Genomic DNA, 144179 nt, shown 5'->3' with positions numbered 1-144179 from the left:
ACACCAGTGTGGCATGTTTACCTTGTGCTTGCGGCAGTATAGCTTGACACTAGGATGTCGATTTGGAAAAAATTATGCCTAATAAGTCCCTTGGACCTTCTTTCATGGGCGCACACAGTGCTTGCTACAAGAGTGTTAAACTACCATCCCCCTACTTGCATCCAACATTCCTTCTTGAAAGAGTAATCTACCGTTTTCACATAAAGATTTGGTTTATTACCTTAATAATTCTGAGATTCACTTGCAAATTGTGCACAAACATATGGTACTAGTTGTCAATAAGCGTATGTGGTTGCCTAGATTCTCAACAGAAGTGAGGCACTTAGCAAGTCCCCGATTTTCCAGGGCGACATTGTAGGTGACTTCGGGTGACGGTGAACAAAAGTGTAGCAAGAGGTTTCTTGTTAGCTCTGGAAAAGTGTACTAGTAGCACTGCAGGTTTAACTCTCCAACTTGCACCAGCTCAGTGTTTAAAATACAGCCATTCGGCATGGCAAGCCCACTGTACGTGAGATTCTTGGCGCTGTAGCCAGGAGAGTCACATCGCCCATCACCGAATGCATCCACGATGGCTGCTTGTTTTTTGAGGAAGAGCTGGAAAGACAGGTGGCACAATGCATAGGTTCTTTTAGTATTCCACAGTATAATCAGGGGGCGGAAACTCCTTGTACCTCCCATGTATTCGCTCTCAGCAGCGGAAGCGCTGCTTTCACCACTGGTGGTTTCCGGGCATCCTACTAGAAATAAATTACGAACAGCAAGTTTCTTTCATGACGTGGCTGGTTAGGTTGCCAAGTAGAGGGAAAGGACAAAAACTGAGAGAAGAAGCCTTGCCGCTGAAGCCCTCTTTTCTCACTTCGCATGCAAGCGGAATGCGCTCATGCCTTCTTGCAAGTCCGCTGGCCGCTTGGGCAATGCTGCCATAAAATTTTGGTATTCTTTTTTAAAAGTTTGTTCGTGTTTCTGGAGGGGCAAAAGTTAGGCTAACTGATTTCACAGTAAGATGAAACTCAATTGACACAAATGAAATGCTTTTTTATTGCATGTTTTGCATAAAAACAGGAACATACACGTAGTGTGAAAGTGTCAATCTATAGATGCAGCTTCGATTTACAATTGTCATATGGACGTAACGAGAAAACGTTGAACCCAATATATCTGAACCAATGTTAAAATCATCAATAATCGTGGAGAGGACACATATTTGACCAATCACGTTTGTTATGACAACGGGCGTACAAATTGAGCAACAAACAAGACTGAAGTTCAGAGGAACGAAGAGCCTTGAAGCGATCAGAAGTTCTTCGAGAAAGAACCTCACTTGAAACAGTGTTTCGGCGAGTTCACTTGTCCTTCTGAGAGCAACAGCATTGCCTTGACGAATAAAAGATTACTTGTCAAAACGCTGCCTCCATCTACATTCTCTATAATAATATTTAGAAGCATTTAGTCCATCACGTGTATTCGAGTCACATCATTAGAAGTAAAAACTCACAAAATTTTAAACCACAGCTACAAGAATTTCATAAGCAAAAAGTGGTCTATAAACATTTGACATCATTTGAACTAGTTGCCAAAGGTAAAAGTAGCTGAAACAACGTAGCCGAGCCAAATCGAATTCAAGCCTTTCAATAAACCCATTTTTTTCGACAGGAGCTTAGCTGCTGTGTTCACCAATTAGTCAAGTGACACTGCATATCGTTCAGTTCAGTCTGGCTTGCGGAGACTTGGGCTTGCTCATCTGTACTCATGCAAAATTAATACGTGTGTTACGGCGTTTATTAGCCGGCACACAGTGAGTATACAAAATGGCGACAGTAACGGCCAAGCACGGACTCTCCGCGTGAGCGGCGTCCTTTTGGGTAGACCCACTAGAAAGCACTTGAGAGTTCGACCCATTTCAGTGTTCGGCGGCTTCTCTACAATTACCCCGTGGTAGAAGAGGGAGCCGCCTGGAGACCTAACAGCTTGTCACTACGAGCGGGTCATAGTAAGCCTTCAGGCGCTCCACGTTGACTATGTCGCACCCACGACGGCGCATGTCGGAAGATGGTTCAATTGGCTCAATAAGATAGTTGACTAGAGATGTGCGCTTGATCACACGGTAGGGACCTTCATACTTCGGGAGCAGTTCGGAAGAAAGGCCAGCTACAGCGGTCGGAATTGAGAGCCATACAAGAGAACTGGGAAGGAACGTGGGCTCAGTAGTGGCGGAGCCATCACGAATACTCTTCTGCCGCTCTTGCTCTTGCGTCGTAAACGTCTAGGCAAGCTCGCGACACTCTTCGGCAAGCCTGGCGGTCTCGGAAATAGGTGTACACTCAGATGGATCCGGTGTGTACGGGAGTATCGTGTCGATGGTGTGTGACGGGTGCCTTCCGTACAGCAAGAAGAAAGGTGAAAAACCAGTCGTGCTCTGAGGGGTGGTGTTGTAGGCGTAGGTGACGAAGGGCAGTATAGTATCCCAATTCGTGCGGTTGGCGGTGACGTACATCGACAGCATGTCGCCGAGGGTGCGGTTAAAGCATTCGGTCAGACCATTCGTCTGCGGGTGGTAAGCAGTAGTTTTGCGGTGGACAGAATGACACTCAGTGAGAATGGCGTCGACGACTTCTGACAAGAAGACACGGCCTCGATCGCTGAGAAGCTCCTGGGCTGGACCGTGGCGCAGTATGAATCAATGCAGTAGGAAGGACGCAACATCACGCGCAGTAGCCGCAGGGAGAGCGGTGGTTTCGGCGTATCGCGTTAAATGATCTATGGCGAAGATGGCCCAGCGGTTGCCAGTGGACGTCAGAGGTAGTGGTCCATACAAATTGATACCTATGCGCCCAAACGGACGGTCAGGGCAAGGCAACGGTTGCAGACCGACCGGTGACATGTGTGCGGTTGGTTTGCGGCGTTGGCGAGCGAGACAGGAGCGAACGAACTGCTGGACGTAGCGGTACATCCCGCGCCAGAAGTAGCGTTGTCTAATCCGATGGTGGGTTTTGAATACCCCAGAGTGCACGCATTGTGAATCAGAATGGAAGGATTCACATACCTCTGACCGCAGACTGCGGGGTATCACGATTAGCCACTGCCGGCCATGGGCATCGTGATTGCGTCGGTGTAGGAGGCCGTCACGAATGGCAAAGTGGTGAGCTCGACGACGCCAGGCACGCGTGAATGGTGTTGCGGATGGATCAGAAAGCAAGTCGATCAGTTGGGCGATCCAATTATCCTTTCGCGGTTCGGTAGCGATGATGTCAACATCAATGGCAGAAACAGCAACCGAGGATACTGAGCAGAGCACGTCAGCTTCAGGCAGCGGGGAGCGTGAGAGGGCGTCGGCGTCAGCATGCTGGCGTCCGTTGCGGTAGAGCACGCGGATGTCGTAGTCTTGTAAGCGAAGAGACCAATGGGCGAGGCGGCCTGAGGGATCCTTCAATGATGAGAGCCAGCATAGTGCATGATGGTCGGTGACGACATCGAATGGGCGACCATACAAATAAGGTCGAAACTTTGTAAGGGCCCAGACCATCCAGGCACTCTTTTTCCGTGACGGTGTAGTTTGTCTCGGCTCTCGTGAGCGTACGGCTTGCATATGCCACGACATAATCAGGGAACCCGGGTTTGCGCTGCGACAGAACAGCGCCGAGACCCACACTACTGGCGTCCGTGTGCACCTCCGTTGGGGCCGTAGGGTCGTAGTGGCAGGAAATGGGAGGAGACGTCAACAAATGGCGAAGCTTCAAGAACGCGTCGTCGCACTCTGACGACCACAAATTGAGGGGCCAGTTACTTCCAAGGAGCTTCGTCAGCGGTGATATAATCGTGGCAAAATTTTGTATGAAGCGTCGGAAGTATGAGCACAGGGCCACAAAACTACGCAGTTCTTTGACGGACGCAGGTTTTGGGAATTCGTCCACGGCCCGAAGCTTTGCTGGGTCAGGAAGAATGCCATCCTTGGACATGACGTACCCAAGGTAGGTGAGTTGCCGTGCTGCAAAGCAGCACTTCTTCAGATTTAGTTGCAAGCCGGCATTGCTCACACGTGCGAAAACTTCTTTTAGACGTTGGAGATGCGTGGGGAAGTCTGCAGCAAAGACAACAACGTCATCGAGGTAACACAAGCACGTGTGCCATTTCAAGTTGCGCAGAACGGCATCCATCATGCGCTCAAATGTCGCAGGTGCATTACACAGACCAAACGGCATGACGTTGAATTCGTACAAGCCGTTGGGTGTGATGAAGGCAGTCTTCAGTCGAGCGTCATCAGCCAGGGGTACTTGCCAGTACCCCGAGCACAGATCGAGAGAAGAAAAAAAGTGGGCTCCATGAAGACTGTCGATTGCGTCATCAGTGCGCGGCAGCGGGTAGACATCCTTGCGAGTGATCTTATTGAGCCGCCTGTAGTCTACACAGAACCGCGCAGAACCATCTTTCTTCGCAACAAGGACAACGGGAGACGCCCCTGGACTATTCGACGGCCGAATGACGTCGCGTCGGAGCATATCGTCAACCTGCTCGTCAATTTCTCGGCGTTCAGCAGGCGACACGCGGCATGGACGTTGCCATAATGGTGGATGGGCACCAGTGTCGATACAATGCGTAACAGTGGACGCGCGACCGAGAGAACTTCGCCCGACCTCGAAAGAAGAACGGTATTCTTGCAACACGTCTGGAAGCTGGGAACGCTGTACTGACGTAAGGTTGTTATCAATGTATGGGCCAAATACATCACGAGATGATGGGTCAGAAGTGGAAACAGCACTGATGGTACGCGAATCGGGACAACGCGAGTCTTCGGGTACGTCCAGGACTTGTGCGTCGTCGACTGATTCCACTCCGCCGAGACATTTCCCTCGAACCAAGGTAACACTGTACGGAGATAGGTTGGTCCCGAAAATGGTGGCGTTGCCCTGGGTGATTTGCACGGTCGCGAAAGGTACTAGCAACCCTTTCCTTCTGGAAGCACGGTCGGATGGCGAAACAAGTACAATTGTGTGGGAGAGACCGGTGCAGTAGACCGATACACCCATCGTCGAGCTTGGAGGCACTATAGTATCGTCTTTCACGAGAATCTTGCTCAGTGTCGAGGGACTGTCTTCTGGCGTCAAATGCGAGAAGGGCGAGAGTTCAATTTCGGCGGCGGCACAATGAATGACGGCGTCGTTGCGGAAGAGAAAATCCCATCCCAAGATGACGTCATGAGAGCATGCAGGAATGATGATGAATTGGGCCACATACAGAGCATCCTGAACGACAACGCGAGCTTTGCAGCCTGCTGTAGGATGAATACGATGTGAGCTAGCGGTACGAAGGGACAACCCAGAAATCGGCGTCGTCACTTTTCGAAGCAAGCGGCAAAGGTTTTTGTTCATAACTAATACCGCAGCTCCAGTGTCAATAAGAGCAGATGCATGAACACCGTCCACAAGCACGTCAATGACATTAGGTGGGTGGCTCTGAAGGCTTTCACAATGCGATAGCGTCGCAGTCATTGCCTCTGGGACTGCGACGACTAGTTTTCCCGCTCATGAGCAGCCACACTTGGGCGCATGGGGGACAGGAAACGACGTCGTGGAGACGGCGATTTCGAGATGGACCTGGGCGAGACCGAGGTGGCAAAGACGGCGGTTCTTCGCGATTAGGGCGGCTGAGTTGGCCAGCAACAGGTGAAGGAATTGGAGCCGGCTGTGCGCGATGGCAATAACGGGCCACGTGACCGTCGTAACCGCACGCAAAGCAGATGGGCCGGTTGTCGGGTGTGCGCCATCTGTTCACCGGGGTAGGTCTCACCCATGTCGCAAGGGCCGATGCGCGGAACGGTGGCTGCATGGTGGACTGAGGCTGAGGAGTTACGTCAAAATACGTAGCCGGCATACCCGCTGCAAAGGACGGAGGTCGAGCGGCAGCTTCGGCGTAGGTCAGAGGAGCGGGTGCTGGAACGACTTGGGGCGGCCTGGCGACCACTTGCGCGTAACTCAGGGGCGCAGGAGCCGGAGGCTGTGGGGGTGGTACGCAGGCATTATCTCCGCAATTTTCTGTTCAATCGCGCGACGGATGGGAGAGAGAAGGGTAGTAGCCGATTGTTGAACAGCCGGTTGGTGGCAAATGGCAGGAGCGAGAACTGACGCGCGATTTCCTCACGGATGAAGTACTTTAGGTCTGCCATCAACGCCCCTTGGCCACAACTGGCCTCTAAGCCAGCAAGCGTTGCAGCTCGTTGTGGAAAGCGTCGGGTCATTGAACGCTGCCGGCGGAGCTCCTCGTAGCTCTGGCACAGTGTGATGACCTCAGTCACTGTGCCGTGATTTTTGGCGAGCAGCATCGTGAAGGCATCATCGTCAATGCCTTTCTTGATGTTCCGCATCTTGTCAGACTCGGACATGGTGCGATTAGATTTGTTGCATAGGTCCAGTACGTCCACAATATAGCTGGTGAATAACTCACCAGCCTCCTGAGAACGTTCGCGTAAGCGCTGCTCAGATTGCAGGTTGCGAACAGCAGGGCGGCCGAAGACGTTGATGATTGCGGTCTTAAAATCCGACCAGGTGGCAAAATCGGACGCGTGGTTGTTGTACCACAAACTGGCAACACCCGTAAGGTAGAATACCAAGTTGGTCAGCTTGCCGTCTTCGTCCCATTAGTTGGGGACGCTCACGCGCTCGTAAAGGGCGAGCCAGTCCTCCACATCAGTGCCATCAGCGCCAGTGAAGATGGGTGGATCGCGGATCCTGGGGACACCGGGAAGAGGGGGTGGCATGGGAGGAGGCGTTTGCTGAGTGGCGTCGTGTGGCATGGTAGATTTCAGGGTACATGAGCGTAGTTCCAAGGGCATCGAAGGGGATCGTAGTACTCTCCACCAAGATGTTATGGCGTTAATTAGCCGGCACACAGCGAGTATACAAAATGGCGACAGTAACGGCCAAGCGGCGTTCTTTTTGGGTAGACCCACTAGAAAGCACTTGAGAGTTCGACCCATTTCAGTGTTCGGCGGCTTCTCTACACTTGATTCAATTATTGGTCCAAGTTCTTGTGCTCACCCGTTGCTTTTAGAAAACGCTGAAAAACTTTCGCTGAACTGGAAATCCCTGGGTTAGCACACCACAAAGCCACAAAAAACATGTGTTGCCTAAATAAGCCATCTTTGACGAATGCTTGATTTACTTGTTCAGCGTAGCTCACTTTGGTTCATGCCACTAGAGTGTCCCAGCCGCTTGAGTGTTTCAGCCACTAGAGCCCAACCGCTCGACCACGGCTGGGTTCTAGTGGCTGATCTATGATGATCTATAATCAGTTTTGATCTATAATCAGTTGATAATCTATAATCAAAACTGATCTATAATCAGTTTTGAAAATATCAGCGTAACTGTTTTGCAGTCCGGTTTCTCAAACAGGCGCGAGCGCGAACAGCCTGAGGCATATTTTATTTTCGAATTTCGAACATTAGTAGCCGGCATCAACGACGACCCCGGAAAACTCAACTGCCTCCGAGAAGTAAGCCAGGAGGAAATTGATGACAAAGATTGATAGCTGGAGACCATGCTTGCTTTTTCTGACTCGTACGTGCACACTGCCCTTTCTTGTTTTTTGTTTGTATTTTTTTCTTCCTTTTTGCTTTTTTCTTTTTTCCACATGCACATACAAAGTGTTTATGTTCGCCTACCACTCTATGACCATTGAAGAGAAACTGATGAAGATTAAAGGTAAAGAGCCGACCGACCCATTAAGGGGAAACCCTTTCTTTACGCACGCCGCACGCCGACCGACCCATTAGGGGAAACCCTTTCTTTACGCACGCCGTCACGGACCCTCCCGCCACCGCGGTGACAATCTTGAGTGGCCCGACACACGTCGAGAACTGTGAACGGCACGTGATAAGAACCGTATGTGGACGTACACGGACAGTTGGTTTCGTTCTCATTGTTGACAGTGGTTCTTCCTCTTTTTTACTTTCTTTCTTTTCTTTTTTTGTCATTTTTCTTCCCTTTTTTGGTTTTGTTTTTTCTTTCTTTCCTTTTTTCAGTTCCCTCTCACTCTCGCAAACATCTTTCAAGTCGAGAGGGACGCAGCAGCAACGAAGTTTGGAAGTTCATGTTAGTATAACTCATCTCTGATGAAGGGACGACCCCTCCCGAAACTGTTGGGAAATATATTTATGTATCCTTCTTGACAACGCTCCCGTTGTGCCATATCCCATATAAATATAAATATTGAAATATATATATATATATATATATATATATATATATATATATATATATATATATATATATATATATATATATATATATTGAGATGTAACAGAAAATACTCTCAAGAAATGTATGGGGAAAGTTATTAGACCAATTTTAATGTAAACGGGAAGAATGAAAAGTGGTTGACCAGATAACCTGCCGTGAGCAGGAACCGAACCGGCGACCTTTGAATAACGCGTTCGATGCTCTATCACTGATCTATCATGGTGGCTATTCCCGCAGCCACTTTATTGGGTTTACATGTGAATTTTAATCGTGGGAGTGTCAGTCAGTGCCCTCTGTAGCCATAGCAGCAAGTGTGGCACACTCTTTATGAGCCAGTTCGGCGTCACCTTGCAAGTGAACTTATTACGAGCTGGCAGCTGACCAATAGCCCCTCGCATACAAACTAACGGTACAAAGTCTGCCAGTACGACGCTCTCGTAAATGATTAAGGGAAAGGCTGATTTACCGTGTTTTGACAATATTAACGAGATCTAACAGACAATAATGACAAAATGTGTATCATCATCATCATCATCACCATCATCATCAGCCTGACTACGTACACTGCAGGACAAAGATATCTCCCAAGTTTCGCCAGTTAACTCGGTCCTGTGCTTGCTGAGCCAATTTATACCCGCAAACTTCTTAACCTCATCTGCCCACCTAACCTTCTGTCTCCCCCTAACATGCTTGCCTTCTCTAGGAATCCATTCAGTCACCCTTAATGGCCAGCAGTTACCCTGTCTACGCGCTACATGCCCAGCCCATGTCCATTTCTTCTTTTTATTTTAACTGTGATATCCTTAACCCCCGTTTGATCCTTAATTCACTCTGCTCTCTTCTTGTCTTTTAAAGTTACACCTACCATTTTTCTTTCTATTTCTCTCTGCGTCGTTATTCAATTTAGGCAGAACCCTCTTTGTAAGTCTCCAGGTTTCTGCTCCGTTGCTGAGTACCGGCAAGATAGATCTATTATATACCTTCCTCTTGAAGATAGCGGCAATCTACCTGTTATGATTTGAGAGTGCTTGCCAAATGCGCTAAACCACATTATCATTCTTCTAGTTACTTGAACCTCGTGGTTCGGCTCCGTGGTTATTACCTGCTCTAAGTAGACATAATCTTTTACAACTTGAAGTGCACTATTACCTATCTCGAAGCGCTGTTCTCTTCCGAGGTTGTTGTACATTATTTTCGTTTTCTGCAGAATAATTTTAAGACCCACCATTCTGCTCTCCTTGTCTAACTCCATAATCATGAGTTGCAACTCGTCCCCTGAGTTACTCAGCAATGAAATATCGGTAAAGTGCATGTTACTAAGGTACTCTCCATTAACTCTTACTCCTAACTGTTCCCATTCTAAGCTTCAGAAAACCTCCTGTAAGCGCGCGGTAAATAGCATTGGGGGGATTGTGTCCTCCTGCTTTACACCCTTCTTGATTGGTATTGTGTTGCTTTCATTATGAAGCGTTATGGTAGCAGTTGATCCACTGTACATTTCTTCCAGGATGTTTGTATATGCTTCATTGACGCCCTGATTCCGCAGGGTCTGCATGACTGCTGGTATTTCTACTGACTCAAACGCCTTCTCGTAATCAGTGAAGGATAGGTATAGTGGTTGGCTATATTCTGAGAATTTCTCTATTACCTGAATCATAGTATGAATGTTGTCCATTGTTGAGTAGCCTATTCGAAATCCTGCTTGTTCCTCTGGTTGATTGATTTCTATTGTTTTCTTTATTCTGTTAGTAATTACCTTTGTAAATAGCTTGTATACTACAGAGAGCAGGCTGCTCGGCCCAGAATTTTTCAAGTCTCAGTCATTTCCTTTCTTATGTAATAAAATGATTTTAGCATTCATCCAAGACTCTGGTATTCTTTCCGTCAGGAGACACCTCGTAAACAGGTTGGCTAGTTTTTCTAGCACAATCTGTCCTCCATCTTTCAGCAGATCTGATGGTACCTAATCCACACCAGCAGCTTTACTTCTTTGTATGCTCTCCAAAGCTTTTCTGACTTCTTCTATCATTACTGGTGGGGAGTCATCTGGGTTACTGCTTGTTCTTATATTAGTGAGGTCGTGGTTGTCCCGGCTACTGTACAGATCTCTGTAAACTCCTCAGCCATTTTAACAATCCTATCCATATTGGTAGTTATTTTGCCTTGTTTGTTCCTTAGTGCATACATCCGATTTTTGCCTATCCCAAGTTCCCTCTTCAATGCTTTGAATGTTCCTCCGTTTCTCAGAGCGTGTTCAACTTTCTCCATGTCATACCTTCTTACATCGGATAACTTACGCCTATTAATCAACTTCGAAAGAACTGCAGTTCTATTTTAACTGTTGTACATGAGACTTTCATAATTTGACGCTTCTAAATGAGATTCTTTGTTCCTAGAAAAGCTTGTCAGTGTCCTGTCTATCTACCTTGCCTCCAACTTCCACTGCACAGTCCTTAATGGTACTCATCAGATTATCATTTATTGTATCTACGCTAAGGTTGCTTTCCTCACTAAGAGCCGAGTACCTGTTCTGAAGCGAGACTCTGAATTCCTATACTTTTCCTTCCAGAGCTAGCTCATTGATTCGCTTCTTGTTTTCAGTGTCTGTCGTTGGTTCTTCTTGTCTAGGCGAATTAGAGATCGTACCATTCTATCGTCACTGCATCATACCTCGCCAACCACTCCCACATCCTGCACGACGCCTGGGTGTGCAATCATTATAAAGTCTATTTTGTTCTTATTTTCGCCATTAGGGCTCCTCCACGTCCATTTACGGTTTCCTCGCGTTTGGTAGAAGGTATTCAAAATCCGTAAATTATTGCGTTCTGCGAATTCTACTAGTAGCTCTCCTCTGGCGTTTCTAGTACCGATGCCATAATCTCCTATATCCAGGTCTCCAGCCTCCTACATCCCTACATTTGCATAAAAGTCTCCCATCAGTATAGTATACTGTGTATTACCTTACTCATTGCCGATTCAACGTTTTCATAGAAGCTTTTGTCTAAAGCGTCATCATGGCTGGATGTAGGCGCGTAAGCATGCACCACTTTCATCTTGTATATTTCATTCAGTTTAATTACAATACCTACCACCCTTCCCATATTGCTAGAGTATTCCTCTATGTTGCCAGATGTGTTTCTGTGCATTAGAAACCCCACTTCCAGATCTCTTTTCTCAGCCAAGCCCCGGTAGCAAAAAATGTGCCCATTCTGTAGCACCGTATACGCTATATATGTCCTCCTAACCTCGTCTAGCTCTATTATATCCCATTTACCAACCTCTAGCTCCTTCAATAGTAAAGCTAGACTTCCTTCACTAGATAGGGTGCTAGTGTTAAATGTTGCCGAGTTCAGGTTCCAGCGGCGGCCTGTCCGGATCCAGAGATTCTTAGCACCCTCTGCGGCGTTGCAGATCTGACCGCCGCCCTGGTCAGTTGCTTCGTAGCTGCTGGGGACTGAGGGCCGTGAGTTAATTGACGTATGCATGTGGGAGGCATAGGGGACGTTATTAAACCAATTGTAATGTAAATGTTGTTAAGGCGTTTATTAGCCGGCAACGAGCGAGAATATAAAATGGCGACAGTCACAGCCAAGCACGGGCTCTCAGCGCGAGCGGCGACCTTGTTGGGTAGCCCCACTAGAAGGTACTCAAGAGTTCGACCCATTTCATAGTTCGGAGGCTTCGCTACAATTACCCCGGGTTCGAAGAGGGAGCCGCCTGGCGACCTAACAGCTTGTTATTATGAGCGGGTCATAATAAGCCTTCAGGCGCTCCACGTTGACGATGTCTCACCCACGGCGGCGCATGTCCGAAGATTGTTCAACGGGTTCGATCAGATAGTTGACGGGTGAGGTGCGCTCGATGACACGGTAGGGGCCTTCGTATTTGGGACGTAGTTTGGAAGAGAGGCCAGCGGCAGTGGTCGGAATCGAGAGCCATACAAGCGCACCAGGAAGGAACGTGGGCTCAGAAGTGGTGGAGCCGTCACGGATACTCTTCTGCCGCTCTTGCTCTTGCGTCGTAAAAGTCTTGGCAAGCTCGCGACACTCTTCAGCAAGCCTGGCTGTCTCAGAAATAGGTGTACACTCAGATGGATCCGGCGTGTATGGGAGTATCGTGTCCATGGTGTGCGACGGGTGCCTTCCGTACAGCAAGTAGAAAGGTGAAAAACCAGTCGTACTCTGAGGGGCGGTGTTGTAGGCGTAGGTGACGAAGGGCAGTATATTATTCCAATTAGTGTGGTTGGCAGCGAAGTACATAGAAAGCATGTCGCCGAGGGTGCGGTTAAAGCGTTCGGTGAGGCCATTCGTCTGTGGGTGGTAAGCAGTAGTTTTGCGGTGGACAGAATGGCACTCTGTCAGAATGGCTTCGACGACTTCCGACAAGAAGACACGGCCTCGATCGCTGAGAAGCTCTTGGGGTGGTCCGTGGCGCAGTATAAATCGATGCAGCAGGAAGGACGCAACATCGCGCGCAGCAGCCGCAGGGAGAGCGGCGGTTTCGGCGTATCGCGTTAAATGGTCAACGGCAACGATGGCCCAGCGGTTACCAGCGGACGTCAGAGGAAGTGGTCCATACAAATCGATACCTACGCGCCCAAAGGGACGATCAGGGCAAGGTAACGGTTGTAGACTGGCGTGCGACATGTGGGCTGACGGTTTACGGCGTTGGCAAGTGAGGCAAGAGCGAACGAACTGCTGCACATAGCGGTACATCCCGCGCCAGAAGTAGCGTTGTCGAATGCGATGGTAGGTTTTGAATACCCGAGTGCGCGCATTGCGGATCAGAATGGAACGATTCACATATCTCTGACCGCAGACTGCGGGGTATCACGAGTAACCACTGCCGGCCGTCGGCGTCGTAATTGCGTCGGTGTAGGAGGCCGTCACGAATGGCGAAATGGCGAGCTTGACGACGCAATGCACGCGTGGATGGCGTTGCGGATGGATCAGAGAGCATGTCGATGAGTGGACCGATCCAATTAATCTTTCGTTGTTCGGTAGCGATGATGTCAACATCAATGGCAGAAACAGCAGCCGAGGATACTGAGCAGAGCACATCACCTTCAGGCAGAGGGGAGCGCGAGAGGGCGTCGGCGTCAGCATGCTGGCGTCCGTTGCGGTACAGCACGCGGATATTGTAGTCTTGTAAGCGAAGAGCCCAACGGGCGAGACGGCCTGAGGGATCCTTCAATGATGAAAGCCAGCATAGTGCTTGATGGTCGGTGACGACATCGAACGGGCGACCATACAAATAAGGTCGAAACTTTGTAAGAGCCCAGACGATCGCCAGGCACTCTATCTCCGTGACGGTGTAGTTTTTCTCGGCTCTCGTGAGCGTACGGCTTGCATATGCTACGACATATTCAGGGAATCCGGGTTTTCGCTGCGACAGGACAGCGCCGAGGCCTACTCCGCTGGCGTCCGTGTGCACCTCCGTTGGGGCTGTAGGGTCGTAGTGGCGTAGAATGGGAGGCGACGTCAACAAATGGCGGAGCTTCGCAAACGCGTCGTTGCACTCGGATGACCACGAATTGAAGGGCCCGTTGCTTCCAAGGAGCTTCGTCAGCGGTGATATGATCGTGGCGAAATTTCGTATGAAGCGTCGGAAGTATGAGCACAGGCCCACGAACTACGCAGTTCTTTGACAGATGCAGGTTTGGGGAATTCGGCCATGGCCTGAAGCTTGGCCGGATCAGGAAGAATGCCGTCTTTGGACACGACGTACCCCAGTATGGTGAGTTGCCGTGCTGCAAAGCGGCACTTTTTCAGATTTAGTTGTAAGCCGGCATTGCTCACACGTGCGAAAACTTCTTTCAGACGTTGGAGATGCGTGGAGAAATCCGGAGCAAAGACAATGACTTCGTCGAGGTAACACAAGCACGTGTACCATTTCAAGTTGCGCAGAACAGTGTCCATCATGCGCTCAAAGGTCGCAGGTGCATTACATAGACCAAACGGCATGACGTTAAACTCGTACAAGCCGTCTGGCGTGACGAAGGCGGTCTTTGGTCGAGCGTCGTCAGCCATGGGTACTTGCCAGTACCCCGAGCGCAGATCGAGAGAAGAAAAAAAATTGGCTCCATGAAGGCTGTCAATCGCGTCATCGATGCGTGGCAGTGGATAAACATCCTTGCGAGTGATCTTAATGAGCCGTCTGTAGTCCACACAGAACCGCACAGAACCGTCTTTCTTCGCACCAAGAACAACAGGAGACGCCCATGGACTGTCGGAGGGCCGAATAACGTCGCGTCGAAGCATATCGTCAACCTGATCATTAATTACTCGACGTTCAGCAGGCGACACGCGATATGGACGTTGCCGTAAAGATGGATGGGCACCAGTGTCGATGCGATGCGTAACAACGGACGTGCGACCGAGAGAACTTCGCCCGACATCGAAAGAAGAACGACATTCTTGTAACAGGTCCAGAAGTTGGGAACGCTGTACGGCCGTAAGATTGTCAGCGATGGAGGGGCCAAATACATCAGCAGACGACGAATCAGAAGTGGAAACAGCATTGATGGTACACGACCTGGGAGCGCGCGTGTTATCGGGTACGTCCAGGACTTGTGCGTCGTCGACTGGTTCCACTCTGCCGAGACATTCCCCTCGAAGCAAGGTAACAGCATACGGGAACGGATTGGTTACAAAAATAGCAGTGTTGCCCTGGTTGACCTGCACTGTCGCGAAAGGTACTAGCAACCCTTTCCTGCTGCAAGCGCGGTCAGATGGCGAAACAAGCCCAATGGTGTCGGAGAGACCAGCGCAGTAGACAGACACAGCCGTCGTGGAGTTTGGAGGCACTGTTGTATCGGCTTTCGTTAGAATCTTGCTCAGTGTCGGGGGACTGTCTTCTGGCGTCAAATGCGAGAAGGGTGAGAGCTCAATTTCGGCGGCGGCACAATGGATGACGGCATCATGGCGGGAGAGAAAGTCCCATCCCAGGATGACGTCATGAGAGCATGCCTGAATGACGATGAACTGGGCGACATACAGAACGTCCTGGATGACAATGTGAGCTGTGCACCCTGCTGTAGGATGAATCCGGTGCAAACTTGCAGTACGGAGGGATAACCCAGAAAGTGGCGTCGTCACTTTTCGAAGTAAGCGGCAGAGTTTTTCGTCCATAACTGATACGGCAGCTCCAGTGTCAATAAGAGCCGATGCACAAACACCGTCCACGAGCACGTCATTGACATTCGAGGGGCTGCTCTGAGGGCTTTCACATTGCGATAGCGTCACAGTCCTTGCCTCAGGGACTGCGACGACTAGTTTTCCCGCTCATGAGCTGCCGCACTTGGCCGCATGGGAGACAGGGAACGGCGTCGTGGAGACGGTGATCTTCGAGATAGACCTGGGCGAGATCAAGGTGGCATAGACGGCGGTTCTTCGCGATAAGGACGGCTGAGTTGACCAGAAACAGGTGAAGAAATTGGAGCCGGCTGTACACGATGGCAATAACGGGCCACGTGACCGGCGTAACCACAGGCAAAGCAGATGGGCTGGTTGTCGGGTATGCGCCATCTGTTCACCGGGGTAGGTATCACCCATGTCGCAAGGGCTGATGGACGGAACGGTGGCTGCATGGTGGACTGAAGCTGAGGCTGAGGGGTTACGTCAACATATGTAGCGGGCATACCCGCTGCAGCGGACGGAGGTCGTGCAGCAGCTTCAGCGTACGTCAGAGGGGCGGGTGCTTGAACGACTTGGGGTGGCCTGGCGACCACTTGCGCGTAACTCAGGGACGCAGGAGCCGGAGGCTGTTGGGGGTGGTAAGCAGGCATTAGCTCCGCTATTTCTTGTTCAATCGCTCGGTGGATGGGAGGGAGAAGGGTAGTAGCCGATTGTTGAACAGCAGGTTGGTGGGAAAAGGGCAGGAGGGAGAACTGACGCGCGATTTCCTCACGGATAAAGGACTTCAGTTCTGCCATCAACGCGACTTGGTCACAACTGGCCTCCAAGCCAGCAAGCGTTGCAGCTCGTCGTGGGGAGCGTCGGGTCATCGAACGCTGCCGGCGGAGCTCCTCGTAGCTCTGGCACAGTGTGATGACCTCAGCCACTGTGCCGGGGTTTTTGGCGAGCAGCATCGTGAAGGCATCATCGTCGAGGCCTTTCATGATGTTTCGGATCTTGTCAGACTCGGACATGGTGTGATTGGACTTGTTACATATGTCCAGGACAACTTCAATATAGCTAGTGAATGACTCACCAGCCTCCTGAGCACGTTCACGCAAGCGCTGCTCGGCTTGCAGCTTGCGAACAGCAGGGCGGCCGAAGACGTTGACGATTGCGGTCTTGAAATCGGACCAGGTGGCAAAATCGGACGCGTGGTTGTTGTACCACAAACTGGCGACACCGGCAAGGTAAAACACCAAGTTGGTCAGCTTGCCGTCCTCGTCCCTTTTGTTGGGGACGCTCACGCGGTCGTAAATGGCGAGCCAGTCCTCCACGTCAGTGCCATCAGCGCCAGTGAAGATGGGTGGATCGCGGATTCTGGGGACACCGGGACAAGGGGGTGGCATTGGAGGAGGCGTTTGCTGAGAAGCGTCTTGGTACATAGTAGATGGCAGGGTACGTGATCGTAGCTCCAAAGGCATAGACAGGGATCGCAGCACTCTCCACCAAATTGTTAAGGCGTTTATTAGCCGGCAACGAGCGAGAATATAAAATGGCGACAGTCACAGCCAAGCACGGGCACTCAGCGCTAGCGGCGACCTTGTTGGGTAGCCCCACTAGAAGGTACTCAAGAGTTCGACCCATTTCATAGTTCGGAGGCTTCGCTACAATGTGAAAAAAGATATGTTGGTGAATAGATAACTTGCCGTGAGCAGGAATCGATCCCGCGACCTTCGAATAGCGCGTTCTATGATCTACCACTGAGCTAACATGACGCCTTCCCTCCCGAGACACTTTATTGGGTTTATATGTGAAATATAAACGTGGGATTGTCAGTCAGCTTCATCTGTATCCATAGCGGCAAGTGTGGCACACTCATTATGAGCCTGTTCGACGTCACGTAGCACGTGAACCTATTACGAGCTAACAGTTGACCAATAGTCGCTCGTATACAACCTAACGGCACGAAGTCTGCGAGTACAAGACCTTCGGAAATGAATAAGAGAATGAAGTGTATATTTAAGGGTTCGTTTTTCCGTGTTTTGACACAAAAATTCGAGCCCATATATATATATATATATATATATATATATATATATATATATATATATATATATATATATATATATATCAAGTGTTCCAGACTCACAGCCTTAAAGCTCGACCATGGCGTATTATGCGGATTAAATTTACACCTTTTTGGGTTCCCCATCGAGTATGCTTCCAAACATTTTCACTCGGACAAATTTTTCAAGAACTTAACAGCTTCTCTTGTCCACAACTGTGAATCAGTGGCAAGGGTTCTCGGCAGCTGACCGAAAGGTGACGGGTGGGATCCCGGCCATGGCGGTTGCGTTTTGACGAAGGCAAGCTGATGTAGGCCTATGTACTGTGCGATATCAGTACATGTTTAGGAACACCAGATGGTCAAACTTTACGGAGCTCTCCACAACGATTTCCAAATGCTCGCGGCGTGGGCAATGCTGGTTTTTTTTATGAACACTTATCTTTTTACTTGAAGTCGACCTATGTTGCTCTTGACAATGACATTTACATGTAAATTCCCCGATGTAAACTCTCTGCAGAAGCAGGGTGTTTACGTAGGATCGGGCATAGCACCTATTTTAGGTGATTTTTTCCTTGCTCGATCTTACTGGGCTCTCTTTGGCAGCCGAGTGCTTCTAAAATTGTAAAAAAAAATTTGGAACATCGACCACTTCTCATTGTTTCTGGTTAGATCAGTTTTGATACTCTGGGGAGGGGGGAGATAGTTCTCGTGTACAATGTCTGGACTGCAGCAATCTTGTCGTCACGCGAATTCTTGCATCCTTTAAGCAGTGTTTTAACCAAGAGCGAACAAGCATCCCTTGAAGTACTCTTGTGCGCACTCGAAGCTTATCAAACAAAACATTAAGCTTTCTTTTTTTTTCTAATGCCGTCTGCTAGTCGCGTGAACACTTGGTGGATGAAAACTTCCAGAAACAAGTTACTCGTTTGGGAGCAGTGGGCTACACTAGGCAAGTCATTGTCTCAGTCGCTGAAGGCCTACATCGAAGGAAGTAGTCTGTCTTCCGTCTCAGTGAAGAGCAGCGAGCAGAACTCGAAAGAACAGCTAAAGAAAAACGAGTCAAAGAAAAGGTGGCTGTAATCCCTTACTCTCCCAAATTGTCTCACAATTTAAAGAAAGAAGGTCGGGCAGCTTACTGGAGTAAATGTGTTTTCAGCACCTAACAGTCTTTCGAGCTTGTGTAAGTTGAGCTGTCCGATATGGAAGCGGAAAGCTGTTTGCTACATAAGACACAAATAGGCCTACGTTTTCTGTATAAGAGGCGTAGTGCACAGAATTCCTCTTTCATGCGGCAGCTATTACATAGGCTAGGATGCCTCAACTTTCACCTGAGGAGCATAAAAAGAAAATAGGAACCGCTGCATTTCATGAAAACCTTGCCGCTCATTGTCAGAAGTGTGACGCAAGGCCACAGTGTGTTCCACTGTTCGGTCAGACAGTTGCACTGCATGGGCACCGGGAAAAAAATGGCTAGAGAAATCATGCAGGCGGCAGAGATAGCAAGGGCAGGTGACAGGTGTGTTAGTATTCTGTCCATCCTGTTATCTCTTAAACAGCATGAATTCTTAGCGTAGACACGTGTCCTTTTTTCGTTCTGCTTTCTTTCCTTCATTCTCTTCGTTGCGGTTTCGATGAGTGTATATATGCTCTCATTCTGCAATAAAACTTCAGTTGATAGTGAGGACTTGTCCTGATCTCTTTCTGTCCCCTGTTTTCTGCGCTCTCTTTTATGAATAACAATAAATAACCAACGCACCCAAATATTCTCCCTCCAGAACGACGTCTCCCAAAATTACATTGAAGTTTTCGGACGTAAAACTCGCGACAGTAATAATAGTAGTTATGGCATCTCCTAAAAGTTTGCTGGAGTTTACTAAAATTGGGCTAATCGAAAAGTGTACATAAGATATATAATTGTGTTGTTGAGATTCAGAACGACGCTTGAGCTACTGTAAAGGCTATCTTTAGTGGTATGGCTGAATCATTCCAAAATTTTTGCATTATACTGCCAGCTAGCCCTCTAAAGAACAACAAAAATATTCAAAATACCCCATTTTTTTATAATGATAGCTAACCGCAACTCTCTCTCAGCATTCCTAATAATATTGAGGTTTTCATAAAGTGTCATATTGTACAAAAAATGTTTTGGGTTGAAATGAACTTGACATTTTCGCGTAAAAGATGGCGAAATTAGAGCGATGTACGATTTGTCTCATTTTTAACGATTTTTTTCGTACTGATGCGGTGTAAGTATAAAACGCAATGGTGCAGTGTTTCATAGATGACGTCTTCGTTAAGTAATTAGGAAGTGTAAGTTCGTTATTAGTTGCTTCTGAAAAATTGATTTTGGAAGTTGGCCCTAAGAACGCACTTCTCATTGATTTTGTTCTCACTTCGCCGCAAAGCACGAGGTCACCCTTGCAGCTGACACTCGTCACAAGAAACGGCCAGGTGCGAGGTGTGTGTCGGCGGCTCAAGAGTGGTCGCAAGTCTTGTTGCTTTGATAAAAATACTACAAGTATCGAGTTCACTTTACAAAATGATTTCTTTTCGGCGTGCCCAATGGAAAGTACGGGCATCGTTGCGCAGTTTGCTGTATCGATGGCACATGGTGTTACACGGCCGTCTGCACGAAGCAGCGTGATTTAAGTATTCGACGGTTGTTTGTAGGAGAAAAACAAGGGAGATGTATTGCAGCTCAAGGTTATCTTGAAATTTGCCCACCACATCTCCTCTGCAACAAACTCTTTTCTAAAACAGGTACCTCAGATTGGAAGTCCACGCCCCTAAGGAACAGGCATCTAGTTTTGCGAAGCGGTGAGCCTCTTGCTGCTGTCGTTGGTGTGTGTTTTCAAGTGCGGAGATCCCCTATACTGTGTTTTCGTGGATTTGTGATAGCACAGTGAGGTCCAGTGAGCATTTCAGCCCATTCGCAAAAAAAAATGAGCCTCTTCCCAACAATGCAAAAAGCATGATCTATTGTTCCTGGTTTCTTACATATCAAGCAGTGCGGCCGCCATGGCGTGAAAAAGCCCCGTTACTCTGTGAATGTCTTTACCGATAGTGTTTCTGTGTGTGACCTAAAGAAACGTTTTTCACCGCTGCAGGTACCTGCATGTTTTCACCCTCTTCAAAACATTCTGTCGTGGTCTTCCATGGCATATGGCTCTGTACAATGGTACTAGAAAAATCATAGCGCATGAATCTCTGTACGAATCTTTTCTCCTCACGATTGCTAGATAGTCCAACAAAAAAGCAACGAACAGATAAGAAACGCACACTGCGTATAACTTTTTTTAGATTGCCACTCAACGTCAAGGGCCGGCTATCAGTAGGGACAACAAGGTATGTTAAGGCGCTGCCCGATATGAGTTGGCAAACTGTACGCGAAAATGACTCCCTCACGCTATGGCGAAACAAAAATCTATTAACTAATTGCCTCACAAATAGGTGCGCCTAACCGAGACCCGCGTTTTTCTCGCGCCTGAACAAATTGGTCTAGCTACAACTTTCCCCTTCCGAGCCCCATAGACCGCGAATACTCTGTGCAGCCTTTGCACGTTTAGCATTGAACAGTGTAGCACCTGCATTACATACCACAGTTTCACGTTGAAAAACATTTTGTACATGGTAGCACTAGCAATAACAGATAGTTTGTGCCTTTCCACCTGTCTGTTTTTTTCTTTCGTCTCTTTTGTTTGACGAGACCAATAGCCCTCGCGGCCGTTATAATATTCAAGGGGATCACCGAGGTATCTAGTCGGTGGATCTGTCCAGTGCACATTCGCAAAAAAGTGCGGCTTTGAAGGCCATCTTCTATGTCACAACCCAAGGGATTCCCATATGTTAATGCGGCTCCCTGTGAAGCTGCCAAAGTGTGTCACAACACTTACCGTTGCCACTACACTTTGTTCGTGCAACACACCTTGATGTCATCTGCGTATGCCAGCAGCTTAACTTCAACTGCCGGCAGGCTAAATCAACGTATTTTATTGCTTTCCCTTCCCGCCTAGCACATCGCTTCGATATAAATGCAAAAGTTTAGTGGACTGAGTGGGCATCCTTGATGCACCGAACGCATTACGTGAACGAGGGCCCCCAAATACTTATATGACAATTAAACGTTTTGTTCAGTTATCGCACGACAAGGTCACTTCCTTCCTAATGGCGGAACCAATAATAATAATATCTAAGATGGAAAACAACATGCGCAGCACAATCGAAAGTTTTCTGCAGGTCCATCTGAAGTACCGCAACGCCAAGTAACTCTTCGTCACAACACTCTAGCACGCACCGCATCTTGAGAATATTCGAGCTAATAGTTCTGCCTTTGATTCCACAAGTTTGGTCCTCTCCTAAAATTTCTTTATTGACACCTTGAAGTCGCGCTGCAAGAGCCTTCATAAAAACCTTGTAGTTAACATTTGTCAGCGATATGGGCCTATACGATGTCACCAGATTAGGTATTTCTACTTCGTCTGTTTTTGAAATGAATGTCGTGTGCGCTTTGCTAAAGGAAGGCGGCAGAGTTTTCTGCTACTACACCTCATTGAACAGCTCAGCTAACAATGGGGACAGCTCTGTTCTAAACGTCTTATACCAGGCCGTATTTAAGCCATCGCGTCCTGCAGGTGACCATCCAGGGTTCAAATCACCAACCACGCGTTCCACTTCCCCTCGCGTTATTTTTTCTTCTAAATGCTTTTTCGTATCTTCGCTAAGGCGCAGCATGCACTGAAGAAACTCTTTTTAAAACCTCATGCATTCGCTTTTTAAATGCAAAAAGCGACTTATAATATGCAGAAAAAGCTTGCCCGAAGTTTTCATTGTCATTCGCGAGAGTCCCTCTGCAATAGAGCGTGTCTATATGGTTTCACCGTCCTTGCGCTTTTTGGAGACCAAACGCTCTTTTAGTGGCAGCCTCCCTCGCGACAAGATTATTTGGTAGAGCACGAACCTAGGTGCCCTAAAGACCCTCTTGGTCATAGTGTTCTAAATTTTTTCTTTCACACTGCGCACCTCGTTTTTACAGGTCACAGGCTCTTTGCTTTCGAGGGATATCAGCTGAAGCAATGTTTTTTGAAGGCGATAGTCTTTCTTGGAGACCTTTAATAAAAAAATGGTCTGTCTGTCTGCTCATTCGCCTTTTCGTCCGCCCTAAAGATACCTCAAACGGCACCAAACGGCCTACCCTATCCGCAGCCCCCACCAATACTGCTCAAGCTGCAGCGTTCATAGTTATGCGATTGTCAATTAAAAGCAATATTGCGCATATCTGAGTCACCATAACTAGAAGTCGATGTTTTGTATGTCTGCCTCTATACTAGAAGAGGTACACAGAAGCTAATCTAAGGACTGTAGCATTAATCGCTCTGCACTTACAGTACAACGCTATGCTCAAAAAGGTGTTTCCAACACTTTGCTACGACGTCGCGGTGGTGGCACCTGCCCTTCGGTTTGCATTCTACATCTTATCACCTCACAGACTGGCACGCATCTTTCTCCGTGGGCGCGCACGCCTTCGCGTTCGAAGATAAGTGCCTGACGGCGCTCGTGTCTAACGTGCCTCGATGCGCTTGTTCGCCCCCACTACATGCTCGAGGCGTTCCGACGCAGCGCCTCCAGAATAACATTCACCGATTTACTTGCGCAGAACATCAAATAAACGTTTCGTTTACTTTATCCAGACGCAAGACTATCGTCTTGCGACGACATTTGCAGTGTAACATGCAGTTTCGGGCCAATTTCATTTTTCAGATTCCTCTCTTTTATTTGTGCTTCGAACTTTAGTGAGCTCAATTTGTCCAGCTCTTTTTGCTTAAACATTCCCATTTCTCTTCTACCATTTTCGTAGTGTGAATAAGCACTTCAGTAATGGTCTCGTGCACTGCTCCCAAAAAAGGTTCATCATTTTATAACAACGCGTTCAGCTTTCAATAATCCCAATTAAAAGCTTTACGTTGTTTTTTCATGCCTGTACCACTCAACCAAACAGTGATATACAAAGGACATTGGCTCAATCAAAAAATTCAGACGCATAGGCAAAACTTGTAGGGATATCTCTATGCGGTCTAAACGCACAAGACTATTGCCTTGAAATTGCGTGTACGTCACTTTGCGATTTGCTACAACACATTCATACACATCATTAAAGTCATTTTCATTTAATAATTTGCGCAGCACGTGACTGCATTTGTCAAGAACGCCAGTGTTATTGAATCTATAGCGACCACCTAAAACGAGGCTGAAATTCCCCAACGAAGAAAAATCGAGTGCAATTTGTCTACTGAAGCAGGTGAAAAAAAAACTGAGCCCACAATTCTACAACAATGAGCGCGGATATGCAGTATACTCTAAATTTTGTGGCACAATACACAATCACAATGAACAATCCTGCTTGACTGGAATGAAAATACACTTTGCACAAGAAGGCCTTGCAAATTTTTCACCAAAAGAACAGAACCCGTGGACGTTCCTAATGCCTGGTTTATGACCACAAGATATGGGTCAGTGAAACGGAGCACCATGCTCTTGATCTCCTCTTCTCCGTCTACCTTGGTTTCCTGAACGGCTCGAACGTCTATGTCTTTGCGTGTGACCAACCTCAGGAGCTGACTTAGCCTACGCCTAGCCACCGACTCTCTGACGCTGAGTGTAGCTATGCTGAATGGCGGAGTCAGAACGTGAGACCACACACCACCGACGCCAACAGTCGAAACCGGGCCTCCTTAGTGAGGTGTCCTACCAACTGGACCACACTGGTGACAAGTACAAGCTTCACATTGAAGATAAAAGTGGTGTCGTTATACATGTAGAGCCCAATATATGTCACACAGCCTCGCATAAAAAATACGACAGAAACAGCGAACAAAAAAATAGTACGTATACAGAGGCGCAAGCATTCGAAACAGAAGTGGAAGGTGGCTTTCGAAGAGGACGAATACCGGAGGCATCACTACTTAGGAATGATTTATAATGAAAAGCTAAATTGGAGCCCACACATAGCATATATAACAGCAAAGGCACAACGGGCGTTATGTTTATTACGAAAGTTAAGCAACAGAAAATACGAGCTGCGCAGAAACACTATGTTAATGATATATAAAATATATGTGCGACCGATATAGGAATTTTGGTGTGTTATATTCTCGGGGGGGGGGGGCGCTGGTTTTAAAATTAAACTGCTAGTAATGTTATAGCGAGAAGCCCTGCGAATATTCCTGGGACTTCCCAGGTTCATGGCGAATAATGTATTGTAACAAGAAGCGCGATTGTAAAAACTCCTTTGTCGAATCCGCATTCTAACAGTTGAAACCTTCTTAAAGTTCTTAAGTTTGCCGGCGCGAAGACCAGAGTACGCATTTATCAGCGACCCTGACTCTTTCTTTTTTGCACATTGGCCTTGATTTTATACCCCTCAGATAACTTTTAACTTTTGTTAAAAAAATGAATTGCATAAGTGTAGACATTAGCACGGTAATTGAAACTAATTCCTCCACCCTTAACATTAGAATAAAGTGCGATGAAATCTTCCCCCCACAAGCCAAGGTGCAATCTCTTAGATTTTTGACCACTACATTGAACGATTACTTGGTACATGCAGAAACAAAGAATGTAATAGCAACGGATGCTTCAGCCAACAATGAAACGGTAGGCGTAGAAATTGCGTCTGATTTCCTCGGTTGGTCTTTTTCAGTGAGGCTTCCAGATTTCACTCCTATATTTGAAGCCGAGCTAGTAGATATTATTTTAGCTCTTCAAAAAATTCCTACGACCGAGACCAGTGCAGTCATCCTAACAGACTCACTTTCGGTGTGTGCAGCTCTGACAACATCAGAACAATATCGTGCCCTAGCAGCGTTCCACACATTAGCACCGCCGCATTTAAAACTCCAGAAATTAGTGTGGGTCCCAGGTCACTGCGGATTACAATAAATGAATTGGCGGATACTTTGGCACGAGCATCACTCGATGGACCAGTAATTTCAGCACTGCCCGTGTTAGAATACTCACCAGGTGTTAGATACAGAAAATTCGCTATTTTTACAGATAGTTTAGAAAACATCACACAATGAACAGGATATAAGCAACTCAAATTTCTATAAAAAACCCAGTGGAGTCTGTCGAAAAAACTTGAAATTATAAGCTCCAGATTCTGGTGCCATGTCCCACCATTAAATTTTTATTTACACAGAGCTGGTCTGACACTTTCCCCCCTTTGTCCGTTTTGCGAAGATTCAGAAACTATTGAACCTTATTTTGGCTCATGTCAGACCTATGCAGTAATTAGGAAAAGACCTAGATATTCCATTTGCGAAGCTAGGTTTATATTTAACCACATAAAATGTTCTCAATTTTGGTGCCTTGTTTTGGGAAATCGCCACAGAGATGCATTCGATGCATTGTGTAATTTTATTCAAGACTAAACGTTTTTCAACAAAACGCCCACGTTAACAGATACTCAAAAAATAGTGGGTTGAGAAGTAAGTTTCAACTCTGGATAAATCCATGACATACCAAATTATTCGGGTTCGGCAAAACCAGCTGTATGGTCGGCTCCCGAAATCAAGGCATATCTATTAGTGTCTACTTTCTTGTTGATTTTTTTTCTCACTATCTAAATGTTTGGTTTCTTTCTTTTTTTTAATATACTGTCTTATTCTACAACTTTTTCCATTTTTATTGTAAGCAATAGTGCAGTTATCATCCATATGAGACTATATGTTCTCGTGGCCAATTCCCCAGAGTTAATAGAGCCATGATGCTAGGCTACAAACAAAAAACACTGCATGAGATGCTCTTCCTAAGATTAATTGTTCTTGAAACTGTGCATACCTATCCTCACTTGTTTGTTTATATTAGCATTCGATTCCACTGCTGAATTCTACCATTCTATTTTTCGCTTCGCGTAATCAGCGGGTTGCACCATCTTCTTCTGAAGTGTCCTGACCTAGTTGTTTTAGTTTTGTTGGTTTGTCAATTTGGTCTTCTCTTTGACGCTCTTTGCTTTGTCTCTGTCTCTAGATAGCTATGCCTATCAGTGCTACATCTATAGAACCAACATACAGGAAAGAAATGAGGAAAAGGTAGCAACGAGTACTGCAGCTGAGATAGGACAGCTATACAGATAGGAACGACAACGGTCGATGCGTTGTTTCTTATGCTTGTAAATAAGTTGTTTTATCGGTACGAATGCTGCTGATTTGTCGTAGCCTGCTCTTCAAATGGCAGTGATTTGTGTCTTTTATCCTAAGACATAGGGATGAGCATTTGCCACTTATTCGTTGCATCTTTCCGCGACAAGGAATTCTTACTGACAAAAGAGGTTTCTGTTAGGTTAGTGTTCAGAAACTATGCTGACCAACGGAGTCGTATTGTCTAGACAGTGTACTACAGGGAATAAAGGATATTTACGCGTGATTTTGAGAAAAGCGCCCATGAAATCGGCCTTCGTGTATTTACAAAGTATATTTACAAGGTATGTATTTAGAAGTGTAATTAGAGGTATGTCGAAACCAATAACGTCAGACATGCTGATGCTGATGATGATGATGATCCTTGACACTCTGGCGCACACCCACAAAGGGGGATCGGCCAAGAACCGGGCGGCAGGATCTTCACTAAAAGGCTAATGGTTTTTCAAAGAAAACGTAATTTTGGGCTGAAAAAAAGTATAGAAAGAAAAGCCGAAAATCGAAAAAGGAGTATACCTGAGCAGGGAGCGATGCAGGCTATCAGATGCGATTTGAGACAGAGGTAATGGTGGGTCTAAAATGATATATATATATATATATATATAGGCAGATTAACATGGCAATCGCTTTGTTTCAATTATGTATTCAAATACCGCAGAGCAGACGTCCCTGTGGCTATATCCGAATTTAATGCTGCCAAACGACAAAATTACTGCCACATTTAATTGTAATCCCAATTTTTCAAGTGGAGCTATCAGGTATCTTTTCCGCTGATGAGAATATTGGCGACAGAACAAAAAGAAGTGACCTATCGTTCCCATTTCTTTGCAAGTCTGACATAAAGGTGACGCCTTTAGACTAAATTTATACAAATAATAATTCAGTGGAGGAATTCTGCAACGCAATCTTGTAAAAGTAACTTCCAAGTGCCGTGTTGCACACCAAGGTCAAGCCAAGTGCACGCGAATATCAGCGAGCGTTGTCTTCCTCTTCGCTGTCTTCGTCTTCATCTCCAACAGCGCTTCGTAGCAATATATATGGTTGGTGTAACCTTATCATGGACAAGAAGACAACAGAGTGAGTGAGAGAACAGCGGAGTGTTAGGAATATTTTAATCAACTTAAAGATTGCAATTAGATAGCGAGATAACTGGTGGCCTTTAAAAGAAACAGTATAGATTCTAACAGAAGGCAAGCATCAGAACGGAAGGATGAAAGTTAAATGGGCAGATGAGATTCAAAAGTTTCCAGTGTAAACGTGGGCGGAGTAGGCACAAGGCCAGGCTGTTTGAAAACACATGGGTGAGGTATGTACTGTACAATTAGCATAGTCGTATTGCTCGTGACGGTGATGATGAAGACCACCTACCTGTGAACCGAGAATGCGTAACTTTGATTACATAATTGGTACACAGTTTAGAATCTTTTCCTTTATTAACCGTATCGTTATTCCGACAAAAAACGTGTCAATAGGCCAAAGATGTTGCAGCTTTAGCGTTTTCGGTGATTTGAACATGTGCTCAGGCTTAATTATTCATTCATTCATTCGTTCATTCATTCATTCATTCATTCACTTATCCGTTCATTTATTCATTCATTCATGTAGTAATCTCAAATGCACTCGAGCGCCTGCGCCTCTTATAGGGAAGGGGAGTACATGTGTTCAAGAATAAGATGACTACTAATGTTTCAGCGAACAAGTTTGATAATACTTGAAGGCTGGCTGCCGGATATTGTACGATAGCAGCTTGTGTGCTGGTCTACGTGAAGAAGTAGAAGTTATTGGTAACATGAAAGTTGGGAGGCGCAGTTCACTAACAAAAATGTATTTGCTTTGTTTCGAACTACTTGTATTATCGTCAGAATGTCTATTCACAAAATTTAGCAATGGGTTCCGCAAGGTGTACCAACATATAACATGTTATAGAACAAATTCCTATGATGACACCAGTTCTGAGATATTGTATTTCGAACATTACAGAGAAATTCAGTGTTGTTCTAATTTTTTTCTCAACGAAAAGTTCTTTCATGTAGTGAAGCCCAAAATCAAGTGGCGACATGGTTCAAGATGGCTTCATGCAGACCTCGGGCAGCCACTTAACCTCCCCAATTAAAATAGAGAAAAAAAGCAAACATGAAAGAAAGAAAAGAGAGGTAAATACTTGGATAAATAAACAAATGAATATACAAAAGGATGGTGCAATTGCCAAATATTTGCGTGGTCTACGGCTTGCTGAACAAGACCACACGTAGGGACATCTATCCTTAGCCTCGTGCAGACGACGCCACGACCACCGCCATCAACGATCATACTTTTTGTCTGCTTGTTGGACTTGCGCTCCTACTACTGGCAGTCTCGATGACTAAACTTAACCACTCCACGACAACCTTTTTCATGCCCTTTGGCTTATAAAATTTATTTACACGTGATTCAATTTGCACAACGCTCTTGCAACGTTTGGACGCATGATCGATATACCCTTAGCGGCGTCAAGTGGTAGATGAACGTTTCGTACCTGGATGGTACTGTGATCTTTTTGGACAACTTTGTGATCTACCTACATACAAAAGGTCGAAGTCATCGTCGCTAGCCTCAGCTGCGATGGCCTTGGCGCAAGAAAGCGGTTTATTCTGGGCCTTTTCTTCATCCGAGATGGCGCACTTCCTAATTGCACAACACTTTGTGCTTTGCATTTCTGAAACTGAAAATGAAATTCGTTCGAAGATTTCTGTGCTCTTTTTCCATTTTATACCTTTGATTCGCAGCTTCTCCGCAATTAAAGCGCCTTTGACTGACCTGCGCAGCGGCGGCGACCTTTGAGCGTAGTCATGACATGTGGCGATGTATTCATCATAACTCCGTTGCATTCTTACGAAGCTTCCGAGCTTGCGAAATTTTGATTTGCTCGCCCCAAGTGAGAGACAGAGAGATTGAAGTTTATTATGACAGGAAAGCTTAGAGCGCCCCAAATGAAATAAGGATGTTAGTGTGGCCACCTTCGGCACTATATGCTTGCCCAGCGCAATGGTGAGTTGGACGAGTTAGTCGTTGCTTATGGCCCATATGCACCTACGGCAGCACGCGTGAAAGTACATAGGTGTGCTTCTGCCTCGAACTCTAACCTTCCCTCCCCCTCACTCCAACGAAAAAAAGTTTGTGTGCTATCAACAGGAAAAGATTGCGGGGCACTGGATCTTAGCAAATGTGAATTTCTGTTTTATCAGTGATTAATGCTTCTAATAAAGCTGGTGACTGTATAGGTCGGAATGCTAAGTGCAGTAGGAAACACGTATTAAGAAATTATATTCCTAGACAAAGCGGGAATTCAGCTTTATTGATCATTTCGTGTCCCGCAAAGTTTTCCTGTTAGTAGTACATGCACGACCTGTTCCTACTCGCCACCACCGACACGACTGTGGGGTGAACCATAAATCTCTGCATGGCTTTCCTTGTGTACTTATTGCTTGAAGCAACGTTATCTACCATCCTTAAAAGCAGTGAGCCATCGAAGACAACATTTCATTCTTCGCAACAGTTGCGCTACCTCTGTGACGGAGGCAAATGACTTATTCCGTGCCATATACTTTATGAGATATGCGCGCCTTCAGCGCTGACTCACAGTGTGCACATACCGAAGGGGTGAGGACTTGTACCTACTTTTCTCCAGCTCAGCTAACGTAGAATGCCCCGCAGAGGCGCCTGCGCAAGTAGGCGTTTGGTGTGTAGCGACACCACGGACCCGAGCTAGCGGGGGAGTTTCTACTCCCTCCCACGCCTAGCCGTGCGTGGCTTTGCCGTGCCCGGGAACAGGGGATCCTGGGGGTTGAGCCGACGCTGGGTGATTGGACCTTTAAGGCCCCCCGGCAGAGGCAACACACCCCTTTGCCCCGGCTTCACGTAGACGGCACCCCTGGGCTGACCCACCCAGGGGAAATCGGAAGTCGCCTTTTCCTATCTCTCTCTCTACATCTTCGTCTTTTGTTCTCACTTTACATCTTTCCTGTATTCTCCTCACTTCTTTTTACTTCCAATTTTTCCTGGCAGCAAGGGTTAACCTAGTGTAAATATCCAACCTTGGGTAGATATATTAGGTTATAGCGGCCATGTACGGCTGGCGCTTGCGCCTCCTTCGCGTCTCGCAGCGTCCCCTTGTTGAGCTCGGTGGTGGGTGGCTGGCATGGCCGCCGAAAAAGCTATCAAATTTATGGGAACCCCTAGCCCTGTCACAACTAATCGCCCCTCTAAGTGGTGGCGCACCGATGTAATTCTTGAATTTCTCTCGAACAAAAAAGACAACTTCCCAAAATACCACATTATCCATTGTGAAAATACAGAAAAGAAAGCTAGAAACATTTCACCTTTCCTTGTATCGAAATGCCTTATAGAAACGCTGGGCGCAGGCTACAAGGCCACAAAGACCGCCAGTGGTGACCTGTTACTTGAAGTAAAAGACAACGCACAGTACCAGAGACTACATAAACTCACAGCATTTGGGGATCAGCCTATCACAATCACACCACATCGAACCATGAACACAGTGAAGGGTGTTGTATCAGATGGAGACCTGATGGACCTCTCTGACGATGAACTTCTAACAGGCTGGAAAGAGGAAAATGTCATTGAGGTGCAGCGTATCAAAATAAGAAGAGAAAATAAGGAAATCCCAACGAAGCACATCATACTCACTTTCGCATCTAGCACCCTCCCAACTGAAATAGCAACAGGATATCTTAAACTGCCAGTTAGACCATACATACCCAACCTGAGGCGCTGCTTTAAGTGTCAGAGGTTCGGGCACGGCTCCCAGAGCTGCCGAGGACAGATTACCTGCGCAAAATGCGGCACCAAAGTTCATACCACTGACGATGACTGTCAGCTACAAGTGCACTGTGCAAACTGTGAGGGTGACCATCCTGCATATTCCAGGTCATGCGTGGCCTGGAAAATGGAAAAAGAAATTATTAGTACAAAGTTTAAATTGAACATAAGCTTCCGTGAAGCGCGGCAGCGCGTTTCCCCGCATTTTTCTGGGAACACATCGTACGCCGAAGTGGCGCGAGGGGGGTCAGCACCACTTCGGTTTTCGGCAATGCCTTGGACCACGCCCAGCGTGCCGAGGCAAACGCCACAAGCCCCCATGGGGGGAGCAGCCTCGGCTGCCCCACCCTCCTTGAATACAGCCCCACCGAAGGCGCCTGTGAACCTTGGCAGCAGCCAGGGCACCACACAAACTAAAGAGGTCCCCTCGACCTCCAGCCCGGTGGGGTTTAAGGCTCCGTCTGTCACGACGAAGCCTACAACGAAAACATTATCTGTCGCCTCTCCTGAGGCGATGGACACATCAACTGCACCGGCGCAGACTGCGCCAAAAGAGCGGCGGGGTTCCCTCGACCGCTCTAAAAAAGACAAAACGGTAATTACAGGGCCTTCTAAAGGCTTTGTAAGATAAGTCACTTCTCTCTTTAGACACCAGCCACACTCATTTCGTACACACAGCACTTCTTCACTCCCATAATAGAGACACAAATTATACAATGGAACGTCAGAGGACTACTTCGAAACCTCGACGATGTCCAAGAACTTCTAAACAAACATTCTCCAAAAGTGCTGTGTGTACAGGAAACACACTTAAAATCCAAGAATACAAATTTTTTGCGTCAATATGTTGTCTTTCGAAAGGACAGAGATGATGCTGTGGCATCGTCTGGTGGTGTAGCCATTATTGTTAATCGAGGAGTAGCATGTAGCCATCTACCACTACTAACAACCCTAGAGGCAGTGGCTGTTCGAGCAGTTCTATTGAATAAGCTCGTCACCATCTGCTCTCTATACATACCGCCGCAACACTGCCTGGAAAAACATGATTTCCACTCTTTAATAGCCGAGTTACCAGAACCTTATCTGGTTCTAGGGGACCTGAATGCGCACAGCGGTTTATGGGGTGACTGTTGATGTGATGCACGAGGTCGTCTCATCGAACAGTTCCTCTTTTCATCAGGTGCTTGTCTGTTGAATAGAAAACAGGCAACATATTATAACCTTGCAAACAATACTTACTCCTCCATAGACCTCAGTATCGCATCTCCTTCACTTGTACCATTACTTCAGAGGAAAGTCATAAATAACCCATACGGAAGTGACCATTTTCCTTTGATTTTGAGTACACCAATAATGCATGAATGTCCTCCACATGTTCCCAAATGGCTGATAAACAAAGCTGACTGGGAACAATTTCAAAAAATTACTTACCTAAGTTGGACCGAAATATGCGGATTAGACATAGATGAAGCTTTGCAGTACTTCACGGCCTTTCTTACTGACGCAGCAGCCAAGTGCATTCCACAAACATCTGGACTTCCCGGCAAACGACACGTCCCGTGGTGGAACACTGAGTGTCATAATGCGCGAAAGGAACAGAACAGGGCATGGAGGTTGCTGCGGAACTCGCCGACAGCGGAAAACCTTGAGATCTTTAAGAAAATAAAATCTCGAGGCAGGAGAACACGCCGGCAGGCCAGAAGAGAAAGTTGGCACAAGTTTTTATCAGGGATAAATTCATATGCACAAGAGGCCAAAGTCTGGAACATGGTCGGTAGGATAGCAGGAAAACAAGTACACACACTTCCACTCGTAAACACTCAGGGTGATACCTTGGAAGACCAGGCAAACTTCCTTGGTGCACACTTTGAACGGGTATTCAGCTCGTCCCACTATACGGACACTTTCCAAAAATACAGAAGGAGAATAGAAAAGCAGAAACTAGAAAACAAATCCACTAGATACGAGGCATATAACCAAGCTTTCAGTCTAGCTGAGCTCCGAACATCTCTAAACTCCTGCAGTACTTCTGCCCCAGGTTCTGACCGTGTGGTGTATGAAATGTTAAAAAACCTACCAGCCGAAACACGAAAAACCTTACTTTGTTTGTACAATGCTATCTGGTTTTCTGGCACTATCCCTACCTCCTAGAAAGAGGCTAATATTATCCCCATTTTGAAAGAGGGCAAGGACCCTTCTTTAGCTTCAAGTTATAGGCCCATTGCACTTACAAGCTGCTTGTGCAAAGTCTTCGAAAAAATGATAAACTGCCGACTTGTATATATCCTTGAAACAAACAATTTGCTCGACCCATTTCAGTGCGGGTTTCGAGAAAGCAGATCCACCACAGACCACCTTGTTCGTATCGAGGCACAGATCAGAGACGCCTTCGTTCATAAACAATATTTTCTCTCTGTGTTCCTCGATATCGAAAAGGCTTATGATACAACATGGCGTTTTGGAATTCTAAGAGATCTGTCCCACCTTGGTGTGCGCGGAAGAATGTTTCATATAATCGAAAGTTACCTGTCAAACCGGACTTTCCGTGTCCGTGTGGGCAGTGTTCTCTCCCAAACATTTGTCTAGGAAACAGGCGTGCCGCAAGGTGGTGTGCTTAGTTGCACACTTTTTATTATCAAAATGAATTCTTTGTACTTGTCCATCCCCCACAGTATGTTTTATTGTACATATGTCGACGACGTTCAGCTTGGCTTTAAGTCATGCAACTTGGCAATGTGTGAGCGGCAGGTTCAGCTGGGCTTAAACAAGGTCTCCAAATGGGCAGATGAAAACGGATTTCGACCTAACCCACAAAAAAGCAAGTGTGTCTTGTTCTCTCGAAAGAGAGGCATGCACTCTGAACCTGACATTCGACTGAACGGGCAACGTCTGTCCGTCAAAGCCGAACATAAATTCTTAGGCTTAATCTTGGACAACAAGCTGACCTTCGTTCCGCACATCAAGAATTTAAAAATAAAATGTTTAAAAGCCATGAATGTTATAAAAGTGCTGTCACGTACTACTTGGGGTAGTGATAGGCAATGCCTCATAAATCTGTATCGAAGCCTCATTCGCACCCGCTTAGATTATGGGGCCGTTGTTTATCAGTCTGCAACTCAAAGTGCTTTAAAGATGCTGGACCCCGTGCGCCATTTCGGCATCCGCCTTTCTACGGGTGCTTTTCGCACCAGCCCCGTAGAAAGCCTTTATGTGGAGTCAAATGAGTGGTCGCTTCATCTGCAGAGAACTTATATGTCTTTTGTTTATTTCCTTAAGGTGAAAGCAGATAGAAAGCACCCCTCATACTCTACTATTAATGATTTGTCGAGCTCAATTCTGTTTCAAAACAGGCCTTCGATGAGGCAGCCCTTCTCAGTTCGCCTGAAAAGTCTAGCCGAGGAAACTGGAGTCTCACTAGAACACAGTTTAATGGCTCCTGTAGCATATCCGCCACCGTGGCAATGGCAGACTATAGACTGCGATGTGTCCTTTCTAGAAGTTACAAAACATGCGCCTATTGCCCATATCCGAACATACTTCCTGGAACTTCAACACAAATACACACATCCTGAGTTCTTTACAGATGCTTCCAAGTCCAACTCCTCTGTGTCCTACGCTGCTGTCGGCCCATCCTTTTCGGATGCTGGCCCTCTACATCCAAGCACAAGTATCTTCACAGCAGAAGCTTACGCGATACTTGTGGCAGCTAAACACATCAAAGAACTACAAATACAAAAAGCAGTAATTTATACAGACTCCCTCAGTGTGGTAACGGCTCTGAACAGTCCTAAAAAACAAAAAAACCCGGTCCTTGTCTCACTTTACTCCATTTTGTGCACACTCTACACACTAAAACACCATGTTGTAGTGTGCTGGGTGCCAGGGCACCGTGAGATCCAAGGCAATGTGAGGGCGGATCAGCTTGCTGCATCCGTCCACAAAAGCACTGGCCCTACACCCATTATAATCCCGGCCCTTGATCTTAAGCCGTCTCTCAAACGAAACATCAGGGACTACTGGCAGAGCCAGTGGAATACACACACACAAAACAAACTACACATTATTAAGCCACACCTTGGTCATTGGCTGCCAGTATCAAAATCGCGTCATACAGAGGTTATACTAACGAGACTCAGGATAGGACACATATACACGACACACACATATCTTTTGTCTGGTGGCGATCCACCATTGTGTGACAGATGTGGTGAACCATTAACCGTCCTTCACGTGTTAATCCAGTGTAAACACTTAGAAACCATAAGAAAACAGCATTTTCCATTACCCTACCGACAACATATACCTTTACACCCTGGAATGTTCGTTGGTAGGGAACCGCTTTTTAGTCATAAATCATTGTTAGCGTTTTTAAAAGAAATTCGTAATTTTCATATCATATACCCGGGCATCCCGTAGCATGACCTCGCCAGGGAGGTTTCTTGCTGCGGTGGCTACACAGTAAAGCACTTGCCTCACGGCCCTTGCACGCAAGGGTATGAACCAGTGAGGCACTTGTGCTAATGCCATACATATACACCATCGTTTTTTATTATCACCAACTCTTGTTATCTATTCACACCACGCACACCTTTCACGGCATGGTCATGATTTTATTAATTGTATATTTTTACCCGCCTTACTGCGAGGAATTTTATGGCCCTTATACAGCCGCTAATCACAATCATTGTCCACATTCCTTGTCGCATGAACTGGCGCTCTTTGGCCATCAAATGGCCCTTGCGCCAAAAAACACCATATATCATCATCATCATCATCATCAGCTAACGTAGAATGTACCGCAGCGTCCACCAGTGGCGGAGCTGGGGGGGGGGGGGGTCGAATATTTTCCTACTCCGAAATTTTGCAATTTCGCTTGCATATATATTCAGGCACGCATGCGAACACACGCACAAATACCTCCTTTCCACGTTTATCCCCGCCGAAGTTGTCTAGTGGCAAAGGCACTCGGCTGCAGACTCACAGGTTGCGGGATAAAATCCCGGCTGTAGCGGCTGCATTACTGATGGCTGCGAAAGGGCTGTAGGCTCGTGTGCCCACGTTTTGATGCACAAAAAAGAACCATGTGCGGTCGAAATTTCCGAAGCTGTCCATGACAACGTCTCTAATATTTATTAAATTCCACATATTATTATTATTATTGTTATTAATATTATTATTATTATTATTATTATTATTATTATTATTATTATTATTATTATTATTATTATTATTATTATTATTATTATTCTGTTCAGTTCAGTTTATTCAGGTAATTCAGTTTATTCGTTCATTCAAAATACAAAATTCGTAGAATGTAGTATGCAGACGAGGGTCCCAAAGTCAAGCGACTGCAGTGGGACCCTCTGTTAACAATAACAATAAAAGTATTAATTATAACAGCACGTAAAATACGCAACACAAGTGAAAAGTAAACAGTGAACTTACATAAAATAACATCAAGTAAACAAAAAAGGCAGTCACAATGCGACACAAGAACAATTGTAATAAGTTATACAAGTAAAACATAATCACGCCATAAAGCAATAACGTAAATTTTCAAGGACTTTCCGATTTCATGCCCGGATACATAAGAATTGTTAGGTAATCATCGTTGTCAACCTGCAAGATAAAGTTTTTAAGATCACGTTTGAATGCTTGAAAAGATGATAATTTTAGTGTATAGGGCAGGTTATTCCACAATTTAATGACCGCGAAGGCGGACGTCATTTTGCCATAATTGGTGTTACATTTAGGTAAAAGGAAGTTGTGACAATGGGCGAATCTAGTGCTATTGGTGGTTGTGAGTAAACTAGCATCGATTAAATCAAACACAAGCTGTTTGTTAAGTTGTTTATATAACATTGTGATTAAGTAAAATTTAAATAAGCCAGACACAGTAAGAATACAGTTAGCCTGAAGGAGTGGGGTAGCATTAGAATAAGATGAACTGTTGTTAATAATGCGAATGACCTGATTCTGAATGTGCTGTACAGACGAAATATGACATTTATATGTATTTCCCCATGATGTAATGCCATAGTTGATGTGACTATGTATGAAGGCAAAGTATAAAGACAATAAGGCTTCAAGTGAAAAAAAAGACGAGATTTGATGATTGATCTTTTACCAAATGCTGTTTTTTGTTTGACGTAAACATTATGATTGGTGAATTTTAAATGAGGGTCAAATTTTATGCCCAGAAAACACACACAGTTAGACGCAGGAATGAAATGATTGTCAATGAACACTTGTGGAATGAAAGGTAGCATTTTTTGTGATGTTTTAAAAACCATGAACTGAGTTTTGAGCGGGTTTAAAATTAAGTTGTTTAAGCGACACCATTCAACAGCATTAGTCAGTTCTTTGTTCAACATATTGATCAGAGTAGGTAATGATATATGCGAGATAGAAATGGTCGTATCATCAGCGTAAAGAATAACTTTAGAATCTCCAAGGCAGTCAGGCAAATCATTAATATAGATACAAAACAGGAAGGGTCCAAGAATAGAACCCTGTGGGACCCCTTCATTAATTATTTTCACATTAGAATTAACGCCCCCAATGCAGACTGATTGTTCACGATCAAGAAGGTAGTTTTTTATGAAGGTCAAGGATGGGCCAGTGATACCCAAGCACTCTAATTTGCTAAATAAAATATTATGACTAATGGTATCAAAGGCTTTCGTGAAATCAAGAAATACAGACCCTGTGAAATTACCGTTGTCGATGGACGTTTTCAAGAAATCGGTTAATGATAGCAATGCTAAATTCGTAGAACTACAAGCCCGGAAACCGAATTGACAAGGATTTAGCAGCTTAAATTTATTGAGGTACTTGTTAATACGTTTCACAAATAATTTTCAACAAGTTTGCTGATGGAAGACAAAATAGAAATAGGGCGGTAGTTACGGACATCTGTCGTATCACCTTGTTTGTGTACTGGGATTAACGTAGCTTTTTTCAGTGAGCTCGGAAATATACCATGTTTAAAAATGACATTAATTATATTGCTTAAGACTTCTGAGATGTCTGCAGCAGCAAGCTTTAGATGAAACGCCGATACATTGTCTAGTCCAGCGCTACAGTTTTTTAGACTCAGGATTGTAGAATAGACTTCGTCAAAGGTAACAGGAAATAGAAAGAATGAATGGATACAGCGGGTAAGGGTGTACGAGGATTCTTTGGGCCTATCATTATGCACTTCATAAAAGTGATCACTAAAAGACTCGGCTATGTCAGAGGACTCAGTACAGATTTGCTGTGTTATTTGCTGTGCTGTATTATTATTATTTTCCTTTCCACACTTATTTGAGTGAGTTGACGGCTGTTTCCCAGGCTGCTAAGCGTTGAAGAAGGTCGCCAGGGAGCCCTATCTCACACCACTGCTGGTAAGCAGCGTTAAATATACCATAAAAATGTCTTGAAATGTTTAAGCGTCATTTGCCATTGACTGAGTTATATGGCCCTGGACTCCTTGACCTAGCACCGGCCGTCGAGCCACTTGAGTTTTCTGCTAATGCAGCAATCAACAATGTCGATACATTAAACTGCGCATATGGAACGCTAAAGCCATACTATCATGCACTGTGCCGGGGTATTCTGCCCTTGATTCTTTAGGATGACTCTGTTTTAGAAGAAAAAAATTGCCACTGCTTGCCGAAGCAGAGCATGCTGCTCACGTAGAAAAAAAAGACAATTCGGCAACACAAGTTAGGCGCTGGTTCTGCCATTGCTGGCCAGTCTGTAATAGTATAGCGTGTATTTAAAACGCCTAATTATATATAAATAGCTCATGTCATGTTTTCCTTCAATTCAAGATGTGTTGCTTCAATGATTCCGGAATTAACTAAATAAACCCCTGGCGTTCCAATCTTTGTTGTTCAAATAACGATTAGCGTAATAACAAAGAAATAGTAAAGCAACGGATACTTACTTGCTTCATTTCCAGAAACAAAACTGGCACTGGAGCAGTGATTCTAAGAGACAGGCCTTGGTGAAAGAACAAACAACCAATGCAATCACGCAAAAATAACAAGATTGGTCCTATCAAGATACTCTGGTACAAGACGCGAGTTGAAGCAGCTTTCTTTTAGAAAACTGCAATTTGAAACATACTTTTGGTCACGCAGAAACTTGATTGTGAGTTTAAATCAAAGCTTAGTCTTTGTAGTACTTAGATCTTCGAGAAATGTGCACGTTTCCGTCTTGTTTTTTTCAGACGGCCTTTTTCTGTCCCGAAAAACTTGGTGTGATTTAAGTAGCTTCCATGGGTCTCCCAAACTCGGCTAGAGGGTGCTACGCCGAGCGCCTTTCTCCGCCTTTCTAGCAAAAGCTGGTCCTTCGGTACTCCGCCCCCACCTTCTGCCTGCGCTCTCTCACACGTCCACGTGCTCTGCACACGTTGTACGGTCGCTCTGCCCGTGCTGCGTCACCTGTGACTTTATCTGAAGATTTAAAAAGAATGTAAAAACGTTTTGATGGTGTGAGTCTCACCAGAACCGAGAGCGATTCATTGACAGCTCTTGCGAGACCAAGCAAGTCAAACGCGATGTCTGAGCGAGTACTATGTGCATGTCGATGGTGAACAGTGGCCTTGCTATGACATTAAAATAGAGGTGATGGCTTGAATTCTCTGAGTATGTTAGCAACACGCATTTGCTGCGGCAGCTGTGTCTCTCTTTTTACAGTCGTGTCTGATGTTGATTGCTTGGTAGCCAAGTTTGTAGCACGACTTTGATTTTAGGAGATTAGTGTAAAGAGACTAAACTTACGTCGGCTCTGTTGAGTGCTTGGTACCATTGCAATGTGCAGTGTTCAGTTTCATAAGATTATCACTTTTGCCAAAGTTTTCATCGGATGTGAACAACGTCGTATCATAATTTCAATGCCACCTTAGATTTTTTCTGCATGTTTCAAACATAATGATATAGTATTTCATGCCCCCTTCGGCCATACGTGTTTCGTGCCGTGCATGTTTCATTTCGAATATAATGCATGCCATTGATTCCGCAGCGTGTTCACTGATTCGAATGTCGCTTTGGTTGTTTTGGCAGCTCGCTTAGTCTTCGGAATGTTATACGATACCCACTATGAAGATTGCGAGAATATTTTTTGTTACGCCGAGACTTGCCCCTGAAAACCTCGTGTAATTTGGCGACACCATCAAAAATTTTATTGTCATCTTGGTCTCTTTTTAACGCGTTTTTATAGCGGCAGCTGTAAATTGACTGCGGCTCAGGTGCGTGCAAGTATATTGTCACGGGGTCATGACGTGACCACAGGAAGACGACTGTAGTTACGAGATGAAACTGTCTATTCGGCCGAATTGTGGCCCGTAATCTGAAGGCCGCGATGTCCACTGGCACTGATAGTGGCGAACAGAGCATCGGCTGTTGATCAACTGGCAAATGACTATGCGTGTCGGCATTTATTCACATGCCGTCGAATATTCTAGCGTTATCGCTAGCAACGAAACAGCTTCCACAAATACCTTCCGCAATGTTCGCGAAGTGGGCGTAGCCCTGAAGCTTCTCGAACACTGCAGGCGCTGTTTGCGGGGAGATTCGCTGGCAGTAATACGGGGCGTTAACAAAACGTGAGAAGAGAATGTAGCAATATAATATATTACGTGCCAAAATTACGCTATCGTTAAGAAGCTGGCTGCGGGGTGAGACTCCAGATTGATTCCGGCCGCGTAGATTTTTTTTTTAACATGCGCCTAAATCTATTTGAGGCATAAGCCCCGCCGCGGTGGTCTAGTGGCTAAGGTACTCAGCTGCTGACCCGCAGGTCGCGGGATCAAATTCCGGCTGCTGCGGCTGCATTCCCGATGGAGGCGAAAATGTTGTAGGCCAGTGTGCTCAGATTTGGGTGCACGTTAAGGAACCCCAGGTGGTCGAAATTTCCGGCGCCCTTCACCGCGGTGTCTCTCATGATCATATGTGGTTTTTGGACGTTAAACCTCACATATAAATCAATTTGAGGCGTAAGGCGAGACGTGGGAAACGAACAGAGGGTGCACACACAGTGCCACTTCTGTTAGCATTGAGAGTCATCATCCCAACATGCGCTTGAAATATTGTAAACCAACACGCTCTGTCTGCCATTTTTACACCTAAATGTAAGCATGTTGTTACTATGTGTCGCTCCCGTGTAAATGTAGCTGGCTTATGTGGGAATTGAACTCATGACTTTGATCCTACCATCGCAATATCGGAGCCTGCTGACTTATTGGTGGGTGTTGCTTGCAAGACCGGTACGTATAAAAGCTCAGCGAGAACACGCAGAATAAGTCTGTTGGCACTGAGCGGTGAAGAAACGTCTACAGCTATCAGCTGACTAAAACGCTTACATGGCTCACGGTACGATCTTTTAACAGTGGTGTATTAAGCTAGCAAGCTCAGCCGCTTTCGCAATACAACATGGTCTTCTCGGAAAGCTGGTGCCTAATCTCTAAATGTAGAGCAGTTGTCTATTCGCTGTTGCTACAGTTTACAAACACGTACCATCACGTTTCTGCCTGCGAATTGTTGGTAATACTGTGCTTGACAAAAAGTCTTCGATATGACAAGACCGCAAAAGTATCGACGAACTGCCACAATTCACTCTTGACGCCAATGCTCCTGGCACTCCTTGCATTGAAAACGGTTGAATATCGCGGGCAGTTTTCAGCTCTCAGACAAAACTTCTTCAGCAGCTCAAAATCAGCAGGAGTGCATGCCAGCTTTCCAGGATTACGACGTAGTGGTGAGCGCAGCACGTGAAATGCGACATAAAAGCCCCCCAAAACACGTTTCTGAGTGCGTGCAATGGAAAAACTAAGCAAGTGCGGCCCGTTAGAGTGACCGGAGCTTCGGCGGCGAACGGCGCTGCGCAACCTAATACCCCTGGAACATCGTAAAGTAGCGATGCTCCCCCTCTCCGCTTGCGTTTCTCCTCGGTCTTCTCTCCTTTGTACTCGCGTTTCGAACCTGTCGCCACCTGCATTGCTATTGCGTAGCAGACGCCCTTTCGCGAAGAGAGTGCTTGCTCGGCAGGACGCGTGCTGAGCGCATACGCGCCAGTCATCTAACTCATCCCAAAATTATCTTAACAAGTGTAGCATTAGCCCATATTATCTCTGTTTGGTGCCACGAGGAACGCTTACTTGTGATCAGACCTTGATCAAGTCACTCCGCAATGAAGTTACCTTTGTGCGAATCAACATTCAGTATGTTCTTAAACATAAACTTGTGATTGTTAGTAAGAACATCCATTTTACAGCGAAAGCTGTTATAAAATCACTTTTCGTGTCACGCGCAGTTGTTTATATTCGCCGCCGCCGCTGGTGTCCGTAACCATATCGCACGAAATTAGAAAGAAAAACCTAGCACAAATGACCCAGTGGGGCTTGAGCTCGGTTCCGCTGAGTGCCAGCCCAATAGTTTACCACTGAGTTGCGCCGGTGCTTGTAACTTGTTGTCAAACTTGCCTTAGGCTGGCATGACCTAGCACCAATGGCACAGTGGAGCTCTAAACTGAGTACGCTGAGTACCAGCCCAGTAATCTACCACTGAGCTACTCCGGTCCTTGTGACTGGTTGTCAAACTTGCCTTAGGCCGGCATCATTTTGGAAAAACAATCGCGTTAACACAACCTATAAAGCGTTTTACAACAGCGAAAAAACAACCCGTCAACAACAATGCGATTAGCGTAACGAATGGGCCGTCCAATGCTCCAACCCCTTACAGAAGCTTGTTCTTGTTTCCCTATTAACCACGACGCGCACCCACGTCAGCCATAATTCCTCATAATCGTCAGCCACTACATGAACAATTGGCACAAAATTCCTAGCAAGTTTTTGGCGGATACCCCGCTTCTCAGAAGATTGACAAAAATAGCATAGGGAATGCTGGCCTACTACCCAAAAGCTTATTATTTAGGCCCTAGTGGGTACCAAGCAAGTGTGCTTGCAGTATTTAGAAAATCAGTGTTTTAAAAAGGCTTTGAAAGGCCACTCTTCTAGCTTTCGCTTTGACTGTGCTGTGCTTATTCCGCGCCGGGACCTTGCATTTTTTTTCTTAATCCATCGTTTAGCATGTACCCGAATAGGCTTTAAACTGTATCTTTAAACATCGCTAAGACGCTCATGTGTGGCCGCTAAGGCTAACTTTTCCAATAGCTGGCGCGGTAGCGCCCGAAAGAACAGTGAGACTGTTTTTTCTTACTCACCACACCCGTGGTGCTACCTTCACCATGCCCCTCAGGGGCGTTTGCTCACGCAGGCGTTTGATGTGTAGCAACACCACGGACCCGAGCTAACGAAGGGGGTTTCTACTCCCTCCCACGCCTATCCGTGCGTCGCTTTGCCGTATCCGGGGAAAAGGGGATCCTGGGGGTTGAGCCAACGCCGGGTGATTGGACTTTTAAGTCCCCCCGGCAGAGGCAACATACCCCTTTGGCCCCAGCTTCACGTAGACGGCACCCCTGGGCTAACCCACCTCGGGGAAATTGGCAGTCGCCTTTTCATATATCTTTCTCTCCCTACCTTCACACTTTTTATCGGCGCTGTCATTTTCTTTCTTCCATTTACTTCCAAATTTCTTGGCGGTGAGGGTTAGCTTTGTGTTGGTATCCAACCTTGTGTAAATTAGGTTAGGTTATAGCGGCGATACATGGCTGGCGTCTCCAAGTGTTCGGTAATTAACCTTGTAGCGTCTACTTGTTAGGCTCGTTGGTGGGTGGGCGCCATCGCCACCGAAATAAATACTCTCCGTATGGCAAATGCTTTTCCCCCTTTCCTGATTACTCCCTTGAAAGATGGCGCACAGAAGAAGCTATAACGCTTATCAAACCAACGCAGAGGTTCCCAAAGTATCATGTCATCCATAGTCAAAACAAAGAGAAGAAAGCCCAAGCGAATTCACCATTCCTAGTGTCAAAAACTCTAACAGAACAAATTGGCCAAGGGTACAAAATCTCAAAGATGGGAAGTGGCGACCTTCTATTAGAGGTTTGAGACAAAGAACAATACGACAAACTATCCAGAATTGGATCATTTGGGAACACTCCTGTGCCAGTGGCCCCACACAGGTTTATGAACATTGTCCATGGGGTAATATCTGATGATGACCTTATCATAATGAGCGAAGGCGAATTGTTAGAAGGATGGCAAAATGAAAACGTAGTGAAGGTACAGTGAATAATAATCAGGCGTGACCGGAAACAGACCGCAACAAAACACATAATAATCACCTCTGGAACAAGCGACCTACCAGAATAATCAGAAACCGGCTATCGCAAGCTGCGTGTAAGACCATACGTCCCCCATCCTCGTCAATGTTTCAAGTGTCAACGTTTAGGGCAATGATCGCAGAGCTGCAGACGGCGCACCGCTTGCTCAAAGTGTGCATCCATCCAACACATATCTTTTGACTGCACCACAGAATCAAATCGTTACAGGGCCTTTGGGGGGTAGGTTACAGGGCCTTTGGGGGGTCCTGTGATTCCGAGTTTTTTTTTTTGCATGCTCCAAAGAGTTGCGCCTATCCTTCGGTGTCTGAGTCACAAAACTGCACCACAGAAAATCAAAACTGCACCACAGAATTGTTCGAACTGCGAAGGAGATCACACTGCCAGCTCACGATCATGCCCCATATGGAAAAAAGAAAAAAAAAACAAATAGTAGAACTCAAGGTCAATTTCCTTCTGTCATTGCGAAAAGCACGTAAGAACTCCGCACTTCACTACCCCTCTTATCCCTTCTACGCAGGTGTGACGCGCCAGGCCGCCACGCCACATCTTTCCGGACCCGCGTATGTCACAAAAAGTGTGGCCGTCATCGTGCCATCAGCGCTCCCGGCTGGAGCAGCGTCTACTGCTCTGCCACCTGACAAACAGGGCCAGCCGACTGCTGCGTCCGCTCGACCACGGACCAGTGCAAACGCAGTTAGGTCCGAAAGTTCTGTGAACGTGCCTGCCCAGCAGGCACCATCCACCACCTCACAAGAGACGATGAATACAAGTCCCACTCCTCCAGCGACTCAGACACCGAAGGATAGGCGCAACTCTTTGGAGCATGCAAAAAAAAACTCGGAATCACAGGACCCCCCAAAGGCCCTGTAACCTAAAGTAAATCTTTTTGTACACACATCACCACACAACGTTAAACCGACACAAATACTACGATGGGACGTGAGAGGTCTGTTAAGGAACCTCGACGATATCCAGGAACTTTTACACAAACATACACCATCTGTGCTGTGCGTGCAAGAAACTCCCTTAAAATCGAAGCACACCAATTGCTCACGCAATTACATTATTTTTCGAAAGGACCAAGATGATGCGGTCACATCATTCTGTGGTGCTGCCGTTATAGCTAATAAAGAAGCAGCCTGTACACATTTAATGCTTCAAACATCTGTTGAGGCAGTGGCTGTTCGATGTGTTAGGTTCAACAAACAAGTGACAATTTGTTGTATTTACATAACTCCGCATCACTAACACAGTAAACACAAATTCCAGTCTCTGATTGATGAACTTTCAAAGCCGTGTATTCTCCTTGGAGACTTCAATGCGCTCAACGGTTTACGGGGAGGCTCGCGTTGTGATGCAAAAGGTCGTCTAATCAAACAATTCCTTCTCTCTTCTTTCGCATGTCTTCTGAATCACAAAACATCAACACATTACAATATCACTAACAACACATACTCGTCAATAGACCCTAGCATCTTATCTACATTGCTCTTTGCGCTCCTCAAACAGGAAGTCCTTACTATTTCATATGGAAGTGATTATTTCCCTATAGTTGTCAGCACCACAATTGCATATGATAGTCTTCCACAGGTTCCCAAGTGGCTCACCCAAAAAAGTGATTGGGAACAATACCAAAAAGTTACTTTCTTAACCTGCGATGAGATGAGTGCGTTATGCATAAACGCTGCTGTGGATTACTTTACTGCTTTTTTGGTTGGCACTGCAACCTAATGTATTCCACAAACAAGCAGACTATAAGACAAACGACGTGTTCCGTGGTGGAACGAAAAGTGTCGTAAAGCACAAAAAAACATGACAAGGCATGGAAGTTTATTTGAAACTCGCTGACGTCCAGAAATTCTATAAACATTATTAAAATTAGGTCCCAAGGCAGGAGGACGCACCGACAAGCTAGAAGAGAATGTTGGGATACGTTTTTATTGGGCATCACCTCATATACACAAGGGGGTAAAGAATGGAAGAGGGTGAAAAGAGTAGAAGGAAAACAGGCATATCCACCCCTTCTAGTAAACGCGCAATGCGACTGGTTGGAAGACCAGGCAAACTACCTGGGCGCACACTTCGAGCAGGTTTCAAGCTCTTCACACCACTCTCCAGAATTTCAAAGCTACAAGACAAGAGTAGAAAGCCGTCAACTAGGCACTAAATGTACTAAATATGAGGCAGATAATCAGCCATTCTGCTTGGCTGAGATACATATATCTCTGAATTGCTGCAGCGATTCCGCCCCGGGATGTGACCGTGTAATCTATGAAAAGTTGAAAAACCTACCTCTACAAACTCAAAAAACATTGCTTTCTCTACGCAATGCCATCTGGTTTTTTGGCGTCATCACTCCTTCTTGAAAAGAGGTCATCGTCATTCCCATATTAAAACAGGGCAATGATCCGACCTCTGTTACGAGTTACAGGCCCATCGTATTGACCAGTTGCCTTTGTAAACTCTTTGAAAAGATAATAAATCGCTGACAGGTACACTTTCTTGAAAACAAACAGTCTACTTGACCCGTACCAGTGCGGTTTTTGAGAAGGTAGGTCCACCATTGACCCCCTGGTACGTATTGAAGCACTGACCTGAGACGCTTTTATTCGCAAACAATTCTTTCTCTTTGTGTTCCTAGATATAAAAAAGGCTTATGACACAACATGGCACATTGTTATACTTCGAGACCATTCAGGTTTAGGTATACGGGGTAAAATGCTGAGTACAATTGAAAGTTATCTCTCGAATCGGACGTTCCGTGTTCGAGTAGACACAGTCTTGTTCCAAACTTTTGTCCAGGACACAGGGGTGTCCTAGGGTGGTGTATTGTGCTGTACTCTATTTATTATCCAAATAAATTCATTGCGCCTTTCCATTCCTAGGAGCATATTTTACTGGTCTTATGTAGATGATGTCCGGTTGTTGGGGTGCTGACACCCCCTGTAAAATTCTTTGCGCCGCGTGGCGCACGAGTCTCGCCCGAAAGCCACATTTCGGGTTACAATCACCGGGCGATAGATGGCGTTAAGTTCGCGTTGAGCACAACTATCATCATCATGGTTGGTGTAGGATGGATGAATGAATGGATATGGGTGTACCCTTTAGATAAGGCGGTGGCTAGCGCCACCAAGCCGTGATACTTAATGAACTCAAAGCTATATTTATTTATTTATTTTTCCTTAAAAAGTGAGTTTGAGGATTCTTACTTTGCAGTGAAGAGTTTATTTTCTCTCGTGCCTTGACTTTAGCCACCAATCAGATAACCTCCTTCTAGTTAAGTCTACTTGCTTAAAGTCTAGTTTGCCCTCTCGGTCCCTAAACCCCAGTGCTTTGAAAAACTCTGCGCCGTCATCCTGAACTATATGGTGAATCTCTTTACAGAACATTATCAAGTGTTCGGCAGTTTCTTCTTCCTCTCCACACGCACTGCATACTGTGTCTACCCCTTCGTATTTGGCCCGATATGTCTTGGTTCGCAGTACTCCCGTCCTTGCCTCAAACAGTAGAGAACTACCCCGAGTATTATCATAGATCCTTTCTTTGGCAATTTCCTGCTTAAAAGTTCGATAGATCTCTAGTGCGGACTTCGTAATCATGCCCATTTTCCACATGTCAGTCTCCGTTTCCTTCACTTTCTTCTTAACCGATAGTTCTTTTTGGTTTGGCCACCTGCATTTTTCTAAGTATTTACCAGTCAACTTCCTGGTTCGCTTCCTCCATTTTGTATCGACATTCTTCTAGTACAAGTAGCTGAAAACCTTCCTAGCCCAACGCTCCTCCTTCATTTCTCTCAATCGCTTCTCAAATTTTATCTTGCTGCTTGCTTCCCTGCCCTCAAATGATGTCCATCCCATGTCACCTTGTACTCCCTGATTTGGTGTATTCCCGTGAGCTCCTAAAGCAAGCCTACCTATTCCACGTTGCTTAATTTCTAATCTTGCTTGAACTTCTGATCTCATGCACAAGACCGCATTGCCGAGCATCAGCCCAGGAACCATGACCCCTTTCCATATTCCTCTCACAACATCATCCCTATTGTAATTCCACAGTGCCCTATTTTTCATCACTGCTGCATTCCTGTTACCTTTAGTCGTCATGTATATTTCGTGTTCCCTCAGGTACTCGGTCCCATTGCTTATCCATACGCCCACATATTTGTATTTATCTGTCATCTCTAGCGTGACCTCCTGTATCCTAAGCTCAGTACCTTCGTTGTCACTGAAAATCATGATTGCTGATTTTTTTCCTTACTGAATCTAAAATCTAACCTATCTCCCTCATTACCGCAAATGTCCATCAATCTCTGCACTCTTCCTTGTTGTTGGCCATTAGCACTATATCATCTGCGTACATTTATGCTGGTAGTGCCTGATCAATAAGTTTTCCTTGTTTGACTAAAGAGAGGTTGAAGCCCAGCCCACTTCCCTCTAGTTTTGCCTCTAATCTTTGTAGGTACATCATGAATAATAAGGGTGACAGGGGGCACCCCTGCTTAAGCCCCCGTTTTACCTCTGCAGGCTTCGATACCTGTTTTTCCCACTTTCTAATTACCTTGTTACCTTTATAGATACCCTTTAAAAGATTAGTGACTACATGTTCCGCGCCTAGTGTGTCCAGTATTCACCACAATGCCTCTTGAACCACGCTATCGTACGCTCCCTTGATATCCAAGAATGCTAGCCACAGGGGCCTGTGTTCCTTTTCTGCTATTTCGATGCATTGCGTCAGTGAGAACAGATTGTATTCCAACCTCCTGTGTTTCCGAAAACCATCCTGCAGTTCCCCCAGCACCCCCTCATCTGCTATCCATGCCTGCAGTCTTTCCTTTATAATCTGCATCACCAGCCTGTAGACCGCTTATGTCACTGTTATAGGACGGTAGTTGTTTATGTCAGCTCTGTCCCCCTTTTTTTTTATAGATCATGGTCATCCTGCTAAGTTTCCATCCATCGGGAACTTCACCAGCGATTATTATTTTGCTCACTGCCTCTCTCAAAGCCTGCTTAGACTTCGGACCTAATGTCTTTATCAGCCTAATTGGAATGCCATCTGGGCGTGTTGATGTACTACTAGGAACCCTTTTCTCAGCCCTTTCCTACTCTCATTGTGAAAATGGAGCTATTGCGCCACTTGATTCGTCCTTGTCTATTGTGGTGCATAAAGTACTTCTTTGTTGAAATTTTTCTGTCACCCTTGTTCTTATATATTCAATAGCTTCGTTCCCTTCTAGCCTAGCACATAGGGCTGTAGTTATCAGCAATGTTGTGTGGTTTCACCACGTGGCTTTGAGTCCAACGTAACAAGACGCAAACTGCTGTACTGTGATTTATCTTATGAGATTTCCCCCAGATTTTAATTGTCTTGTGAAATTTTTTGAGCTTTTTAGTAGCTCCCAAAGAATCAGTGTGTTGATTATTTGCGCGTTCCGAGCTAGGTCGAGGGCTGGGCAGAGAAAAACAAAAGCTTGAGGGCACGTGAGCGGAGATGTTCAGAGGTGGTGGCAGAGCAGTTCCAAGCTCATTTATAACAAAATGAGTTGGCCAAATGCTTTTACGATGGAGTGCAGTTCAATCGCGTTGACAGGAATGCCTTCGTTACAAAGGTTGGTGCAGAAACCAGGGATTGAAAACTAGTAACCTAGAGACGGCTGCGAGTCAACTGCACCGGCATGGACCGACTTAAGCCGTAGGAGAAGTCGCAACGATCACAGAACACGAAGATTATAATCAAGGCAAGTGCTATCATCGCTAACTACTCGGCAACTTATGACCAGCTCCATTTCATATATCAGAGGCCGCAGGCTGACAACGGCGTGCCTAATATTGTGAGTGTCGAAATCAAGCAACTTATTCCTAACGAAAAGCTTGAGGCTGAGTGTAGCGCCGTCCTGGAATATGAAGACAATGCTTCTCGCATTCTAGCGGAGCTTAGTACCCAGGAACATTACATGCTGAGGTCATTGACAACAACCGAAGGAATGGTCATTGAAACAATCGCAGAACCATTACACGGAACTGGAGTTAGACTGACTAAACTGACGCGAGCTCCAATTTGTGAAGAACTACGCAAGTAGACATACTTTTGGCAACAATTAAGCCATATTGTTAACAGCAACATCCACATAACGGCCACAAAGAAATTGCTTTACTTGCGACTTTATTTGAAAGGAGACGCTGCATCTGTAACAGCGGGCCTTCCGACGACCGAGAACTGCTACAACGAAGCCGTTACTACGCTGCAGATGCGCTTTGGTGACAAGACGCACCTAGAGCAAGAGTATTTTGCAAAGGTGTGATTGTAGAGCTCTATTCGTTCATAAAATGATAACAAACTTGTACGGCCAAGTTTGCAACTTGTATGGACAAGTTCTCGTCAATAGCTGAGGCCTAGACTCTTGGCGGGCATGAGTCATCTTTCTCATCCATGCTCTTTGTCATTTTATTGCATTCTTTTGCACAAGACATAGTTGTGCTGTACCATCAAATGTTTCCCGTCCAGGCAGCGCATGACTTGTGAGGTGACGGTACACCTGTAGGATTGGATGGTCTGCGTAAAGGGACTCTGCAACAGTTTTGGCGATTTTTTACTAATACATTGGGCCGTTAGGCCAAGTCCCAAGGGTAGTTGAGAAACCGACATGAGCTCTCTGCGTAAACTGTTGTAGACCCATGTGCTCAGATTTAGGTGAACGTTAAAGAAGCCCATGTGGTCGAAATTACCAGAGCCCTTCACTATGGCGTCTCTCATAATCATATCGCGGTTTTGGAACGTTAAACAACACAAATCAATCAAATCATTTGTGACTGACTTGCGATCATTTCTAGATGGAGAAAACGTACTTATAGTTGGTTGGCTGCTACAAAACCTTAACCAAACCCTTGTAAAAAGAACCCATTGGTGCTACTTGACGACCACTATTTGACTTTCTAGAAGTTAGATGTTGCCATGTCCGCACAATGCATGGAGGCTTAACTACAGCATGCGTCTCATGCTGTAGAAAGCGCTTCTGGCTGATATGAGCTCGGCGAACAGTGAAAACAGTGATACAACGTTGTACGTTATGTGCCCGCTACAGAGCGAAGACAAGCTCGCCGCCACAGGTTCCACTTCGCCATTCGACACTACTGGAGGGGATTAGGCGGAACCACTCTTTGCAATGAAAGACGGACAATGTGACCAAAAAGCGTATATTGTGATTTTTACTTGTGCGTCAACGCGGGCGGTCCACTTGGTGTTGGTGATCGAAATGACGGCGAAAGGCTTCCTGCTGGCATTCTGAAAGGATACGATTGCCCAGCGTCATGTGCTCAGACAACACTTGATCAAACAAGAAAGCGTCAAAGGAATTACTAGAGATAGTCGACCGAATCGAAGACACTGGATTCTAGTCGTTTCTCACAGCTTAGCGGATTCCATGGAATATATTTGTGGACGCTGTTTCATAGCAGGGCGGTTGGTGGGAAAGACTGATTAGATCAGTGAAGATGTGTTCGAAAAGTTCTCGGACAAAAACAGATTTTCTACTGAAGAACTCGATACGCTACTTACCGATGTCGAGGCTGTGGTTAATTCCCGACCATTTACTTACGCCTGCCTCGTAGCCAGCGAGACATCGGTGATTACGGCAGCACATTTCTTTGTAGGGCAGCAATTTACTACCTTGCAGGATGCTGACTCAGCAGACAATTCAGGGAAACACAACAGTGCTAAGGAATATTCACAAAGTATACAACACCGCCAAATTTTTAGATCATTTTTGGAGACTTTGGAAGCACGAGCACATTTTCGCTCTACTATTGACGCATCGTTCTCATGAATCTTCATCCCGCAATCTGGCAGTTGGAGACATCGTGTTTATAGAAAACGTAACAAAGCGAAGTTTATGTGGCCTATGGCAAGAATCGAAGAACTTTACCCCGGCAATGACGAAATAATTCACACTTACCTGCTACGCATGGGTAGCAGAAAAGTTTTGAGAATACCCGCGGAGAAGATAAACTGCTTGGAGATCGGTGCTACTAAAACTGAGGCCTCCGAAGATGTTGGGACCTAGAAAAAAAGGCGAAGCAAAAGACTGACCCACTAGGCGCGTGTTTTTCTTCTTCAATTTCTCTGCCGCCTATAAAGCGTAGTTGTGTCCCGTACGCTTCAAGATTTTTATCACCATAAGCTACAGGTTCGGCTCTGTTCTGCCACAATACCTTCAGATCAACACTGCAATGTAACAATTATAAGTGTTTTAAAGGGGCCCTGGAGCACTTTTTCAAGTAACCATAATAAATTCACTGAAAGAGCTTATTGCCTCACAAATTCAACAGCGCAAAAGTTTCTAGAATCCGTCCAGTGCGAGTGGAGTTACTTAGGTTTGCCGCATGCTGCAATTGCAGTCTCTGTTCTCTCGTCCCGACGAAAGCGCTGGAAGCTAAGCAGGGAGAGCTGTCAGGGCGACAGAAAAATTTCACGCGTGCCTCGTGAGCTTGAGCACTTTCTTTGTGGCTTTGAATGCGTGGCTTTTTTAGTGTGGTTGCGCAGCACACTTGGAGAAATGGTGGACTCCCACTGTAATCTCTGTAATGAACGAGCACGTTATGTTCGAATCAGCCAATCGCTGATAGACGGGCTTGCTACGTGTGATTTGAGGTATATTGCGCGATTTATCGAGAGAAGAGAAAGCAATTTTCAGCTTACTTTCATAAGTCATTGGGAATTCTAGGCCACGTGCTGTGCTATAATGTTTGATTTGCGTGTTGTCGGGAGCCTCTACTACCCATTGGCAGTTTTTTCTGACCATGCTCAAAACGTTTTGCAGGCCCTTTTAACACACAGGTTCTGAATGGTTGCGTGAGGTAAACACAGCTGTCCGGTTCTTTCAAAATCTCAGAATTAAATTTTTTTCTTTTTATTTGTCTCACTCTCTCTCTCTATTAGGGTTGTTATTACGTTGTTCGTAACCTAATATAAGTTTATTGACAAGCATTGTTGCAGGGCTCAGAAACATTCCACTACGCTTTCTGGGCCGATCCACCAGAGTAGGTATGAGCCATTCAATAATACAACTAATGACATTATATCAGTGAACTCTTGCCAAATCGCCAGAGTGCGTGTGAGTCATGTTAGAGGCTACAACAACAACAATAACAACTTGAAAATAGTGCTGTGGGATAGTATTTTTTTTAATTGTGCCGTGGGATAGTTGCTACGCTGCGCGCTTCCAGTATGCACATACCTAGTGACATACACGTGCGTGACTGACGTGTGGCAAATAAAGCAGTTCTGGCCCCTTTTCCTGTCTTCTCTCGTTTTTGTTTTCTTGTCTCACGTGTGCCACACATATTTGTTTCATACCATTTGTGTCGTTTTTGCACTGTTTTCAAGATGTCCACATTCGCGACTAGTCTTCTGTCTTATACGTACTGCCGTTGTGGGTGAGTTAAGATAGGCTATGGTAGTGATGATAGCACTCTTAGAATACCGCCCATTCTTTGCAGTCCTTGCTTTACGTCTTTATAGCCCTTGCCACACTAGGTGTTTTCTTTTGGTCAGTACACGTTTTGGGCGTGTATAGCTAGGATGTCAGAAGACCACTAAGAAATATTGAATTCGTGTGCAAGAAGGATGGTGATCAAGAAGCATGGTGCGAACTAGTAGCTGTTATGAGATCACAAATCGAGTCTCGCGCAGCGCGGTAGTCCGTAATCACATCGCGCCCAATGTCCGTAATCACATCGCGCGAAAGAATTAACTAAACTTTATCTGTAACCAGGCGCGCGGTCTCTTCGCCCAAAGGTGGGTGACCGTCTTATTCCAGTTGGCAATGGCCAGCCGCCGACGCCCAAGCCCTTTCCACTAGCCAGAGCTGATTTTCAAGATTTACTGAGATCAGCAACGCCTCTTACTGGCCTCCTGGATTTACTTGTGTGCTGTGTTCGTCCATGCGTGGTACTCAGGTTGTTTCTACAGCCCGGTACCATGTAGTAAAGGGTGTTCACAGAGTCCGGGCAGTAGGGACAGTTACTGCTGTAGTTGCCGAGATACATTGCGTGAAGTAGTGTACCATGTGGATAGGAGCCCGCCTGTAGCCTTCTTTAAATCATTGCCAGCTCTCCACTCACCCTTCTGTTAGCAGGTGGATAGTGGCGTCGTTGCTACTGGCAGTGCGCAAGTAGGTCGGAGTGTTTTCTCGGTATGGGCTGCTCTGAATTGATGGAGTCCGAGAGTCACTGCGCAAAACCCCGTGTATATGTTGTCGGTACGCGGCGCTATGCGTCACTCGGTTGCCCCCTGGGAATTCGTGCCCCGGTGTCCAGAGGATACTTGCTTCTTCAAAGTCACTTTTTAGGAGAATTTTAAGAGCTTCTTTGCCAACTGATTCCTTTTGAAACCTGCGACACGCTCCTTGCAAATCCGTCATGAATGTTACCGACGAAGAAATGAACCTTATTCCTAAGGAAATGCTAGTTCCTTTGCGGCGATTGCATAATTGCCATATGTCGAAGCGGCAGCGACCTCTGTACCTTATTTCATCTACCACGCCGGCTGCATATTTGTTTGTACCTCAGTGTTTAGTGGCATGTGTTTATCGTATGCTCTCATTGTTGCTAAAGCTCACTAGCTTCTGCTGTAACAACCGTGCTCGTGCATGTCTTCTTCCTTTGTCAAGTTCCGGGTGCATGCTTCTTGGTATTCGGAACACAATTAAACTGTCTTTGATTTCCTAGTTAATATAGTGGGGCGCTTGCGCTTCTTTTCCGACTGAATATCCGAGGTTGTGTAAAAGTGCTTCTCCCGTTTTCGTAAGTTTTAATCTTTCTAGTTAGTTCACCTTCACCTCTTTTGCTTCAATTACCTAATCCCGGGTAATATGTCCCCCCATCTTGAAGAGCTTTGTCGTGGACGTAGTGGGTGAAAGGCATAAGTCAATTTTATAGACTTTGAAGATGAGGATGTTTACCTTCTTACGCGGAGTGTTTTTCACGTCCACATACACAGTCCCATATGTTATGGTGCTTGTAAGTAACGCTTGGATCGTTGCTATGCATTTCTTCTTTTTGTGTTCATAGCGTTTGCTGGCAACTTGTTTGATAAGATGCGTTATTTGCTGAGCTGTTTGTTGTAGCTTTTCAAACTCCAACCCACCAGTTCCATGCTTTTGAATATAAAAGTCAAGTGTGAGTATTCTAGAGACATCTGGAACATTAATTCCGCCAAGGTCCACTTCAGGATACGGGATTTTCTGCGGTGAGCATCCTCGCGTGCGCTTCCGTAAAACCAGGAGTTCCGATTTCTCTAGTGCGCACGAGAGACCACATGATGCAAGGTAGTGTTCAGTGATTTGCACCACTTCTTGCAGCTGATCCTATTGGGTTATGGTAGATCAACCTGTGGTCCATATTGTGAGGTCATCGGCATGACGTGCGTGCTTGATTCCTTTGACTCATTTGAGTAAGTTAGCAGCCAGCTCATAGCTAAGGGGAAGGGCATTCGTGATATAACACAGCTTCTTGGTGTCTCTTCCGACAGCAGCGTAAGATTTTCTGACCAAAAATTTCCCAGTCATATCATTGCAGTCCTGTCAGTGAAGAAATATTGAACATAGTGATATAGTTTCCACAGTTGTAAACATTTAGATGGTGAAGGATGCTCTCGTGGGAGACATTATCAAAAGCCCCTTTCACATCAAGGGCGAGAATGGCTCGCTTGTTGCAAATGTCTAATATTTCCGTTATTCCTCTTTAAGTTGTAGAAAGACGTCTTGGGCAGAAAGATTGGATCTGAAACTAAACAGGGCATTTGAAAGGTATCCGTTTTCTTCGAGGTACGGGCTTAGGCTATTAGGAATCGCATGCTCAAAAAGCTTTCTCCCACATGAAGCTAGAGATACTGGGCGAAGATTTAGAATAGTCAAAGGCTTGTTGGGTTTAGGTTTCATAGTTACTTCAGAATTTACACTTTGTTGGAATGCTCTCTTTTTTCTAGCAGATTGCTACGAGGAGTGTTTATTTAGGGGTTTTGAGCCCATTGAAGAGCGGGATCACTGTGCACAGGGGGCACAGAATGCCAGACAACAGGGCGACCCAGGCTGAGCCCTGCAACCAATGTCGTCTTCATTCATTAGGTGCCATTTCAGCTGCTCAACTAGAGAGGTATTTTCACACCTGTGTCATTACCCCGGTCTGTAACGCCACCGTCTCGGTGTGAGCTATGAATAAAAGGGCGTTTCACCATTGTAGGTCTTCAGGCGAGAGACGTGCACTATGTCAATTTTGAGAGTAGTAGTCATGAGTTCGATGATGAGTTGTCCGACAAATTTCATAAATGACAGCGGTCATCCGCAACACTACTTGGTAGGGTCCAACCTATCGCAATAGAATCTTCTCGCTAAGGCCAACACGCCGAGATGGGAGCCAGAGTAAATGAGAGAGCCCGGAGAAAAATCAGCATCCCTGAGTCGACTATCATACAGGGTCTTTTGAGCAGCTTAGAACAGTAAGAGTCGAGTGCGGGCTACCGTGCGTGCGATGAGAGCTCGGGTGAAAGCATCTTGAGCGTATAAAGTTGCCGATGTTGGATCAAATGGAAGCAGAGTATCAAATGGTAACAAAAGATCACGCCCAAAGAGAAGATGAAAGGGTGAGTAGCCGGAAGTTTTGTGGTGACATGAAGTATAGGCAAAGGTGACGAATGATAGGGCAATGTCCCGAATAATGTGGTCGTCTAAACGTACATTGAAAGCATATCTGTCAGTGTACGGTCGAGGTATTGGTCAATTCGTTGGTCTGGGGGTGACAAGACGTGCGAAAGTTATGACGAGTAGCACAATATCTCAGTAGGTCGTCGACCACCCGAGAGAGAAAGCAGTGACCACGGTATGTGAGTAAGTGAGAAGGAGCACCATGCTGAAGAATGATGTGTTATAGGAGAAAATCAGCAACGTCGGTCGCGCAACTGGTTGGTAGCGCTCGGGTGAGTGCGTACGAAACGACATGATTCATGGCTACTGGGATGAAATTATTGCCAGTTGCCAAAGTTGGAAAGGGACAAAGCAAGTCCAATTCCAGTCAATGAAAAGGCTCAGCTGGGACTTCGACAGGTAGGAGGCGGTTGGCAGGGACCCTTCGGTTTTTTTTTTTTGATGTTGGCAGAGGTCGCAAACCGCTACAAAGCGACGAACGGAGCGATACACGCCTTTCTGAAAAATCGTCATCGAACACGGTCGTATGTTCGGGTCCGGCCTAAGCTGAAAATTATTACCCAACCTACACACTATCAGACATGATCAAAACAGAGATTGGCAAGTTATGGCGTGTCATTTAACCCCTTGCGATAGCACTATCCTTCTAAAAGACACAGAAGGCAACATAATCCCAAACAACGCTTGCGCGATCACTCTTAATGACGCATTTTGCAACAATTTCTCGATTTCAAGCAACATTCACTTACCGTACACCAGTGCATGCAACTATATTTTTATAGATCCTATAACAGTACATTCATTTGGCATTGCGAAACTTATTGATAAATTACCCTTTAACTCAGCTCCTGGCTTTGGCGGCACCAACAGCAAATTTTTAAAAAGGAATAGCGTCTTCCTCTCCATGATAATGACCAAAATCTTTCAACAATCCAAAAACTCCTCTACTCTTCCTTCGCAATGAAAAATAGGGAAGGTGGTTCCTCTGCACAAGTCCGGCAGCAAAAACTCACCCTTGAATTACCGCCCAATCTCACTGACCAGCACCTGTTGCAAACTTCTTTATCACGTAATTTTCACCAACTTGGTTAACTTCCTCCACTCCAACTCATTTTCACCACAGAACAACACGGTTTCCGTAAAACTTACTCATGCGAAACACAACGAATTTTATTTACTCATGAACTAAACTGTATTTTAGATCGCGCCTCATCTGCTGACTGTGTTTTTTTAGATTTTAGTAAAGCATTTGACAAAGTTTCGCATCAACTACTTCTTTTCAAACGAAGTCTTTTGAACCTTGATAATCACATAGTGAAATGAATTGAATATTTTCTATGTAACCATCATTAGTTTGTTACTGCTAATAATCATGACTCACCTGTAACTGAAGTTCGTTCCGGCGTGCCTCAAGGATCAGTACTAGGACCACTTCTTTTTCTAATCTATATCAATGACTTGCCATTCACATTGGCATCTCATGTTCACTTATTTGCTGACGATTGCGTAACTTACCGTGAAATAATCAGTACTGACGATTCTAATGCTATTCATTCAGATCTAAACCTTATAAGTGATTGGTGTAATACCTGGTGAATGCATATCAATGTTAACAATTGTAAAATTTTACGTGTTCATAGAAGTTATACCACCCTTCCATTCTACCATATGAATAATCCCTTAGATCCTGTGAATTCATATAGGTACTTGGGCGTTCATATTACTTCACACCTAACCTGGTCTCTTCATATTGAATACATAAGCAGTAGAGCTAACGACACGCTTGGCTACTTACGTCACATTTCTAACGCCCTATCATCTTTCAAATTACTACTTTATCAGTCATTAGTTTATCAGTCAAACTAGAATACGCCGCAGCAGTGTGGGACCCACACAACGAAAACCTCATCTTCTCTTTACAACTCCTTGAAAACAATTCTGTTCGTTTCATTTTCTCTGAATATAACCGCACTTACAGCATATCTTCAATGAAAGCTAACCTAGTTCTTTCATCTCTAGCATCACGGACAAAAATAGCTCGCTTAACTCTGTTTCATAAGATATATCATCACCCATTCCTCCATAATAACTTCATTTCACAGCCACATTACTTATTGCACCGTGCAGACCATCGCTTCAAAGTCAGAATTCAAGCAGGAAACACCAACAACTTTAATCATGCATTTTTCCCTAGAACATCTCGACAATGGAACCACCTTCCCCATAACATAGTCACCATCATTGATAATAAACTTTTTCGAAAGGCTACAGCTACCATTGTTTAACTTGGAATTCATGGCACCTTATTATTATTGTAAAGTTGTATAAACAGGAAATATTGTCTTGTTACTTTGTTTGTTTTTAATATTATTTCAAAGCATTTCCTTGCTACATTGTATGTACTGCTATTTCTTGTCGCTTGTTTTATTGCACTGTTGTATTACCTTCTTGTTCTGTTAATTACAACTCAAGTTTGTATAAATTTCGGTTCATCACTCCCCTCTGCAATGTCCTCGGCGCTTGAGGGGAAAATAATTAAGTAAGTAAATAAAAGTGTCCTGAAGCTCTTGAAGGGCGTCTTTGCGCAGAAGATGTGGGACGACAAGAAAAAGTTCTGCGCCCGCTGGGTGTAAATTACGGGAATACAAGATATTGTCTTGCAGCAAGAGCACGCGGAAGGAAGGGATGGCATTGCCGGCTCGAAGGCGGTCAATGATGAGGAGTAATGAATCGCGGCCTTTTTCATCCGCCACGTGCAGAAAGTCTGTGATGTTGAAAATACAGGCGTCAGCTTCCAATTTAGTGGAGTCCGCTGGTTCAACTGGGTGGCCAGATAAGCAGCCGGTATCGCTGTGCAACTTGCCAGATTTGTACACCACTGAGAACGCCTAGTCCTGCAGTTGTATAGCCCTGCGGTCGAGTCTTCCAGCTGCATTTTTCAATGTTGGTAGCTAGCCCAGCGCTTGATGATCTGTGATGATCTGTGATGAGTGAAAACAGGCGTCCATACAGGTACGGACGAAAGTTTGCCACGATGCAGACGATAGCTAGACGTTCCCAGTCGGTAATTGAATAATTGCTTTCATGCTGTGCCAGAAGGCGACTTGCATATGCTATAACACGGTTTGTGCCACTATGTACCTGAGCGAGTATAGCCCCAATGCCATGGCCGCTTGCGTCAGTGCGAAGCTCCGTTTGTGCAGCTGGTTCGAAGTTGCACAGTGTTGGGGGTAGAGTGAGAGCAGAAATCATGAATGTGAAGAAATGTGCTTGGTTCGCACCCCCTAAAAAAGCATCCTCCTTTTTGAGGAGATCGGAGAAGGGTCGAGCAATATTCGCGAAGTAGGCGGCAAAATGGTGGAAGTGTGAGCAGAGCCCCAGGGAGCAGCAGATTTCTTTTGTAGAACGCGGAACGGGGAACTCACGAGCCGCGCGGCTTTTGTCGGGGTCGGGTTGACTCCAGTAGCATCGACAAGGTTGCAAAGTAGCTTAATTTGGTGGCACCCAAAAGTGCATTTGGACTAATTTAGCTGAAGGTCAGCAAAGAGAAGTGCGTCAAGAATGGCCAACAGACGCGAGAGGTGGCTCTCAAACGTAGGCGAGAGCACGATAGCATCGCCAGGGTAGTATTACACAGCCCAAACGGCATGACCTTAAATTGGTAAAGGCGCTGTGGGGTGTGATGAATGCTGTCTTTTTGTGGTCTTGGTCATCTACTGATATTCGCCAATATCCGGATTGAAGATCGAGGGATGAAAAATACTTGGCACCATGGAGGCAGTCGAGCGCGTCGTCACTTCGAGAAATGTGATAGACGTCCATTTTGATAATTCGAATTAGATGGCGATAGCCGACGCAAAAGCGCCAGCTGTTGTCTTTTTAGTTAACTAGCACTGTAGTAATCGCGAGAAACGTGTGTGTGATGTTATTTATTTTTTGTTGCTCAGTGGGTAGAGCATGCGCGCGCATCCTTTGTCGACGCCGTTATTCTGCTAAAAGCGCGGTGACTCGGCTGTGTTGTGTCAGTTGCGTTCTTGCCATCACATGAAATAGACGGTTTTCGAACATCGGCGTCTTCATTCCAACATTGGCGACAAGGCTGAAATAAGCAGCACAGAAGTTATGGCCACCATTATGGGGAAAGCTGCCGGAGTTCTGTCTTGACTCGGGTAACATCGACGTCTAGCATGAAAGGTTCCAGTTATTTGTGAAAGTAAAGAAAATAGACGCCGAAAAGTAAGCTTGAAGTTTTCCTGACTATCATAGGAGAGAAGGCCTACGTTACAGTGCGTAGATTACTGCTGCTAAAAACGCCCACCGAGGTGAAGTATAAAGATGCCAAGAAGACGCGATTACAACAAGCACCACAGGTGATGCTGAAGGACTGAATGAAGGCTGTGATGATGAAGTTTCATTCATGGGACAACATGTGTGGACAATGATTGTGATTATAGGCTGTATAAGGGCCTTAAAATTCCTTACGCTTAGGAGGGTAAAAAAATAGAAGTAACAAAGTTACGACCATGCCATGAAAACTGTTTGGTGTTTATGTATTACGAAATTTTGTGATAATAAAAACCATTGTGCACATGTATGACATTAGCACCAGTGCCTCGATCGTTCACACCCTTGCGTCCCAGGGCCGTGAGGCAAGTGCTTTGCTCAGTGTAGCCACTGCAGCGAAGACCTCTCTGGCGAGGTTGTGCTACGGAATGTCCGGGTGTATCACGTGAAAAACAGACGTTTCTCATAAAACCCAACAACGATTTGTGTGTGAAAACCGGTTCGCTGCCAACAATCATTACAGGTTGAAGTGGTATCTGTTGTTGGTAGGGTAACGGTAAGTGTTGCCTTCTCAGCGTGTGTAATTCTAGACAATGTATTTGAAGTATGGTCGATCACCCCCAGACAAAAGCAAACGATGGGTTGTGTGTGTATGTACTGTTCTTAACCTTGAAAGGATTGCTTCTTTGTGGCGTGGTTTTGATACTGGCGGTTGATGGCCAAGTTGCAGCTTGATGACATGCAATTTATTACCTGTGTGTGGGTCCCATTTGCTCTGCCAATAACCTCTGAGCTTTCGTTTTCATAAAGGTTTGAAGTCCACTGCACAAATTTATCTCTATGTATTGGTAGCGGTTTTGTTGGAGGATCCAGCTAGCTGGTCCACCGGAACGTTGCCTTGTATTTCGTTGTGTCCTGGCACCCAACAGACTACAACATGCTGTTTGGATGAGTATACCATGCATAGGAGCAAATAAAGCGAGACAAAAACAGGGTTTTTCTGCGTTGTAAGACGTTTCAGAGCCTTTACTACGCTTAGGGAATCGGTATATAATATTGCCTTCTATAGTTTTATTTTTTATTGTAATAAACAGCCGAGTGTATCGCATAAGCTTCGCCACTAAAAATGCTTGTATAAGAGTGCAGAGCGCCGTCTTCTGAAAAGGATGGGCCAATGGCTGCGTATGAGACAGAAGTGTTGGACTTTGAAGCATCCGTGAAGAACTCGGTACATGTGTATTCCTGTTGTAGTTCCCGGAAGTATGTCCGAATATGTGCAATTGGTGCGTGCTTCGTAACCTTCATGAAAGACACGTCGCAATCTATCACCTGCCACTGCCACGGTGGCAGGCATACTGCGGGACCCATCAAACGGTGTTCAAGTTGCACACCGGTTTCCTTCGCTAGGCCCCTCACATGAAGCAAGTACGGCTGTCTCATAGAAGGCCGTTTCTTAATGACAGCAAGGTTTGATATGTCATTATAGTGGAATAGTTTGCATTCGCTTTAGGACAATATTTAAAAGACATGTAACATCTGTTGACCATTCGTTCGATTTCATGTGCTTGCTTTCCACGGGGCTAGTGCGAAGAGCACCCGCAGAGAGACGGAAGCCTAGTTGGGGAATATGATGAAGCATTTGAGGGCAGAAGGTGTCGCAGACTGATGCAATAATGCCCCATGGTCTAGGCGAGTACGCATGAGGCTTGTATACAAACTTATCAGACGCTTCTTCTCACTTCACCGTGCATTGCGTGACAACACTTTTAGAACATTCAAGTCATTTACGCATTTGTTTTTTAGATACATGATGTGTGCTACGAAAGTTAGCCTGGCATCCAAGATTAGGCCTAAGAGATCATGTTCAGTAATAACTGAAAGACGTTGCCCATGCAGTTGAATATTGGATTACGAATAAACGCCTCTCTTTCTGGAGAACAAAACATAGTGGCTTTGCTGTACATTCAGTCGGAACCCGTTTTCTTCCGCCGAATTGGAGACTTTGCTCAAACCAAGCTGGGCCTGTCGCTCACGTATGGCCAGAATATAAGGCTTTAAGCCAAGCTGGACGTCGACATATGTGCAGTAAAACATATTTTGAGGGACAAACAAGCGCGAAGAATTCGTTTTGATAATAAAAAGTGTGCAGCTAAGTACACCACTTTGCGGCCCTCCTGTTTCTTGCACAAATGTTTGGGAAAGAACGCTTTTCACTCGGACACGAAATGTTCGATTTGACACGTAACTTTTGATTGTGGTAAATTTTCTTTCACCCAGGCCAAGGCGAGCAGGTCTCTTATTATACTAAATGGTCATGTTGTAATGTATTCTTTTTTGATATCAAGGAACGCATAGAGAAAATATTGCTTGTGGATGAAATCGTCCCTGATCTGTGCTTCGATACGAACAAGGTGGTCAGTGGTAGATTGCCTTTTTTTCTGTACTCGACCCACTGAAATGGGTCGAGTAAGTTGTTTCTTTCATGGTAATGTACAAGTGGGCAGTTTATCATTTTTTCGAACAGATTGCACAAGCAGCTCTTAAGTGCAATGGGCCTGTAACTCAACACTGAAGAGGGATCCTTGCCGTCTTTCAAAATGGGAATAATACAGCCTCTTTCAACGGTGTAGGGATAGCGCCAGAAAATCAGGTAGCATTGTACAAGAAAAGTGAGCTTTTCTGCATTTTGATTGGTAGCTTTTTCAACATATCGTACATCACTCGAACATAACTTGAGGTGGAATTACTGCAAAAGTTTATAAATGTTTGGAGATCAGCTAAGCTGAAAGCTTGGTTGTAGGCTTTGTGTTTTGTAAATTTGTGTTCTAGTTTCTGCTTCTCAATTCTTGTTTTGTGTTTTTGGAAAGCATCAGTATATTTTGATGAGCTGGACAACCGTTCAAAGTGTGCACCGAGGAAGTTCACCTGATCTTCCAGGCTGTCATCATGTGTGTTTACGAGTGGAAGTGCGAGTGCTTGTCTTCCTGCTGCCCTCCTAATTATGTTCTAGACCTGTGTATAACAGCTCATCCCTGCTGAAATCTTAAGCCAACTTTCCCTTCTGGCCTGCCGACGCGTTCTCCTGCCTTGAAGTTTTGCTTCCTAAAGCTGGCAACGTTCTCTGCTGTCGGCGAGTTCTGCAGCAACCATTACGTTTTGTTCGGCTCATTTCGCGCATTTTAACATTTATTGTTCCACCATGGCACGAGTCACTTGCCCGGCAGTCCAGATGTTTGCGGGATCCACTTGGCTACCGCGTCAGTAAAAAAAAGTTGTGAAGCACTGCACATTTTCATCATTGCCTAACCTAGATAAGGCAATCCAACCTATATAAGTATTATTATGAAATTGTTCCCAGTCAGCTTTTTTATCTGCCATTTGCGAGCATGTTGATACATTCATATAACGTTGATATACTCAAAACTAAAGAAAAGTGGTCACTGCCATATGGATTATTTATGCCTTTTCATTTCAGTAAAACTAGAAATGAAGGAGATACGAAACTTAGGTCTACAGACGAGTATCTTTTGTCGGTGTTTTCATTGTAGGTTAGTTCCTTCCTATTTACAAGACAGGCACAGGAAGAGAAGAGCAACTGTTCAGTAAGACGACCTTGTGCATCAAAGCGAGAATCACCACATAGACAGCTTTGTGCATTGAGGTCCTTAAAGACCAGATAAGTTTCAGGTGTTTCATCTATGAAGAGCACAATTCACGTTTTTCTAGACGGTGGTGCGGAGGTATGTGCAAAAAGCGAACGGTGACGAGTTTGTTTAGAAGAGTTGCTCGGACTGCCTGCGCCTCGAGGGAACTTTGAAGAGGTAATTGTGTACATGCTATCCCTAAACTAACTATAACAGCTACACCACCGGATGATGGCATGGCATCATCTCTATCTTTTTGGAAGATGACGTAGTTACGTAGAAAGTTTGTGCGTGTTCGTTTTAAGTGTGTCTCTTGTACACACAACAGTCTTGGATTGTGTTTATAGACGTGTTCTTGTAGATCACCGAAGTTTCGAAGCAGGCTTCGGATGTTTCATGGTAATATTTTTGTCTGCGTTTCAAGAAGAGATGCTGCTGTGTGTAAAGAGAGCATCCTGTGTTGGAGTGAACTTGAAGATTCAGGAGGCAGGACAGTCGTACGGCCCCGTTATTGGCTTTTTAATTTTCTTGGTGCGCTCCAAGGAGCCACGCCGCTCTTTCGGCACCAAGGGTACCCTTGTTTCCCTTTACTCCTCGGAGCCCTGGCTTCCCGCATGTGCAAGCTGGTGGTTCAGATTTTGGGCCTCGCCTGGTGAAATGTGACCTTGAGACCAGATGACCTGGAGTCTCCGGTCTCGATTCACTGGGAGGCGGAGTAGAATGAACTAGTGCCACCTTGGGGGCAGGCGACAAAGCCGATGACTCACTCTGCGCTGGCCGAAGGAGGGGCAAGGTCTGGTGCGGTGGTGCCTCGTGACGCGCCGCATCAGCATAAGTGGGGCCATAAAATGACGACCATCTTTTTCTTGCTTCTTGGAATGTGATGTTTTCTTTTATATTCAATGTGATGATCTGTTTTCTTTTCCTAAGTGAGCTGGACCGTGAGCATATGTCATGATTTCTGTCACAGTGTACACAGTGTAATGGTTCTATGCAATTGTCGAAGTTGTGGCCTACCACTCCACTTTGGCGCAAGTTTGATGACCACGACTGCTTGGCAAGCCACGGCTATACCTATGGCATTGAAAACAAAGACGTGGGTTGGGTGTGTATGGCCTGATCAAAGCTTTCGTGTACCCAGTTCGAACAGTTTCTGGCACATTACTGGAATTGAACGTGAGTATTACGTGTTTTGTTGGTGTTTTCTTGTTGTTTTTTCTGATAATGATCCCTTGTACATCGTTGACATTCTGACTCCTACCCCCCTCCAGAAGTTTCGCTTCGGTCAGGTCAAGCGAATCAGCGTCCAGATACCACTGAACCCTCCATGAGATGAACACTGCACGAGATGAACACTCCAAGAAATGTGAACACTCCACGAGATGTGTTCATTGATCTGTGTGGTGTTACAGAGATCAGAGTGTCTCCAAAAGTTGAAAGATTGTGTAGCTTTTCAAGCTGTTTTTTTTCTCAAACTTCGAAGAGGAGGCCTCCACTAGCCATTTTGGTGACTTTGTACCCAGCCCCAAAAGTTTCTGTAAGACACCTGGCTACTACGAAGGGAGATACAGTTCTGGCTTGCTTGCCACTTTGCTCGCTATGTATGATATGATATGGGCGAAGTTGTTATTTAAAAGGTTCAAAAAACCAAAGTCTTCGGTGCGTACGCGCTTTAAGCTGGTATGATCACTTAACAGAGGAAAATCTCTATGCATGCCTGTTTAATTTTCTTCAGATGCATTGGCAGCCACCCACCATGGAGCGCAACGAGGGGACGCTACAAGTTTGTGGGTGCTGTATAACCTAAAGCGCCTACACCAAGGAAGGCTATTCGATCAGGGTTAACGCTAGCCACCAGGAAGTTTGGAAGTAAATGAAAGAGAGTAGAAGACTGCACAGAAAAAAAAGTGAGATATAAAGACGAAGATGTAGAAAGAAAGAGAGAGAGGAAAAGTAGACTGCTGATTTTCCCTGGGCGGGACAGCCCAGGGGTGCCGTCTACGTGAAGTCAGGACCAAAGGGGTGTGTTGCCTCGGCCGCGGAAGGACCCTAAAGGTCCAATCACCCGTCGTCGACTCAATCCCCAGGATCTCCTTTTTCCCTGACACGGCTCAGCCACACACGGCTAGGCGTGAGAGAGAGTCGAAACTCCATCGTTAGCTCGGGTCTGTGCTGACGCCAAGCACCATACGCCTGCTCTCACAGACGCCCCTGCGGAGTAAATAACGACTCTATGACGTCTTTTTTGAGCGTGTTCTCTACCTGCTGTTGAATAACTCTGCGCTCAGTATGCGACACACGCTAGGGGCGTTTGTGAAAGAAACTGGCGTCGCCGGTGTCGATACGGTGGGCTACAACACTTTTTTGGCCAATTGGACGGTCCTCAATGTCAAAAATATCATGTAGGAATGCAAGACACTGCACAGGGCTTGAACCTGTGAAAGGAAGACGTTCCTGGATAACATTTTGTGCAGGAATGTCTGATTGTGCACTGCTGTGAGATATTTGGTTACAGTGTTTGCATCAAGACACAAATAAGGAATCATGTATTATTCGACAGTTTAAAGCACAACTAGCGAGATGCCTTGGGGAAGAACCTAGATTGACGAGAAGTTCAGAACAGGAAGCAGTGTCTTCTTGCTGGTGACAGCACAACAGTATGTGGAAAGGCCATGTTGAGAGAAAAAGTGAGGTCAATAAAGGGAGCTACCAAGTAGTCGCCGTCAGGGACTGATGAATAAAGCGAAATAGGGACGTACACAGCAGCCTGAAGTGGAAGTTGTAAAACTCCATATGCCGTAGTCGCGTGCAACTTGCAGGAGGACCATTGTCATACAAAGACGAACTGACCCTTAACACAGAATTAACACTCGATGAGGGCTGAGTGACCAGTCAAAAAATCAATGCCAAGAATAACATCGTGTGAGCAAGCGACAAGAAGAGCAAAGAGTAGTGAAGTTTGGTGGCCGGCAATAGAAACACGGGCAGTGCACATACCAAGGACTGGTGTTCCGCTTCCACTAGGTACGTGCACTGTTGGGAACACAGCAGATGTCAGTACCTTCTTCAGGCGGCATCGAAGCTTAGAACTAAATACATGTAAATGAGCACGAGTTTTTATCAGTGCTGTAGCGGCCAGGCCATCGATGAGGACGGCAAGTAAATCTTGTTTCGGGTTAGGGGTCAGTAGAGGGGTTCGGGTGCTCGTTGTCAGTGCAGCGCCACCTCCAGGAGCTGCAGTTCTTAGTTTACTGGGAGGTGACTACAGTGAGCCTGCGATGAAGAGCGACTGCGCTGACAAGAGCGTGATTGGCGATCTGAGGTGACGATGATTGGCTGGAGAAGTTCCTCTGAGCGACAACGTCCACGTAGGTGGGTTGAGGTCGAGTAAATTAGCAGCATGGTGGAATGTTCTGATTGTGGTCATCGGGGGAGTATGGTCTAAAAGACTGTCTGTGATCCTAATCACGCCCCGCCGTGGTGGTCTAGTGGCTAAGGTACTCGGCTGCTGACCCGCAGGTTGCGGGTTCGAATCCCGGCTGCAGCGGCTGCATTTCCGATGGAGGCGGAAATGTTGTAGGCCCGTGTGCTCAGATTTAGGTGCACGTTAAAGAACCACAGGTAGTCGAAATTTCCGGAGCCCTCCAAAACGGCGTCTCTCATAATCATATGGTGGTTTTGGGACGTTAAACCCCACATATCAATCGATCCTAATCACGGTAACTTGAAAATCTTGATAGGGAAGACCAATTGTTACAGCAATGACGGAAAATGTGGCCAACGCGAGAACAAGAAAAAAGTCGGTCGATCGTCATTGGTTTGCCACTCAGATGGAGTGCGGTATCGTTGTGGGAATCGTGGAACCGAAGAGGATGCGGCAACGAATGGGCAGCGTTGTGGTCATCATTGTGGGCGAGTGTCTGTATGTGCTGGGGCGCAAGGCGAGCGGATGGGGAAGGTAGCACGCCTATGTTGGCACACTCTTGCCAGATGACGGCTTGAGTTAGTGAAACGGCTGCCAAGTTGTCTTGCGCAGGGGTGTACAGGTAGCGGGGCCATGTATTTTAGCTCCTGTTGATAAATGCGTGTGATCGTAGAATTTTCGTTTGGATGTGGGGGGGCAGACTATTTTCGACGAGGAAGTCACAGCGGTGTTTGGAAGATGGTTGAAGCGCTGAGTAATCCGCCTGCTTTTAGCTTCCTCAAAGTGCCGACATTTGGTGATGATGGAGCCAATCGTGGTGCTTTCAATATGAGAATGTAGAAAGCGTCGTCAGCTATGCCCTTCAACGCATTGTTGATCTTGTCTGCCTCTGACATGTCTCTTTTAGACTTGCGGCACAGGGCGAGCACGTCTTAAACGTAGATGATGTAAGAATCGGGGGATGATTCAACACGCGAAGCGAGTTCCTGTTTTGCGGCCGTTTGTCGAGCAAGAGACTAGCCAAACAAATCGCGAAGCTTCTGTATGCACACGTCCCAGCTGATAAGGTCTTCCTCGTGGGTGTCATACCACGCACGTGCCTTACCCCGTAGGTAGAAAAAGAAACTGGCAAGAATAAGCGTCCCATCCCACCTGTAGTGCTTGTTCACGCACTCGTATAAGGTGAGCCATTCGTCGACATCAGTCTTGACGGTTCCGCAAAAGGTGCCTGGATCTAGAAGATGGGAAGAAATCACAGGTGATGGAGCAGGCATGGACTGGACACACAGCGCACTGCCTTCAGGCATCGTTGCTTGAAGAAGGGGACGTCCGCTATTGAGATGCAGAGTTGGAATGTTACCCAGAAATCCCACCAAGAAGATGTTACGGGGAGTATTTATTTATGGGTCTGGAGTCTGTAGGAGAGTGGCATCAGAGTGCACAGAGTGCACAGCATGCCAGACAACAGAGTGAGCCCGATTGAGCCCCACACACCAATGTCGTCTTCCCCTTTCATTAGGTGTCATTTCAGCTGCTCCATTGGACAGGTATTTCGATACTCGTGACAATATATTCATATATTCAAGAGCGAATGAAGTGTTTTGCCGTCCAAGTTGCGAAGAATCTTCTTGTTGATTGGGTCCTTGCCCGGAGTCTTATTGCGAATAAGGTGACTCAAGGCCACACACATTTCTACTGCAGTGAAAAGGTGGTCTAGTTTATGATTGGGGCGACCTGTGTATGAACGAAATTTTCGGTTCACCTGTCTGTTGTGATCTGTTCCGAGGAACTTCTCCTTGGCTTTTTTATGACTTCATCTTCTGTGTTCGGGTAATTATATATAAGGCGCTGAACATTCTGTCTAGTGGCTACCCTGTGTACCATCATCGCGAAGAGTCTTTGAAGCACTGCCCAGGCACGTTTGGTGCTCAACGTCTCTTGCAGGCACTTGCAGGTTTGGGGGCAATTTTGTCTTCCTAATTGATCGCCGTTGCCGTATGCTTTTTTAGTTGTTTTTGCAAAATTTATATTGCGGTTTCAGTTGAATTTCTTGCGTTTACTGCATTTGAACCGTCCTGGACGGGCTTTCCACAGGCAGAGTAAGTGAGAGTGGATTTCAGGGATGGCGCGTGTGAGCTGAATAGCTTCGTGTGCTTTCCTGTCATGACTAAACTGTCTTCGGTGTACTTTTCGATGTCTTCTAGCACAGCGCTTGTAATTTTAGAGCAAAATGATTGCCAATCGGCAATTTTCGTTCTTCCCTTTCGGGTCCGGCTTTGCGCACGTGGTGTGATTGTTTGAACTACGTGATGTTAGCTACCTAAGCTTTCGTCCAGCCAACTCCATTCACATTTCTTTATTCTATGAGTGAGCGTGAGATCAGGGATTGTGTTTCTGCACATGATTTTTCCAATGCATGTCTGCACTTGAAGGTCGTTGAGCAGGGTGAGTTGATGATGCTGAGCAGCATTGTGAACATCCTATCCTTTCCTCAGGCTCGAAGGTTAGCGCCAGGCTGCATGAGGGGCACTAAGATCCACTATGACAGCTTATTTCTTTTAGCTACATGCTTACCTTCACAAAGAACTGTGTCGAGATTGTTTAGATGATTTCGTTGAGGGCTAAATATATACAGAACAAAAAAGCTTTGTTGGGCTTTTCTTTCGGGGACATTTTCGATGAGGGCATTGCTCGATGCGAAGTGCTATGCGTGATGCTTGATGGTGATGCTTTTCTTGGATAAAATCTCCGTTCTGGTTTTGCAATCAATGATGTGAGTATGGTACTCCCGGATGTGAAGATCGTTTGCTTCAGCAGTGATGTCTGGTTCCGATTGTGTACGTAGCTGTGCGAGATTCTGTCTTTTTCGCTAAATAGGCTGACAATTCTATTACCATATCTTGGTGCACTGGTGTTGTTTTATATCCTGCTTATTTGTCTTAGCCATTTTCACTGCCGAGGGTTTTTTTACTGTGGGATTCATGAACCAGGTATTTTCGTTTCTTACGAGCTTGCTCCTTCTCGTGCTCTAGTGTTAGGATACATTGGCTCGATTTGTCCAACTGAAAGCTCGAATGATTGAAGGACTGCTTGCACCATCGCTGTTAGTTTTGTCGTCATTGATTCTATTGCGAATACGAGGCGTGCTTCCAATGTCGGCTCAATTTTCGGAGCACATGTGGGTTTTCCACTTGTTTTTTCCGTGGATTGCGTTAGATGGATTTTATTGCTGTTTAATTTGTTGTTTGAGAAGATCCAGCTTCCTTTCTAGACTAGCCTCTCTTATTTGTGCTCGTTTTTTGTGCTCCTGACTTTGGCGTTTCAGGTCTTCATTCTATGTGCGTCAAGTTGTTATTTGTTCCCCATAACGTGAACGGTGGGCTTGGAAGGCATTTCTGCTAGGCCTTATCTTATATGTAGCGTGGGCAGCGATCTGTGCCCAGCAGAGCTTTTACAGACCAATCTTGCGTTCCTTGCTTGTCTGTCGCATGTTTGGCTTTCTACTTGCGGTACTCAGTCGTGAACGCAGTGTTGCGGCTATGCTGGAAGAAGGTCTTATCTTATTTGAAGAGACGGATGCACTGGCTTCAGCCTATTTTGGCCTTTCCTGCTTGCCGTCACGTGAGCTAATCCGCAAAGTTCGCAGCTCGGTTCGTACTGATTATTGGGATCAATTGACTGTTTGGCACACCAATTGCAGACCCCAGTATCGGTGTTGGGTGCATCGCCGACGTTGAGATACCTCCAGTACCTCTGATGGATGCCTCTGATGTCTGTGAAGGGCACACCTAGTGTCTCCGGCAGACCCACCCAGTGTCCATGACGGACGCACTGTGCTTCTGCATGCGATGCCAACTCACTTCTAACAGCTTCTCCACCGGGCTAACCTTGAGCCAATGGACAAGGGCTCACAGCCACTGTTCAGAGGTTCACCCTACAGAAATAGGAGGTATCTGTTCTCAGAGATGCCCGCAATAGCTGTTGGCACGTAGCGTCGGCCCAAGCTTGGCGTCGCGGACTCGGCTCTGGCCTCCGGGTTAACTTTCTACAGGAGCTGCATCTTGATGATAGCATTCCCAGAGACACCTCGGCGAAAGCACTCCGCCAACGTCAGGCAATTCCCCTAAGACCTGCCGGGCTCTTTTCACAGAAATCAATAATATTGGCTGCCGAGAATCAGAAAATTCACGGAGCGCTTCGGTGATCACGTCAGAAACCAGGCGGGAAACCTTTTTACAAGCTGACCAGACCCACTTTTTGACTCACTATTCCAAGTCTGTGACATCTTTTATAATGACAACTTTTATTACTGAATTTTGATTTGAGACGAATGTTTGTGTAAAGGGTGGCCTAAGTCATCATCATCAGCAGCAGCCTGACTACGTCCACTGCAAGACAACAGCCTCTCCAACGTTCCGCCATGAAATTCGGTGCTGTGCTAGCAGCTGCCATTTTATACCCACAAACTTCCTAATCTCATCTGCCCGCCTAACCTTCTGTCTCCCCGTTAACTCACTTGCCTTCTCCGGGAGATCACTTAGTTACCCTTGATGACTAGCGGTTATCCTGTCTACGCGCGACTTGCCTGGCCCATGATAACCTTAACCCTGGTTTGTTTCCTGATCCACTTTCTTCTTTTCTTGTCTGTTAAGTTACGCCTACCATTTCCCTTTCTATGGCTCGTTGCGTCATTCTCAATTTAAGCTGATGCTTCTTTGTAAGGCTCCAAGTCTCTGCTCCGTAGCTATGTACCGGCAAGATGCAGCTCTTATATACCTTCCTCCTGAGAAATAGTGGCAATCTACCTGTCATGTATTGAGAGTGCTTGCCGAATGGACAACCCCGAATCTTATTCTTTTAGATATTGCAATCTCATGGCTTTGCTCCGAGATGATTACCTGTCCTAAGTAGACATAGTATTTTACAGCTTCAAGTGCACTATTACCTATTTCGAAGCGCTGTTTTTTCCGAGGTTGCTGTACATTACTTTATTTATCTGCAGAATAATTTTAGGACCTACCTTTCTGCTCTCCTTGTCTAGCTCCGCACTGATAAGTTGCGATTCGTCCCCCGAGTTACTTAGCAATGCAATGTCATCGAAGCGCAGGCTACTAAGGTACTCTTCATTTACTCTTACCTCTAACTTTCCCAGTATAGTCCTCTGATAGCCTCCTGTGAGCACCGTGTACTCAGATTTGGGTGCACGTTAAAGAACCCCAGGTGGTCGAAATTTCCGGAGCACTCCACAACGGCGTCTCTCATAATCATATGGTGGTTTTGGGACGTTAAACCCTACATATCAATCAAATCCTGTAAGCACGTGGTAATTAGCATTGAGAAGACTGTATCCCCCTGCCTTACACCCTTCTTGATTGGTATGCTGTTGCTTGTTTAAGAAGCACTAGAGTAGCAGTTGATCCCACGTATATTTCTTCCGGGATGTTTATATATGCTTCGTGAACTCCCTGATTCCACAGTGTCTGCATGACTGCCGATATATTTACCAAATCGAATGTCTTCTCGCAATCTATGAAGGCTATGCAAAGCGGATAGCTATATTCTGAGCGTTTATCTTTTACCTGATTGATATTATGAATCTAGACGATTTTGAGTAGCTTGTTCAAAATCCTGCTTTTTTCTCTGGTAATTGAACTCTAACGTTGTCTTATCACTGTTAGCTAATACCTTCTTAAATAGCTTGTATACGATAAAGAGCAAGCTCAAATGCACGCAATTCTTCAAGTCCTTGTCATCTCCTTTCTTACATGGTAAGATTGTGTTAGCATTTTTCCGAGATTCTGGTAGATCTTCCCGTCAAAAGATACCTCGTAACTATGAAGGCTAGTTTTTCTAACACAATCGTCATTCATCTTTCAGCAGATGTGATGTTATCTGATCCTCACCAGCAGCTTTGCCTTCTTGCATTTTTTGAAGGCTTTTCTGACTTCTTCTATCATTACTGGTGGGTGTCGTCTGAGATACTGCTCGCGATTGTCCCGGCTACAGCACAGATATCCGTGAAACTCCTCGGATAATTTAACTATGCTGTCGATATCAGTAGCTATTTTGCTTTCCTTGTCCTTTAGTTCAAACATACGATTTTTCCTTATTTCAAGTTTCCTATTCACTGCTTTGAAGCTGGCTTCATTTTTCAGAGCGCGATAAATTTTCTCTTGTTATACCTTTCTACATCGGATACCTTACGCTTAATAATCATCTTCGAAAATTTTACCAACTCTGTATTTTGTCTTGTGTACTTGAGGCTTTCACGCTTGAATGCCTTTCAATAAGATTCTTTGTTTCCTAGGACAGCTTGCCAGTGTCTAGTCCAACTACCATACCTCCAACTTCAACTGCACATTCCGTAATGATGCTCATCAGGTTATCATTTGTTGCGTCAACGTTAAGGTTGGTTTCCTCGACAAGAGCAGAGTACCTGCTCCGAAGAAAGTCTTTGAATTCCTGCACTTTCCCTTTCAGTGCTAGCTCATTAATTGGCTTCTTGCGTATCAGTGTCTCTCATTCGTTCTTCAAGTCTAGGCGAATTAGAGGCCGTACGATGCTATGGTCACTGCATCGTACCCTGCCAAGCACTTCTCCATCCAGCATGATGCCTGGGTGTGCACTCAGTATAAAGTGTATTTTGTTCTTACTTTCGACAATAGGGCTCCACCATGTCCACTAACGCTTGTCTCATTTACGGTAGAAGGTATTCGAGATCCATCAGCTATTGCGTTCTGCGAATTCTGCTAATAGCTACCCTCCTGCATTTTTACAGATACCTCCAAGTCTAGCTCCTCTGTGTCCTATGCTGCAGTCGGTCCATCCTTTTCGGATGCTGGCCCTCTATATCCAGGCACGCTTTTCTTCACAGCGGACGCTTACGCGATACTTGTGGCGGCCAAACACATCAAACTATCACAAATACAAAAAGCAGTAATTTATACGGACTCCCTCAGTGTGGTAAAGGCTCTGCACAATCCTAAAAAAACAAAAAACCCTATCCTCGTCTCCCTTTACTTTATTTTATGGACACTCTACACACTCAAACAACATGTGTCAGTGCGCTGGGTGCCAGGGCACCGTGAGATCAAAGGCACCGTGATGGCGGATCAGCTTGCTGCATCCGTCCACGAAACCACTGCCACTACACCCATATCAATCCCGGCCCTTGAACTGAAGCCGCGTCTCAAACGAATGGTCAGGGACTACTGGCAGAGCAAGTGGGATAGACACACACAAAACAAATTGCACATTATTCAGCCACACCTTAGCTATTGGCCGCCAGCATCAAAATCGCATCATACAGAGGTAATACTAACGAGGCTCAGGATAGGGCACACATCCACGACAAACACATATCTTTTGTCCGGTGGTGATCTACCATTGTGTGACAGATGTGGTGAAGCATTAACAGTTCTTCACATTTTAATCCAGTGCAAACAGTTAGATACTCTAAGAAAAAACAACACTTTCCATTACCCTACCGACAACATATACCTTTACACCCTGCAATGTTTGTCGGTAGGGAACCGCTTTTTAGTCATAAATCATTGTTGGCGTTTTTAAAAGAAATTCATAGTTTTCATATCTTATACCCGGGCATTCCGTAGCACGACCTCTCCAGAGAGGTTTTTGCTGCGATGGCTACACAGCAAAGCACTTGCCTCACGGCCCTGGTACGCAAGGGTATGAACGAGTGAGACACTTGTGCTAATGCCATACGTGTCCACCATCGTTTTACATTATCAGCAAATTTTGTCATCTATTCACACCACACACACCTTTCTCGGCATGGTCATGATTTTATTACTTGTATGTTTTTACCCGCCTTACCGCGAGGAATTTTATGGCCCTTATCCAGCCGCTTATCACAATCATTGTCCATAATTTTAGTAAGATGAACTGGTGCTGTTTAGCTGTGAAACGGCGCTTGCGCCACAAAACATCAAACATCATCATCATACCCTCCTGCATTTCTAGTACCGATGCCATTATCTCCTACTGCCATGTATCCAGCCTGCTTCTTCTCTACCTTGGCAATGAAGTCTCCTACCAGTATAGTATAATGTCTTTTAAGCTCACTCATTGCCTATAACACGTCTTCATGGAGGCTTTCAACTGACGCGTCATCATGGCGTAATGTAAGTGGGTAAGCCTGTACCGCCTTCATCTTTTATCTCTTATTAAGTTTAATTGCAATACCTACCATGTTTTCAGTATTGTATAGTGTTTCTCCATGTAGGCAGCTATGTTTCTGTGAATAAAAAGCCCCACTCCAAGATCTTTGCTCTCAGCCAAGCCTCGATAGCAAAGGACGTGCCCATTTTGTAGCATTGTATGGGTTTCATCTGTCATCTTAACCTCACTGAGCCCTATGATAGCCTAATTAACACCTTCTAGTTCCTCTAATAGTATGGCTAGGCTTGGCTCATTAGATAACGTTCTAGCAATAAACGTTGCCAAGTAGATGTTACAATGGTGGCATGTCCGAACCCAGAGGTTCTTAGCGCACTCTTCTGCGTTGCATATCTGACCGCCGCCGTTGTCAGTTGCTTCGCAGCCGCTGGAGACTGAGGGCCGTGAGTAAATGAACGGTATTGAGAGGACTAGAATGGGAAAAAGAGAGAAGAGTTATAGTGAGTACCTTAGTAGCCTATGCTCCGCCGATGACATTGCATTGCTGAGTAACTCATGGGAAGAATTGCAACTCATAATTACGAAGTTAGACAAGGAGAGCAAAAAGGTAACACGAAAAGGACCGAACGAGCCCTTTTAGCGTACGTTCATTAGAACTACTATTAGATCGATACTGTGGCTAAATTATTGCTAAGTTAGCAGCACTGAGTAATAGGCTGTTTTCCCGAGCTAGGCTGTACTTGACATATCGGTACAATTCAGCGCGGCATCTACCAAAGCTAGCGTACACTCTTTTTATGACCCACAGTCCGCGCGTAGGACTTCCTGCATGGAGCGTACAGGAGCCTGCATAATTGTTGCCCACCGAAGCTGTTTATTCTTGATGCCCGGCGGAGATTGTAGTTGCTGTGAGCGTACGCTAAAATGGCTCATTTGGTTCTAGCCAATTGAAGCAATAACAAAGTGAGCCACCCATTAGACGAATATCCATCAAAAACTGAGAAACAGTTGTGACAAATCTAGTAGTAAATTTACCAAAGGCTGACTGCATGCACAGTAGGTATATACGTCAATGAAGTGAACAACAAAGAAAACACGTGACAGCACTTCTGTCTTTTTTTTACAGTCCCGTGTTTAGCGCTTTTTTCGCTTCAGTGATCATCTTTCAACCGGTCAATCTGAACACTTACGTACATAACCAGCTCAACAAGTGCTTGTAATGTATTGTGGGGTGTTGGCTAACACTCCCAGGGTTTAGGCGTTCACAAATAGCACACAATGAGGACAAGCGGAGGTCATCAGTCATACTTCAGTTGGTAATGCATTGAATCTGTAGTTTTAAGATTGCATGTACAGATCCATGCAACAGAATAGGTTAACTTGCGTCCGTCCTATTTCTTTTAAATTGGAAAAAAACATTCAAGTACAAATAAAAAGCAATGCATCCTATTGTTAGTTGAAAGATTTGCCCATTGTTTTCATCATTTCTAATGAACAACAACCCTTTGCAATTATTGTACGCAATACCGAGCTTAATAAGGTGTGACAAGCCCGACGCACGTACTATCGTAGAGCTGCTTCGAAGCCCGTTTGTTTGACATGCAAGTCGACATGGTCAGGGGTAACCCACAGACTGGCGCACTATGCACGTAGTCAGTCACGTGGCATGTTCACATGAAGTGACATCTGCGACACACGTGCCATGGCAAAGCACTCACGATTCCCTTTCGTTTGATAACTATGTTGGCCTTGTTGGAAATTACTCGTGGAGGGGCACGTAGCTGCCTATAGTCACGGGACTCACTTTAAAACAACTCGCAATTTCCTTTCATTTGATACCAATGTCAGCTTAGTTGAGAATTACTCATAAAGAGGCACGAAGTTGCATACAGTCATGTAACTCACCTTTCGTCAAAGTCACGTGCGCTACTCACGTACTATAAAAGATACGCTTCGAAGCCCGTTCGTTTGATATTCACATCAGTATTTTTGTGCATCACCAATGGACTGATGCAATATGGACGAAGTGGCGTGGCTTACTGACATGACCTTACACTTTTGAAACACATTGTAGTGCCATCATCATCGCCATCATTTCTTGATCACTGCGCCACGCCTCTCGCGCAGCTGATGCTAGCTCGAGCTGCGCGAGGTTGAGAACGAGCTCACGCACCTGGCGCGTCGGACGTGGACAGCCACCGCGGCTGCTCTTCAGGCGTGGAATAAAGCGGCTAGATCAGCACGGCCCCGATGGATGGATGGATGGATGTGGCTGTACCCTTTAGATCGGGCGGCGGCTAACGCCACCTAGCCGTAATACTTAGTGAACTAACCATTACATTTATCTTTTTTTTCCTTTAAATAATGAAGTTGAGGATTCGTACTTCGCAGTGAAGGGTTTAATTTTCACTCGTGCCTTGACTTTAGCCACCAATCAGATAACCTCCATCTAGTTAAGTCTACCCGCTTAAAGTCTATTTTGCCCTCGCTGTACCTAAATCCCAGTGCTTTGAAAAACTCTGCGCCATCATCCTGAACTATAGGGTGAAGCCCTTTACAGAACATTATCAAGTGTTCGGCAGTTCCTTCTTCCTCTCCACACGCACTGCATACTGTGTCGACCCCTTCGTATTTGGCCCGATATGTCTTGGTTCGCAGTACTCCCGTCCTGGCCTCAAACAGTAGAGAACTACCCCGAGTATTATCATAGATCCTTTCCTTGGCAATTTCCTGCTTAAAAGTTCGATAGATCTCTAGTGCGGACTTCTTAATCATGCCCATTCTCCACATGTCAGTCTCCGTTTCCTTCACTTTTTTCTTAACCGATAGTTCTTTTTGGTTTGGCCACCTGCTGTTTTTCCCGTCGGCCGCCTTCGACGCCGTCTCACGTCTCTCTTCTCTCGCCGCTACATTGGTGACCCGGAGAACACGCCCTTCGCCGAGCGGCTCGCGGCCATGTTCCCGCAACTCTGCCCGCCAGCGCCGCCGTTCCAATCGACCTACCCCAAGGTATGGTTCATGCAGCTCGATGCCGTTCTGGCGCTGAATGGCGTCACGGACCAGCTGCTGATGCACGCCATTCTTCTCGACGCCCTTCCGGTAGAGTTGCGCCATCTCGCTGCCACTTCAAGCACCAGCCCGCAGCCTTACGATGCCCTCTGCACTGCGGTGCTCGCCCGCAGCGGCAACACATACCGTCCGCTTCGGTTTACCCGCACCAGGCAAGTTTCCCCGGCGTCGCAGAGCAAGGTACGAACCGGTCCGTAGCCCTCCATTGACCGCTACCTCGGTACCCCGGCTTCGACTACTTCTACACCTGATCCGGTCGCAGAAACATCCACTCCTGCACCTGATCACGACCGCGAGGTAGAAGACTCCCCCACTGCGACTGACCTTCCCTCCGAGAGGTACATTCCCTCAGAGCCCCCGTGCAGAGCTTCATCACACGTACCTGCCACCTGCACGTTTTCCACGAAAGCGACAGCACGTGACACCGTGGCCCCACCAGACCCCATGAAGACCTCCGCTGGGCCAGCTGACCTTCCTGCAGACTCCCCGCCTGTCCCGGCGCCTGTGGAGGCCCGCGGCACCACTCGCACTGTGGACCCAGAGCCCGCTGTGACACTCCACGCTATCAGTTTCCCCTGCACACCGGTGCCTGCTGCTCCGGGCCTCGTGGACTGCCGGCGCCTACTGACATCATCCTCGATGTGTCCTGCGGGAGTTCGGGCCTCTGGGCATGCACGGCTGGACGTGCGTGATGCTGTGGCGATGTCAGGGGGTCCCGAGGGCCGCACGCCTGGCTCACCGCGGGTGGAGCACACCGTGCGTGCCCCAACGGATGCGCAGTTGGGCCATCCGCCTGCCACTGCGTGCGCGTGCTCGAGCATTTCGGCGCCGTCGACGGCCCATGACAGCTGTGACGCCGCATGCCCACCACTTGGTCTCGCATCACCGGACGTCGGGTTTGGCTCGAACAGCGCGACGACTCATCGGCGTACGCCTACGCGTCGCGCGTCGTCAGAGGTCGGGGAAAGGGGTCTGTCAGTGCCCTCTGGGCCGGTTCGTTGTCACTGTAAACCATGTCGCACTTCGTCGGTCCAGAGCGCACCGTTTCAGACTTATCTGCACCCTGCTCGGCCGACCAGGCGGCCGCCGCGCCCGGTGATGTGCCACCGGAAGCGACGGTACCGGCACGGTGGGCGCACTTCCAGGGTTGACCGCACTCCCTGTCGTCGTCCCCACCAGCTCCAACGTGGAGGTAACGCTGGACCCTCTGAACTGGCCGTGCTGCGCTCATGCTGCAGTTCATTTTTTGAGCATCAGTGTCCGAGTGCGCGCGACAATCGGCCGCGCCGGGGCGGCCCGTGTGTGTTCTCGGCACTTGGACATTTTTCACCTTGTTGTTGGTGCTCGCTGTCGACAAGGGTGTCCCTTCATCACGACCCTCGCCCGCTCCTTCCAACAGCGTGCCTGCCTGGCCACCCTCGTCCGCTGCGCCATTCCCAGTGTCGCCCGCCAGAGACCCACTGGTTCCCGATGGTCACTACACGTTGACAAACTGGAACTTCCCAAACGGACACCTTGCGGATTGTCGTTCATGTATATAGTCTCTTTCTCTTTCTTTTTTCATATGCCTTCGAATCGCCCAAAGCGCTAGGGGGGAGCCCTGTAGTGCCATCATCATCGCCATCATTTCTTGATCACTGCGCCGCGCCTCTCGCGCAGCTGATGCTAGCTCAAGCTGCGCGAAGTTGTGAACGAGCTCACGCACCTGGCGCGTCGGACCTGGACAGCCACCGCGGCTGCTCTTCAGGCGTGGAATAAAGCGGCTAGATCAGCACGGCCCCGTCGGCCGCCTTCGACGCCGTCTCACGTCTCTCTTCTCTCGCCGCTACAACATGGCATAGCAAAGTGCTCGTGATTTCCTTTCGTTTGATACACATGTTGGCCTAGTTAAAAATCACTCATGGAGGGGCATGAAGTGGCATATAGTCACGTGACTCCCTTTTAGTCGATATCTAATGTGTGCAACGCATGTATTATTGAAGAGGTGCTTCGAAGCCCATTAGTTTGACTTTCATGTCGATTTGTTTGGGGTCCACACATCAACTGTTGAAAAATGCACGAAATCACGTGACTTATTCCCGTAACCTGTTGTCCGCGAAGCACGTGCCATCGCAAAGCATTCGTGGTCTCCTTTCGTTTGATATTCACGCCGGCAGAAATTTGAAATATTCATGAAAGTGGAGAAAGTCACACCCGGATTCAATGGTAGCATTTATAAGGCCCCTTCACTGTTTTCGAACAAAGCCCTTTGAGGACAACCACTTTCATCCACCGATATGCCGAAATAGCATATGTGGGCAAGAAGACTTTATAAGAATAACGCACAGATTTTCTACACTTTCTTTTTTTATCTCACAGGATATATTCAGATAAATGTTCTTTTGAGTTACACAAAAATTATAAAAGATACTCGAACTTCACACACATTCCTTTTATCTGAAATAATAAAGAGAGGCAATTCTTACATTTAAAAACAACTTGAAAACGTGCTTTCAGTTTCGACGTTATGAGCTGGTAAATGGTGTGACTGGAAGTTTTCTTGGGTACAACGCTTGTGACCATGAAACTGTCTGTAGTACTCTATATCGCCCACGTGTTATACAACAGTTTAAACACTAATCTACCTTTCAATTGACCCTAAGCTTACCTTTATTTAGTACTCCACACTTCATTGCACTTAGAGCCAACCTGACTGCAAATAACATTCTTTAATCATATGTTGGTCTTTGGACGTTAAACCCCACATATCAATCAATAAATCAACCAATCAATCAAATAGCATCGCACCTCTCTAGGAGGATGTTGTACCACCAGCTCTAAAAGTGTGACTTCACCGCATGCTCTTGAAAAGACATCACAGTAACTAAAAAATGTACAAACGAACAAGTTTTGTTTCTGCGCACGTAATTCTCGAACCACATTTTAAACTCAATGTTACTTGAAGCTTCTTCAAAATCTGCTGAAATAATGAGATATAGTGTTTTTAAAACAACTCCCACTCAGTTAAGCTGGTTTACTTCAGTGGAGCTCCAAAAAAGCTGAAGTGAAACGTCAAAAGTATCTGGACATGCATCACTTCGGTGAAGCTTTTTCATCATGCCCCCAGCTCCACAAATATGCGATAATTTTGGCGTCGGTTGCAATATAAATCACTGCAAGTAGTGCCCCAAGACCCAAGAATGAGCAGTTCTGGTTTCATTTCCTAAATCTAGGGCCAATGTTGTGTGGTGGTTTGAATCGACACCGCCCTGGAGGGTATGCAGGGCTTGTCTAGTGTAAATGTGGAATTAGACACTCTGCAGAACTCACGCATTGTTCATTGCCTTGAAATAAAGGCAGGAACGGCCATTGACACTCTATGGATATACCACAGCTAATCGACAATAAATTTTATTGGAATGCGCTGCTATGAGAAGACAATTGCTTGCGAAATGAGGTAGAGACGCCGCATCAAAAAGCGGCGTATATGTTGCTTATTTTCGCTCGCGTTGTGCAGGGCAGAGTTTTATGAGTGCACACTTCGTTTCACTCGTCGGTGCCGGTGGGCCTGACGCGTCCGCAATAGGAGAGCAGCTCGGCGACCGCACACGGCTTGTGGCAGCACTCTTCGATGATGCCTCGCACCTGGCGATGACTCGCAGGCCGCAGCAACTGAAGCGCCGTCTTAGCATCCAGGAAACCCAGACGAGACTCCGTCACCCAAGGAGACACTGTGAAAAAGTATTGAAGCGTAGAGCTTGTGTAGAGAAAGTGATAGCTGCACTATTTGAGGTACAAAACGAGAAAACAACTTGGTTGTGTAGCCAAAGCAACTTGCTTGTGTATGCTGGTGTCTCTGAGTTGACAGTGACACTGACAGTGAGATGGCGCAAGTAATCGCCGACAATCATGTTCAGCAATGCAGTCTTGTGCATGAAATCACAAGTCACAAGATTGCAAGTTAAACAACGTGGCATAGGTATACTTGCTTTGGGAGCGCACGGGAATACCCCAAATAAGGGGGTACAGGGTGAAATGGGATGGACATCATTTGAGTGCAGGGGAAGTATCAGCAAGATGGAATTTGAGGAGTGATCGAGAAAAGTGAGAGAGGATCGAGTGTTGGGCTGGGAAAGTTTTCCGCCACCTGTACATGAAGAATGTTGATACTAAATAGAGGAAGCGCACTCCGAAACTATCAAGCAAGTATTCAGACAACAGCAGAATACCCAGCCAAAACGAAACATCGGTTAATAAAAAGATGAAGAAAACAGAGAGGGCCGTGTTGAAGATGGGAATGCTTGCGAAATCATCACTGCAGACCTACCCAACTTTTAAGCAGGAAATTGCAAGAGAAAAGATCTACAATATATCTCGAGGTGTTCTCTGTTCTTTCAGGCTTGAATGGGAGTATTGCGGACGAAGACGTACAGAGCGAAATATGAAGGCACAGGCGTGGTATGTAGTGCGTGTTAAGAGGAGGAGAACATGGCTGAACATTTGATGATATTCCGTAAAGGGCACCGACCCAAAGTCAAAGATAATGGCACCGAATTTTTCAAAGCATATTGGTTTAGAGGCAGTGAAGGCGAAATAGACTTTAAACGGGTAGAAATAACCAGGAGGAGGCTAAATGATAGGTGGCTACAATCTAGGGGCGAGTGAAACTCAATCCTTAAACACACAGTGATAGTACTTGACTTTATGGCTAGGTGGCATACGCTACCGCACGATCTAAAGGGCACAGCCGGATACATCAATCCTATCATCAATTCAATCATCATCATATTCATAGTCAGGTTTACGATAATTATGATCAGATACGAGGCACCACCGGGGTTTCTATAGCGTATCAGCAGGAGGAATGTGCATCGTTCCGCACGTCTAACATGTTTCATTGATATGCCGACAAAGCAAACAAGTGGTCATGCTGAAAAAAAAACTGCGCTCGCGTGAGTGTGCGCCAGCAGAAGAGGAACATTCAGGTGCTCGCTAGACATGCTCCAGCTAAACCGCGGACACTTATCGACCGGATACCACTCTTCGGGAGCACAAAGCGTAAGAACATTGCCCCAAAAGTCATAAGTCGTACCAGGGCTACGTAGTATCGAAGGTACATGCACCTTAGATGCTATCTTGCATACCCTTTGGCTATCATGTTCTTATCACGATACGTCTAGTCAGACGAGTATCTGTATTTGTAATTCTATTGCATTTAATCATGTACCGTGTATCTCAAAATAAAGCTTTTACTATTCGTGATTCGAAGAGACCACTTGCCACCTAACAGCCACACCTGGAAACGGCACTAACAGGGACAACCTTAAAAGAAAAGATGTTATCACGTCGCAAGCGTTGACAAACGTCCACATATAGTTTATTTTCACCCTGCCATGCGCGAGAGCCCGAAAAAAGGCAGATCCCACGTACTGTGGGAGTCGATGATATGCGAAGCACCTAAAGAACCCTGGTAGGTCGAAATTTCCGTGGCCCTTCAATACGGCGGGTTTCATAATAATATGGTGGTTTTGGGACGTTAAACCCCACACATCAATCAATCAATATGCGAAGCACGAAAAGGAAGGTTGATATGTCACGAATTAGGAAGGTTGATATGTCACTGGGCTCGGTGGTTGTGCCACAACACACACCAGTAACCCACTTCTGCTCATCATGCAGGTTTTCCTTTCTGCTGTCACACGCGTGCTACTGCCTGCGGTAGCAATGTCAGCGATCCTAGTGAAGGAACCGCCAGACCTGCGCACCGGGATTGACATGACAATTTGGCGCATCCGCGTTGACAGTCATTCCGCCTGTCAAACTGCGCCACCACCTGGAAACTGGATGCTTGACCAAGTGCTGGGAGCCCTGCTGTCATCGACAACCATCGCAGAGCCAGCTATAAAGGAACCACGAACACCGCCCGCGCTCTATGGGCTCGGTGGCTGTGCCACAACACACACCAGTAACCCACTTCTGCTCATCATGCAGGTTTGTGAACCAGATTGTCTTTACACTAAGAGAACTAGCAATTGTTTTTTTGGTGCAGCTTCCGAGCCCGCAGTGCTACTTTGATATTGCCTCTGAGTGTCTTAGTGCGATTAGGTCTATTTTGCTACAGTCAGAAGATATTGAAACGAACCCCGGTCCTAATACCACTACTGTACTTGCTGAACTGAAAAAACTGTCCGGTGGCCAAATCACAATTAGAGCCGACATGCATGACCTTATAAACCAATGTGCGGCTACAAGTGCCGCACTCGTCAACTTAAGCAAGAGGTTAGCGGATCTAGAGGGTCATTATCAGAAACTACTACCACTTCAAACAGAGATACAGACTATACGGGCGGATACTGAGCAAACAGCAAGGCTCGTTCACGCCCTCAATGCGCGAGTTGACGATGCATCGAATCACTCAAGACGAAACAATCTTGTGTTTTACGGCCTTCTTGACACAGCAGCATCAGAAACGTCGGCCACGTCTGAAGAAAAAATTATACGTCTTTGTTCAGACCACCTGGACGTGCCACTTGAACCTCAAAATATAAAGCAAGCACATCGTGTTGGTCGCTACTCGACTAATCGTCGGCGCCCATTAATTGTTAAGCTTATTCATTGTAAGAAAACAGAAATGATACTCTCAAATGGGCGCAAACTTAAGGGCACCGACCTCAGCATCGGTGAAGATTTTTCCCCAGCAGTTAGTAACGCCCGCAGGCATTTTGTTTCTTTTGCGAAAGCTAAATCTGTGCCATATTCCTTGCGTTTTAAAACTCTCTTCATTGGCTCTAAGCGGTACCTGTTCGATGACGCATCGCAAATAGGAAAAGTCATAGCATTCATCACTTCATCAAAAAACAAGCCACTCCCCTCGAACGAAACCTATACCTCATGTTTCCCTTTGAATACTTTACACTAACATACGAAGCTTCCTTCCCAAGCGAGAGCACGTGTGTAACCTCGTGCTGTCGTCGAACAGCAATGTTCTTGTAATCAGGGAAACGTGGCTTTGTAGCACCGTCTATGACTCGAAAGTATTGGCTGATGTGCCAAACTTCAGCGTCTTTCGAAAAGATCGTGACGAGACTAGAGGAGGGGGGGTGCTCATTGCAGTTAGTCAACAGCTGTCGTGTTCTGCTATCAATATCACATCATAATTTGAAATAATGTTTATTCTGTGCCATGCCGCCCCACAGTCTGTCATTTAAGGTGTTTGTTACAGGCCTCCGCGCAATAGCACCAACTTCGCTCGTAAACTAAACAATGCACTAAATGTCGTTTGCTCTCGGCACCCAAATGCCAACCTTCTTCTTTTTAGAGACTTTAACCTGCTAGACATTGATTGGCGAAGCACCGTATCCTGTTTAGTAAGCCAAACCGAAGCGAGAAATATTCTGGACGTTTGCCTCAACTTTAATCTAACACAACTTGTATCAGAGCCGACCCGTGTTACCCAAGACACTGCCAACACCTTAGACCTAGTACTGGCCAACTGTCCAGACAGTTTCTCGTCCATTTCCTTTCTTAGAGAAATAAAGGACCACAAGGTCATTCATGCTTCTTTTTGCATTGCTACAGCTTTGCGGCATAAGCGCGAAAAACTATACACATATACGACAAAGGTAATTATGATGCAATATGTGATCATTTACAAATATTTCTACTTTTCTTCCAAGATACGTTTCATAACCGCAGTAATAATAAAAATTGGCTGATATTCAAAGAGAAAATAAACATTTTAGCGTACCGGTACATACGAAAAATTACCTTTCGAACGCATGAACAAAAACCATGGTTTATTGATTCGCTCAGAAGATAAGAAAACAAAAAGAAACGCGTGTATCGCGCCGCTAAATGCAGGATGGACACGTTTGCATGGGAAAAGTACTACGCTGCTGAACGAGCATACCTATCAGCAATTCGCAAGGCGAAAGATGCGTTCTTTTGCGATGACCTTCCGAAACTTTTATTCAATAACACAACGTAATTCTGGCAGGTGATTAATCCTCAAAAAAGGCACAGTTTAACACTCACCAATGAAGAAGGTGAAACGTTCGACGATATAGAATGCGTGAACCGTTTTAATGCAGCCTTTGTGTCTGTATTTACAGAAGAGTTCACCACGCCCCCTCTTTTTTCGCGTACCAATGCAACAAGTCATATGCCGACCACTAAATTTTTCCCAGATGGCATCTCACCGTTAATTGACAATGTTAAACTCACGTCGTCAGCCGGCATGGATAACATTAATTCAAAACTGTTAAAGAATACAAAACATGTCACCGCGGTTTTCCTGTGTTTGCTGTTCTCGCAGTCACTTTCAACTGGTGAAATGCCATATTACTGGTAGGTGAGAATGCTTGTTCAAATCCACAAAGCAGGTGACAGGAATTGCGGGCTTAGTTATCGCCCCATTTCATCAATGAGTGTGCCCTGTAAGCTCATGGAACACGTCATGTACACAGAAATTATGAAATTTTTTGACTCGAACAAATACTTTCATTCTGCACAGCATGGGTTCCGCAAAGCTTTTCCTGCGAAACACAACTGGCCATTTTCCTGCATGATATTCATAGCAACTTAGATTCTAACCTCCAGACAGATGCGATATTTCTAGATTTCGCAAAAGCGTTCGACAAGGTAACACATCAACGCCTATTACTGAAACTTTCTCTTGCGAGCATTAACCACGACATTTTGCGATGGATTGAAATGTTCTTGACCAACCGATCTCAGTTCGTTACAGTTAACAACCGTGCATCTCGCCCCCTACTAGTGACCTGCCCCGCCGTGGTGGTCTAGTGGCTAAGGTACTCGGCTGCTGACCCGCAGTTCGCGGGTTCAAATCCCGGCTGCGGCGGCTGCATCTCCGATGGAGGCGGAAATGTTGTAGGCCCGTGTGCTCAGACTTGGGTGCACGTTAAAGAACCCCAGGTGGTCGAAATTTCCGGAGCCCTCCACTACGGCGTCTCTCATAATCATATAGTGGTTTTGGGACGTTAAAACCCCACATATCAATCAAATCTACCAGTGACCTCCGGCGTACCGCAAGGATCTGTTCTCGGACCTTTACGCTTCCTAATATACATCAAAGACCTGGCTCTGCACGGTTCTTGCAACGTTCCTTAGTTCGCAGACGACTACGTCATTTATTGAACAATTACTAACACATCGATCAAGGCTTACTTCAGGAAGACATCAACCGTCAACAGCAATAGTGCGGCCGTTGGTTAATGGAACTTAATCCCAAGAAATGCAAACTTATAGTATTTTCTCGTCGGCACGACCCATTAGCTTACACATATACAATCAGGAACATTCCCATATGTTTGGCGCAGTCTTACAAGAACCTAGGTGTTACTATATCGAACGACGTGTCCTGGCGCACACACGTCACCAACATCATTTCTTCTGCTAACAAATCACTTGGTTTTCTCAAGCGTTATCTGAAATGCGCCCCCAATTTGGTTAAACTACTGGCCTACCAGTCAATATTCCACCTGAAACTGGAATATGCATCTGCCATATGGATTCCTCACCAAAAATATCTCATCAACGCACTCGAAGCCGTTCAAATTCGTGCCGCAAGGTTCATTCATTCTAATTATTTCTATGACACGAGCATATCTTACTTAACGAAAGAATTGAATTTGCTTCCCCTTAGTACGCACCGGTGCACTGCAGTTCTCTCACTTTTCCACAAGTTTTATCCCACCTCGCTTCATCAGCCACCCTTTATCCTCCCCGCAGCCCGAGCATCGCATCGTACACGGCACTCTTTCCAAATGGGCCACCCTCGCATGCGCACTGTTACTTTTTCCGCCTCATTCTTTTGCCATGCTGCTACAGATTGGAACAACCTTCCCCCACCAGATCGCCGCCATCACTTGCCAGTGTTCGTTTGCGGATAGTATCACTGCGCACTTTTCGGAATAAAAAGTGAAATTATAGTTTTACTTTACTAGTGCTGACGTATGTAACACCTTAGCCCATGTATGTTTCTGTATTTTTCTCGTGTTCAGTTACATGTTATGTAAATTATGTACTTTAGCGCATGTGTTTTTCTTTTTGGTGTTTGTAGTTATGCATTAAGCAAATTATGTACTAATGTATTCCCACCCCTTATGTAATATTCTTTTAAGGGGTCTTCAAGGTAATAAAAATGAAATGAAACTTTACTTTAGGCTGAGCACAAAGTTACGATGCAGACGTAACTTATGCCGTACATGACTTCGATGCGATTATTATCATGTTTGGAAGTGCCATTTACCTTTATCGTCTATCACGTTACGTGATACCATATTTAGCATCATGTGAGGTGTATGTGAACCTAGCAAAACGACCATGACCACGCAAAGATTGTAGCATGTAGTCATGTTTTACATCACACGCCCGTAATGAATATCATGTTAGTTTTGGACGTGTGATTCACCTTCGTCGTCTATAATCGTCATGCAATTCCAATTTTGGTATATTTGGTGCTAGCCAAACGGTCGTGAGCGCGGTACGAGCGTAGCATGTAGTCATGTTTTACACAACATGCATATCCAGATTATTCAGGTTGGACGTGTCATTTACCTTCGTCATCTATTCACGGCACGCAATGCCAATTTTAGTATATTGTCGAGCTAGCAAAGCGTAGGATATGAGCGCATATATGAGCGTATCATGTCGTGTTTTACATGACACCCATATACTGACTATCACGTCTATATGTTAGTTACCTTCGTCGTCTATGAGTGCCAACTCATGCCATAATACCTGATTTGGTATATGTGAGCCTAGGTAAAGAACCGCGAACACATGATGAGTGGGGCATGTAGTCCTGTTCTTACATGACAAGGATATCATGATTGGTATGTTTAGACACGTCATTTATCTTCGTCTTCTGTAAGGTGATGTCAAATTTTGTCCGTAGAGCAAGCGAAACTGCCTCGAGTACTCTATGAGCCTATAAAACGCATATCATGACTAATATGTTTGAACGTGTTATTTACACTCGTTGTCTATTCTCGTCTCTTCATACGAATTTAGTATATGTGCAACAAGCTAAACGATGGTGAGCACGCTATTAGTGTAGCATGTAAATATGTTCACATGTCACGCATACCATGATTATTATGCTCTGATGTGTCATTTACCTTCGTCGTCTATTCGCGTAACGTGATACCAAATTCGAAATATGTGAAGCTGGCGAAAAGGAAGCGAGCGCGCTATGAGCGTAACATGTAGGCATGTTTTACATGGCATGCATATCATGATTATTGTATTTGGACGCGTCATTTACCTTCGTCGTCCATTCACGTAACGTAATACCAAATTGGTCGAGCGAACGAAAGAGCCGTAAGTGCATCATGAGTGGGGTATATCGTCATGTTCTTACATGACACTCAAGTCATGAATATCATGTTTGCATCAGTTATATACCTTTGTAATCCTTAGACGTCACGTCACAATAAACTTGGTGTAAAGTTTTGCTGTGAAGCTAGAGAATTGGTCGCAAGCGACCATAAGTGTTGCGTGTAGTCATGACTAGTCATAACACGAAAATAATGACATGCATGTCATGATTTTCAAGTTGGGATCTGTCACTCATAATCGCCATGCAGTCATGACACCCCAAAAAGGGAATCAAGACCATGAAATGTTATTTATGACATTCATGACGTGCACGTCACGATTTGCTTGTTATGACTAGTCGATTCTGTTTTTGATTGGTTGATTTGTGGGGTTTAACGTCCCAAAACCACTGTTTGATTATGAGAGACGCCGTAGTAGAGGGCTCCAGAAATTTTGACCACCTGGGGTTCTTTAACGTGCAACCAAATCTGAGTACATGGGCCTACAACATTTCCGCCTCCATCGGAAATGCAGGATTCTGCTTTTCATACTGTCATGTTACTCATAGCAATTTTGGTATCGATACCATTATTGAGACGGCCAGGAGAGCTAATTGTTGTAAGTGGATCATAGATAGATAGATAGATAGATAGATAGATAGATAGATAGATAGATAGATAGATAGATAGATAGATAGATAGATAGATAGATAGATAGATAGATAGATAGATAGATATGCTCAAAGAAAGCAATGAACACCGACGATCACTGGGTGCCGCAGTTCAAGGCATTACGGTGAAAAGGCGGTGACGTTCGGTTCTATGGCTTCTTAAATAATGCGCACAATGAGCAATTGAGAACAGCTTGGATATCAGAAATTTACTGAATTGATAGAAGGTGATGGACACTATGACTGTTTATTCTTATCAATTCACTCGCGGTGGCTTCATTCTCTCCGGTTAGCGTAGACGATTATGTAGCATATGTGCATTCTTGTGAATAGTTGGACATCTCTAAGCGACCGGAATATCTTCCTCTACACCAGCAACCGCTTTAAGAAATTTATTGCATTATTTTTATGTTTGCTTAGGCCATAGTCTTAATGCTACCTATTTTCACTAAGTTGCAGTGATCGCTCCCATTATTTTTCTCTCGCATGTGTATATAGGCACACAAAAATGCGCGCGCGAATATACGAAAAGGGTGGGTGGACCACACCAAAAAACGCCAGGTCTGCGCGGAAGGCACAGCACAATCACAGCGAAAGCTAGAAGAGCGGTTTTTCAGGGTCTTATCTAAACCCTCATTGGGTATAACTGTTGCAGGCACACTTGCTTGGAACCCACTATGGCATTATTATTAAAATTTCTTTGTTAGTAGGTCGCGATTCTGTTACATCGTTCGTCGGTCCCTGCGCGTTGGCGTAAGCGAAGTAGACACAAGCTGACAAGCTGGTAGAATGGGCGTTTATTTTCACTGTACGTTGCAATATAAAGACTCAAAGTAAAGGGGGAAAGGGAAACAAGGTAGGTGAAACGAGAGATAGAAGCTTTGGCTATAACTGAGCCAAAAACTGACAAGGGTTACACTTCAGTTAAAACACTTCTCCATCAATAACATTGAAGACGCTGCCCCGGTTTCCACTGTCGGGTTGAGCACCGGAGTTCTCTGGTCACTGTAGGTTCCCTGGACTTCTGCTTTTCCTCGTCTTGGGTTGGGGATGATGACTGCAGCTGGTGTGGTGGCTCATGGAGTTCCACCTTTACGTTTGGCTCTGATCCGGAAGTTTCTTGCGTAGTTCTCGACATAGGCATACTTTTCTCTTCCCTGTCACGGTGGGGTTCAACCGATTCTCTCTTTGTGTGAACTTGATCCACATGTCTCCGAGCAAGGCCCTGTGGCGTATCGACTGTCACCATCCTGGCTCCGTCGGCTGACTTTACCGTACCGGTCTTCCACTTTTCACCCTTGCCAAAGTTGCGGATGTAAACATTCGTGTCCGGTGCCAGGGGCCACTCATCTGATTCACCCGATCTTCCTGCAATCCAGGGAGGAAAGCACGTGTCCAGACGAGATCGAATTTGGTAGCCCAGGAGAAGCTCCGAAGTAGACTTGCCCGATGCGAGGGGTGTTTTCCGGTAATTGAAGAGTAGTCTGCAAAGGCAATCTTCTAATCGGCCCTGGTTAATCTTCTTCAGACTATCTTTCACGGTTTGAACAGCTCTCTCTGCAAGGCCATTGGACTGGGGATGAAACGCAGCCATGCGCAGGTGAGTTATGTTAATCTTATTCATGAAATCAGCAAAATCTTGACTTGTGAATCGCGTTCTGTTATCTGAAACAAGGGTGCGCGAAATGCCAAACCAGCTGAGCAAGCTGCGCAGGCAAGTTATAGTCGAAGATGTGGTCGCCTGCTTCACTGGTACGGCCTCCATCCATTTGCTGTGAGCATCTACAAGAACAAGGATCGTGCTTCCATTGATTGGCCCCGCGAAATCTACATGTACTCTTGACCAGCTTTCCTGGCATGTCGGCCAGCTAACTGGCGGGGCAGATGCCGGCATTGGTCGATTTTGAATACAGCTTGTGCATCTCGCCGACATTTGTTCGATGTCATTGTCCATTCCAGGTCACCAGAAAGCCGACCGAGCGATTGCCTTCATCGCCGATGATCCTTGATGAGTTTCGTGAAGCATGTGCAACATTCTATGCTGCGCGCTGTCTGGAATGACAACCCTATGACCCCGATAGAGCAAACGGTGGGCCAGCGAAAGCTCGAGTCTGCGGTCAAAAAAAGGGAGTAATCTTCGTTCTAGTGCTTTAGCACTTGTAGGCCACCCATTCCTTGTGTACTGCTCAACCTTGGCCAGCACTGGGTCACTGGCGATTAGCGCCTGCAATTCCGCTGTCAAGACTGCACTTTCCTGTACGGATGCCAGGGCCAAAATGTACTCGGGTGGCTCGCCGTCCGCGGTTGGCTCAGAAGTTTCTCGTGGCAACCTACTGAGGGCGTCCGAATTCAGGAGCTGCTTGCCGGGAGAATACTGCAGCTTGTAGCGGAATCCGCGCAAGTACAGCGCCCAGCGCTGTATACGAGCAGCTGCCAGCGGTGGAGTTGGTCGATCCGATCTCAGCAGGCCCAGGAGCGGCTGGTGGTTCGTGACGAGTATGAATTCTCGGCCTAGAAAATAATCACAGAACTTCATTACTCCAAATACCAGGGCTAACGCTTCTCGTTCAATTTGTGAATAATTTTGTTCTGCTTTCGACATTGTTCTCGGACGGAACCCAATAGGCTCGTTCCTGTTCCCTTTTGTGTGAAAAAGCACTGCGCCGATGCCTTTTAGCGATGCGTCGCACTCTAGTTTCAGCGCCTGCAAAGGGGCGTAGTGCACCAACACCCGTGCCTGCAGCAAACACCGTTTTGCTTTGTCAAACGCGGTTTGTTGTCTTTCTGTCTAGTCCCAACGTCTGTTTTTTTTCCAGTAGCCGATACAATGGAAAGAGCAGAGACGATATGTTCAGCAAAAACTTTCAGTAGAAACTGGTCATGCCAAGAAACGAACGAAGCTCGGCTACATTTTTCGGGCTGGGAGCATCAACGATTGCTTTGATATTTTCTTCTATTGGGTGCAGCCCTTGCCGATTGATTCGATGGCCAAGATAGGTAACAGACGCTTGCCGAAATTTGCATTTATCAAGGCGTAGTTTAACCCCACTCTCCCGGAAACGTTGCAGAACGACTTTGAGCACGTCGTCACCTCCTGCTTTTTTGCAGACCAAGACATCGTCCAGATAAGCTTGCGCGCCCGATAAGCCCAGCAGAACAGTTGCCATCCTACGTTGAAAAATGGCTGGCGCAGCGGCAATGCCGAAAGGTAATCTGTTGTAGCAGAAAAGACCTTTGTGCGTGTTAATTGCGCACAACTGGCGCGATTCGTCATCCAGCGGAACTTGGTTATATGCATCCCTTAGATCTACTGTACTGAAATGCTTGCCGCCATTTAAGGACGCGAACTTGTCATTGATTACTGGCAATGGGTATTGCTCCACCTCACATGCCACATTTAAGGTGACCTTAAAGTCGCCACAAATCCTAACGGTGCCGTTCTTCTTAAGCACTGGTACAATGGGCGTAGCCCATTCGGAATGTGGCACCGGTGACAAAACGCCTAGTGCCACCAGCCTATCGAGCTCTTCTGAAACTGTCACGTAGCGCGAAAGGAATAGAGCGGGCCTTACAGAACTTGGGTGTGACTCTCTCCTTCAGCTGAAGGTGCGCCGCAGGTCCTTTTATGAGGCCTAGTTCCGAGCTGAAGAGGTCTGCAAACTCGGAGATTACATCCGGAGGGACCTGTGTGTTGGTAGACGGCTGTGAAGTCGGCGGCTCAGCTGTGAGGCTGAGAACATCCCCTGGGGAGCCTGCATCACTCAGAAGAAAAATTAGGTCTCGGCCACTAACTTGGACTGCAGCAATCTAGCACTACCAAAGGGCATTCTACGGTTGCACCGACGTACGATACCGGCAACAGGATCTCTCCAAAAACTGGCAATTTTCCCAAATAGCAAAACAGCTTAATGCGTGATGGCTTCAGCGGAGGCCAAGCGTTCTTGTGCTGCTCAAAAACCTGACACTGCCACAACGCCCACATTCAGCGAGTACCTCTTTGCTCGTGGAGGACTGCGCCTTGATTCTGAGCACAGCTGATGCTTCGCCGGCCATTTTATGGGCATCATTCTCTGCCACTTCAGCTGCGAGGGCCATTGTTTCGGCGTCCTCTAACGTCAGATCTTTTTTTGTCAGCATCTTCTTTTGCAGCGCACTTGATTTGATGCCGCACTCTGTTCTATCCCGCAGCATTCGGTCGAGCATGGTATCAAAATTGCAGTTGTGCGCGATTCGGCAAATCTCAGTAATGAATTCTTGAACTGACTCACCGTCCAGATGGCAGCGGTTGAAAAAGCGGAAACGTTCTGCAATCTCATGGCACTTGGGATCAAAGAACTCGTCCAGGGCTTTCACGACGTCCTCTTACTCCAAAGAATTAGGCTTCTTGGGCGCTATTCTTCCTGATAGTATCTGGAAAGTGAGAGTACTTAAGGCTGCCACCAACAACGCCCGTTTCTTGGCTGACTCTGTCACCCCTCTTGCCTGTGTCATCAAGGCACAAAGTATGCTTGTGCCTTGATGACATACGCCTTCCAGTTGTCTTTCTCGTCGTTGAAGTCCGGCAGTTGCTGGTGTGCCATCGTCGTAGCTGACGTCCTGCTTGAATTCAGGGTTTTTCTTTCCGGTTCTTCGTCGCCACTGTTACATCGTTCGTCGGTCCCTGCGCGTTGGCGCAAGCGAAGTAGACACAAGCTGACAAGGTGGTAGAATGGGCGTTTATTTTCAGTGTACGTTGCAATATAAAGACTCCAAGTAAAGAGGGAAAGGGAAACAAAGTAAGTGAAACAAGAGATAGAAGCTTTGGCTATAACTGAGCCAAAAACTGATAAGGGTTACACTTCAGTTACAACAGATTCACTAAGCTATTTTTCGTCATTCTTCCGAGAAGCGTGGTATCCACTTAACACTTGCAAATAATTTTGCGTCAATAGTTCATGCAGTGTATTACGACAATGATAAATTGTGCCTGAAGTTGAATTGCGCAGCAATTGATAGGTGAACAAGAAAAAGATTTTGTAATAGATTGGAGCGTTGGACAACCCACTCGTTACACTATTCGTATTGTGCGACAAATGGTTGTTCTTTCGCTGTTTCAAAGCACTTTATAAGTCATAATACTGCGATTGCTTTCCACACATCAAGCCTGCCTAAGCCAAGATTGTTAAGAAGCCCCAAGCACCGGCATAGTTCAGCAGTAAAATACTGGGCAAGCGCTTAACGCGCCTGCATTCGAGTGCCACTGTGTCATTGGTAATGTGTGTGTGTGTTTTTCGTGCGATGCGGGCATACAGACACCGATGGTGGCGGCGGCAGCGGACGACTACGGCGCCGCGCGTGATCCAAGTTCTTATCTCATAACAGCTTTCACTGTCAAAAATTCTCGTTACACCTGAAGCCACCAAGTCCAAACTGCCGGCCCACTGTGTGTATTATTAAAGTCTTTTCTCTCTCTGCACCCCTGTTACCGACGTCCATTTTCCCCTGTGAACTGTAGTAGTGAATCCTGTATCACGTTTTATATGAGTAAACTTACTGTGTCCATATGCTTCCATCTGGTCCGCGGTGTCTACAGATGGTGCTGTGTTCTCATTAAACGTGGCGCGCTGACAGTTTAATGAGGTAATCTCGCAAGAAGTTTAAAATAACTCTAAAAAGCGATTGTTTCCTGTCGCTTTGGAACGTATGACTTGCTCACGCATCGCTTGGCTTTTTTATGTGTTAACAGGCGTGATTTCTAATTGTGTATTCCCGTTTCACCGAATAAACGATCACTAATATTCAGAAAGCCAACGCGGCTATTTCAATAATACAGTGGTTTGATTACGTTTGCGTTCTTTTAACTCTGCTTTGATTACCTATGAGTTCCTTGAACTTACTATTCAGAAAACAAATTAAATTTCTTTGTCTTGCATAGCAAAAGACCACGCGCTTACACAGTTAGAACTTTCTGTGCATGCAAAAAACTTCGATAATTTCTCGAGTGGGCTGATCTGCATGTGCAAATAACGTGCAGAGTTTGCAAACAGCGGTGTCAATTTTTGTTTATTGCTGGGTGGGCAGATGCGAAGAAAGATTGCCTGCAAGTGAGCGCTTACAATTCAGTAATATAGTGCTCACACGTATGATCACCTGGTCTACGTTTAGGCATAGCCACATAAAAAAAGTTCCTCGTGAAAAAACGCCCCTTCTGCAGAACTGTTGAGGGCTCATTTTGCATTGCAACTTCATCTGTTTTCTAATGATCTTTTAATGTGATAGCACTAAAGAGCTCGTATTACAGAAATTCCGGCGGCGGCGTCAATAATTGTGCGCAAACAATCATAATCTTATGCGTGACGGAAAGTGGGGAATGATGCAAATAAAATGAAAGATAAAAACTTTGGTTTAGCGAGGGGACTGTACCAAGGTAGTTTGCGTGGCAAGCGGATGTTCTACCATCGGTCTGCTTGGGAACAGAGTAAAAAGTACTTCCTACGCTTCGAAATGCTGTGAAATTATAGCCTTCATGCTTTGTTTGATTGTGATATGGGGTGTAACGTCGCGAAACCACCATATGAATATTAAAAATGCCATAGTGGAAGGTTTCGGAAATTTCGACCCCCTGTGGTATACTTTAACGTGCACCCAAGTCTTAGCACTAGGGTCTACAGCAATTTCGCCTACATTGAGAATGCAGCCACCGCAGCCGGGATTTGATCCAGCGACCTGCGGGTCAGCAGCCGAGTACTTTATACACTATAGACCACCGTGGCGGGGCGGCTTTGATGCTTTACAAACGCATGTGCCCTGTATACATGCTTCATAATGGCACATAAAATATTGCATAAATATTGTGTGGTTCAAGCGCCCATCAGCAGCGGGCGTAGAACATGGAGTTATTATAAGGTAGTCGTGATTTAAAGCCGAAGACCCACTACAAAGCGCAAACATGCTGTAATGCATATTGCCTGAAGGCCGCGTCACTTCACAGCACTGTCGATAGTTCGTGTTGCCGTAAGGAACAGAGTCATAGTCGAGTGGGCCGAGACGTCGAACTACTCTGTTTCTCTGAGTGCACGTCGACGTATGGCATTCATACCCAGACACGGTCACCTGGCTCGTACTCCACGAAGCTTTGTCGAAGGTTGTAACTCTGGCTGCCGGCTGCCTGCTGATTCTTGATGCACAGGCGGGCGAGTTCACGAGCTGCTTCTGCGAGCTGTAGGTAGACGGTGACGCCGACACGTTATTCCTCAGCGGCGTTTGGCAGCACGGCGTCCAGCGTCGTTCTCGAGTTCTTTTCGTAGACCAACTTGTATGGCGACGTTTGCGTCGTCTCGCACTGTGATTTTGCATGCGAAAACCTCGTACGGAAGGATGGCGTCCCATGTATTGTGTTTTACGTGGACGTACGTGGCCAGCATGTCGGCGATGGTCTTGTTTGGCCGCTTAGTGAGGCCACTGGTCTGTAGATGGTAGGCAATGGTGTGGCGATTATTTGTCCTTCTGTACCTCAGGATTGCCAGAATTAGCTCCACCATAAAGGCCATACTCTGTTGGTGACGATGGCTTCAGGCGCAACGTGACGTAGAACGATGTTTTCAACAAATAATTTGGCTATTCCGGATACACTGCCTTTATGCAGGGCCCCTTTTTCGGCCTAGCGTGTGAGTTGGTCGGTAGCGGCGATGATCCATTTGTTCAACGAAGTCGAGACACGAAATGGTCCTAGTAGGCCCATGCTGATTTGTTGAAATGGTCGGCGTGGTAGCTCAAGGGGCTGTAGAAGTCCAGCTGGCCTGTTCGGTGGTGCCTTCAGTCACTGACAATCTCGGCAAGTCTTTACCTCACGAGAAACTTCGGCAGCAAAGTGAGGTCAGTATTTTGCTTTATTCTGGCGAGAGTGCAGGAAACACCCCGGTGTCTAGCCGTGGGTTCTTCGTACAGGTTCTGGGGTACTTCTGGTCGCAATACGAAAAGTACGACGAGAAGGCACTTCGCTTGACGTGCCAAGAAGTGATTTTTTGTAGAACACTATTTCGCACGCTAAACTACGTCAGAACTTGCGTGAATACCTTAGAGACAATGGCAGCACTGCCCTCAAGGTATTCCATAAAGCCCCCGAGTTCCGGATGGGCTCCTTGTTGTTCAGCGATGTCTTCGGCACTTACGGTTCCTAAGAAGCAATCATGATCCCGATTATCGTGCGGTGGTGCATCGACGGGGGCACGAGACAGGCAGTCGGCGTCGAACTGCTTTCTTCCAGGCTTGTAAACGACAGAAATGTCGAATTCTTTAAGTCTCAGGTGAGATGAAGCGAAGGTGGTTTTAAGATCGCTAGCCAACGCAAGGCATGGGGCTCGCTTACCACTTTTATAAGCCTGTGGTGAAGGTAGAAGCAAAACTTCAAAGTAGCCCAAATGATGCAATACACTCCTTTTCTGTTGTCGAATAGTTAGCCTCCGTCATTGATAGCGACCTCATGGCATAAATGATGAGCGTTTCCTGTTCTTTAGTCCTCTGCACAAGAACGATGTCGAGTCTGAATTAATCGGCGCGAATTCGTCGAAATGCGCCAGAAACGTAGGCGTCTCCAGGCGCTCTTTTAGTTCTTGCAGTGCTTCTTGCTGCACTGTTTCCCACTTAAAATTCAAGTTGGACTTTGTAAGGTTAGTGAGTGGTTCGGCGATCCTGGCAAAATTTTCGACATGCCGCCTGTAATTGGCGCAGAGGCCGAGAAATTGATGCACAGTATTTTTGTCGGCGGGTGAAAGGAAGGTAGCTATGGCGGTTGTCTTGTGTGGGTCGGGGTGTACACCGGACTTGCTTATCACGTGGCCCAAGAACATGAGTTCCTCGTACGCGAAGTGGTAATTCTCTAGCTTGAAGGTGATTACGGACGTCTTGATTGCTTGAAGGACAGCTTCAAGGCATTGGAGATGCTCGTCGAAGCTTCAGAAAAACACGACTACATCGTCGAAGTACACGAGACAAGTCTGCCACTTCAACTCAACCAGTGCGGTATCCATAACGAGTTGTAAAGTGGCGGGGGCTGAGTGAAGACCAAACGGCATCACCTTGAATTTCAAGATGCCATCTGGTGTTATAAAGGTCGTCTTTTCTTGGTCGCTCTCTTCAACTTCAATTTGCCAATAGCTGGTCTTGAGGTCCATTGACGAAACACACCTCGCGTTGTGAGGTCAATTAAAAGTTTCATCTATAAACGGGAGAGAATACACATTTTTGTGATTTTGTTGAAGCGATGCAAATCGATGCAGAAGTGTAAGATGCCGTCCTTCTTCTTCACTAGCACCAGAGGTGACACCAGCGGCATCTTGGAAGGTTGTAAGATGTCGTCGCGTAACATTTCATTGACTTCTTTTTTCATTACCTATTGCTCTCGCGTTGAAACTGTGTACGGGCTCTGACCGAGTAGCCGGGTACTCTCCTCTGTTAGGATACGATGTTTTGCTACTAGTGCCTGCCGAATATTTGACGACGATGAAAAGCAGTCTTCAAATTGCGGGACAAGGATTTTCAGCCGTTCTTGCTTATGCTTCGGAAAAGTCGGATCACGTTGGAATCCTCGTGGAGACCTCAATTTGTGGAAGCAGGTCTAGTAGACTGGGTGAAGGCGATAACTTTGCTGGCTTCCACAATTTTTTCAATATAGGCAACCGTTATGCTTTTGCTGACGTGTTTGTACTCGTTTCTGAAGTTCGTCAGCAACGCTGCTGCATTTACCTCTCTCAGCTCGGCTATTACTCTTGCGACGCAATTCTAGCGGTTGATCAACAGTTACTGGTCACTTTTATTGACGCCTTGCAGGCACGCTGATTTCAGAGAGCCGGCCGAAGTGTTGATGCTGGATAGAGGACGAACGGTGATTTCATCTTCCAGTACATTCAAGGCCTGCATTCCGGGTGCCGTGTGCGGTGGTGGAACTTGTTCTGTTGATAGCATTATTAACTCGAATCTCAGATTGACGACTGCATTATGAAGGGATAAAAATTTCATACCAAGAATTTCATGTCTCAAGCCCCTCAGTCTCGAGCACCGCAGTGGTGCTTGGAAGCTTGTGGGGTAACTCAGGTCGTTAACGCAGGCTCTCGCTGTGCAAATTCCCTCCGGCGTTATTAGGCGGCATCCAGCTGTTCTTAATTCGGGGTCTTTCCAGGCATGCTTGAATTTGTTTAACTTTGTAGCGAACTCTCCACTGATTAGAGAATACTTGGAGCTAGTGTCGACGAGAGCTGTCACACTGTGGCCGTCGATAATAATGTCAAGGTCGCTATTTCGTCGTCTCACGTAGCATGACGATAGTTATAGCGCGAGAACAAAACGACGACACAGAGACAAGAAGGACACGAAAGACACGTTGTCTTGTCTCGGTGTCGTCGTTTTGTTCTTGCGCTATAACTATCGTCATGCCATACCAACTAGCCCAAGCTGCCACACTCGCGTTGCAGTTAGGTCGTGGCGTCGGGTCACGGCTACGTCGGCTTGTTCCGTTGCTTCCATGCTGCGCCATAATGTCGCCATCACTGATAAGTACATGGGGTTTTGTCATCAAGGTTTTTCCTGGTTCGCGTGGTGTTCGTAGAATACCATCCCAGCGTCGTCATCGGAGGATCTTCGGTAGTTCGTCACACAGCAACCCTACCTCTAGAGGTTGCTGGCCTTCGTTCCCCGGATAAAATCTAGAAGACCGGCTACGGGTTGGACCAGTGTACGGCTGGCGATGAGGCGACATGTAGCAGCCATGTGACGGTGAACGGGAAGATCCTCGGAGTGTCTACTGCGCTGCTGCGAGGTAGCCGGTGATCTCGCAGGGTATTTCTAACCGCTGTGAACACGGCACATCTACGGCGAAGTCATGCACTTTCATTTCACGGTACTGGCAGTTCCGGTAGATGTGGCCTGCTTTTCCGCAATAGTAGAAAAAAAGTTGGTGGTCGGGGGCACGCCACACCTCTGTTTTTCTCGGATCGTCGCGCTGGCCGGCGATGGACGGTATGGCGTCGACGGCGGCGGTGGCTGGCGGTGCAACTGCGACGGTGTGACCCCTTGATGTGGGCGCCAAGGGAGAGCGTAGCATCGGGTTGCAGCAGAGGAACTCATCGCCTACGGCTGCAGCTGTGGCTGGGGAGCTTCGGAAACTCCAAGCGATTGTCGAGCTTCTTCGCGGTCTGTCTCGGCAATCCAATCCACTTGGGGTTGCGATGAAAGCAACAGGTTCCGTAGCTGCTTCCGCACGATCTGTTGGATATTCTCACGCAGCTCGTCTGCGCTGAGGCTAAGGGCTTCGGCGTAGTAAGCTGTTGAAGAGCGACGGTAATACGGCGTTGTGTGCATCTCAAGTGCCTTCTCTATTGTCGTGGCCTTGCTGAGGAATTCTTCAACAGACTTGGGCGGGTTGCGAACAAGTCGCGCAAACAACTCTTGCTTCACACTCCGCATGAGGAAGCGGAACTGCTTGCCCTCAGCTATGGCATGATAGGTGTGGCGAAAAAATTTCGTCATATCTTCTGGGAAGATAGTGACATTTTCGTTTGGTAGCTGTAAGTGGAAGCAAAGCAGCTGCCATTTCTTTGCGGGCGACGCTCGTGAAAGTTTCCAAGAATGCGCCACCAAAGAGATCCCAGGAGTGAAGTGCAGTTTCCCTATTCTCGAACCAGGTTCTCGCCGCGTCTTTCAGTTTGTAGTAGAAGCGGCGCAGCTTTTCTTCCGAATCTCACTGGTTCAAGGATTCCACTCTGTTGTACGTCTCGAACCAGGTCTCTGGTTTTCGAAATAAAAATCCGTGGAAGATGGGTGGCTCCTTTGGCTGCTGCATCACGACCGGGGCAAGCGCTCGTACAGGGGCTGACATAGTTGACGCAGTAGTAGTGGTGGTATTCGGCTTGCGACTGTTATCGGTTAAGGCCCCGTACTATGGTGGTAGCCCTTCTTGCTGGCGGCTTGTTCAGAGTTCGAGGTTGGCGGGATGTTTGGTTCACGGTTGGGGCTTCGATCCCGACTAAAGGGGGGCGTTCGGTACAGGAACGGGAAGCACTTCCATCAGATGTCGCGGGGTCGGGATGTGGATAAAGGGAACAGACTCTAGGTCGAATATTAAGCTGTTTATTCGGGCTGAACGTGTAGCCACGTGAAAGAAAAGTAAGATTACAGCAAGACACTGGCACTGATAGCGCGAGCAGAGCGTCGGCCGTCGATCAAATGATAAGTGGCAAAGCGTGTCGGCATTTATATCATTGCCATCAAATACTCTATCGTTATCGCTAGCGGTGACGTAGTTTTCAAAACAAGGGTGTAATCGCAACAAAACAATGTACTAGAGCCTCGAAGCTTTTTGAAAATCGTAGGGGAGGTTTGCGCTGAACGTAGTGTAATAGGGTGATAAAACTTAATGAAAGAAACGTGGCACTATGGTGGTTTTGCGGAGTTAAACTCCACTCATAAATCATGATATCAAGTTCGAAAACATTTGATGTAATAAATGTTTTGAAGTGCGCACCATAGAAACAGGATAGCACTATCGCGCTGAATTCTTAGAGGCGAAGCTGTATGATCCTTTTTTTTACTAGTTCCAATCAGTTCTCCCATAACCGTTTTTTTGTTTTATTTGGGGCTTAGTAAAGAACTTCAATACTCAATTCTACTGCAACATTTTGAGCCTACATGGTAGTTAAGGTGCTAATGGTATGGCGACAAATTTTCTCTTTTCATACGCATGAAATTTTTCTCGATAGTGGGTGTTGTTATCTTGATACGTTTAATGAGCATCTGAACGTTCGTCCTAAAGACCTTTTCTGGAAAGTGTCCATTAAAGAATCGCACTAGGATGAATTGCCGTCATGACCTTTAACAGTTAGCCTTACCAATCAACAATACTAGGAAACCTAATCGAGATATATTCTTCGCTGCTAAGAACCATAAAAATAAGATGTCGTTCAGAGCCACAGTCAGGAAAGAAGTAGTTGCCAACAATGTGTGTCGTCCTATCTGCAACGACAGTTGACACCCTTGGTAGTTGTGGATTTCTTTCTTAATCGAAATTCAAACGACAAGGTTTCCTTCCTTATCGCTTGTATTTCTGGCCAGTGTAGTTCATTCAGCATAAATGTAAAGACATTTCACAGTTTGGCGTATGATTTTCTGATTAATATGATTAAAAGCGTGAAACATTGGGTCCCTGATTCTAAAAATGATAAGCCTTAGTAAGTAGGTGTAGTATTTCAGTGGGTGCATTACTTGAAACTCTTTAATTCTATGTAGCATGAACGCATGTCGAGTAAAAAGAAAGTATCTTTATACAAAAATTATAGGTGTACATAGAATGAAAGTTCCTTTTGTGCTTCTCGGTATTTGCTGGGAAGGGTTGACAGGGATACATAGGCAGAAAAAAGTCCGGGGGACGAAGTAATGAACGTGTGACGTTATGTAGGTGTGTAAAATTTTTGTGAACAGTTCACGACAATACAACGACAAATACTTTTGATTTGATTTTAACCACCCATCCAGACTTTGTTTCAACTATTACCTGTTTACCAGGTATTAGTGACCACTCATTGCTCACCTTTGACTTACACGCTACCCCTCCTAAAAGCACCAGAATGAAAAAAACTATTTGCGATTACAAAAAAGCTAACTTCGATGCTATCAATCGTGAATTATCTGAATTTACTGACGTCTTTCTGACCGATTTTAACAACCGTTCCGTTCAGTCTAACTGGGATATGTTTGCTGCCGAAGTTCATCGCCTCACCGTAAAGCACATACCAACCTACACTATTGGTAGTCACTCACAATCGCCATGGTACAATACCACTATCAAACGCCTGTCTAACAAGAAAAAACGCCTTTATCGTTCAGCTAAGTGCTCGCCAACTAACGAACGATGGGCCGCTTATAATACCGCATCTAGTATTTACGTCAGGGCACTCAAACAAGCTAAAGATAACTTCGTCTCTAATGTATTGCCGTCAATGTTAAAAACAAATGTAAAAAAGTTCTGGCGCGTTATCAATCCCCCAAAAGATAATTACATCTTATTGCAAGACTCATCTGGTGACACAGTTCCCATCAATCAGTGTGCAACAGCCCTCAACAACACATTTGCTGCCCAGTTTACAAAAACATCTGATGTTCCACTTCCTTCCACCTTTTGCTACAATCACCTCCCCATGCCACCAATTTTAGTAGACATTTCTGGTATCGCTTCCCTTATCAACAAATTAGGCAACCATTCTTCCCCTGGTTATGATTCCATTAATAGTAAATTTTTAAGAAATACTGTAGAAATTAGTTCCATCATATTAGTCAAGATATTCCAGCAATCACTCGACACTTCTACTCTCCCATCTGAATGGAAAATCGGGAAAGTAGTTCCTATTCATAAATCTGGTAGTAAAAGTTCCCCTGCTAATTATCGTCCCATTTCCCTTACCAGTACGTGCTGTAAGCTATTAGAGCACATCATATTCACAAACCTTGTAAATTTTCTTGAAAGTAATTTCTTCTTCACGTCATCTCAGCACGGCTTTCGTAAATCATACTCCTGTGACACACAACTGGTATCATTTACTAACAGATTACACCGCATTTTGGACAACTCATCACAAGCTGATTGCATCTTTTTAGATTTTTTCAAAGCATTTGATAAGGTATGTCATAAACTTTTACTTCACAAACTAAGCCAACTGAAACTTGATCATAACGTGTTTAAATGGATTGAATGTTTTCTCACAAATCGCTCACAATTTGTTTACGCTAACGGGTATAATTCTTGTTTTACTGAAGTACACTCCGGCGTTCCTCAGGGATCGGTAATTGGGCCTCTCTTATTTCTAATTTATATTAATGACCTCCCCTGCCACATTAAATCCAGAATTCATTTATTTGCTGATGATTGCGTTATTTTTCGTGAGGTAAATAACATAACCGATTCATGTACTCTTCAATCAGACCTTAACACTGTTAATAACTGGTGCCGTACATGGTTAATGGAATTGAACATAAACAAATGTAAAGTCATGCGCGTGTCCCGCAGTGTTTGCAGTCAATTTACTTACTACTTAAACGACATACCTCTTGAATCTACTAACTCGTACAAGTACTTAGGCGTCCACATAACATCCAATCTCTCTTGGGCAATGCACGTCGAACAAATAATCAACAAAGCTAACCGTACGCTTGGGTACCTACGCCGTAACTTTTCCAAAGTTCCATCTTCATTGAAATTAGCCCTGTACAAAACATTAATACGACCTAAGCTAGAATATGCTTCTTCGATTTGTGATCCCAGTCACATTAATTTAATTACATCACTTGAGCTATTTCAGAATAATTCCACACGCTTCATATTATCGAACTACAATCGCACTGCCAGTATATCTGCAATGAAAATAATCTGTCCCTGCCTACCCTGTGACTTCGAAGAAAAGTTTCCCGCCTATCAACTTTTCATAAATTGTATCACCACCCCATCTTGCGCGACGAACTTATTTTGCAACCCCAGTATTTTTCCAACCGTGTCGATCACCGTCACAAGGTTGGAATTATCACTTATCGTACTAACAAGGCTGCGCAGTCATTCCTGTCTCGTTCTTCTCGCGAGTGGAACCACCTTCCTCCTGAAATTGTTGCTATTAACGACAACCATCTTTTTCGTGATACCGTAGCTAACATTGTATACGCAGGACCTATTTAATGTATTTTTGTTTGTACGCTGACTTTTGCTTATATTCGTACTAACGCTGTATTTTTCCCTCCCCACCATGTACCATGTGTTATTCAATGTAATCCACTCCCCTCTGTAATGCCATTTGGCCCTGAGGGTATTATAAATAAATAAATAAATAAATAAATAAACTTCCAACAGGCAGTTAAAAACACACTCAATATTTTTTTTAGAAATGCAGTCATGGCTCGAAATTTACTTACGAATTGTCACAGAAGTAAGAGTTTTAATTTTCAGACATCAACCTTCATATAACTCTATAACAAGTGTGCTCGGCGAACAGCCCAAGGATGAACGAAACCAATTTCGAATTAGGCAATCTGCACATTCAATGATTGCCGAAAATTGGGAGACCAGCGCCGTTGTTTGTGGCCCTTCTTTACATCTGTCCTCTTTGCATCACGCTGAATGCACTCAAAGTCTTTAGATCTCTCATTATCGTACAAATGGTTATTCTTATATGTATCACCAAGATCGTTTTTGCCAAAAATAAAGGTACTTGAGCACGCTTTGCAGCATACCGAATTTGAGACAATGTTATGCTCTTTCAAGAAAATATGTTGTAGAGCAACAAAGTTATTTTGGAATGAATAAAATGTGAAAATTGTGTAAGTTTTTACTAGCAGCTGGTAATCAGTGCAATAAATAACAATATATGTGCAAAAACAATGAAAGCAAAGAAGATCAGAATTTATATTTCCTAAAGAATGACCACATAACGGTATAAACGATAATAAACGTTGTAAAAATAGTTTCTATGCGCACATACAAAGAACATATGAATCGAGGTGCTTCTTCATGGGTTGTGCCACGTGGTAAAGCATTGCTTGGTTTTTAGTGAGACATAAGCGAGCTCGTACAACTTTCTCGGTATTTTGTTTTGCGATAAGAGCCTGCTGATGTACACTTGTGGTCCGTACGTGATGTGAATGATCCCTCTCTAAATCATATGTTCGACGAGCTTCGCCCTTTGGCTTCATGAGCCACCTCACTCCGCATAGGTTGGCTTTCCAATACATGCATCCAAGCCTATTTTTTTTGCATTTTTGCACATCATAATAAATAAAGAGTATCGCGCCCAGTTCCAAATCATTTTGCAGTGCTTCGTAGTCAAGAACTAGGTGTGTTCCGGTGGCCTTCTTGTCGTGAGTAAAAGCTCTGCAACCAGTGCCAGTAAACGGCGCCGCAACGACGTGTAGACTTCGCACGTAACCAGAGTAACTATAAAGATGATTGATTGATTTGTTGGGTTTAACTTCCCAAAACCAGCATATGATTATGAGAGAAGCCGTAGTGGAGAGCTCCGAAAATTTCGACCACCTGGGGTTCTTTAAGGTGCACCCAAATATGAGCACACGGGCTTACACCATTTCCGCCTCCATCAGAAATGCAACCGCCACCACCGGGGCTTGACCCAGCTAACTATAAAACTGAGCACAAAGGCTAGCCGCCACGCCCTTGCGGTGAGGTGAAAAACATAATGCAGTAAATAAAACAAAGCAATGAACGGCTGCGGATGTCTCAGGCTGTCACAAAACATCATCGCGAGAAAGCGTGAAGCTGAATTGCTGTCATCATCAAAATCCTAGCTTGCCCTCACTCAGTTCAGGAGTGGTTCCAGGCCAGTTTTGAGCTGCGCGTGTTTCTTGCAGCGCAAGTGCGCGCCCATGCACGCGTGATAAATAGGCCATAGGGACGACTAGTCCTGTGTCTGATATTTGAAAAAAAAAGAAGGGGTGACCTTGATTTTAGGTGTGAACTTCGCATGCGGCTGATTTCCCACATGGTGCGTGCCGTCCCAGGAGGCTACAACTTCGTTCTGCCGAGCACCAGGATGGAAGCGCGCTTGTGCCTATTTAGCCAGTAGGTACCTCGCGGCAGCAATGCTCTGCCTCCCACAGCAACAGCGGATGCTCAAATATTTCACCAAGGCTGTGGTAGGTTAAGTTACGCCCAAAAGCCTTTGCAAAACGTATTGGGGCTATCTTTCTAGATCAGCACCCAGAAACGACCGAGCGCCAAGTTGGTGTCCTCCTATACCCATTGGGAAAAACCGGTGGGTTCCCGGTCAGATGTGGTAATCGAACCCGGCACCTCTCGCATTGGAAGCAGATGTTCTAATCATGTAGCCACCACTACGGCCGACAATCTCGACAAGCTCCACAATCACACGGATTGTCGAGCTCACGTTTGATGTTCCTGCTGGTGCTCCTGCTAGCTACCCTTCGCTCGCCGGCCACTGCTGGACCGGTCGCTTGAGACGCATCTCCGCTGAATGAGCCCGTCGATTTGCACGCCTGTGTGAACAAGGCGGATCGTACTTGCGTCTTTTTTCAAGTACAGCAATTTCCACTGTTTCGTTGGAGGACCAGGAAGCTTCAGCAGGATGGCATGAGGAAACCGTGTAAGCTGGCCATTTTGTACAAAAGCGCATGCACGCCGATGATTTCGCAAGCCACGGCATCGTTTTCATGGATTGTCGAGCTTCTGCAGGTCAGTCTGTACGATGTTTCCAGCTATCGTGATGATGTATGTCTCAGTGCAGTGTCGTGGCCACCTGACACTTCTCAGCGTTTTGTTTATGTGTGACACATCTGTGGCATATTTTGTCTCTCTGTGGCGACGTAGAGTTGAATCCCGGACCCATGACTAAATCCCAAGAAGAGAACCTTGAGCTCGTTGTTTGAATTGTCTTAAGACTTGAGGCGAGCTGTTCCAATATTGTAGAGTGCACAATAAGTCAATTCAGCTTCATGATACCTTGAAAAACGACCTCCAGGCAGTTTCTCTGTGCTTGTATGAGTTTGAAACCAAGGTGGCCGCTGGTATAGATTGTACATGCTTGCCTAACTACAACGATACCTTTAATAGTATTATGCCCGTGTGTCTAACGTTAAGGCCAACTTATCGAACAACGTTTCGGTTCATACGTCCTCAACACATTCGAATAACATATCCAGAAATCAAGACAAAGTAAACGACGCAGGTAATCACTCCCGTAGATGCAACCCATTGCTTTTGTGAATTTCTGATACTGATATAACTCAAAAAAGGAATCATCTGAAAAAAAAAGGCGTTAGATTTCTGCAGTAGCAAACAAGGCCTAACTATTTCTTCGGATATTAAGGCTCATGAGTCAGGGAGCATTTTTTCGGGCAAAACCTGTCCTATAATTACTAAATTATTTAACGACAAGCAAATCGAGACAGTGCTAGGTCATGGTTTCAAACTGAAGAACACTGCTTAAGGTATTTCACGTGACGTTTCAGAGGCCGTGAGAGTGAAACGTCGCAATCTCTTGCAATTTCTCAAGGTGGTAACGAAAGATGGTGATAGGGTTCGTCTTAAATTCAACAAGCTATTTATCAATAGTGAAGTGTACGAGTGGAACTTCGAAGCCGATTGTGCAGCACGTGTATCATGGTCCGTTAGTGATTGACGCACACGCAGTTTAACTTCACTCTGCCGTTCTACTCATCTTACATCAGCTAAGATCTAACACATATGTGGTAGCAGTATTGCCTTCTTATATACAAATCTCAAAAGTGTGCTTTTTAAAACTATCGCTTTATCATCCATCATTCATTCATGCTCGGCGTCTTTAGTCTCACTTCAAGAGACATGGCTTGATGACACCGTGTCGGACACGCTTATTTTGAACAGTTGGTATTTGTTTACGATTTCTCGCTGTACGTGTAAACATAAAAAGGTGGTGGCGTTTTTTCAGCTGTTAAAAAAGAATTCATATCATCAAATTCTTCCATTAACACTTTTTTATAATGTTTATGTGTGACTGACAAGTGTGGCTTTAGCCATTTGTTGATTGGTGTATTTTATCGACCACCTAACATGAGTGCAGCTTTTTCTAAAGAATTCCAAATAATTCTGTATGTACTTGGGCATCTATCTTTTAAGTGCTCTACATTTTCGGTACTTTAAGCTTTCCTGGAATTAACTAGCCAATTTTAGCTGTTTCTCCATCTCTAACAGAAGAGCACCACTTTTTTCGAAACTGTATTGATTTTTCTTTAACGCAGCTCATCACTAGTCCCACACGTAAGGCAGTTTTCCCTACAAATATTCTTTACCTTATTCTAACTAATAATCCTGAAATTTGTGTTCCTCTGTCCCACGTGGATTGTTTGTCAGATTACGACACCATAATCAGCAAGCTTTCAGTTTTACCTACGAAACGCCATATTACGAACAAGACTACACATTGTTACAAGAAAGCTAATTTTGATGCAATCATTTCTGAGTTATCAGCTTTTTCTAGTGTATTCTTAGCTGCTCATTTGACGGAATAAGTAGAAGAAAACTGGAAGTGGTTATAGAGCACACTTATTTATTTGATTGACGTACAATAGCCTCGCCCCGCCGCGGTGGTCTAGTGGCTAAGGTACTCGGCTGCTGACCCGCAGGTCGTGGGTTCAAATCCCGACTGCGGCGGCTGCATTTCCGATGGAGGTTGAAATGTCGAGGCCCGTGTGCTCAGATTTGGGTGCACGTTAAAGAACCCCAGGTTGTCAAAATTTCCGGAGCCCTCCACTATGGCGTCTCTCATAATCATATGGTGGTTTTGGGACGTTAAACCCCACAAATCAATCAATACAATAGCCTCTGGCCAAAATCAGGTGTTTCTACTTGACTCCGCATTTTAATGATCGGCTCCGTCATCTCAATAATGAAAGAAAGCGCCTGTATAAGAGCGCTGATAAAAATCGTCTATTGTATTCATGAAAACGCCACCAATTGTGCTTTTTCGAAAAAGCATACGAAACTCTGCAAAAACACCACGATGCTCTTGTTTTTTGGTAATGATCTTTATTTTTGTCTTGCAAATAACCCGCAACGTTTCTGGCTCGTTCTCAACCCATGCAGCCATCCTGACAATTAGTAAGGGCCTGAAATGGCACTTACTAATTGTTTACGACTAAGAAAGCGCTCAATTACTTAATGACGCTTTCTCCTCTGTTTTACACATGATGGCTTAACGTCGACCCTTCCCATCAGTAATCGTACTGACATACCGATAATATCGATAATATCAATAAGTATTTACGAACAAGGAATTGACGCGTTATTGAAAATTCTTAAGCTCTCTTCCGCATCTGACCATCAAGGGTTCAGCAACAAGATACTGAAAAATATCTCTCCATGCCTCTCACCCGTTCTGTGTGCCCTTTTTTACCAGTCCTTATCATTTCGTATCATTCAAGTATGGGGGCCAGGGCGCTGTTTTGTCGGTGCAGTGGGGGCCACGGCACTGTTTTTTCAGCTCAGCGCTCATTGACTATGTTTGCTCAGGTGCTCGTCTATGCCCTTGGCCTGCTGTCACCCGTTACGCTTGAGTGGATTGTCCGGCCCCAAGCTGCCGTACAGGAGGGACCACCGAGCTTTTGCGGCTTATCCTTGGATGTGCTGTACGCTGCGCCACCATGTTTGGATACACCACTTCCCTTCATTCGGCTACATGGGACAGCATCGGATGACCCGGCAGTTGATAAGAGCGCACATTTCCACGGCAGTTTGGGCACGGCGCTGTATTCTCGGCGCAGCGCTCATTGACCATGTTTGCTGAGGTGCTGCTCCATGCCCTTGGCCTGCTGTCAACCGTTACCCTTGAGTGGATCGTCCTGCCCCAAGCCGGCGTAAAGGAGTGACTACCAAGCTTCTACGGCCTGTCCTTGGATGTGCTGTACGCTTCGCCGCCGTGTCTGGATACATCACTTCCCTTCATCCGGCAACATGGGACAGTATCGGATGACACGGCAGTTGATAAGAGCGCACATTTCGACGGCAGCTTGGGCCACGGCGCTGTTTTTTCGGCGCAGCGTTCATTGAACATGTTTGCTCAGGTTAGTTATTATGAATCTTGTTGTTACCATGACAACGATGTCTACCTTTTAGCAGTGCTGTGGCCACCCTAATTTTCGAAGCATGTAAGTTCGACTGCTCGTACATTTTGCGCCTTCCTATGTATAGTGGCGATGTTGAATCAAATCCCAGTATTACGACTAAGGCGCAAGAAGAGAAGTTAGAGATGGTGCATGGAGTCGGTTACGCCAACGGCAGCCTGCGCAAACAACCAGGGTATCTCGAACCTTCAAGCCAAATTTGATGACCTGGAGAATCGTTCCCGAAGGTCAAACGTAATATTCTATGGAGTTGAGGACAGGGAACAGTTTGAAACGTGGGAAACGTCTGAGTGTCTTGTGTGTCTTTACTTTTCAATCTCGTCGCTAGCTAGAGCTCACCGAAGAAGTCACTTCTCCACAGAAAAAGAGCGCACTATCATCGCTAAACTGTTCAATGAAAAAGAAGTGGAAACAATCCTGAGCAAAGGGTTCAAACTCAAAAATACTACACTCAGTGTTGCACGTGACTACTTTGAGGCTGTGCGAGACAAGCGCAGAAAGTTACTGCAAGTTTCAAAAACAGTAAAGAAAGAACGAGATCGTGTGCGTCTTGCATTTGACAAACTGTTCCTAAACAATGATACTTACATTTGGAACACAAATGCTAATTGCGCAGTGCATGTCGACGCTCACGCTGCAACGGACACATTGACATGACGTGCCTCTTCGAAAGTGCAAGCAGCCGCACCATCTTGTCCAGATGGAAAGGTCGCTTTTTATACACTGATATCTGAAGTGTTCTTTTTAAACGTGTTAAGCTATCTTCGCTAATTGAATCATGCTCACCATTTTCTCACTGCCAGAGACATGGCTCAACGATATTGTTTCTGATCGCAATATTCTTGTCAGTCAAGCAGAATTTAATTTTTTCGCTGTGATAGAAAAGATCGAAGAGGCGGTGGTTTTTCCCGTTAAAATTTGTAAAAAAATTCATCGCTCTACCAATTATTATAATTCATTTCTTCAATGCGTACTTTTCCTGAGGCTTCTTTCTACCGATTTAATTATTGGCGTTTTTATTGCCCTCCTGACATGAGTTTAACGTTCGAAAGTGCATTTATTCGCGTTCTTAATGAAGTATGCACGCGGTTTCCCAATTCGGTTCTTGTCATTCTCGGTGACTTCAACTTTCCCTATATTGAATGGTCAACCCTATCTGTTTATTCTACCGACACCCAAGCGGAGTAATTTCTAAATAATTGTCTTCATTTTTCGTTGTGCCAGCTTATCGAAAAACCAACACGTTGCTCGACCACATGCGCAAACATTCTTGATTTACTCTTAACTTCTCATTCCGATCTTTTCACAGATATACGCCATGTCGATGGTCTTTCTGATCATGACATAATCAAGGGAAACTTCATATGTTCATTCAACGAAAGGAGAGTTACCAACAAGCGTACAAGGTGTTACAACTATGGTAACTTTGATGAAATTAGGGCCCAGTTGTCCAGTTTTACTGGAAATTTTTTAGATACCAATTTGTCGCGTTCAAAGTAAGATAACTGGAAGCTTTATAAAAATGCTCTTCCTAACCTAATTGACCAGTGTATACCAGTCATTGTCATAAAAACAAGCAACGTCGCTCTGTGGTTCAGTAATCAACTGCCTCGTCTAAATAATAAAAAGGCGACTGTTCGGAGTAGCGGACAAAAACAGATGATCAGATTAATGGTGTCGTTATAAAACATGTGGCAAGTTATACCAACGCTATAAAAAACTATTCGTCGTCGTTTCTTCAACCATGATTTGTCATCAATGCTAAAAAATAACCCTCGGCGCTTTTGGCACACGATAAATCTTAGTAACCAACGTGATGTAACATTCGCTAATACCGATGTAACCCCTGTTCCGGAACCGAATGTGCTCAGTTATTATATGACCCATTCTCATCAGTCTTTACTCTTGATGATACTACATCATTCCCTAACATAGATGTAGTTGTCGGTATTATTATGTCTGAAATAATGATTGACGAAGCTGGTATCATATCTTTACTCGGGAAGTTGACAACTTTGTCTGCGTCCGATCATAATGGCTCCAATAACAAAATACTTAAAAATGTTTTCTTAAGTATCTCGCGCTTTTTGGCAGCAACCTTTTCTCTATCGTTATCATCAGGCACCATTCCTCACGACTGGCAAATAGCAAAAACAGTGCCGCTATTGATATCTGGTGATCGCTCATTCCCGCCTAATAACAGACCCATATGTTTAACTAGTACCATATGAAACTTTTGGAACACATTGAACACTCACAGGTAATCCCCTATTTAGAGGAACACAATATTATCTTTAATTGTATCACCACCCCATCTTGCGTGACGAACTTATTTTGCAACCCCAGTATTTTTCCAACCGTGTCGATCACCGTCACAAGGTTGGAATTATCACTTATCGTACTAACACAGCTGCGCAGTCGTTCCTGCCTCGTTCTTCTCGCGAGTGGAACCACCTTCCTCCTGAAATTGTTGCTATTAATGACAACCATGTTTTTCGTGATACCGTAGCTAACATTGTATACGCAGGACCTATTTAATGTATTTTGTTTGTACGCTGACTTTTGCTTATATTCGTACTAACGCTGTATTTTTCCCTCCCCACCATGTACCATGTGTTATTCAATGTAATCCACTCCCCTCTGTAATGCCATTTGGCCCTGAGGGTATTTTAAATAAATAAATAAAATAAATAAATAAATACTGGCATGGTTTTCGCAAGGGCTATTCATGCGCAACTCAACTCGTGGGATTTACTCATGACTCGCACTCATCATTAGACGCCGGCATTCAAACTGACGCCATATTCTTTGATTTTTCAAAAGCATTTGATCGTGTCCGTCACCATCGGTTGTTTGTAAAACTTGGGCAGCTTAATAATCGAGCACTTGTTCTCGCCTGTCTGCAAGCCTTTCTTTCCGGTAGAAAACAATTCACGTCTGTCAATAACTTTTACTCTCCTTTTGTTGGAGTCGCATCTGGAGTTCCCTAAGGAAGTGTGATTGGTCCCTTGCTTTTCGTATTAATATTATTAACTTACCCTCCTCAGTCAATTCTAAAGTTAGGCTATTCGCTGACGATTGTGTTGATTACTGTACCTTTTCATCTAAAACTGATTGACATTATCTACAATCTGACCTTGTCTCTTTAGCTTCGTGGTGCACAGCATGGCAATTGAGACTAAATCCTTCAAAGACCAAGGTAATGTGGTCTACTAAAAAAGCCTCGCGTATTCCAACGTATTACTCGCTAAATAACACTGCAGTGGCACCTACTACCTCTTGGCGTTAACATTCAGTCAAACCTGTCATGGCATCCCCACATTAACGTCACCCTTGCTTCAGCAAATCGCTCACTCGGGTTCCTTAAACGTAACTTGCTACACACCCCTCGCGCTTGCGTAAACTGGCTTATATCACCCTAATCCATCTTAAAATGGAATTTGCGTCAGCCTATTGGGATACCGATCAATACTACCATATTAAAAACATTGAAGCCCTGCAGAACTGTGCTGTACATTTTATTTTTTCTAATTATTCACGTCACACTAGCGTCACTTCTATGAAACTTTATGCTAAACTGGAACTCTCATCACGTTGCCGTAAAATTGCTCGCTTATAACTACTTCATAAGCTCTACTATCACACATTACTTCACGAGGACTTCTTTAGGCCACCCCTGTCATCTTTCCGTGCAGCAATCATCCCTTTGAATTTAAACGCTTCCCTTGTCGCACCTTTCGTCATGCTAAATCCTTCATACCACGCACAATAAGCGAGTGAAATGACTTACCATCAAACATTGCAACCATCACCGATATCACTGTATTTCAGAACCTACTAAACATGAATGCAAACGTGTGAAGCTTTTGCGGTATTCCCCCTCCCCTCTTTCTTCTGCAAACCATGTTTTCTGTATAAACTGCGTATGTTCCTGGATCGTGTTATTTATTGCTGTGTTTGCCTAATTCAGTATTTCACACGTGCTATTGGTGATGTCATTCTTTATGCTTTAATAGCGCGTGTGCTTGTAGTAAGCTAGATTGCGTTTTCTTGTACTCTTTGGCGCTCTTTGCGTCTTTGTTTAGATCAATTTTAAAGTATTTTATAGTGTCATTATCGTTTGACTCAAACTATTTATTCGGATTATTTAAGATTATTCGCTAATATTATTGACCTTATTATTACTCTAATCTATTTAGTAGCTGTATAATGTTTAGGTTGCGTGTTTTTGGCCCTATTATTCATTTCATGTACCTGTATGTGTTATAGCCTCCCCCTAAGTAATACCCTCCTGTGAGAGGGCTCTAAAGGGTATTCTGAAAAATATAAAATAAATTCCTCATGGCTAGCGGGTGGCCAGAGTAATTCCCATTATTAAGTCCAGTGATCGCTTCGTACCACTCAACTATCATCGAATCTTTTTAACTAATACAATCTGCAAACTACTGGAACATATCATCATGATCATTTGCCTGAGAATTTTTTAGGCAGTAGCTGTGGCAAGTGGTTCTTGGATCCCATTCTGATTGCTTCCTACTTGCTCTGCAGCTATCTGGATACAGCTATCTTCAGCGCACGTGTGCTGCTCATCAACTGTCAAGTCCAGTGGCCTGTAAATCGCCTACATCCACGACGTCATCATCCGAAAGAGGGCGCCTACTACCGTGACGTCACAAGGATAAATAACGACGCTTCCCGTGGAAGTGCATCATTTTTTAGGCAGCAGCTGTGGCAAGTGGTTCTTGGATCCCATTCTGATTGCTTCCTACTTGCTCTGCAGCTATCTGGATACAGCTATCTTCAGGGCACGTGTGCTGCTCATCAACTGTCAAGTCCAGTGGCCTGTAAATCGCCTACATCCACGACGTCATCATCCGAAAGAGGGCGCCTACTACCGTGACGTCACAAGGATAAATAACGACGCTTCCCGTGGAAGTGCATCATTTTTTAGGCAGCAGCTGTGGCAAGTGGTTCTTGGATCCCATTCTGATTGCTTCCTACTCGCTTTGCAGGTTGGTGTCCTTGTTTTCTGCTCACGTTAGTGTGTTCTCTTTTACCGCAGCTGCTGCCTCCCAGTGCGTGTTTATCTAAGTTTGTGTATTTGCTATCGTTTGTGTATTAGCTGTCATGCCATCCAACGCAGAATTGGCCAAAAAAGTTGAAGCACTTGAGTCTTTGGTTCGCTCTAGTCTTGATACCCTTGCAAATGAACTAACAGCTAAAATTAAAGAAAAGCTAGCACAGGAAGGTCTCGGGGAACATGCGTCCCTCAGTGATAGTGTTCAGTTTCTGTGTGACAGTTTCGACTCTATCAAAACAAAGCAGAATGAATTGAAACTAGCTAACAAGGAACTAGTTGCGCAAAATGAGGTACTGACTAGAAGGGTTGCGGAGTTAGAGCAATACTCGAGGCTCAATAATGTTGAAATCAAGGGCGTTCCGGTCACTCAGGGTGAGGACTGTGCAGCCATTGTGATGCAGATTGGCGAAGCTATTCAGTGTCCTGTCACGCTCAGCGACTTTGACACAGTTCATCGCGTTTCAACGAAATCAGATGAAAAGAACATTGTGGCACGGTTCTGCTGCCGTGAGAAGAAAAACGACTTTGTTCGTAAAGCGCGTAAGACCCGTCCGAACACTTCTGATGTTGGCTTCTCCGGTAGCCCAAGTAGGGCAATCTATGCCAATGATCACCTGTCTCCAGAGAACAAAAGATTGTTTGCTAAGGCCCTAACTCTGAAAAAAGCACACAAATGGCAATTTCTGTGGACAGACAATTGCCAGATCAAGGCGCGGAAGTCTGGTGATGGCAGAGTATATCGCATTATCAAAGACAGTGATCTTAGCATCTTTTCATAGCCACTGAGTCCTACGCCCATTTTTGTGCTGAACACTCGTTCCCTTTCATCTGATCATCATGGCTTTGCTATCCTCTGACGAGGCTACACATATACTGAATGATAGTAATCGCTCCTTGGTTCATTTCAACGCGCGTAGCCTCCGCAAAAATTCGGATAATATTTATAACTTTATAGATTCACTCGCGCATTCTTTCTCCATCATTTGCATCTCTGAAACATGGCTCTGCACTTATGACGTCAATTTGTTCGGCCCGTCATCGTACGTAGCTGAGTACTGTCACCGTTGTTCAGACAGCTATGGCGGCTCAGCAATATTTATCGCCCCAGATCTGTCCTACACCCGCCGACAAGATCTTTCCTTAGGCATCTCGCATTGCGAATCCGTGTGGATTGAATTAGATCATTCTTTTTTAAACGATAATAAAAACGTTATTCTGGGGTGTATTTACCGTTCCCCTTCTTCGAATATGAGGGATTTCATTTCTCGCCTGGATACCATTCTGCATCAGTTATCATCTGAAGGCAAGCGCGTTGTGCTAGTAGGAGACATCAACATCAACTTGCTTAACACAGACAATCATGCATGCAGAGGATATAATGACTGCTTCAGTGGATACGGTCTTGAGTCTCTCATTTCATCTCCTACTAGATGTCCAATTTCTGGTGCTGCTTCACTGCTTGATCATGCCATCTGTAATTTCTCGCCCTCTCCCTCTGCAGGAGTAATTGATGTGAACATCACTGATCATTATCCCATATTTCTTGCTTTCAACGTCATGAAGCCATCTGATCCACCCACGCGTGTTACTTCCGTACTGGACCAGGAATTGTTTTTCAATGCCATTATTAAAACTGATTGGTCCAGTGTTACGTCCTTATGCAATGTAGACCAGGCATTCAACAAGTTTTCTTCCCTTTTCCTTAAAGCCGTAGAAGAATGTACTAAAACAGTCAAATGTAAAAAGAGGTACAAATATCCTAACAACCCATGGTTATCTGAGCGACTGCTAAAATGTATGCGTAAAAAAGATAACCTGTACAGAAAAGTCAAGAAACAACCATTTAACACTGCTTTAGCTTCACGCTACAAAAAATACTCGAATGTTCTTTCGTGTCTCTTGAAAAATGCCAAGAAAAAGTATTATGATGACCAAATATCTAGTGAAAAAAACAACTCTAAAAGACAATGGCAACTATTAAACGATTTTCTAAATCGATCAATACATAGTTTACCTTTGCAGACAGTAATATATAAAGGCGTTACACATGATAACCCTGAAAGTGTTGCTGATGCTTTTAGTAACTATTTTTTCGAAATTTTTAGTGAAAAACATACCAGTTCTTGCTGTAATCTGCAGCGTCGTAATCATTCTTTTTTTCTTTTCCCCGTGAGCCCTGATGATGTTTCTACAGCAATCAAAAGTCTCAAAGAAACCGGCCCTGGTATAGATAAAATCTCAGCACGACACTTAAAACTTGCAGTAGACATTATTTCTGAACCACTTTCTATAATTATAAACCTTGCGTTCAAGCATGGCAGTTTCCCTACTTCTCTGAAAATAGCTAAAGTCCTTCCGATCTTTAAAAAGGGTGACAAGCAATCTATTTCTAACTATCGCCCCATCTGTATTCTTTCTTCCCTGAGCAAAGTCATCAAAAAACTGTTAATAACTCGGCTAAACAAGTACCTTAATAAATTTAATATACTGAAGCCCTGTCAATTTGGCTTTCGCGCTGGAAGTTCTACTAACCTTGCTATTCTTTCCCTATCAGACTTCATCAAACACTCTATAGACGCAGGATTTGTTGTAGGGTCCGTTTTCTTAGACTTCACAAAGGCATTCGATACCATCAATCATCTCATTTTATCCAAGAAACTCGAATCATACGGTATTTCAGGTCCAACCCTCAAATTTTTAAACAGTTACCTCCTTAACCGAAAGCATACTGTTTACATATCGGGCTCATTTTCTTCTACTAAAACAATGAATCAAGGGGTTCCTCAAGGGTCATTACTGGGTCCGTTCCTTTTTTTACTTTACATTAATGACCTTCCTGACATTATACACATGGCTCACTGTGTTTTATATGCTGATGATACTACCATTTCCATTGCTGATAAATGTATTGACAATGTCACTAATAAATTAAATGCTGTACTTTGTAGTGTGTCAAAGTGGTGCCAGGAAAATTTCTTAATCATCAATCCAAATAAATCTAAGTTTATGGTTTTTAGATCAGCTCAACGCAAGTTAACTTCCCCACCACAGCTCACAGTTGACTCTCATTTGATTAATATCAGCGACAGTGTATCTTTTCTTGGCGTTCACCTCGACGCGAACCTTAACTTCGCTCTGCATATTGCTCGCATTAGAAAAACGGCAGCATTCGGCATTCGCGCATTACTCAAAGCTCGCTCATATTTTTCTCATAAAGCACTCCTTTCACTTTACTTCGCATTCATTCATTCTCATATCACTTATGGCATCGCATCTTGGGGGAATACTTACCAGTGTCATCTTTCATCCGTACAATATCTACAAAATCGAGCTATTCGCGCTATTTTTACTTGTTCTCGCGACAGTAGCGCCGCTCCCCTTTTTCAATGCAATAAAATCTTAAATGTTAACTATCTATTCAGGTTTAATCTAATTATGTTTTTGCATAAACAAATAAGAAATCAACTTTCTGCTAACTTCATTGATCCTAAGATGTTAGTTAATACTAACACTACCAGGTTTGCGGCTAATAATAACTTTTTACTTCCTAAGGTTCGTACTAACTATGGTAAATCATCTTCACTCTTCTGTACCATCACCATATGGAATAATTTGCCAACTTCGCTAAAATGCAAAGTTTCGTTATTTTCTTTTAAAAATTCATTAAAAGAGTACCTGTTAAATAGTTGATCTATCATCTTGTTTGTGTTGTTTTATGCTGTATTATTCGTTTTTTGATTCCATTCCTTTTTGTTTTCATTTTGCTTTATATATTTTTGCTTATACGATTCTAACAGCTGCTTGTGTTTTTATTATATGTAATGATCACCAAGGGTCCCGTTGCAGTCTTGTACTTTGCGACCCTCTTCTGTATATTTTACTCCCTGTAACATTATTTTATGACATGATAATAAACTGATTGATTGATTGATTGAGAAGGCTCGATGCAGGACGGAGGCCTCTCCCATGTTCCACCAATCAACTCGGTTCTCTGAGTGCAGCTGCCAATTTAGAGCCGTAAACTTCTTAATCTCATCGACCCACCTACCTTCTGTCTCCTAACCCGCTTGCCTTCTCTAGGAATCCAGTCCGTTACCCTTAATGACCAGTGGTTATCCTGTCTACGCGCTACATGCCTGGCCCATGCCCATTTCTTTTCCTTGATTTCAACTATGATGTCTATAACGACGTTTTGTTCCCTAACCCACTCTGCTCTCTTCTTAATAATTAAGATTACACCTACCATTTTTTTCGTAGCTCGCTGCGTCGTTTTCAATTTAAGCTGAACCCTTTTTGTAAGTCTCTAGAACTTTGCTCCGTAGCTAAGTACCGGCAAGATGCAGCTGTTATATACCTTCCCCTTGAGGGATAGAGGCAATCTACCTGTTATGATTTGAGAGTGCTTGCCAAATGTGCTAAGCCCCATTATCATTCTTCTAGTTACTTGAATCTCATGGTTCGGCTACGCGGTTACTACCTGCCCTAAATAGACATAGCCCTTTACAACTTCAAGTGCACCATTACCTATCTCGAAGCGCTGCTCTCTTCCGAGGTTGTTGTACACTACTTTTGTTTTCGGCAGATCAATTTTAAGACCTACTTTTCTGCCCTCCTTGTCTAACGGCGTAATCATGTAATGCAATTCGTCCACTAAGTTACTCAGCAATGCAATGTCATCGGCGAAGCGCAGATTACTAAGGTACCTTTCATTAATTTTAAACCATAACTGTTTCCATGCCAGGCCTCTGAAAACCTCCTGTAAGCGCGCGGTAATTGGCATTGCAAATATTGTATCCCCCTGCCTTACACCCTTGTTGATTCATATTCCGTTGCTTTTTTATGAAGCACTATGGTAGCAGTTGAACCCCGCAGATTTCTTTCAGGATGTTCATATATGCTTCGTCAACGCCCTAATTCCGCAGTGTCTGCATTCCTACCGAATGCAACGCCTTCTCGGATTCTATGAGGGCTACGTATAGTCGTTGGCTATATTCTGAGCATTTCTCTATTACCTGATTCTCAGTATGAATGTGGTCGATCATTGAGTAACCTGTTTAGTTCTTTGCTTAGTTCTTAAATCTGCTTAGTTCTTTGGTTAATTGCATTCTAATGTTGTCTTATTTATGTTAGCAAAAACCTTTGTAAATAGCTTGTATACTACGGAGAGCAAGCTGATCAGCCTCTAATTCTTCAAGTCCTTGTCATGTTCTTTCTTATGTATTAGGTTGATGTTAGCATTTCTGCAAGATTCCGGTAATCTTCCCGTCAAGAGACACCCCGTAAACAGGGTGGCTAGATCTTCTCACACAATCTGTCCTCCATCTTCCAGCAGATCTGCTGTTATCTGATCCTCACCAGCAGCTTTGTCTCTTTGCGTACTACCCAGGGCTTTTCTGACTTCTATCATTACGGGTGGGTTGTCATCTGGGTTACTGCTAGTTCTTATATTAAGGTCGTGGTTGTCCCTGTACAGATCTCTGTAAAACTTCTCCGATATTTTAACTATGCTATCCATATTGGTAGTTTTGCATTCCTTGTTCCTTAGTGCATACATCCGGTTTTTGCCTGACCGAAGTTTCCCCTTCACTGCTTTGAGGCTTCCTCCATTCTTCAAAGCATGTTCAATCCTCTCCATGTTATTTCTCCTACATCAGACAACTTACGCTTATTAATTAACTTCGAAAGCTCACCAACACTATTTTGTCCGTTGTTCTTGATGCTTTCATGCTTTGAAACTTCTTATTGAGATTCTTCGTTTCCTGGGACAGCTTGCCAGTGTACTGTCTAACTGCTGTGCCTACAACTTCGACTACACACTCTGTAATGATACTCGTCAGATTATCATTCATTGTGTCAATGGCATAAGGTTGGTTTCCTCAATGAGAGCCGAATACCTGTTCTGAAGCGAGACTCTGAATTCCTGTACTTTTCTTCTCAGTGATAGCTCATTGATTTGCTTCTTGTTCATCAATGTCTGTCATTTCTTATTTAAGTCAAGGCGAATTCGAGATCGTACCATTCTATCGTCACTGCATCGTACCTCGCCAAGCTACATCAAGCGCGATGCCTGGCTGTGCACTCCTTATAAAGTCTCATTCTTACTTTCGCCATTATTGCTCCTTCGTGTCCACTCACGGGTCCCTCGCTTTCGGTAAACGGTATTCAAAATGTGTAAATTGTTACGTTTTGCAAATTCTAATACTAACTTCCCTGTGGCATTTCTGGTACCGATGCCATCTTCTCCCTTTGCCTCGTCTCCAGCCTGCTTCTTCCGAACCTTTGCAATGAAGTCTCCGATCAGTATACTATACTGTGTTTTTAGCTATCATGTACGTTCAAATAATCATATCGTATCATCTAAACTCAAATCACCCATTATCAAATCACCAATCACACTATCACATTTAAACATCAGCATGGTTTCCGCCAAGGATATTCTTCTGACACTCAGCTCACCGGTTTTGTACTTGACCTGCACTCATAACTTGACTCTGGTTGTGAAGAAGAATGGCGATTCGGGCTAGTTGGTTTGAATTCATAGTAATAAGGGCTGCAGCGCGAGCACGAATGTGCTAGAAGAAACAGACAAAGTCGATGCTATGGTTGTGAAGTTGATGCTATCTTTCTTGATTACTTTAAAGCTTTTGATAGCGTTGCCCACCACAGACCTATGCTAAATTAAACCCAAATTAACATTCACCTTATGGATAATTATTGAAATAAAGAATTCCTTTTGCACAGAACACAGTACACAGTCGTCAATACCTCTCATTCTAATTATGTGAGCGTAACATCAGGGTAGTGATGGGACCTAAAGAGACCTAAAACACTACCCTAAGGTAGTGTTTTAAGTCCCTTGCTTTTTCCAATCTATAATGACGATTTGCCTAATTGTGTGTCCTTTCGTATTAGATTATTTGCTGATGATTGTGTACTATGCTGTAATATATCTAGTAATGCCAATCGGGAGCTTCTGCATTGCGGCCTTGTCAATAATAATACTTGGTGCACCGCATAAGAAATGACCCGTAATGAATCCAACACAAAGTAACGTCCTTTTTCGTACACAAAGCTCTCATACCAACATCTTACGTTTTAGATAACGCCGAATTAGTTCTTAGTAGTGGTGACAAATACCTCGGTGTTCACTTTCAATCAGATCTCGCATGGCATTATCACCTTCATGTCATCCTTGCTTCAGCCAATCGCTCACTCGGTTTTAACAAACATTCGCTGAAAAATGCCCTTCCCTATATACGTAAGCTAGCCTACTAACCACTTGTTAGACCTGAAATCAAATACGTTTCGGCAATTTAGGACCAAGTTAAAGCTTATTTTATCCAGGATATTGAATACTTGCAAGACCGTGCTGTGCGTTTTATTTTTTTTTCTGATTCACGTCATTCATCAACACTGCACTAAGAGATCGCACTGAACTTCAACCATGATGCTGTCATCGCCAAGCAGCTCGCCTTCCACTTTTTCATAACCTATAACGTCATTCACTTCTTTCTGATTACTTTCAGCTTCCTGCAGTAATTTTCCCTTGCTGCAATCACCAGTACAAAGTCAAACGAGTCATATGTCGCACTCGTCGTTTCACAAATTTTTTCATGCCACGAACTATCATTGAATGGAACCATTTACCATCTCACGTAGCTACTGAAAAAAGAACACCATGAAATTTCAAGATCTTTTACGCACTAAGCGTACTACCTAAATGTTGTGTACTACGTGTTTTTAACAGCGTATTCCTTTTCTTAGTTTTTGTGTGCTTTCTTGAAGATTTCGTGCATTATATGTACCCTGTTTGAGAAAGCGTTCTGTGACTGCCTTTTATGCTTGCACTTCAAGTTTTTTACCACTAGTATCTAGCCACTACCGTTCCTAATTTGGAAGTATGTTGTTGTTTTCTTGCCTAATGTACACTACCAATTGTCAGGATTGTACTTTTTTGCCATTACTTTTGTTCCGTTGTTTTTCAACCTATTGTTATATGGCTCCTACGTAATACCCTCGTCGAGAGCTCTTAGGGGTATTTTGAAATAAATAAAAATTTAACAATACAACCTAAACCAAGGCTGGTGGAAACTGGCTTAAAATTATTCTTCCACACTTTATACGTGTGGTGGAACATCACAAACAATTTTTATGTAGAATAAATATTTTCTGACTCCTACCAGCAGCTGGAATTGGTTCACTCCTTGCCTTATGATGCACTATTTTGCGTTGTTAGGCTGACCATGGATGTGACTGCTGGTACGTGTGTCTCGCTCCCGACTAGGGGCTGCTGTCTGCTTCTGTGTCTATTTGCCAAAAATTTGGTTACTGCTCCGGGACGCCAAAAAAGAGGAATGCAGCCTTGAGGGCGGCGCCCGTCTGTTCTTTGGCAGTTGGAGGGTTTTCGCGAGTATTTTTTGTGTGCTTCAGCAACCCGCAACGTCAGCGCAGCAATCGCGTAGAGGTCACCGATCGGTTTGCAAAGCAGGTGCACGCAACTTGTCGGTTAACAGGATTCGTCAGGGTGGGGGTGCAGCGGCTTGATGTCGACAGGGCTCCGACAGCGCGGACACTAAGGCTGACAATGCCGTGATTGAGCGAGACTGGAAAATGTAGGGAGAGAGCTGGCGCGTGGACAGGTGAGTCATCCAGGACGCTAAGCCAGCCTAAGCTTGCAAAGTCAAAAGTTTGAAACACTGCCAGGTGGTTTTTAAAGACGGTAGTATTTTGGGGGGACCTTCGACGCAAAAATTTTGGTCTGTCTGTCTGTGTGTCCGTCTGTACATTTGTCTGTTTGTCCATGCTTAACGGCTCTGGGTATTCGAAACAGCACTAGCAGATACCCCAAACGGCCAACGCCATCCGCTGCGCCCACCAATGTTGCTCAGGAATCAGCGGTCTTACTTGTGCGATTGTCAATTAAAAATCAATTATTGCGCTTATTTGAGGCCCCATAACAATACGTACACATTCTGAATGTGTCATACATACACATTCTGTATGTATGAGCCACCATAGCAACACGTACACATTATGTACGTCTTTTACTAGAAAATGCATAGAGAAGTAATTCTAAAGGTCGTAGCATTTATCACGCTGCGCTCACCATGCAATGCTTGCACGAAAAGGCTAAATTTTCCGACGCTTTGCAAAGACGACACGGGGGTGGCAATTACCCGTCACCTTGCGTTCTACACCTTATCAACTCTCAGACGGGCGCGCATGCCTATCTATAAGCTGCGCGTTTTGTTTTTCTACAAAACTGCCAGTTAGCGGTCATGTCTCACATGTGACGTGACTTGATGCGCTCATTCGCCTCCGCTGCACGCTCGAGGCATCCTAATGCAGTGCCTCCAGAATACCATTCACCAATTTTCATGCACAAAACATCAAAAACATTTTGTTCACTCTCTCCACAAGCAAGATTATTGTCTTTCGACGACATTTGGAGATTAACATGCAGATACAGGGCCATAATAATAAGAAAAATGAACATTCAAAAAGCTAATAAAGGAATGCCTGGCGAGTGACGAGTCAGGTGAAGTTGAGTGCTGATAGAGTGTCAGGTGGTATTCTACAGTGTTGAACAAGTGCAAAAGAGCTGGCTACTTAGAATTGCGCGGCAGCCTAGCATGCAATGACAAAATTCAGTTGTAATGCAGATGCTCAACGAATGCAGAAGCCCAATCGTATATTCTCTTAAAATGCGTGATGAAGGAATCATTTCAAAGGTAGAGGTGTGCGGTGTGGCATCACTGGCGACCGGCTGCCGGTAACGCACTCCATCACCAGAGAAGGATTCGCTAACCTGGTGCAGTACCTGGCCGCAATCTCCCATGACTACAGCGATTATACCTTGGCCCTCAGTTCCCAGCGGCTGAGAAGCAACTGTCAAGGAGGTGCTCGGAGCAGTGACACAGTGGATGACGTTGAAAGTTTCTGGGTCCAGGCAGGCCACCATTACAATTTGAGCCTGGCTACCTTCAAAGCTAGAACGCTATCTAGTGAGGCTAGTTTAGCTGTTTAGATTGAGGACTTAGACGGTGTTAAATGGGATGTAGTAGGGTTCAATGAAGCTAGGATGACACGTGAGGCTTATACAGTGCTGAAAAACGAACACGTTCTATGCTACTGTGGATTAGCTGAGATACTAGTCAAAAGCTTCTATTCCCAAACTGCTGCCATGTATGAGGGTCCTCAGGCACTTTCAAGTGATTTTTGTAACCGCTTTCGCCTGAAGGACCACAACTTGTTAGAAAAAATGTTGTAAATACGTAAACAAAACAAAAGAAATAGTGGAGGGGGGTCTTACACTCAAGAACATCACCGGCTACAAATAGGAATAACATAGCATCTGTGAGAGGGTGGCCACTATCATAATTGGGTTTAACAAAAGGTACAAGATGAAGCTCGTACAGGTCTACGCACCTACACCAAGCTATAATGATCACTTGCTTCGATGCTTATTGAGAACCCTAATAGGTAAAACTAGGTAAAAAATAATTAAAAATTCTGAGAAAAGTAATAGCTAATAGAATTATAGTAACATTTCACTTCGATCAACCAAAGAAGCCAGCAGAATTTTGTGCAGGCTACTCCACAATAGACCATATTCATACTATCAATCAGGTAATGGAGAAACACGCGCAATGGATTCAACCGCTATACATAGCCTTCGTAGATTATGAAAAAGCGTTTGACTCAGTCGAGACATCAGCAGTAATGCAGGCACTAAAAAATCAGGGCAATCAAACAAACCTTACGTAAACATACTGGAAGAAATCTACAGTGAATCCACAGCCACCATAGCTCTCGTCAACGAAAACGGCACAATCCCGAAAAAAAAAAGTTGTAAGGCAGAGAGACACAATTTTTCAAATGCTATGCACCGCGTGTTTAAAATACGCTTTCGGGGGCTTCGATGGGAAGAGTTAGAAATAACAAATAATGCATATTATGTTAGTTACCTGTGATTCGCTGATGACATTGCCTTGATGAGTAACTCAGGGGACGAATCATGGCTCATCATTACTTAACTTAGCTGGGAAAGCCGAAAACTAGATCTCAAAATTTATACACACAAAGTTAAAGCAGTAAGCTGCAGTTCTCGGAAAAAAAACTACACTGTGAGATAGGTGGAGAGACGCTGGAAGTTCTGAAGGATCAGTGGTAACTGCGGAGCCAAAGCGTTAGAATGAAATAACTAGAAGAATAAGGATAGTGTGGATTTACAATTGACAAGCTTTCTCAAATCATGAATGACAATGTGTCACAAACCCGAAGAGCAATGTATATAACTGCTGCATCTTGCCAGTACTTAACCACAAAGCAGAAACATGGAAGCTGCGAAAGAGGGTTCAGCTTAAATTGAGGGCGATGTAGTGAGCGATAGAAAGAAAAATATAGGTGTAACCTTAAGGAAAAAGAAGAGGGCACAGTGAATAAGGAATCAAACCAGGGTCAAGGAGAGCATAGTTGATATCAAGAAGAAACAGACACGAGTCCGGCACGTAGTACGTAAGCAGGATACCACTAGCCATTAAGGGTAACTGACTGCATTATCAAAGAAGGGAAACAAACGCATTAAGGGGAGACAGCAAAATAGGTTGGCCGATGAAATGAAAAAAAGTTTGCAGGTATGACGTAGCACAAGACTGGCTTGATTGGAGGACCATGAGAAAGGCTTTTGCGCTGCAGTGGGCGTAGCCAGGCTGATGATCACAGTGGCTAGTAACTCTTTATTGAATAGTTGGCATAAAATTCTGGCAATCCCTACAGCTCAACATTATGAGAAGGCGAAGCGGTCATCTTAACTTGATATCAACTTCCAAAGGTTTTTTTTTTTATTACCGAACTTTAATGTTACGCTAGCATAAGGCACGCACGTCTGTCAACTTCGCCAGCCAAGTGCATTTTCGCAAGGCACGCACAAATATTCAGCAAAGGTCTTTCAAAACTTACTATTTTGCCAAAACAGCCAAACTTAAATTTATTCTGATAGTTGAGTGGCTGGACTACCTACTAAAAGAGAACTAGGTGCATGACAAACAAATTTGACATGCAAAAATCGGCGATAAAAGCATCAATTATCGATGTTCGATTAGAATTAGGTAACAAAATAGTTAAAAGCGCACAGCTCATTGAAACGTTCATTTTGCACCAGGGGGCGTCATGGCGCGCCTTGAAGTGACCGTCATAAATAGGTATGTGTCATGAAAATTGTGTCATGCTCTCACGGACCATCATAGTGTGTGCCACAAAAGTGTTTAAATTGCATGACTAGCCACACAACGACAAATGGCTTTTTGGCTTTTGCGCTGCTCTTTTGCAAAAAAAAGCGTAGCATTTACGTATTCACCACGAAAACAAATGTATATTGATGTAACGAGCTTCTTTGTGTCTTGACTGGTATTTCTATGATTCCGCATTGGGATAATCTGATATATTTATCTAGTGTCATGAAATCCTAAATATCGACTTGTTACTGGATAAGCTTGGCAGGTGAAATCGGCATGTATGACCCTACTTCATAACACTAGGTCGGAAAGCCTGTTGTATTCATTACTTACGTAAGGGCTGAAGCGCCATCTGCTGGCGATCGATGTGCCTCTTTTGTTGGGCGGGGTCGAAGATCTCACCCCTGCACAGGGCGTTCAGGGTCTCCACCAGGAAGGGCCCACAAAACCGTGTGCGCTTCTCAATCAGCGATGAGGCCGTCAGCGCAAACAGTAGCAGCAGCAGCAGGCTGCATCCTGCCACACTGGCTGTTGACGGGGACGCCGAAGCCATGGCTGCATGCAAATCACCTTCCATTGCTTTCTCCCTATCTCTCTTGTAACAGGCACCCACGAAAAACTTGCGACAGCACCCCAATCTGTCACTTTCCCTGAATACGTTAACACTCGGAAGGCTTGGACAAGTTTTTAACATGAATGTATGGTCCTTCGAATTTCCAAGTGTTAGCATAAATGATTAGCATGCTCAAAATGAAGTATGAAAGCTTGCTAGCGTTTATATAGTCCGAAATGTGCAACAATAGACGTGAGAGTTAAAAAAAAGAGGCATGGTTGTACCTGGGAAGAACAAGCGCTACATTTACGGAGAGGAGCTTCTCTGATACTTATTTACTTGTCCGCTAGTATGTGTAATTTCAATGCTAACCGAGGGGCATATTCTGTAAATTCTTACAAGTAAACCCGATTGAATTGTCTCGAGGCAAGAAAGACACAAGTAGTGACTATCCACGCAGACAAGCAGTACTCTACTTGTTCTAACCTCTGGATTGCTTTGAGCGAGCATGGTTCCTTACCTAAAAGCTTTTTTTCGTTCAGCTAACCCCGACGTGTCTACTGAACATGGCCCATACACTCGAGTATAACGGGCAGGCAAGTGTTAAAAAATTAGAGAGGATCTAATGTAAAAGTGTTGCAAGCGATTCCGTACGCGAATCCAAAGGCGCATATTTGAATTATGGGACATGTTTCCAATACTTCTCGAATAATTGGCACTGACTTGAAAACATTAAGGCATAGTAAATCGTAAGAGAGAAGGATCATTTCGCTTCCTAAATGCAGATTTTTGAAAAATCAAGGGCGCTTTAAGCGTTTCTATCTATTTATCTATCTATCTATCTATCTATCTGATATATATATATATATATATATGTATATATTGTCATGACCAAGAAAGACGCTGGCGCTTCGGCACACAATTAGCTAGAGAAAAGAGAAGAACGAAGTCAGAATAAGAACAGCTGGCCCAGGATCGGGTGTTGTCTCTTGTTCTCTGTCTTGCTCATAACAATGGCGCAGTCCGAGAAGTGAACCCTCTTCAGGAAGTCACCGGTACGTGTCTTCGTGGTTCGTCGGCAGTGCGGGCTTCTTCATCCAGGAACGCCGTTTACGCTTCTTTGGCGATGGAGTCAACAACCCGGCCGTCGCTTCAGCTGCCCATCGGACCATCAGTGGACGGTGTCAATGCCTCCTCTGTGGTACCAGGGCACCACCCAATGGACACTATGCTACCACTTCGCGGCCGTAATACGCGCGGGCTCCTGTTCCTTGGGAATGCTGTTCAAGCTTCCCACGGCCTGCATTCCCTCTCCGGAACTCCTCCAACATACGAGCGGCCAAGAAACGCTATTCATGCTTCCTTGGACGTGCGTGTCACCGCCGTGAATACAACTAGAACCACGTACTTCACGGACGCGAACCAAAGCGGTTAAGAAGCCTCGTGCGACAGTGCCGTGGAGCTGCGGCGTATCATCACACTGCTCCGCGCCGAGACTAACAAACTGACAGCGTTGATCGCCGAGCGAGCTCCTACAATGTTGCCAGCATTGTGTGACATTAACGCAGTGTTGGATGTAGCTGCCTCATACGACCTTGAGGCAAGCACACCGGAGCAACGCAGGGAGCTACGGTCTTCTTTTATCGAGCTCTAACACCAGCTCGACTGCTTCGCGTTGGTGATCTCTGCGTTGCCACCTGCCACCTCACAATCACCAGCCGTCTGCGAACTACCGAAATTCCACGGGGTCCGGAACGACGCCGACAGCTGGGTGACAACCGTCAACGCGCTAGCAATGCGCGCGACCTAGACAGAAAATCAGAAATGGACCGTGGCTGTAGACCGTCTTCAGGAAGGTGCAGCGGCGTGGCACCGGTATGAAGGTTTCAAGCAGCAGTCTTGAGTGGAGTGCAGCTCCAAGCTCATAGCTGCCTTCGGTCGGACACTCTCCGATCTCCCTTCCACCACCCAGTCGAACCTGACCGGTACCGAGGATAGAGTTCAAGAAGGGTTCCATCTCGATGCTCCAGCTGAGCACTCCAGTTCTCCACATGAGCTTCCAGACTCGTCGCTGGTACCGGACCCAAATTCGTGTCAGCCATCGGCCACCCCATCCTCTTTCGTGGGGAAAGATACAGAGGTGCACAGGGTAGCTGGACCCTTCGTCAACGCGCCCACTACCATATATCGAGCTCAAGTGGTGCGGCAGCTCGATGTCTCACCGCAGTCCTCCAGTCTGACAACAGGCAACAAGACCACCCTCGAGCCTCAGAAATTGGCATCGCAGCCTGTCCAGAACGCCGACAGCCATGAAGACCAGTGCCCCAAACTGTACCAACGTAATCGCCTGCTAAGCGTGCTGCGACCGCTACGAGATAGCCATGGTCACCGACCAGAGTGTTCGACAGCCCCGCAAGGCGAGTCATCGCGTACACGAGAGGGACCCCACAGATGCAGCCAATACTATGACAGCTTCACAGAATGTCCTGCCGCAGATGCCAAGACTGGCCGTGAATTATGTTTTCTGCCACACATCACAGGAGTTGCGTACCCACTCTCGACACCAGCCAAGGCACCTAGCGCGTCAATTGGGATATGCTTTCGGCAACCCTCGTCCGGCGTTTTACGTCAGCCCCTGATTTTGCGGCCCGTCCGAAGTGCGCTGTCAGATGAATCTTTAGCTGCTTCCCACAGAAAGTCTCTGCATAGCCGAGACCAACCACAACGATGCAGCCAGTCTCGACCTCCCGATAGACTTGTGGCAGACTATGGCACCGAGTTCCAGCGTGATCAAGGCCGACCTCCGAGATTCAGCCAGTATCGACCACCAGATCTACTTCTGGCAGATACCCGGACCAAATCACAGCATGGCCGAGAGCGTCGGCCGCAACGGGGCTGCCAGTGCCGTCCACCAGAGACGCTTTCCCCAGACCATCGCTCTATCTTGCATTGTGGTCCGGCCTGACCACCACGATGCAGCCAAGCCTGCCCACCAGAAACTTTGCCGCCAGCTCCGCTCGCGCGCAGCTATGATCGAGTGTCATGACCAAGAAAGACACTGGGGCTCCGGCGCGCGGATAGCTAGAGCAAGGAAGAGGAAGAAGAAGACAGAATAAAAACAGCTGGCCCAGGATCGGGTGTTGTGTCTTGTTCTCTGTCTCGCTCATCACAAATGCAGCCAAGCCCGCCTACCAGAAATTTTGCTGCCAGCTCCGCGCGCGCGCAGTCATGGCCGAGTGTCATGACCAAAAAAGACGCTGGCGCTTCGGCGCGCGGGTAGCTAGAGAAAAGAGAAAAGAAGGACGAAGTCAGAAAAAGAACAGCTGGCCCTGGAACGGGTGTTTTCTTGTTCTCTGTCTCGCTCATCACAATGGCGCAGTCGACGAAGAGGAAGTCTTACGTTCCGGCTTCGTCATACAGGACTACCGAGATAAGCGCCGCTTGAGGACGGCGTCAAGGCCTCTTCGTCAGCTGTTCACCTGCCGCTACTGCCACCACCGTTCGGGGACGGCGTCGTGACCTCCTCGGTGGCTGCAGTACACGTTAACGGTGCCATTTCACAAGAGACGCCGTCCACGCGTCCTTGGCTATGGATTCTGCCGTCAGCACAAGCCGACAAGTGAAGCCTCTGCGGGAAGCCACCCGTATGTGTCTTCGTGGTTTGTCGGCAGTGCGGGCTTCTCCATCCAGGAACGCCGTTCACGCTTCTTTGGCGATGGAATCAACAACCCGGCCTCCGCTTCAGCTGCCCATCGGACCATCGGTGGACGGTGTCCATGTCTCCTCTATGGCACCAGGGCATCCCCCAATGGACAATATGCTACCACTTCGCAGCCGTAATGCGCACGGGCTCCTGTCTCTTGGGAATGCTGATCAAGCTTCCCACGGCCTGCATTCCCTGTCCGGTACTCTTCCAACACATAAGCCGCCAAGAAACGCTGTTTATGCTTCCTTGGACGTGCGTGTCACCACCTTGAGTACTACTAGAACCACGGACCTCACGGACACGAACCAAAGTGGTTCAGAAGCCTCGTGCGACAGTGCCGTGGAGGTGCGGCGTACCATTGCACTGCTCCGCACCGAGACTAACGAACTGACAGCGTTGATCGCCGAGCGAGCTCCTACAATGTTGCCAGCATTGTATGACATTAACGCAGTGTTGAATGTAGCTGCCTCTTACGACCTTGAGGCAAGCACACCGGAGCAACGCAGGGAGCTTCGGTCTTCTCTCCTCGATCTCTCACACCAGCTCTAATTCTCTGCGTCGGTGATCTCTGCATTGCCACCTGCTACCCCACAATCACCAGCCGTCTGCGAACTACCGGAATTCCACGAGGTCTGGAACGACGCGGACAGCTGGGTGGAAACCGTCAACGCGCTAGCAATGCGCGCGGCCTCGACAGAGGATCAGAAATGGTATAGGACCATAGACCGTCTTCGGGAAGGTGCAGCGGCGTGACACCGGTATGAAGGCTGGAAGCAGCAGTCATTGGCAGAGTAGAGCTGCAAGCTCATAGCTGCTTTTGGTCGCAATCCTTACCACCTCTCCACCACCACCCCGTCCAACCTGGCCGGTATTGAGGAGCAAGGTCAAGAGGCTTTCCACCTCAAGGCTGCAGCTGTGCGCTGCAGCTTACCCCACGAGAAGTTAGACACTTTGTCAATACCAGAAGGAAGTTCACTGCGGCCAGAGGCCGCTAGCGAAGTCGGACCTCTTGAAGGGCGTTGCTCCAACGAAAGAGCCGCAGAGATTCATCTCGACTGTGCTGCATTGCCCTTCACTGACGCAACCCCATTCGCGCACTGAGCTGAAGTGAAGCAACACCTCGAAGGTTCCTCGAAGCCCTCCAGCCGCGCGGCAGTATGCTTCTCCGCCTGTACTACGAATGACGTCAGACGCATGTGAGACACGCCACTACTGCTCACAATACCCGCGCCGGTACGCGATGCCAACATGTCAATGGAAGCGGCTGATACCAGTCCTCATACAGCTCAGTTAGAGAAGCCAGCCCCAATATCACCTTTACTGAGGCAAGTGGAGACACCAGCATCGCCTATGCTTGAACCGCCTACGGTTATGGCGCCGGTAGATCCCAAGGTACCCAGCGCGTCTTTTGGGAAACTCTTTCGGCTACCCTCGTCTAGAGTTCAACGTCTGCTGCTGATTTAGCAGCCCGTCCGAAGCGCGCTGTCAGGTGCATGTTTAGCTGCTTCCCACAGAGAGTCTCTCCATCGTCGAGACAGACCACAACGATGCAGCCAGTCTCGACCTCCCGATAGACTTGTGGAAGACTCTGGCACCCAGTTTCAGCGTGGCCAAGGCCGGCCTCCGAGATTCAGCCACTATATCTACCACCAGATCCACCTTTGGCAGATACCGGGACCAAATCGCGGCCGAGAGCGTCGGCCAAAACGGGGCAGCCAGTGCCGGCCGCCTGAGTCCACAGCACTTTTTCAAGGGAGATCGTGGCGTGCAAAACAGCGACCAGCTCGAGGCAGCCAGTGCCATCCCCCAGAGACGCTTACCCCAGACCGTCGCTCCATGTTGCATTGTGGTCCGGGCTGACCACCACGATGCAGCCAAGCCCGCCCACCAGAAAATTTGCCACCAGCTCCGCGCGCGCGCGCAGTCATGGCCGAGTGTCATGACCAAGAAAGACGCTGGCGCTTCGGCGCGCGGGTAGCAAGGGAAAAGAGAAGAACGAAGTCAGAATAAAAACAGCTGGCCCTGGATCGGGTGTTGTCTCTTGTTCTCTGTTTCGCTCATCACAATATATATATATACATATATATATATATATATATATATATATATATATATATATATATATATATCAGTTTACTCTATTTTTTCTATTGAATTCTAGGCCAGCCACCCACGTTGCGTGCTTTCGTGCTGGCCTCTTTGTTATGGTGTTGACCAAAATTGGCACAGTAGGGCAAGAACGTTTCACAAGTGTGTCTGTGTTTCGATACTGCACATCATCGTAGACAGTCTACACAGAGATCTTAGAAGACAACACCAAGCCTATGTTGTCCGAGATAAGAGACACACCTGGACAGCTTTTACGCGAATATACGCCACTTCGTATTGAGAAGAGAAAGAAAGAAGAGAAAGAGAAGAGAAAACGTGGTTTCATTTTTTAGCTCACTTCGTGTTCAGATCTGGAAAAAAGTGAACGTTGCTCACGTGGAGCGTCTGAAGAAGCGTCTGTTTATGTGCACACGATTATTCCGGTGAAATCCCACCTTACCGAACAATTCTACTGAGCCGCCATCTTGTTTGAACAGCAATGTAGCCTCCACCGTATCTGTCTACGATGCTGTCTTTTGAAGCTGTCGAATTTGCCGGCTACGTGGGAATTGGAATGGAACTTATGATAACCGCCGTCCACTTATCTGGGTGAACTCGATGGCTGCACCACAACAATTCTTTCGTCTTCGCCACACAGGTAATTTTGCCCGTAATTACCCAGTTCGTCTTTCCATCTCTTAGAAATGTCTATAGCATTACAACGAGACCGGTACTGCGCACTGGACGCGACGCAAAATTCAGCTCCTCTGCATTTCGCCTCGCAACAGCGCAGTCTTTGGGCATCCAATCCTCGGTCTTGCTTTGAAGGGGCCAGTGGCATAGCCAAGTGGAGGAGGATGGTTGGGAGGGTTCAAAGCACTCCTGAAATTTTTCGCGCGACCTCTCTTCACACCACTTAACCAAATTTTTTGTCACTTCGCGCTGATATGATTTAGAAACTAAGCGGTGCTAGTATCAGAATATCATTCCTGGGCAATTTTACACTGAATAATATCTGCACACGGTTAAGCGCGTCGCGGTGTTTCTTACGGCTTTCACGCTCTGAAACTTGGGTAGGAATCTCTCCCGCAAGCCTTGTAAGTTAGCTCGGCGATGGGATTACTGCTGCAGCGGTGATCACACGTGTACCCACCGAAGCAGATCTCACCGAAGTCTACCAGTACGAAAATTTTCACTAGTTAGAAGTTCATATTGATGGTAAAAGCCAGACATAGTTTCAATATCTGATTGCCCAGGTTCAAGTTTTTTACAGTGTAAACTTTCTTACGTGTGCTAAGACAAACTTATCACCTACATCATCATCAGCCTGACTACATCTACAGCAGGACAAAAGCCTCTTTCATGTTCCGCCAGCCAACTCGGTCTTGTGCTTGCCGCTGCCATTTATTACCCGCAAACTTTTCAATCTCATCTGCCCTCCTGACTTTCTGGTTCCCCCTAACCCGCTTCTCTTCTCTGAGAATTCAGTTAGTTACTTTTGATGACCAACGGTTATCATGTGTACGTGCTACTTGCCCGACTCACGTACATTTCCTCTTTTTGATTTCAGCTAAGACATCTTTAACCCTGGTTCGTTCTCTGATCCACTCTGCTCTTTTCTTTTCTCTTCATGTTACACCTACCATTTTACTTTTCGTTGCTCGCTGCGTCATTCTCAATTTCAGCATAACCTTCTTTGTGAATCTCCAAGTCTCTGCTCCGTAGCTGAATACCGGCAAGATGCAGCTGTTATATACCTTCCTCCTGAGCAATAGTGGCAATCTACGTGTCATGTATTGAGAGTGCTTGCGGATTGGGCTCCACCCGATTCTTGTTTTTTTAGATATTTCAATCTCGTGGTTTTTCTCCGAGATTATTAACTGTCCTTAGTAGACACATTGTTTTATAACTTCAAGTGCACTATTAACTATCTCGAAGCGCTGTTCTCTTCCGAGGTCGTTGTACATTACTTTCGTTATCTGAATAATAACTTTAAGGCCTACTTTTCTGCTCTCCTTGTCTAACCTCATAATCATGCGTTGCGATTCGTCCCTTGAGTTACTCAGCAACGTAATGTCATCGACGAAGCGCAGGCTACTAAGGTACTCTTCAGTTACTTTTACTCCTAACTCTTCGCATTCTAGGCATCTGAAAACCGTCCATTAACTCACAGCCCTAAGTCCCCAGTGGCTGCAAAGCTAGATCACGGCGGCGGTCAGATATGCAACGCAGAAGAGGGCTCGAAGAATCTCTGGGTCCGGAGAGGTCACTATTGAAACCTAAACTTGGCGACTTTCAACGCTAGAACCTTTATTATTGAGACAAATCTGGCAGTACTATTCGAGGAGGTAGGGGCTGTTAAATGACATGTAATAGGGCTCAGTGAGGTTAATAGGACAAGTGAGGCCTACACTGTTCAATAGAATGGGCACGCCCTGGGCTATCGTGACGTGGTTGACAGAAAAGAACTGGGAGTGGGATTCCTTATACAAAGAAACAAGAGCTGTAAACATATATAAATACTATGGTAATAATGAAGGGTCGCTAGGTATCATAATTAAACTCAATAATAAATACAAGATGAAGGTGGTACAGGCTTACACGCCTACATCCAGCCATGATGACGCGTAAATTCAAATCTTTTATGAAGACGTGGAATCGGCAATGAGTGAGGTAAAAACACAGTATACTATACTCATGGGAAACTTCAATGCCAAGGTATGGAAGAAGCAGGCTGGAGACCAGACAGTAGGAGATTACGGCATCGGCACTAGAAATGCCAGAGGGGAGCTATAAGTAGAATTTCCGAAACGCAATGATTTACGGATCTTGAATACCTTCTTCCGAAAACGAGGGAACCGTAAGTGGACAAGGAGGAGCTCTAATGGCGAGAGTAAGAATGAAATAGACTTTCTACTAAGTGCAAACCCAGGCATCGTGCAGGATGTGGCAGTGCTTGTGAAGGTACGATGCAGTGACCATAGAATGGTACGATCTGGAATTCGCCTAGAATTGACGAGGAACGACAGAAACTAATAGGCAAAAAGCCAATTATTGAGCTAGCAGTGAGAAAGAAAGTATAGGAATTCAGAGTCTCACTTCAGGACAAGTGCTCGGCTCTTATCGAGGAAAGCAAGCTTAGCATTCGCGCATTGAATGATAATCTGACGAGTAGCATTACGGAGTGTGCAGTGGAAGTTGGAGGTATGGTAGTAAAACAGGACACTGGCAATCTGTTCCAGGAAACGAAAAACCCCATTAAGAAACGTCAAAGCATGGAAGCCTCAAGTGAAAAAGACAGAATTGAATTGGCAGAGCTTTCGAAGTTGATTTAGGGTAAGGCATTCGATGTAGGAAGGTATAACATGGAGACAATTTAGCACGCTCTGAAGAACGGAGGAAGCACCAAAGCAGTCAGGAGGAAACTGGGGATAGGCGAAATTCAGATGTATGCACTAAAGTACAAGGAAGGCAAAATAACTAAAAATATAAATAGGATGGTTAAAATAGCGGTGGAGTTTGTAAATATTTGTATAGTAGCCGGGATGACGGCGACCTTACTATACGAACTAGCAGTAACCCACATTGCTCCCCACCAGTACTGATAGAAGCAGAAAAGCCTCGGAAAGCAGGTATATAGGCAAAGCTGCTGGTGAGAATCAGGTAACATCAGATCTGCTGAGAGTTGGAGGACATATTGTGGTAAAAAACTAGCCACCCTGTTTACGAGGTGTCTCCGGGCGGGAAGAGTACCAGAATCTTTAAAAAATGCTAACATCATCTTGATACATAAGAAAGGAAATGACGAAGACTTGAAAAATTAGAGGCCGATCAGCTCGCTCTCCGTCGTATACAAGCTATTTAGAAAGGCAATGCTACAGAAATAAGGCAACATGAGAATTCAATCAACCGAAGGAACAAGCAGGTTTTCGAACGGGCTACTCAACAATCGACCACATTCATACTCAGAATACAGCCAAAAGCTATACTTAGCCTTCAGGGATTATGAAAAAGCGTTTGATTCAGTAGAAATATCAGCAGTCGTGCAGACACTGTGGAATCAGGGCGTTGACGAAGTATATGTAAACATCATTGAAGAAATCTAAACGGGATCTACTGCTACCTTAGTGCTTCATGAAGAAAGCAGCAGAATACCAATAAAGAAAAATGTACGGCAGGGGGATACAATCTCCCATATTCCCTTTACCGCGTGCTTACTGGAGGTTTTCAGTGGCCTACAATGGTAAGGCATACCCAAGCGAAAGACTGATATTTTCATTGATACGTCGCACGTTCTGCTATTGTGATACCAGCTAAACACACACACACACACACACACACGCGCGCGCTCATGCACACTCACGCACGCACGCACGAACAAAGAAACAAATGCTCCCGCACACGACAGAGTAATTGGCTCATCCGCAGAACCTCTCTTGTATGCGAGTGTACAATGTATTGATACGTATTGATACGTATCCTTACTATGACCTGACCGCTAAAGGTATTCCGAAGTGTTGTATAGTGGCGAAGGTGCATCACAAGCAAAAGTGCAGTCCAAGCATGACCTTAGAAATACCTACAAAAAATGCACGTCTTGTAACTGAAGGTCATATATAAACTATGCTAGTCATAGAACGAATGAAGCGTAATGAGAAAGGCTGTGTGGGCAGCTGTAGCAAAGCTGTAGTGTAACATAAAGGCGATAAAATATCCGACAAAGAAAAATATATATACTTATTCCGCTCAATCTGTTTGTCCCTTCATATTGATATAACGCACAACAAGGAGTGCATAGAATAAAGAAACACGGATGAATATGTTATCATTTATAATTAAGAACCATACACGTAGTAACATTATAATTTTACAAGAAATGAAATGAAATCTGTGCAAGCAATGTTTCACGCAGCAAACAGACACACGACGTAGCGATATATTAATGATTATTTTTTTTTTCAATTGACCGAAAAGTCTCGCTCGCATAACGCGTCCTTGTCCGTTAAGCACACAAAGATGAAGCTCGTTGTCAGAAATCACCGTTTCTGTGCATGCATCATGCTCAGATCGGTTTTCAGGAGTCATTTCAGCACATGAGTCGTATTCAGGCAACGCAGACCTAAACCTGGGAGCCGTTTCTTCAATTGCGGTAGCTTTTTCACCAATATTCGAGTGTGTACTGAGGACAGCATCGCCTTTTGAGGAATTTCGATCAGGCGTTACCCTAAGGCGTTTAGGCATAGCAATTGATTATTATTAAGGTGCTGATTGACACAGAACAAGACGTGCCAAGCATTACGTGTAGACAGCGTATTTCGAGGGGGTGGCTTCGGATTGTTCGAGCAGTGCGAGCAACGGGAAATTTAGCGACGATGCATGTCGGCTAGTAATGTTCTGCCTTAAAAACTAACGCTTGATTGTCTCCTGGCGGAAAGATTCATGGGTGGGAATTTCCTCTGCTTCCCTTCAGGTGATAGTAACGTCGCGATTACCCAGTATTTTATTCTTACTCCGCGTGCGAAACGTCTCGCCTTTCTGTTGCGTAACTACGAAAGGCTGATACTTACTGCTGCGTTGTAATTCTATACTACACACCTGAATTAACGCGAAGGAGTTGATGCTAGCTGTGAAACGTAAGTGACTCGCATGAGAATGCCCGAAACTGATAACCGACAGGCGTAGATTGTACACAGCGTAAGCAAACTCATGTTGCATGCGCTGGCAGTTTTCGTCGGGGTTCACGGGTTCTGAGGAATTTATTACAGTGCACTATGCTCTGAACAAGATCGAAGATCATTCCTTCGTCACTAGTGAACCGATGACTCGAGATTTTGTGTGGTACGAGGCTGCTCCTGTACGCACCGGCATAAGTGCTGCAAACATGAATGCACGTAAGTGTTAGATGTGTCTACAGTGCACATCTATGCTGCGTGGTGAAATATTTTGTGTTGTTCTGTATTTGTTGACCTAAAAGAAAAATGGCTATACGCTTGCAAACAACGCAAGACAACTTGCCACAACGATATAGTTTCAGGGAGCAGAGCGATGGAATCAATAAAAAACAAAACTGGAATCGTATTTAGGTTTTCTAGCGCATATACGCAGTGAGCAAGCTATTTCAATGTGATTAGGTATAATATAGTCCCAGGTGCATTTTCAATTGAGACAAGCTGAACATTTCTCAACAATGATTATCTTGCCCTGGTGAATTGCACGCTAATTCTTCTCCAATTGGAGTAATTCAGTGCAATCAAAAGTCGCAGTGCAAATGTAATGTCCACCATAAGTGCGAGAAAGTCTGCCTGCAAAAGAACGCGTGCAAAATTGTGCTGCAAACGGGTAAAATTGCTTACAAAAAATTACATAATGCGTACCGCAAGTATCCTTTGATGCGTGCAGTAAAGTAAAATTGCTGTCTAGAAACTATAACTGCGTCAGGGCTGCTTGACATTCATAGCTTAACATAAAAATGATTACTATATGCAATCGGTCACAAGCATCAACAGCAAGAAATTGTTCACTCAGTAAGGTAAGCAAAAGCGAAATGTGATTATGAATGCACAAAAACATGCTGCGTATACCTCTTGTTCCTCGTAGTAAGCGGAGCCGCCCTTGCCTTGTGAAACGGACTTCACCCCAATGAGGACTACGTCATCTATGCGTGACAGATATTAACAATAAACAATGTCTTCTCCAATAGGGCGGGTCATCATAACGATGTGTTTTCGAAGGCTAGTCTATTCAATGGTGCAACGAAAGGCTGTTGCTCTAAACGTCACTCTACCTGCTGTTATTGTATTTTTTACTGCGATTTCTTTACTAAGAACACCCCAAACATTTCAATCCATAAGAAAGGAAATATGTTGAACTTCAAAATTACAGGTAGATCAGTTTACTGTCCTTTCTCCACTGTTTATTTACAAAAATAATAGCTAATAAATTCAAGGTGACATTAGAGTTCAATCAACTGAA

At 45.4% G+C, this 144179-nt stretch overlaps 1 protein-coding gene across 1 annotated transcript; it reads right to left on the bottom strand.

The window, feature by feature from the left end:
• Positions 1-83290: 83290 nt before the first annotated feature.
• LOC142761634 (insulin-like) lies at positions 83291-143831 on the bottom strand. The gene is made up of 3 exons (XM_075882476.1): positions 143789-143831; positions 131194-131415; positions 83291-83626 (listed from the first exon to the last, which is right to left on the bottom strand). Exons 2-3 carry the CDS (start codon positions 131411-131413, stop codon positions 83442-83444), a joined length of 405 nt encoding a protein of 134 aa, XP_075738591.1. The 5' UTR covers positions 131414-131415; positions 143789-143831; the 3' UTR covers positions 83291-83441.
• Between the last annotated feature and the right edge of the window lie 348 nt (positions 143832-144179).

The sequence above is a fragment of the Rhipicephalus microplus genome, unplaced genomic scaffold, assembly GCF_043290135.1.
Source record: "Rhipicephalus microplus isolate Deutch F79 unplaced genomic scaffold, USDA_Rmic scaffold_12, whole genome shotgun sequence".
NCBI classification, from domain to species: Eukaryota; Metazoa; Arthropoda; class Arachnida; order Ixodida; family Ixodidae; genus Rhipicephalus; species Rhipicephalus microplus.
The sequence above is the reverse complement of the archived record's forward strand: the minus strand, read 5'-3'. Positions and strand labels throughout refer to the sequence as shown.

Excerpts from the sequence above, each read along its gene's own strand:
- LOC142761634 (XM_075882476.1), bottom strand. The coding sequence starts at position 131,413 with ATGGCTTCGGCGTCCCCGTCAACAGCCAGTGTGGCAGGATGCAGCCTG. Across the intron at positions 83,627-131,193 it reads GATGGCGCTTCAGCCCTTAC|TGTCTCCTTGGGTGACGGAG; the intron begins GTAAGTAATGAA and ends ACTTTTTCACAG.